Here is a 144179-nt window from a genome sequence, read left to right on the forward strand (position 1 = left end):
GTTTAACGTCCCAAAGCGACTAAGGCTATGAGAGACGCCATAGTGGAGGGCTCCGGAAATTTCGACCACCTGGGGGTCTTTAACGAGCACTGACATCTCATAGTACACGGTCCTCTAGAATTTCTCCTCCAAAGAAATTCTAGCCGCCGCGGCTGCGATCGAACCCGCGTCTTTTGGGTCAGCAGCCGAGTACCATAACCGCTGAGCCACCGGGGCGGCTGCCCCTGCATTTTATAAACGGCAACACATGGAAACACTGAGTCTTATGAAAGATTTGGCTCTAAATACGATGTCCACTATCCTGCACTGCGAAAATTGGTCATCCCAAACTGTTATCGCTAAGCATTGCAGTAACGACACAGACTCATGTTAGCTTTAACCGCGTTGGGCGAAGCTGCTACTTTTACTCGCGTATTAGCAGCGGTCACGTTGTAAAGCAATAGACGCCATTTCGCAGCCACACAGAATGCCTGCGCAGATTTTCGTTTTAAGTTAACGGCACTTAGATCTATGGTTTGGTTTGGTTTTTAGGGTATAACGTCCCTAATTAACTCAGGCTATGAAGGACGCCGTAGTGGAGGGCTCTGGATAATTTACATCAACTGTGGTTCTTTAACGTGCTCTAGCATTGCACAGTACATGGAACTTAGCATTCGCCACCCTCTAAATGCGACTGCCGCGGCCGGAATCGAACCCGTGTCTTCCGGATCAGCAGCCGAACACTAACTAGTGAGCCACTGCGACGGCCAATGAGAGAACAAAAACATATGGTCAGCTGTAAACTGTCTGTATGGCTGTACAATGTGCGTCAGAAGTTTCGAGGCCGTATAGGATCTGATTTTCAACAGTACATTCTGGCAATGAAGACTCCTATGAAGCTGTCAAGGTTAGCAGAGGTGAGATTGATTCTTAACGCGTAATTGATTCTTAACGCGTAAAGAGAGTTGTGGTTCGGGTATTTGCAAAATGCCCCTCTGCACGGATTTTTCAAAAGCAGACCATGTAGCCTGCAAGTTTTTGACGCACCCCGTTTATGACGGCTTCAGAAGTGTTTGAGATACGGCAGTGTTAGCTAGCCAAGCTCACGGTCTGCCAAGATTACACATGCACGCATGCCTTACAAGGGTTTGTTTCTACCCTTAAAATTGAAGGAAAATTGACCTCTATGTAAGAGCACTGCTTTGAAGCCCCAGAACGTGGTCATATTTGTATTCCGTTAACGTTTTTAAGGCTTGCGGATCGAGCGGCAATGCCACGGCGAGGAAACTCTCCGAGTTTGCGCCCTATCGGAGAAGAAAATGCGACAGGAGCAGTCGTGTAACTATCCCCCCTTCACCCTCCACAGGGGCGCCCTCTCCAAGGGTGGCCTCCATGGTGTGAAAACGCAGGACACATTTTCGATAGCGCCGAATCTCCAGAACAGCTGGATAGATAGTGATCAGTCTAGTGATTGCGCCTCTGTGCCCGTTATGAAGGTGGTCTGGGACCACATAACCATATGGCCCACATGGCAGTGTCCTCCACGTAAGAGGCAGGAAATACTCAGCGTAGATCCGTTCCTTTAACTTAACAAATTATTTTCCACGAAGCTAAAGGCAGTCTTTGATACCAGAGCTTCGCCGAGCCTACCGGAACAGGATGGGCAAGAGTGGATCATCCCGAGAGGCAAGGGAAGAACACCGGGCTATGGTTCGTGGGCGGTGTGCAGGCTGACGTCGACCGGTCTGGCGTACTCCGAGCTGTTGTTCCGAGGTGGGCAGCTGCCGATGGCGGGGCTCTTCCTGGCGCTGGCACGCAGCCGTACTCCCCACTTCAGGGTGGCGCTGAACCGACCCAAGGAGCAGCGCCTCCTTTTTGTCTTCCATCGGCTCAGCGGGTGCACAATGCGTGCCATTCGACTTCCTGCCTCAGCGGCACATTCAGCTCAGGTGAGTGGGCTCAACAGCCGTTTGTGGAGCGCGGCTTCCAAGGAGTCATGCGATACTACGCTATAACCCATTTCTTGTCACTGTTGAAAGTCAAAGGAAAACTTTGTGGTGGATGGTTTGGAATCATGCCGCAATCTACTCTACTGAATAGTTATTGTGTGTTAGAAACAAAAGGTTTAATAAGATGATAAATGCCTACTTTAACGAAATTTTACTGCGGCCATACTGGTTATATTCATTCAGAATGCGCAAAGATAGCAGTGGCTGGAGAGTCGTAGGCCTGCGAAACCTATATAAATTTTAGGGGCGTTTAATGTGCGCTGCGCACCTGCAGGTGGTTCGCGCAGTTCTCTAGCAAGTAGAACTTGACATAGATGAAGAACCTTCTCCTTTCGTTGTTAAGCGCAGTGTGTTCCGGTTTATGAAAACGGAAAAAATCCGGATGGTATGGGAGAGGTAAGAGGGCTGTCTACTAGGCTAAAAATTATGTTCTCTTCGAACTAAACTGTGGCATTGCTTTCTTTGCCGTCATGGTTTTTGTCATGAATATGAAAAGTGCATTTGTTCCTTTTTTTCACAGTTATTTTTTTAAATGATGCCAACTAGCCTTCAGCTGAACTCTGTAACTCAATGTACACCATTACGGGTATACTGCACCTTATATTACCCTTGAAACACCCGGAATTTTAGCGAAAAGAGCGTCCTCAACAGGGCAGCACATTTTCTGTATCCATATTTACTTTCGTGGTATTCGATGGGGTGATCTACCGCCATCCTGCCCCTGAATATTGCTTTGGTTATGGTGTTGAGCTTTTTGAAGTTTCTTACAAACGCTTCATAGAGCTACATACATGTAATACAGCACTACATAATACTGTACTGGTAACCGATGTTTTCCGCATGCTGCACGCAATCGTATTTATTAGCTGCGGCGTCGGATGCTTACTATAAAATAAAAAAAACTTGTGAAAAGAGAATGATCGCCACTAGGACTAACTGCGAGGTCCGGCATACATTCTTAAATGCTCGGCGAAAGTACAAGAAGCGTTTCGGTGCTCTACAACCATAAACGACCTGTGTGCGGTCCTCATATGTGAACACGAATGGCTGGGCGTCCGATATCCTCAGAAACTTAGCGGGCTGATGCTCGGTAACATCTACCGAGCTGTGACTTTACTTGTCATCTAAAGCATATTTTGAACATGTTTATGAGTTTCGGAAAAAGCTTTACATTAAATTTATACTATCTAATTTACTCCGTCCTCATTCTTATCAGTGGCACTTCCTAATTGGGCTGAGAATACTTTCACATTTCGATTACGCATTGGCAGCTGCAGCTGTGCACTTCAAGCTGTAAATTATTAGCAAGCAGCTAAGCTTAATTTGACCGTAATTCTGTGAGCGTCCAAGGAAGAACTGGCATGGTATTCAAAAATTGAAGAGCCCCGCAGTCTGCTGCATTGAAGAAATTCGAAAGCGTTCGCGTTTGAACATCAGCAACCTTTTTTGCAAGTCACCATTCTAACGTGACACTTATCACGTGACCCTCGAATGACGTCACCAACTTTTATTGCAAGTCATCGTTGTCTAACATCAGTACACATCCCCAACACATTTTATCGCCGTATACACTAGAACGCGTTCACTTCGTGTCCGTCTGAGACGCTTGAACCAGCTGTCGTTTGGGGCGCATGCGTTGCGTGCCCGCCTGGAACACAGGAGGCCTGGGTTCGAACTGCAGTGCCGGCGAATTTGTTCCTTCGAATGGTCATTTTTGCGCGGACCGGCTCTCATGACAGGTCCTGTGCACGCCACTCATGAGTCAAGAAATGCTTTCGCATTAAAACCCTAAGCCACCCTTACACACCCTGGCACCCCTTTGAGGAACAGCAGCGCTAGGCCTGTACTTATCTGCTCAGTGAATCTTTTTTAAACAAACTAAGAAATGCTGGATTCCTATGAGGCTATCTTAGCCTCATGTCTTCTATCTTGTCTATGTCCTCATGATACATTTGTGCGGCTTAGAGAACGCGCGCGACTGAGTCTTTTCATTATTTGTGCAGCACGTCGTGTACTTCATCAAGGCAACCAGCGATTTCATTCCTGGCAGCCTCGCATCCATGCTTGAAGTCAACGCGGGACATCTTGCTGCGCTCTTGTTCCTTCAACTTCCGACTGGGGACGTCAACCACACCGTCATCCTCAGTGGTCGAGGTGCATTGAAGTACCATGGCTGCCTGCCCCACCACATATACCCGAAATACCTGAAACTGTTTTATGTGCTGCAGTTGGATGTTCAGGAAGACTTCCGCATTGTGCATGTCGCTCGGCGCCTATTTCCGCTGTTCCGTCCTGGTCACCATGCCCCCGTTACTAATGTCATCCGTATCTGTGTACAGCAGCACGGAATACGTCGGGCACTGCGTTCTTCCCAGCGCCTGCAGTGCGTTGAGAAGTGGAGGCGCAGATGGTGCACGAATGTTGTCGTTGGTTACAGCCGTAATGGTGGCCTCTGCGTCTCGGTTCTGTCTAGTCCGACCTCGACGTCGCCATAACAGGGTAACACCGCGACGACCACGACGCAGCCCTCATGTCTGCCGCTTTGTGCTGTGGTGAGACGTGCAGGAAGGAGCACGAGCCCCTTTAGGCACCATGAGTTCAGCAGACATAGGGAGGCGTATGCACAGCAGAAAATAAGTTTTTGGTGGCCCCCACTGCAAATGCGTGGTAGTGCTTGCGGATATGCATTCGTCACCGTCCGCTCTTCACCTGGAACACGACGCTCCTTCGGTGTGGGGAGGCAGGTCATGAGGGCACCCCACCGAGCTTTGCACTTTGCTGTGGTTCGACGGCGGGCACCCCAATCTCATGTCTTCTGTGGAGAGTGTTCTGACATTTATTTTAGATTATTGTTGTTTCTATAATCGGTTTTGTGTGATAAATCGTCTTGTATTTTTGTATTTCGTTGGCATATCTGGGTCCCCATAAAGGATTCAAAAATGAAGTATAAAAACATTTTGTTATTCGGGGCGTGCTGCATTCTCTGAAAGCCCATTCCGTGGCTACTTTGAAAATTTCAACGCCAGCGCCTCACTATGATCTTAGTCTGTCTGTAGGACTGGTAGAGCGGGTTGACGCTGAGAGATATTCTCATTATTGAGGTAGCATCTCCGAAGAATGAAAAAAGTACTTGATGGGGACTATTTCAGTAGCGTTTTGCTGGAATTTTACATTGCATAGAGGTCTTAGTCCTTTTAGAGCAGTCAGTGATTGCATGTCACTGGCTGACACATTCAGTTTTATTTATGTAGATTTGCCGAAATTACATAAGAAATTCGATGTTTGGACGTACATTTTTCATCTAATGCCATGCAGTGTCACGAGCACAGGGGATGCAACAAAGTTGAGGCAAGTTTGCACTGGTGGCCGGAGACTGCAGTATAAGAGCAGTTTCAATCGCGCGATTCGCGCCGCGTAAAACTCGAAAGACGCATCAACTCGCTCTCAAACGAGTAGGGCACGGAGATAGAAGCTTTAAGCGATAACATATTCAGTATTATTCTAAATTGATCAACACCACAAAATAAATAAATTAATTAAAAATCCCCTGTGCCCTTTGGTTTCTGTGGCTGTTGGCTTCTTTCAAGCCAAACTAAGGTAGATACCAACAGCAGAAATACTATAGATAAACCTTTACCCCCCAGATATCTCTGACATGCGTGCGGAAAAAGCAGCTGAAATCGGTAGCGGTCGTGCTTACAATCCTGTGCATGAAATGTGTTTAATGGGAACAAGAGCAAGCTCAGCGCAAGGATGCCGAACACGTACTGATGATCGAAAACACGCGCTCCGTCGGGACAACCTTCAGTCTGCAGCTCGCCTATCCAGTTACTACTCCACTGAGTCAAATCAATAGACCTACATTCTGATGCATAAAATTATGATATATGATATCGCACGTAAAAGGCGACAACAAACGACACGCCAGCGCAGAAATCTGCTTCGAAGTGCCGGTTTCCAGTCCGTACACTACCTGGTCGATTACCCTCGGATGTCACGTTAACGAGTAACTGCGCACAAGATAACCGCAGTACTGTCTAGAAAAGGGAAAATGTGAGTAGTGACGCACAGCACACACCCTCATACGTTAGCTGATGGAGCACAACAACGGCAGAAGCGAACACGTAAACATGCGTTCTACGCGCGGCGCCGGCGCGACCCGCAGTCCCTCGGGCCGCGCGCGCCGACAGATGGCGACTGGTGTCGAGAGTAGGAGCGCGCCTGCAGCCTGCGTGCGAGGGTAAAAAAATCTGGTCTATAACATTCGTTCACAGGACAGTGGGAGCAGTAAGCGCGAGATGGCTTCCACAAGTGTGTGCTGTTCTCACTTTTGGGAGCCTACATCACACAGCTGCGGGAGCCGTCAACTCGCGCGGCTAATTCCCACTCCTCTTCAAAGTTGCGGGACAGAGTATTTTAGCATCTTGTTAATTTTTAGGGCATCGCTAGGTTCACTGTGCCTATATAAAGAGTGACAACGCGCGAAAGGCAGACCATATAGGAAGCACGTGTAGTTCGCAGTGGTTCGCAACGGAAGCTTTGCGGCTTTCTGTGCACAGTCGCGTACAGTGCTGCGCTGGTTAGTGCCCTAAGGCCCATGAGAATAAATAAAGAACAGATACATTGTCAAATATGGCGTGGAAAAGTGAGAGCTGTTATTGCCTTATACTTATTGAGGTGTTTGTTAAAGTGCATTGTCTTTTATACTTGCAGCATTAAACACTTCTATTAATTGGTTCCAGTATGTTTTTACTTGGGCTGCTGCATTGTGCCATTTATTTCACATGACTGATGTTTGCCGCGCTCTTTTTATTTCAGAAATCCTGTGGGTGGGAAGATTACGGATGTGTGTCCCAAGCTTGCCACATTTGAAGAGTCACATTTAAGAAATTTTCCGAATGTAACCCATTGCTCTGCTGGTGTATCATCAACCAGAATAAAATATGCGTGCTATGCATCAAATTGTTTTTGGTTTTATTGCATTGCGCGGAGTGAAAAAAGCACGCATGCACCATATATGCGAATATTCGAGGAAGATCCGCCAATGGACGTACTCAAATGGACGTCCGTCTGCGGGCGAACCGTATACCTTTGGCCACCTTTCGGACGGCCGACGGACGTCTACCGGCTATTTGCGGATGTTCAGCGGACGTACAGAACATCCGAAATAGACCTCTGTCGGCCGTCCGAAGGATATCGGTGGTTTCTTGGGATCGCAGGCGACTTCCGAAGCGCCGGCCGCTGCGGCTTCGACGCGATACGAGCTATAGCCCTAGCGACGACCACGGCAGCCAGGCAGCAGCAGAGCTCGGAGAGCGCGCGAACGGTGCCGTTGCCGAAAGCTCCCAACATAAGCAGGCATGCTTTGTCGCTGATCGAGTATAGCTGGCAGTCTTTCTGATGACGATCGGTGCGGCGCGCCGGCCACGTTTTCGCACATATGTCTCCCGCTTGCTGCTCGAACGGCTTGGATCCGGAGCTCGAAGCGCGGCTGCGTGCAGCCACCGCTGAGATGGGCTTCGAGCCTTTCAGTACACGCCATATCGAGACCCACAGGGCGACGACAGCGGCGACTCGTCGACGCAGCTAGGAAACTCGCAAAGGCGGGCGCAAAGATTTGACGAGAACTGTATACGTGTGTTTTAAAAAGTAATAAGCATTCAATAAAATAGTATTTCAAGGAGCATCAGTGCTCAGTTTCAAATGAATTATTGCAAAAATTGCGCGTGACGTCATTGGGCAGAGCCAATGATAAGGGCCGCCCAGTCCATGGCCAAAATTGCCCAGTTTACGTCATGTGGTAGGGGCGGCTAAAAACGCGCGGTGAGGTGTCGTCCTAATCGGCTGTGAGCGGCAAGTTTGAAAAATTGTTCGCAAATTAATGGTTCTACGCGCAGCTTTCTGAATCAGACTAGAATACTCGCAGAGACTACCTCTACAGAGTTGTTGCAATAAAATATGACCTGCCTTATCTCTCTATCAGTGTGCATGCTTGATGCTTGCGCACTTTCGGTGCGCGATACGCGTTATGCTAAATGTCTCTAATGGCGACGTTAGCAAAAATGGGCGGCTAAAATTTAAGGCAGAGTGTAAGGAGCATGCATACGTAACGCTGACGCAAAACAGGCCATGACCAAACGCACAAAGCTGGATTTGGTGCTTGGGAAGGAGTTTCGACTGTCTTATGTCTTTTAGTCTCCTGGTTTTTGAGTCACATTAGTCTTTTACCTTGCCTAGCTGTTTATTGTTCATTTGCTTGTTAATGATGTTCCAAACAGATGTTCTTTCACAGTCCCCCCCCCGCCCCTTTTGTACCCTCCAAGGATGGCCATTGGTGTGCTGAATAAATAAATAAATCTGTTAATTGGGCGGTAATAAATTTCGAAAAGTGCTCAGTCATGTGTTTAGAATTAGAAAAGCGCTCGTGTATTGCAGCAGTGTTCCCACAGCCTATGGGCTGTCGCCACTTGAGGAGGTGCGTATTCGATTTCTCGCTCGTGTTGGATTCCACATGGGCAGAAACACGCTCAGCTTTGAGACGCTGAAGTCACGGCATACTTCCCAAAATAAACACCAGTCGGCCTTGCTCAGTGCATTATGGTGTTTGCAGCGCAGTATACGATACAGATGTAGCGAGGGTATACCTGTACGTATCCCTGCGTGTCGCACGGCACATCTGCACGCGTAAGCAGCCGCTTGTGAATGAGCTGGTTGGCTGTGTTTCTTCCTCACTGGGCTTGTCGTTCTCTAACTCGCATGTCCTGCATATCAGAAGAAAAAAAATTAGGCGGTGATTCGACTTGGCCAAACCGAGTTAACCGTACCGAAAGCTGTGGTGCGAAGCTCTCGGTTACACAGGGCGTCGCAGCTAACTTGTACCAAGATTTATAAAAGAACTAAGCGTTCTTCAGAATGAAATCGCGTGGATGTTGTTAGGGTATATCACAGTACCATTTTTTTCGCTCCTCCTATTTGATTAATTAGTCGAGATATATAAATTATCTTTTTAAATATAGCTTGAAACATTCAGGCGTCAACAGGAAAGTTGTGGAGCTCCACAAATATTGTCCAACTTAGGCGCTTCCAACCAGATCGACTTAGCGTTGCCGTTTTTATTCGGGAAAAACGAAAGCCCGCGGTGTTTAAAAAATACCACGTGAATATCCCTGAATATCTCGCACTTGGGGCTCCATGGTAGGTCTGGAAAAAAGCCAGATCAAGAAAATATTTCTTAAAAAATAAATTCGCCAGCGTCGCATATCATATTTGCAGCCCTTGGGCTCCGATTATTTTTCTAAATCAACGGAGCTGCAACGCTTGAAGCGGACTGCTATTCGAAGTGTCCCAGTCTGCTTGGACAACAGACCAACGTCAACAGCGATGTTTACTTTTTCACGATTCAGCATGTCAGTGACACCAGACGTGCTCTCTAACCTGCAGACAGGATGGGTCAGCTATGCTCCAACCCCGAGTTTGTATAGCCTAGTTCATGTTCGTTAACAATATCAAAAGGGAAAGTGAAGCGGTGCTCGACACCACTTTCCGGTGATAAGTCAGGCGAAACTTTCCATTTTCCTCCTTGAAACTTTCAAGACGAAAACACCCTAGCGCCAAGCTGTAGGACAAGAGAAAGGGGTCTCCGGCGCGCGCCGCTCCGCGTCCGAGCCGGGAGACGTCAGGTGTGGCATGAGCAGTGGGATTACGACGCCGTTGGACAGATGGCGCCACATACCCGGGCGGTGCTAAAGAGCACGGAAACTTGTACCGGCCGCGTTTTCCAAACCGCCATTACAAGCGTGGTCGTAAGTGTTGCGCAGAGAGATTTCGGCGCGGGTACCCTGCGGAAGCGGTGAGTTTTCCATTCTTTCTTTCACGGTTGTACTGTGGTCACCGCACTACATTTTACGACCAGCAGGCGCTGGTAACACCAGGGGACATGTAAAGCGCGAATAACGGCGCTCCCTACAAAGAACCGAGAAGAGCGAGCTGCGCTGTTCATTCAGTTTGACGTCTTTTCTCACGTGCGCTGTGCTCCTCAAATGGTTATATTCACCGCAGAGGAGTTTTATGGTATGACCTCTTTAAACCGCCATGTTAATCAGAGGATGGATTGCGCGGCTACACCTCGCGAACTCGTGTCGCGGACTCATGTTGATCGCGGACTCGTGTTAGTCGATGTTGTCGAAGCTACAGTGAACTAGAAGTGTGTTGCTAAAGGCGTAGTGCATGAATACTAGTGCAAGCGCTTTGAGCAATGTGTACATGCGAGAGCACTCCGTGTTTCTGCCACAACGTTGTCAATGCCAAGACCAATGAACCCATTGAACGCCGGCTGCCTAAATTTGTGGCATTTAAGTAAATCAAATGGCGCAGTAATTGTTTCATTTCTCGGTGGCCGCTTTTCTGCCGGAACGCCTGCCTGCCACCGGTTTCTGATAACGGCAGGTTTTCGCACAATGAGCCAAGTAATGCTCTCTCATTAGTATACGTCAAAACAGCACAGGAAAACAGTAGCGCTGTGCGGCGCAGCGTTGTAGTATAGTGCTTATTGCGTAACTATATAGGATACAAGCATTGAAAAAAAAAAAGAACAGTAGTGTGTAACAGTGAATCAAACAAGCCAGATGTATCAAAATTATTCTGCTTTTTATTTCTTCTAATGATTAGCTTCTTGTTTATAGGCAAGGAGATGTGTTCTGATTTTTGTTTTGGAGGAATTCTGCTCGGTGGTCTCGAATGTGGTTGTAGCCTCACTGCCTGGGACTTGAATTGTATCCGACTATAATGCTTATGCAGTCCTCGCTTGCTGGTTTTAATATCGTTTTTCTTTCTGTATTATGAAAGCAGAGTCTGGCAACGGAGAAATGAAACTGGCACGGACATCCGCCTTCATTTAGAGAGAGATAGATAAAGGAGAAGAAGGGAGGCAGGGATGTTAACCACAAAGGTGTTCCGGTTGGCTACCGTGCACTGGGAAAGCGCTGTGCTTCCGCCTCGCGGCGTGAATTTTGGAAACTGATTTTGATTGAGACAGCAGTGCAGTTCGTTTATCGTCGAGTACCCGGAATCGTAGTGGTCTGATGCTAACGCATTCACTCTGATTTAAGGCACTAGACGATAACGAAAATGTGAGGTTGTGCTGTCGTACTTTAGATTACGTTAGATTGGACCGCCTAATTGGCGTAGAATGTCCGGAGTGCTATCAAACGATTCAGCGCGTTACGGAGCATAAGATTACTAGTCGAATCAAAGCGTAGCCTATCTTAGGGATTCGCACCGACGACCTTAGGTTCTCTAAGCCTTGACTTCTTGAAACTTCAAATGTCCATAATTGACGTAGGACATCCGAAGTGCTATCAAACGATTCAGCGCGTTACGGAGCATAAGATTACTGGTCGAATCCAAGCGTATCATAGGGATTCGCACCGACGACTTTTGGTTCTCTAAGCCTTGACTTCTTGAAACTTCAAATGTCCATAATTGACGTAGGACATCCGAAGCATTGTCAAACGATTTGCCTTCTTGCGCTGTATACGTTGGCATAAAAAAAATGCATATTCGGACATAACGAAAATTGTGTACCGGATATAGCGATTATGGCTAATGACTCAATATTCATTCGATATTGCTAACGCCCGATACCCATAAGCTGCCTCAGCGTATTGCTCTTTTTATTGCAGATTAAGCGCCCGTCACGCCAAGAAAAATGTATTCGTTTATTTTGGTCGAAACGAACCCGACAAACTTCAAATCATGCTGCACTGTACACTAGCGCAGCCGGCAGTGTCCTGACCCGCTGCCAAGTTCACCGGAGGGGGGTGGGGGGTTGGGCCTCATTGCCAGCGATCCCGTCAAAAGTAAAACACGCCGCGAAGCGCCTCGCGCCGTAGCATCTTGGTGCCCTCAAAATCTATGTACTGTGGACTGGGCCGACAGGCACAAAACTGAGGAACGAGCGAGATGTAATGCTCTAAAAGAGACGATTAATCATTACTGTACCTATACGTCAAGACAATTTGTTCTAAGCTGTGCTCACGAAACCTTCTAAAATTAGGAAATAAGAACAGAACCAAAAAAATATTACAATAGCTTGCGTTAATTTTTTTCCCTTTGTTTTTGTGTCCCCTGACCGGCTTTCTTTTCTCGTTTTTCCTTTCTCTTCTCACCAGCGTTTCTTTTTTTTGACCTCTTTCAATCATCTGCTCCCAGCAGCTTCTATCTATTTTCTCTGCCTACTTCTTCCCTTCTTTCTCTCATCATCCGCTCCCCTCCGTTCGTTATCTCATATTTATCTCCTGGCCGCTTGGATCAGTGACCTCGGACGGGCTTCATCCACGTGACTGCCCAGGGTGGGCTCCGTATAGCCGCTCACGCCGTGAAGGGTTCATATTCACACTTTTACATGTTCTCCTCTATGCATGTCTATCAAGCTGTCTGCTTACGTATGTATATACATCTTGACACCAGATTTCTGCGTCTTCGCAGCCATGGAACGAATTGAACGTTTCGGAGACCCACACGCCCTCCTGGACGTGGAGGACCACGTCGTCCTGAAGCTGGAGACGCCGTGGTCACGGGACGCTCCGCTTCCTCGAGGATGTTCCTTGGGGGACGACAGCGGCTCCCTGCTGGTGACCAACCGTCAGTCCCTGGTTGCTGCAAGGAGAATTCTGCGCGGCACGAGGATCTCCGGGGCTCTCTTCGCCGGATGCATCGCCTTCAATAGCTCGGACTTTTTCGAGACCGTCGCGAGAGACATCCTCAGAGATGCTGAGGAGGTGTGCATTGTCCATAACAGGGACAAGGTCTGGAAGCTAGTTAGAATGTTCCCGAACGCCAAGGTTCTCGCCCTACCTCACGACTTTGAAACGCACGTCGTGGAGTTTGACGAGCCTTGCAGGGACCATCGGGCACCGCTGGTCGAGTCCTCGCAGTTGAGACAACTGGTGGGAGGCATCGAGGGTGCGGACGACGAGTGTCTTATTCTCTCTCTGGAAACAGTTCGAGCAATCCTGCTGACTTGTCCCCTGGTATGTCCCATTGTCGCTGCTGTGTGCATGATCTTGACTCCGGTCGAAATTCGTTAACTGTGGTGGTACTCGTCAAAGTAACATTGATAATGGATAGCTAAAGGGCGGAGGAGCATGCCGAGTCTAGTTGCAATTAAAACACATGGCTTGAAATGTGGATATTAGGCATAGCATGTCTTGCTGCATCTAGAACAAATGGGTAAAACATGTGGATATTCATTATTGCATGACTTGCGTTGTAAAATCTCAAGTTTCTGCACAATTTCGTCGCTCAGAGGCCCGTGTACTGTGCGATGTCAGTACACGTTAAAGAACCCCAGGTGGTCTATATTTCCAGTGCCCTTCACTATGGCGTCCCTCATAGCGTGAGTTGCTTTGAGACTTTAAACCCCCAATAAAACAGACAAACAAGTGCTGCCGATAGTGGGAAAATGTTCTGAAAACACTGCAGTGTCTCTACGACTCGCACTTCACAACGGTATGTGAAAAATTGCTGTGTTTTCACGTCTTGAGTAGCAGCTTCGCGTGGATTTGGATGGGGGGGGGCCTCTGCCAACAAATCCGCCGCAGTGAGATTGTGAAACATTCAACAGACCCAACCTTAAGTAGTGTCTCCTTATGCAGCCTCTATCGAAATGCACTTGGTCCTCCCATGTATCGAGCCAGACCTCGAGCAAAGAACATGTAATCCACTGTATCTACGGAGGACGGTATTTGTGTCGGGTACATGAGACGCACGCAGCGACTGGCGTAGACAGATATGCCATCCGCAAAAACTTTGAGATCACTGCGGCGACCCGCATTGGAGCAATACAAAAGCAAAACGTCGACATACCATATCGACGTCCGTGGCTGTTCTGACGTCCGTGTACTATATCGGGGTCCGTGACTATTTTGACGTATAAGTGTATTTTTCGCATTTAATTAATTAACTAAATACATCTCATCAACCACTTTTCCCCCACAGCAACATTTTATCACACACTATATGTCACAATTACACATTTATCTTCAGAGAACGACGCAATCGTGAGGACAAAATTGCGGACATCTTTTGATGACGTGACAGCCATGTAATGCGCTCACATTAATAAAATGGCGATAAAGCGGGCAGATCTTTGTTTGTTTGTCAGCGTATGGTCTACGGAAACTATCCTTTTTCTGTGGAGCTTTAATTCTTAAGTCGAACTAGCTCGCCTTTAGATATGTACCTCTGCACTCACGTCCACAGATGCTGGACAGAAGATGGTTGCCCGGAAAGAGCTAACAGTACGGGACTTTCCTCCGCCTCGCAATTTGCACTTGTCTCTGCGAACTTTCCACTAAAGCAACTTCAAGACTACCCTTGCCACTCTAGATTATCTCTGTGAAATTTTCACTGCAGCAAATCCGAGTTGCCTGAATTTCTGCGATTGCGTCATTCTGGTTAAGGTATAGGGTAATGTACAGGTTGCAGTTCGTAATACTATGTACAACGCCTCTGTGATGGTTTTCTTAATAGCGGGCACCTTCTAGCGGTCTGTCCGTTATTATCTCACGGGCATAAAAAAGAAACGGTTATGTGAATGTAAAACAATTTAGCGGCGATCAGTCGGGATGATGAGGAACAATTGCGATGAGTTTTTCTTTCACTCGCCAATCTGTTCTAATTCTCATTCTAGTTCAAGTCTGATTCCATTGTTTTTCGCTCACTAATCTATTCTAATTTTGCTCTATTCCAATTTTTATTCGTTTCTTATTCCAGATATAATGTAATCACTTCTTTTGTTCATTTTGGCGTAGTCACTGGTAGTCAGATCCGTTTCTGCTGAGAGTGATTCTTAGTCCGTCTTCTCCCTGCTCTCCCCTACAAGTGAAGAGGGGGATTTCCTTCTCTCCACCTGCCAACTGTGACAAGAAGAGAGAGAGAGAAATCTTGCTAAGCACCACCTGCTTCTTGCCATGGTTGACAGGTGAGGGCTCCACACAGACACCGATGCCAGACAGTTTTCGCCTCCATCGCCTTCCTAATCGCGCGCCGCAAAACCCGCGTCCGCCTTTGCGACGACGCTGGTTAGAAAAAAAAAGCATCGCAGGAGCAGATAAAATCCCAGCAATGTCATCACTAGCTGTCCCTAGTGTGGTGGCAGTATTCCTCAATGTGTTCACCAAAATTTTGAGCAACCGTTTGTCTTACAGCATTCTGCGTGGTGTCACAGCATATCTATTTGCATATAGCTTACATGTTTTAGTCAAATTGGAGGCTAGCTTGCGACTGGGGTTCGGTCCAGTGACTTTAGTTGCATGCTTTCTGAGACTACATTTTCTATTATGGTGTGGTTGAGGTGTCCACCGAGATGTTGAGAAGTGTAGTTGGGGGCTAACTTGCACCAGCCACGGTGGCTCAGTGGCTAGCGCGCTCGACTCCTGATCTGGAGCACCAGGGTTCTTACCCGACCGCGGCGGCAGCGTTTCGATGGAGGCGAAATGCGAAAGGCGCCCGTGTGCTGTATGATGTCAGCGCACGTTAAAGAACCCCAGGTGGTCGAAGGTATTCCAGAGCTCTCCACTACGGCACCCCTTTCTTCCCTTCTTCTCTCAGTCCCTCCTTTGTCGCTTCACTTACGGAGCGGTTCAGGTGTCCACCGAGATGTGAGACAAACACTGCGCATTTTCCTTTCTCAAAATCCAATGTTCGATTTGGTGGGGGTTATGGAGTTTAACGTCCCAAAGCGACTCAGGCTGTGAGAGATGCCATAGTGAAAGGCTCTGGAAATTTCGACCATGTGGGGTTCTTTTATGTGCACTGACATTGCACAGTGCACGGGCCTCTAGAATTTCGACTCCATCGAAATTCGTCCGCCACGGCCAGGATCCAACCTGTGTCTTTCGGGTCAGCAGCCGAGCATGATAACCCCTCACTGAGCCACCGTGGTGGCTGGGTGGTTCAATTTCTTTTCAATTTCTAACTTGTGACAGGTGTTTAGACTGATGACATCTGCACATTCAGTTGCATGCTTTAAGGTTCATTTGAGGTGTCCACCGAGATGGAGATGTCGAGATTTGAGCGCTTCTGCGCCCTTTCCCTTCCTGAAAAGACATGCTTTGGCATTCCTCCACGGAAGCAGACTTAGGTGCCCTCAGAATTGTCTTCTTTTCTGATTTGCATAACAATCCCCACTCCTGATCCCTAACCTACATCTGCCCAGTTGTGCCGCATTGACTCCGTCCACATCCTGGAGGCTTCCGTGAATCAGGGATGCACAGGCGCGCCTGCCGTGCGGTCGGAAATGAGAGGTTTCACCCATCTCACTCTGTACACTTCGGCGGTCTCTTACCGCTGTGGGTATGCAGCCATGGCGACCGTGGAAGACGTCCGTCGTGCAGCAAGGACCTACACGGACGTGGAACACTTGGCGGTACGTGCATCCGATCTTCACGCATGGTGGTGTACAGCCTTTAGCCCCGGTTTTAATGGTGCACCCCCTCTTTGCAGGTGGTCATCACATCCCAGGAAGCACTGGTTGCCGTCTCATCTTTCCGAAACCTTCGCAGTCTGTCGCTGAAGCTGGGACCGCCACTCTTGCTCACTAATGTCAGTTCGACCCTTCAGCAGGTCTTGGAGACATGGCCTCTGCTGGAGAAACTATCCTTGAAGTTCTTCGCTGGCCTGCGGCTCCCTGCCATAGCAAGGCTTTGTCCACAGCTCAAGAGCCTAAGCTTAGTGGATTGCGAAGGACCCATGGACGAAGTCGCGTTGGGACTCGATGCTTTCCCCCGCCTCGAAGCCGTCAAGTTTAGCATGCGACTGTCAGTGGCGTGTTCCCAGTCACTGTTGGTGGCCACCAGCAGTAGGCTGCGCCAGTTGCACCTGCTCAGTGAAGGGTGTGCCTCATATTTCCTGAATTTCTGCAAGCTTCACGGTGGCCGCATCTCGTTTCCGCGTCTCCAAGAACTGACTCTGAGCACGGATCTGACGGTGCGCAAGTTGGAACTGGAGCCTGAAGACTTGCACTACGTGATGAGGGCCTTGCCCGCGCTGCGCCGCCTGGTGACGGACAGCTACGATGTGAGGCTCTTCTTCGAGAACTACAGCGTTCCGCGCGACCGTGTCTCTCTGTCGTGGTGTGGGTGCATTCACTGCGCGGCACATGGCAAGAACTTCTGCCAGCGCGTAGCCTCTGCGCTATCTGCTCTCAGTGTTTTGTAGCACGAAGGGTTTCCTAAAGGAGTATCTAGTGTTGCCTGTTTTTCCTCTTTGTAATGATGCGCAAGAGAAATGCGCTATTCACCTGTGAATTGTACGTATATAATAAAACTTTAACGATGCACTCACGACACCGTACGTGCATCAATGCAAAAACATTCATGCAGTCATGGCGGGTGGGTGTGACGTCACCACTCCTACCGAAAGTCGGCAGTCAGTTTCGGTACAGTGAACTAGAATCATCAGTGGCTTGTTCCGGATTCTGTTGTATTATGGATTGGATTGTGGATTTTTCTGGATTGGATTATAGACTTTGGATGTGGATTGGCCAGTATTTCGATAGTTATGGGCCGGCGTTATTGCGACCGGGTGAGAATAACGCAAATCCAAGCCAAAGCGTCATTGCGACCCGGTGGAAATAACAAAAAGCCAGCCCAAAGTGTTATTTTCACCCATGGATTGCCTTGGCTTCGTTTATTGTTGTCGGACGCATTTGGGCCGCCGTTTTTGCATCGTTGGCTTGTTTGATGGGCCTCTGTCAACGCCTGGGCGTGTGATTTCGGTGTCGCGCTTCGATTTTAGGCGGTGTGGTAAAGTTTCCAGTGGTCATGCAGGCATTCTGCATCATTCTCACCGTGTATATGTGACCTTGGCTTTTGCGTGACGCGTTTTGATCGCTTCATTCGTTGTGAAAGGACTCTTGTGTGCTTGCGTTGTTTGGGTGCTCGCGCTTGTGCAGTGCCTTCGAAGACGCTCCAGCTTTCTCCGGAAAATCTTGTTATAATTAATTGACATGAATATGTGCGCCCATTCGTTTCGAGCATTCAACCTGATTTGCGCAGAGGATATGCAAGTTTATAATGTGAATTCATTGCAACGTGGGGCCAGGGTCATAAATACGATCCAGGCACGGTGGTTTTGCAGTCCCCGAGGCATTCGTCATTTGAAGCGAGCAGTGGTTCCGTATGTACAAGGTCGTCCACCCTTAACACGCGAGTGCGTGGCCCCACTCTGGAGGGCCACTGCGTCCGGCACGGCCTCTCATCGCAGCCAAGTGGCGCAGGAGAAGTTGGACCTGGACGTGGTGCTTCACGTCATCTACCACTTCGCTTCGATGCACGGCCGTGTCCTGCGCAGTGGCTCTCCAAAGTGAGGCCATGCACTAGCGTGTTCGTACTAAGAGTGGACGACCGTGTACATTCTAGACGAAGGGCAGGAGTTTTCAAAACGCACCAGGTGAATATTGCCCACGTGCTAACTAGTGATCTGCGCGGGGATTTTGCAAATGTTGAAGATGCTCTGCCTCGCTCGAAGTTCCCTGGAATCGTTTACCTTGCGACGATTAATTCGGTCTACATCGGGGGAGACAGCTAGAAACATACCCAGGCAGCTGAAAGAGCATCGCAGTGATGTCGGCTGGAATCGAACAGCTGCTGTGGCAGAACATGCACAATCAGGGCGTGAAATTGCTTGGGAGAATGTGGAAATCTTTGCCATTGAAATAAATTTGTAAGTGTGGCTGCACCTGGAATCCTCTATAATATAGATGATGCTGAAGACAGTCATCAGAACAAAGGGAAACCTTCACCATGCTGCTTTTTCATGACTGGTCCTTCATTTTTAATGAGCAACCTGTTAGGGTTCTGAAATGTCAATCAACATGTTCGACATGGTCAGTGACCAAAGTTTCATTCTACTATTAAGGCAAAATGGAAACTTCACGACAAAGTATGCCCTATGCACTGAAGCTAACAGCAGTTGTGCCCTAAGCCCACAATATATTCCACAATTAACGTCAAAAAGGTGGCCAGCTGGTTCGGAATCCTTAATTGTTTTGTACCACTTCTCTCAAGCTGTCTTGCCTGAATCCACACACATTTTGTGTTAGAAAGCATGGGTGGCAGAAAAGACATTCCAGACAATTGGTGTACTGCAGTGGTGTTCTGTGGGAAATCTGTCAGTAGGTCATGCTAGATGGCATGGCAATGGAGTATACCCCCCTTTTAAGGCACATTCATTTACCTATGAGAATGAACGTCTTTTAAGAGATTAAGGTACCGGTTATAATAGCATAGACATGATGGCACATGAACAACTTTCATAACTGGCTTGTCTTGAATTTCTTATTTAATTGCAGTATTGCTTTGCATTGAAGCCATACTAATAATGATTCATTTCTTCCTGTGTACAGTGCTTCAGCCATGAAATAAATTGATTGGTTGCAGCTCATTTCCCATGTTTTCATTCCTTGTTTGTGTTCTTAAACTACTCAAACTGATATGCTTTCCTCAATTCTAAGCCAACTTTCTCAATCATAACTCACCTTGTAAGCAATGCATATAAGCAGAAGTAATTCACAAGGCACATTTCACTTGGCCGTAAGTGTCACAAAGAGAGTCAATATCGGTGACTTCGTATTGGTTAGCAGCAAGGAAAACCTTTTTTTCGTTGTAATAAATCTTGCTACTGTGTAGATATTTGTGTATGTTAGTTGCTGTTGAAATGAGGTCCTCGACGTGAGCATGGTCGGCCGCAATTTCATGGCACTTTGTGCACTGCCAACTTCGTGCTTCTGCTAACAAGGTTTGTTGAAGTGCTGTTCAAAGAGCTGGGGTCATGTATTGTTGGGACCAGCTTAGCAAGAACCACTGGAACTTGCAGAAGCACAATGAGTCCTTCAACTGGGGCTATTTGATCTTGCAGTTTAATGATCATTTTAATGTTGGACAGCTGTAATTCAGCTCTTGCTGTCTTACTAATATGAGTGGTAAACACCTTTGACCATGCCCCGAAATCTCAACTTTACAATCCAGAGGTATGGACACGTTATACAAAAAGTGTTTCAAATTGTGCTTCTGAGTATTGCATGTTTCGAGAAAAATTTTTAACAATTTTGGCATTGGCAGAGCAGCAAAGGCGGGTATTAAATTTGAATCAAAATAGTTATTTTACCACTCATTCTAAAACTGTCTGCAATTCTTGTTAAAATTTGGGAGTGATATTAGGATGGCAAGATGTTTTTAACATTTCAAATGCCCTTTTTTTGACGCCAAATTTGTCACGACAATATTGATATTTATTTTGCTTTACTATAAATTTTTCTTTCTTTTTACCATTCAGTTTCAACACTACAGACAGTCTTGTTTTCTGTTTTACAACTTCTATTTCTTTACTCCGGTGCACTGATGTTCAGCTTTTCACGAGCACTACAATGAGCCCTATATTTCATCACGTAATGACCACATGTTTAAAGTCTGTGTTCTCGCATGTCATATGTTCATTTTTTCCACACACCAGTAGCGACTGGAACCACTCTTTTGCCTTTGTCACTGCGATCGCCAATAACATCGCCTTCAAGAAAGCTGCAGCTGATTTGTTCTGTTAATAATTTGTTCTGTTCACCCATTTTTCTAAATAATGCCCTTGAGCCTTGAGAGTGAATAAGTAAGGTGATGGAACAAAATATTTTAATGCATAATTTCTTCAAATTCTAATTGAATTTTCTTTTCGTGCAAAGAGGGAGCAGCCACAAAACGCTACTGCTGTCAGTGGCTTGACAAGGTGACCCAAAAGGTGATGAATGCAGTGTATATACTGAAACACTGAATGAAAAGCATGGGCAAGCCGCCATGGTGGCTTAGTAGTTGTGGTGCTCAGCTGCTGACCTGAAAGATGCGGGCCTGATCCCAGTCTTGTTCGCCTCATTTCAATGAAGGCGTAATGCTAGAGGCCTTTTGTACTGTGCGATGTCGGTGCACGTTAAAGAACATCGGGTGGTCGAAATTATCCACAGCCCGCCACTACGGCGTCCCTCATAGCCTGAGTCACTTTGTGACGTACGATAAACCGCATAAAACCAAACCATAGACAAGCATGGGCTCATTCTACTTGGTCATAAACTGCACACACATACTATACCTGAATCACACTGCGCTACCAATTAAACCAGAACACAAATTTTTAGCTGAAACTTTGACAAGAAATTCACATTTCTATCACACATTAACAACCTTAAAAAGAAAGCTTCTCAAGCCCTCAATATCTTAAAAGTGCTCTCACGGAAACGGTGGGGGTCCGATAGAGCAAGCCTTTTACAAATATATCGCTCTCTGGTGCGCTCCAAGCTGGACTACGGGTGCATAGTATATGGTTCGGCAAGAGCATCCTACTTAAAAAGATTAGACCCCATTCATAATCTTGGTCTGCGCCTATCATCTGGAGCATACAGAACATCACCAGTAGCCAGCCTTTACGTTGAATCTAATGAGCCTGCTCTTAAGGACCGAAGAATCGCACTTACTGCACATACGTCTTAAAAATTTGTTCTCTTCCGAAACATCTCTGCCATCCAATTGTCACTAAGTGCCCATCTAAAAGGTTATTTATCAACAAACCACATTCTATCAGGCCACTACTACTGCACTTTGAAGATAAATGCAAAGAGTTAGCAGTACTAGAAGATGCCCTACCGAATATTGCACAAAGGAATGAATATTTGCCACCATGGTACAGCCTGCCTTCACTATGTGACTTCACAATGACACATTTAGACAAAAAGCAAATGCCAAATGAGTACATATTACAGGAATTCTTTACACTGCAAGAAAAGCAAATGCCAAATGAGTACTTATCACAGGAATATTACAGGAATCCAATCGTTGTGTGTGCCTTGTCTTTCTTTTGTCCCCGTCTTTTTGGCTGGTTTTTCTTAAGTAAAAGTATGACACCTACATTGAATTTTATACCGATGGCTCAAAAACAGCAAGTCATGTTGGAAGTGCAGTAATCCAAGAAAAAAATAAACAGATAATGCGACTACCAGAATGTGCATCGGTTTTTACTGCTGAGTGTTGTGCCATCTTCGTAGCTGTAGAAAAAATAGTAAGAGAGAACATCAAAAAAGCATCATTTACACCAATTCCCCGATTATGCTCAAAGCACTGCACTCCAGAAATGCTGCTGAACCCATAATAGGAAACATCATACATAACATAGTTAAAATCACCAAACAAAAACATAACATTAAATTCTGCTGGGTTCCTAGCCATGTTGGAATTGTGGGTAATGAAAAAGCAGATGTATGCACTGCACAAGCCCGGAATGGCCAAATAAAACAAGTGAACATAGCGAGCGCACAGGGATTGATTGAATTTTATCTACAGTAAACTCAGAAATCAGTGGCAGGCTGCATGGGAAGAGCACGTAAACAACAAATTACATTCTGTGACGCCCATTTTAGGAGAATGGCAATCATGTAGGCATCAAGAACGTTTTACCGAAGTTATTTTATGTTGGCTCCGCATTGGACACACCCACCTCACGCACAACTTTCTGCTAGCCAAGCAAGACAAACCTCTCTGTGAAATGTGTGGTGCTGAACTCACAGTGAACCACATTTTAATTTCATGTATAAAACTAGAAGAACTAAGAAAGAAATATTTCACAACATTTTACAGGGAAAGCATCCCATTACACCCCATGTTACTTTTAGGTGATCGAGCACTGCTTGACTTCTCATGTATTTTTAGGTTTCTCAAGGAAGCCAGCGTTTTAAACAAACTCTGAGTATAAAAAGCTTCACCTTTAACAAAAACTCTAACCTTGTGTTTGGCGCATCATAGCCTCAGTTGCTTTTGCACCAATAAAATCAATATGACTAACTGCACACACATACTCATTACAACATATTGAACAGCAGAACAAAAGCAAGTGGTCAGCTGTCCTATATACGATACAAAAAAGAAGTAGGTGAATGAGCAGCATTATTTAAAGACGTGGGGTGAAGCAACAAATCATCCATTTAATTTACTCAAACAGAAGAAAGTTGATATATGGCACCCACCAAGCTAAAGAATAGACAGGTACTCCAACATAATCACCAGTAAACAAAATATATTAAGAGGAAAACGAGCTTTCAGGCAAGTTTGTTTGACACTTCAGATGTAACTGCAGTGCAAACACCCACATTCAAATTAAGGAACACACGCATGCATGGATGCTGCAGCAGCCGCATGTGTGTCTGAGAGAGAGAGAGAAACAGATTTATTATGATGCAACATGAAGCGCTGTGGATATCTTGTGCCAGGGTCACCAAAGCCATCTGGTCCATATCAGCTTGTCTGATGCTATGGGTAATGCTCTAATTGAAAGACAATGGGGTTCAGCTTAAGTTAAGGACAGCGCAGCGAGCTATGGAAAGAAAAATGGTAGGTGTGACGTTAAGAGATCTGAAGCGGGCGGAGTGGGTGAGGGAACAAACGTGGGTTAATGACATCCTGGTCGCAACCAAGAGGAAGAAGTGGGCTTGGGCAGGACATGTAATGCGAAGGCAAGATAAGCACTGGTCCTTGAGGGTAACGGAGTGGATTCCAAGAGAAGGCAAACAGATAGCAGGGGGCGGCAGAAAGTTAGGTGGGCGGATGAGATAAAGAAGTTTGTGGGGATACGGTAGCCGCAATTGGCAAAGGACAGGGTCAATTGGAGAGACATGGGAGAGGCCTCTGCCCTGCAGTGGGTGTAGTCAGGCTGATGATGATGATGATGGGGCAGGAAAAGAGGGAACGTTCCAGATTAGCATAGGGATCATAGCAAATGGGGCATGCAGGGGAAGCTCTGAGACGGTAGGATGCACTGAAGAAAACGAAGTTGGGGGGTGGTGAGAGGTTTGTCAGGAACAGGAAGGCTGCAAAGGAGATCCTCTCATGTTGTTATTTTGTGCCTTCATGCGAATGTGAGTGCTTGTGCTGCAGTTGCATCTGAAGTATTTTAGAAGCATTTCTTAGACATAGAATTGTTTTAATGCATACAAAGCATTATCATCATTGTTACTGTTATTATTAATTAAACAAAAAACTCTACAAAGGAGTCGCAGATTAACCCTCTTCACAAAAGAGATAAGGTCTCTCAATGCACTGATGGTTTGCTGAATAATCCATCATAAAAAGCTGATAATTTCAATCAATATCTTAGGCTTGCAACAAGAATGGCAATAACTCAACATGACACCACTTGCGCACTAGCAGAAACTTTCACCTGCTTTAACATACATTCTGAGGCTCTCGAAGGGCGATCTGGCCAGGTTAGTGCACTTTTAGGTGAAATAAGCCCACTTCATTGCTACCATGCTCTTGCAAACATTCTGTTCTTTTTGACTGAACGGTTTCAGGAAAATTCTGCCATATGATTTGATAAGCTTTAAGGCCACTATTAAAGGGAAGGCACAAAATGCATTGAGAACTACTGATCAATTTACCTGTTATTGACTCCATATCAAATACTAGAAAAATTCCTATTTCAATGCATGACAAAATTTTTTAACATTCTCTGTTTTTTTTTAATCATCAGGAAGGTGATATTACAAGAAGGGGCATTGCATTAATTCTTGACAAATTTGCAGCTGAGCTGTATTCATCATTTGACAAATTGTTTAACTGTGCTTTTTTTCTCAGTGTTCAGAAAATCTTTGATTTGATGAAACATAGGATTTTACCAAGCAAACTGTACCTGCTTGGCTTTTGAGCTCCCTTTTTCGCTATCCTTGAGAATTTTTTGTATAGTCGTTCATTATTAAATTAAATAACCAAACTGAGCCTGGTGGTGAACTGCCAATATATAGAGGCTGGTAAACCGCTGTATTCTATTTCATCTTCCATACTCTTTAAAAAAATTTGATCACTAATGGTTTCAGCTCGATGACTTCAGGTGCTTGGTCTTCCAGTGCATGGACAGCACAGTTTTGCCCACAGATCAAGTACACTTTGAGACAGCAATGCATTATTGCAGGAAAACATAAATCATATGCTTAAATTGTTTTCTGACAATGGAATTTTAGTTAACGCACAAAAAAAATGATCTTTTTCAGGAATATTTCAAAGGCTAACAAATAGAGTGGTATGTTACTTAATCGTGGTTCTCTCTCCTGCAGCTGTAGTTCAATAGAATATGTGAACTGAATCAAATATCCTAGCATATTCTCTTATACTATAGTGGTAGCTTATTATGGTATGTTTGTGTCGCATTACGGAAGATTCTGTGGTTGCTCTTTAATGTGAAATCCTTGGCTCTAGTATCCATGAAAAAAACAACAATATTAGAAATCAGATATGAGGTATTACAATATTTGTTTCAACTCCTTGATGTTTGCCATGTGGGCAATATAGCTCGAAGAATGTTTGAAATGTGTTTTGAATAGCTGTCTTATGTCACCAAGTGTTTGCATTTTCCTGTTTCTAGGTCTTTCCATAGTCTTTTTTTTACAAACAGACATCACCATTTTTTACAAACAGACATTACTCATCACCATCTTTAGATATGAAACTTTTCAATAAAATCCACTTCCCATCGAAAGTTGCGGAACCACAAAATTTAGCTAGGTACAGGAAGGCAGCACACTGGCATATATGTGCCTGACAACTTTGGTGGATCACACAAAGAGCTCTTTACTGTACCATCTGTGCACAGCCTAAAGGGCCAGCTGAAGCTGCTGTATTATTCTTCAGTGTTTTGCTGCATTACCACGTGCAGTCTTCTGGCAGTGAAAAAGATGTGCGTGTGTGTGTGCAAGTTAAATGAAAGTGCCTTTTCGAGATGGCATCTTGGGCAAGAACATAAATAAGGTGAGGCTGAAAATGTTTTATCACAGCACAATAGAATCTATGTCATGAATAGCAATTCTACTTGATAGCACACTTCTTGCAAAATATCATTCTCATTATTGACACACTATATGATCACTGTAACATTTCAAAAAGAAAAAAAATTAATCTGTATTTGTTGTGCCTGTAATAATTGTTTCTTGTAGCTTTTGCTTGTTTTGATTCTTTTGCTTCCGGTAGGAGTAATTGCACAGTTTGCCCCAATTCTCAGGCTGTTTTTAATCTTTAATTTAATATTGTGTGAATAGAAGAAAAATAGCAAAGAGGTCTGTTACAGTGTCAGGTATTCATGCCTTTTCAAAAATGTGTGGACAGAACGAGTGCAGTGCATTTTATTTGTTCTGCTCAGTAAATGACCTGATTTGAAACTTTGCAAGCATTGTTCTGAACATATTGATTTATGATTGATTTCTACTGCAGTCTGGGCATTTAAATTCTTCTAGAGGGGCTGTTGGCACTTATTGTACTGTCTGCATCATTTTTTCATTGAGCACAGGTTCATCTGATGGTATGCTCTTCCATGCTTCGCCTTCAATGGGTTAAAATGTGCGCTTTACACAATTTTCTTGCCTCAGCAGCTTTGATACCAACTAAAGTCAAGAGGTTTCAACCTGGCATCTTAACAATAAGCAAATTATTTCTACTTCTATTTAATAAGAAAAGTTCAGCTTTCTGATGACCAAGTAACCATACGACCCATATCCCACATTGCAGTTCTAATCCCTACTGTATCTCTCTGCTTGGTGAAAATGCCATCATACCTTTCAATGAAAATTAAGTCTGTCTTGTACTAACATTGCACTTACTTGAAGGAGCTTTAAACCTTTTTTTCTACAGTCATGAAGGCAGTAGCTGATAAGCTATAGTTCAGGTGAAATATAATTTGCTTTCACTGGGCAATTGCCATCTGGATTTACATATGTGCAAGGGAAACATCCTAAACTTAGAATTCGACATAGTTGCAGCTGATATGAACTAATATCACCCAGTCTCAACCAGAAATCTGTTGGCCACAGTTTCAAATTAAGAATCATAGCTGTTTGCTAATATATGATGCCACACCTTCTCTAGCAAAGCAGCTTCACTGTTCAAGCTGGAACCAAGTGAAACTGTGTAATCAAAACTGAGGTGTGCCTGAAATATCATTGCAAATAGTTCTAGTTAATGACATAATAAAAGCCAAATGTTTGTCCTGGACCAATAGCAGGTCAACTTCACAAGCATGGCAGATTTCGAGTGGTCACCAGCTATGAAAACCACAGGGTTGTGTGTGATCTCAGCAGGGGTCAGTTGGGATTTGTGAGACTAAACTGTCTACATTTTCAGTTGATACCAGTCAAAAGCCTGCAGGTATATTAAGACTTCTGCTGTAATCTTTCTGTGCATGGTATGTCCCAGCTGGGATTAGTTCTTTTATAAGGAATTAACAGCTCTTAAAGGGATCTGCTTTTACACTGGCTAAGCTTGAAAAACAGTAGTAGGGAATAAAGTGTGTATACACTTTAGTGACCGCAGTGGGAACTGCTCGAGGAAAGAGCTGGGTATGCATTCGTAGGCGTGGCTGCGAGTGCTCCTGGCCTATGCAGTTTCGCCCATTTGGGCACCCCAAACTCGGTGCACTGCAGCCGCAATGAGAATCACAATTTGAGAAATCTCAAAAGTGATGCGGATATTACGGTCAGCTATAATCAACCTCTCAATAAATGAGGTGCATTACTGTAACTGGTAAAAAGTTAAATATTATATATTAATTTACAAGCCTGCGGGTTAAATAAATATCTTAGCTGTATTTAATCTATTTAAAAAATTGCCACATCTTCAGTGAAACACTCTGTAGGCCATCACTTTTGGACTAATTATAGCTTGTAGAGTACTTTCTCGAAGATAAATTAGGATTGGCATATATACTTTGCAATTGAAAACTCTCACATTCACCAGCTGAATTAATTTTATTTTATTTTTTTTGTTTCTGCTATACACGCTTTTCTTATTTTCTTCTTCAGTGACTACTACAAATTTCACATTGCAGTAAAAACCAGTTCAGCTGCAAATGTCGGTGCACATACTACGACACATTTCGCTAGTGATCAACCTGTGCCAGCTCGCCCCGTTACCCCTGCTTCTGGCCGAAAACCTCAACTGCAGCAATGAAATCAGCATTCTTGAATTCTTGAATATGCATGACATTTATGGTCATGTTGTCCAGGTGGTGATGTACGTGATTTGTGTGCATCTGGGAGAGACAATAGAAGTTAAATTTTTGGGCTACATATATGCCTGTACGACCTAAAGTGAGAGTTGAGAGTGCACTCAAGTGTCCACATATAGTTGTTAAATGCACCAGAGCATCGAATGCAACAAAACACATTGCTGCAGAGTTTTTCATAGGGCCATAAAAAAAAAAAGTAACAGCCAGGAAACGTAGCAGATGAATGTTTAGCGTGAAAAAAAATTGTACACCGTTGCCTGCAGTTTTTTTTATTATTATGACGTGTGCGCCATATTCTTCTCTGGAATTAGCAAGGCTGTGGGTTCTCACGATCGTTCTGCATGAGCAAAGAAAACCAAACAACACAAGTGATGAGTGTGCTATTTTTTCCATGATGCTATGCCAACTATATATACAGCTCAAATGTCGATTCCGTTTCTGAGCAGCTGTCTGTGGAAGTGTTTTAGCAGGTAAGAAGGAGCAGCCTAGAGCGTGCGAAGCTGTGGTACGCGTGCTCCTCTTCGCTGTTATAGCGGTGGCCACATTAATCCCATAGGATCATCGCCTATTGGAATCTCGAAACTGTGTATCTTAAAGTGCAGGTGACAAGAATAAAGCGGATGGCAAAAACAAAACCGTCGGAGCCAACGCGTGCAACCGCATCTCGTAGAGTGCTGCTTGTGCCATCTGCCGCGGCATAGTTTCGTTTTCGCGCTTTAGGGTCGTTCGCGCTGGCATCACAGCGGCGATGTAACTGTGCCAACAGCCGCAACAAAAATCACCTATTCTGTAAGCGTGCTCGCTTTGGCGTGGGGGCTTCCCGCCAGAAGTTGCCTAACACAGCGGCGGACAAGCACCGATAGAGTGTATAGTTTCGCTTTTTCTACCCGGCCGGCACTGACATTGCACACGCATTGAACAAATGCCGGAACGGTGTAAACTATCACCGCGAGGCGACTTCCGCGGCATGCGATGCGGAAATGATGCAACAATTGCATTATGTAACAGATACAGGCGATCGAGTTTCAATTACGTATACATGGGCTTTGATCTATGGCAGCTGGACTGGCTCATAAAAACGAGGTAAAACGCAGCAACCGCGAACGTAACAGTGGGGTTCTACTCGAGGTTTGTTTTGCAGAAAAAAAAAATCAATCCTTCCACTTTTGATTGTGATGATAGAAGCGCCAGCTGCGGAACAACATATAACGCGTGCTTCCATCTCGTATCGATATCACCGTTTCGCTGTACCGCACGCAGGCACCACGATCAGTGCTTTTAGTGGCAAAACCTATTGTGCACGACCCTTCCTCAAACACACGCACTCACGGTGAACTCTCGTTGTTTCGTGCTCGCTTTCTTAGCTCAAACTTTTGGTCAAATTCTATTCGAACTGAGGGTGCCAAGAGTGGACACGTGTGTGCGGCACGGTGGTTTTGTAGCCGCGTGCTCTCTTTGAGCAGTCTTATATTTATGTTTGTTGCGAGTAAACTTTTGAGATTTGCGCCAAGACTTTTGAAGATGAAGACAAGGACCATCACGTTTAGAGCCACATTGTGCGCGCGCCACGAAAAGGATATATATCGTTGCAACGCCAAGCACCAATGGTCGGGCATACCTCGACGTCTAATACTTCAAACTGTTAAGGGTCTGAAAATTTGTTCAAATCATGCCGATTTGAAATTAAGGGTAAGGGGACCGAAAATAGTTCTTGACACAAAGTTCGAAATAAAAAGAGCCCGACCAGAGGGTTTAATTCATTCACATTATGCGACCGCTCATCAGCACTGGCAGCATTAGCGGCGCCTCATGCGATGCCACTCGATCGGCCTCGCATGTTCTAAAATAAACTGGCCCCACGTCGTGACAGGAGCTCAGGGGGAAAAAAAAGAACTGCAGTGAAGCAGCCGCAAAGACCTCAACCCACACCAATTAAGCAACGCGCGCATAGTGCATGTAATGGCCTTTCATAGGATATATCGGTCCGGGGGCTGTCGAAAGCACGATGGCCGCGTGCAGCACGCTGCATTGCCATGCTTCATCATCGGTCAGGACAGGTAAACTGTACGGCCGTTGAATAAGCGTGTACTACCGGCAGTTTTGTCGCAATGAAACACGAGATTTTGACGGGACCGAAGTACCTTTTCGTAAATACCGCAGATTTGAATGAAGCGATTTCCGTGTGTGTACAGTACACACCGTACATACCTCTCGGGCAATAATGGCCCTTAGTAGCTGAGAAAGGCTAGAGCAAAAAAAAAAAATTAAATCTGACATTAACAAGTGATGCGAATTCAATCAGCCACTGTTCTGTTTGAGGAAAGATAGGTCAAAAACGGTAAGAGAAGACTGTAAATCGAATTTACCAAATATCATTCTAATCATTTAGGGCCTTTTATTAACAGGTGACGACCAACATTACCCAGTTTGTGCACCCAAAGCATCTGCATGAAAACAATTCCTGCTCAAAAAGTGCCTTCAAAAGAAATATAGTTTGCAAGAGACTGAAGCTACCGTATAGAAATTGGCAGATGTCTTGAACCTGAAAACAATGGATGAACTAGCCACGTGATGTTTTCCATGTCATGTTGCATGGCATGAATTAACATGGAAGAGTTTTCTTTATGCTCTGTCAGAGTGCAGTTTAGGGAGATACCAATTTCACTAACTACCAGCGAGAGCCAAGCGCTACAGAATCTGCCTCATTTGCAGTAGGTCTCTTCGATTTGGCAGCACCAGCTGCACCAGTTCAAGGGGTGCAGCACCGTCGTCCTCGTTTTTCCGGTGCCGCGCGCGCCCCCTGCACTTTCCTCCTCGTTTTGCCAAGGTGCAGGCCTAGTTCTGCACAAGTTCTTCGCCGCCTTGCACTCGGTCAGAAGGTAGTGCAGCATGGCACGCCTGCACTTGCGCCTTCGTTTTGCCAGTGGCCGGTGCGCGCTAGTGTACGGGCTGTATCTGCACTTGTTGAACTGGCGCTGCACGCTCACGTGACTGCTTGGCGCCGCTGCAGAACTAGTACAGCCAGTGCAAGCCAAATCGAAGAGACCTAGTGGGTTGGAACCCCAGTAGTGCTAGGACGGTTGCCTAGCCTTATTGAAATACCTACAAAGACCATCCAGTTAAAAGCACCCAGATTACAATATTCAGCAAGAGCTTTCCTAGCACTGTCAGTGCTGAATGAGGTGGAGGTATAGGCAGAAGCATCCGACATCAAGGGGTGGTGCTATCAGAAAAGGTGTACCTACCTGTAAAAAAAGTTGAAATTGGTCCCTCCTATGCATTGAAAGTACACGTGCAGCACCCACAAACATTCATTACCTGATCTACATTTTCACTGGGCTTCAGTACCCATTTAGCAGTAGTCTCAGAGCAGCTTGCCAGTGAAATTTCTTTTCCTCATTAACTTTGTGCAGCATTTTCTGCTGCAGGGGCATAAACAGAAAGGCAATATGTGGCTCTGCAGAGGAAACAATGTGGAGGCTGGGTATGGTCTCAACCGACTGTTTTGTAACATGATTTTTCTATAGGGCCAACCAAGTTGTTAGTAACCTATTCATATGCTTCATTAATCACCGACAAGGCACGTTGGTAGGAATACTTTATTTGGCACAGCAGTTCTGGCAGCAATGGGTATATTGTCATTCTGCTTGTAGGCCAAGGTGCAGACTTGTGAGCACGTTCTTGAGCCAGTAGCCTGGAACGATGGATAGGTAGGTGGATAGGATGGATGGATAGAGAATGCTGCGTCATGCAAGGTCGGTTGCTGCAGTCCTTCCCCTAGTGTCAGCCATATGCAGGGTTGGATGCCATGAAAAGAGAAAACAAAAGTGGGCAAGCTCAGAAAAGTAAAATGCAACTAATAAACCACTAAGAGAAACCACACACACACAAAAAAAAGGAATGCATGCAAGAGAGAAAAAAGATAAGGGCATCTCCCAACTGTGTTCAGGAAAGTAAAAACAGCGCTAAATTCTACACAACCACACAGAAAGACGGACAGGACGGACGCTGCCGTCTTACTGTGTGCCGTCCTGTCTGTCTTTCTGTGTGGTTTGTGTAGAATTTAGCACTGTTTTTACTTTCCTGAACACAATGTCACACCAACTAGCCCAGCAAAAGGTACTGTTAAACATCTCCCAACCGACTATCGCAGCAGCCTACGCACTCCTGTAGTGGCCTTGTGCATGGACATTTGAAAGATCTTAAAAAAAGGATAAAAGCAACATTGTTGAAGATGTGCTGGAAGAACCACACTCAAAAAGAAGTGTGCACAGAGCTCAAGAGAGAATGAAAATAGTCAAGACAAACAACGAAAGGGTTTCACTGGGTCAGACCAGTACTCATTAAGAGAATGAAATTATCAGGTTCCAAGCCTTGGCAGTTAAGCTTGGCCAGCCCACAACACTGCCGCATTTCCTTTGCGGCTTCCGACGCTGGCACCACGGTGGAAGAAAGAGACTAGGTGTCTGAACGCGGCTGCCGCGCCGGCGACTTTTTGCTCGTAGTTTACGCCTCTCTCGGCAGATGGCGTGGATCGTTGGGGGGGTCAACTGTAGCACCCGATGCGGCGCGCGGACCTCCACAAACATTCACACGCATGTAAGAATGACAAGTAAATTGCCCGATATATGTCTGTATACTAGACTAAACGTCCGGCAAGCCTTTGGAAGCAAGCTTAGGTATATGCTCATGATTATTTCAGCTTAGAACTGCTATTCATACCTAAGCGTGCTTTGATACTCGTAAACGTCCAATATATCGACCACAGTGGAATCGCCCGCGTGTTTACTAGAGCTCAGCTTGTACAAACGCAAAACAATCTGGCTTGTGCGGAATGCAGAATTCTTAAAAAGAAATTTTCAAATACGCGCTATTAAGATGTCAATAAATCCTAGTCACGCATGTCAAATATGCTAGCTTCCGATAACGGAAGGTGATCGTTGGTTCCCGCTTGGTTTTGTGTCGGGCATTATTGCTCACGTAGATGCTGGCTTTCCAATTCCATATCTGCGCGAAAATAGTGGCCCAACGCAAACTGCGGGCTGCCGCGTGTTCCTGAAATGCACTGTCTCCACCTCTGCTTTGCCGCCACAAGCGTACAGGCACGCGAAGTAAAGTTTGAAGGCCGTGCTCTCGAAATGTCTCATAAAACAACCGGCTAAGACGGATTTTATTTTTCAGATTCATGCAGACGTCGCCAGCACAATATCACATCGGCGGCCGAATTTCGATGAAGGCGAAATTCTAGAGGCCCGTGTACTGTGCGATGCCAGTGCACGTTAAAGAACCACAGGTGGTCGAAATTTCCGGAGCCCTTCACTACGGCGTCCCTCATAGCCTGAGTCACTTTGGGACGTTAAACTCCCATAAACCAAACCAAACCTAAATTAAGGACTGCTGCGCTTTTCAAGGTGTTTGGCATTCTAGACAAGCCTTGAAGGCTTCCTAAGATGTACTGATCAATTCGCGCTACAAGGGACATACACACGGAAACACAAACGGACATGCGCTTCGTCCGTTTGTGTTTCCGTGTGTATGTCCCTTGTAGCGCGAATTGATCAGTATGAAGCACCAACTAGCCCCCGCTCTTGCATTCCTAAGATGTTGCATTTTCACTTTCGAGTCAATTTTTGTCTGTTTGCAGACCTGCGTCATTCGCATAGCAATGTAATAGTGAAACAAATTTGCCATCATATCTTCTTTATGCTCCACACATGGGAACGAGAATGTATGCTTTGCTAGCATTGCTTCAATTATTACCTCATACGCATTCATATGTGTGGCATTTTGCTGAAATTCTTTTTCAGCGATCTGCAGCAAAGAAAAAATCCTGAGATTTGGGTGCAGGAGCCCACCTCTTGTCTTACATTGCACAAGTATGCTTTCAGGCTGAGCATGGACCTCAGTTTCTTCAACAGCCCTTCAACATTTTTCTGCACATAAACCCAGCCAGGTAATACACAATGCAGTCAGCAGCCTCTGGCTCTGCGCATACCTCACCAAACGCTTCATCGCACTCAACATCCGCGGCAACCAATCCATCCAGTTTGCATTTTAGCTGCTGAAGACGAGTCTCTTGTTTTCCGTCCATTTGGAACGCAAGCTTTAGATCAGCCAACGTAAGCACATGTGTTTCCCGAGCTTGCTGCTCTACCTCACAGTTCCCAAGCTTGGGTGGTTTGATCAGGCTATACACTGAAAGCATGTTATATAGCTGAAGAAATGTGGGTAATAAGGGATGGTCATTCTGACCGCCTTCTTGGCGGATTGTCAAAAAAAAAACACTCTAATACATCCTGGTTAAATTTTCCAGACAGTACGTACTTGAAGCCACACTGTTTGAGCAAATATCTTGTCAGTTCTAAAGCTGACAAAACTGTGACACGCAAGCCTGCTACAGTCTGCTCTGTCAGAAAATGATCGCGAGATATCCTTCCAACCACCACTTCCCCCTCCCGCTTGTTGAACCAGTACAAGAAGGAGGCGAGAACTGAGATCTTTGCTGCCTGCACTGATGCCTTCTTTGGAATGATTGCGATTGAGTGCGTCAAACAGATCGTTAAATTACAAGGTGAATTCTACCGTGCCTTTAACATTCTCCAGTCCCACTTTTTTTTTCTTTGCTAGTAAAACTCCAGCCCGCTGGTCACACTTCGACTGAACAGTTGGGAGCGAGTTTTACGCGCATCTCGGATTAATATGGGTATGCATATGTGAGCTTGTGGCAAACACGCAAGTGTCCAGGCTGCTTTTGGTCTTGAACAAAAAGCTTATCATAGTGTGTCCATTGGACACGGCCACCAGGAAAGTTTAGAACCTTTTGGGAATGCAGACGGTTGCGCAAACATTTCATAAGATGCGGAGCATCCGAAAAGACAAATATGCTACGCTTGTCATCAACAGGGAGGGACGAAACAGCTTTTACCCATCACACAATACACAGGAGTGTATGACGGAAAATATAATGGGCAAAGAAAGACACGTGGCACAAAAACAAGCGCAGTGATCACTCCAAATGCAGTCGCCGGCACACACGCCGCCCACACGCCCGCTGACCCCCTAATCTGCTAGCGCCATCTCACGACGCTCCCAGAAAACACGAGCGGACGGTCGTCAACATCGCCTGCTGGAAATGCGCTGTCGTTCAGACACCTAGTATATTCTTCCACCGTGGCTGGCACACAGGAGGTCAAAAGCTCCATATGCTAAACCCAAAACCTTAAAGGGATACTGAAGCAAAATCTGAAAATTGAACAAAAACGCTGAAAATAGATTCTCGGAATGTGATTACACCGAAATCTAGTCGTCACTGCGCATATTTTTCAGCGGATGGTTTTATTTTCGATGTTTCATGAGCGCGCGCCAAGCCCTCCCGGTCAGCGCGAGGTGAAGAGCGTGACGTCATGGCACCCTCCCGCGGCGACAAGTATGGCGGCGCCCTTCGATGCATGAAACTAATGAAACCTCGCTTCGGACTGGTTGCATCGTTGTTACTGGCTTCTTCAGCGCGGTCACTGGCCATAAATGGGCCACCGGTCTTTCGCTTCGTCTCCTGTCGCCCATAAGAAAACTTACGAGTAATAAATTTGCTTTATTTTTTATTTAGAGTGACGATTCTGCCTCCTTTAGGCTAAGCGGGGTGTCGGTTTGTTGACAACAATGCTTCTCCTCCTAACCGCCAGATGGTGCCACTAGTCTGAACATCGTCGCGCTTCGGTTTTAAAAGTGAGAATGTTAGAAATGGCGTAAGGTCCGGAAAAAGTTGCTGCATTTAGCGGACGTAAGCGTGCATACGGTTATGGTATGTAAACAGCATCAATTAACATTTTGACATATCTGTGTACGCGTGAGTAGCGATGGCAATCGTGCTTCTGCGGGAACGGTGGGCGCGCGGGTGTAATGACGTCTAGTTGCAGCTTCCACAGGCGGCCGCCAGGTGCAACAATACGGCAATAAATAGTGAAAAACAGCGTGTCATCCACCTTTTTCGCTAAAATGCTTGTCATATTTATCAATTTTAGCAGACAAGCTCTTGTTTACATGCAAAAGAGCAGCTCCAAAAGTTTGGTTCAGTATCCCTTTAAAATAGGGGGGACACCAAATTTTTGGTTGGCGTCTTTGTTTCAAATATTGCATTGCCCCAGGGCACATACACATGACACATGCTGCACGATTCATATATGCACTATAAATAATTTATTACCGCATTACTTATACTGAGCGGTTTCGCTTTCCGAGCGCTGGGGTGCGTTATGACGTCACTCTCAAAAGCAGCAACCCTGGTCACGCGGGCTCCAAAAGTAGACAAAGGGACTGCTGCGTCGTCTGCTCTCGTACACATGCTGTACATAGCAGGGCTTTTCGAATTGCCGGCCGGTACTATGACATGCTTAGCAAAGCCAAGCGGGTGAGGGGCAACGTCGAGTTCTGAAACCAAGCAGCTCACTTGGGATGATCTCAGTCGGAATACGCGATTTCAGCGTTGTATTTAGCTTTGGAACACTCCGCCCATTCCAAAAGGATAAAAGGGTGCAACAATTTCTGGGAGTCTTTGGTGATCTCGCGAGTATATTGTGTATTCATAAGCAGATAAAATTTGTTTTGTACAATGCATTTTTAAAATAAATATTTGCTTTCCTTGTGCTTTGCTGCGTATGAAATTAGAGCTAGTTCTCAGCAATGCTGCTGTTCCTGTTGCAGCTTGAATAAGCCCTTGTGATCTAGATGCCAACTGAAAGCAGCATCTGCTTGCATTGGATGAAATGCTCCCAGTGCAGTGCATTGCTGCTATCCACATTGCACATAAAAGAAGAATCTAATCCCACTCAAACAAATATCTTTCCGCGTGGTTTACATAGTAGAGTTTCCTTGTGGTGTGCACGGAATAACAAAAATCTGCGGACAAAAAGACTAAAATATAGCCGTTAAATGCATTCCTGAATTATATATGCTATCTAGGCGAGCTGAAGCATTCAACAAAAATTAAAACTAGACGTCCAGCAAGCTACTCATTTTGAATTCCCAACGGCCGAAGCGAGAAACATAGTGGCGATAATAATGGACAGTATACATGATCAATTCACAGAAAAAAATGAATGAAGCCGCAAAAGCTGCATTGAAAAGAGATTTGCTTCCCGTGTTTGAGAAAGCTCCTTTTACGAAGTCAATCTTTTTATAACAGGTGGCTACCCTTTTCTTCTTTCGTCCCAGCATTTGATGTTCTCTGCCAAGTGCGTGTCAACATCAAATTTTTCATTTTGAAGCAGATAATAGTAATAAAATTCAGAGCAAATACAACTGAATAATCTAGAGTAGTTCAGATATCAATACAGGTAGTTAAAATTACAATACAAACATGCTTCCTCAAAATGCAGCAATGAAACAGAATATTCCACACCAATATTTTACTCCTCATAATTTATCACATCCTAATGCTTACTGACTATCTCAATGAATGAGGGGAAATCATGTAGAATGGTAAAATTTGCCTAAAGCATAACTGTGTGCAGGGAAAAACCTGACAGCTTGAATTTGCAAGCTGGCAAGTGGAGATGCTCTTGCCACAGTTCGCACTGAAAAGGAGTAGGACGTGATGTGGCACACTGCTGAGAAACAAAAGATTATACAAAAAATCAATGAACAGCAGCTTAAGCTACAACACGAGTGAGAGCTTTAACACGACTGCGTCTTCCACGCTGCCTCGTGACACCTAGAGACAGGTCCAACCGTGAAATGCTGTCCCAGATGCATCATTCTTGATGGGACATGGCCCGCTGAACTCTTGTGTATGGGTTTAACCACACTGGAATCCCTAGCCATAACGGGCCCACAGATGCTGGCACATTTCAATTCGGAATCTCTGCAGCAATTTCGGCAGCTGTTTTCCTTCTCACCAGACGAAAAGTGCCTCAGTGATCTGGGCTCTTAGATTTGGAAGTTGCTTAAAATTATGCTCACAAGTTCCTGCTCTCTTTTAATGGTTCATAAGAGTGGTGGCCATATGTGCTTTTACAGAAGAAACAAAGAGCACCACTTTGAGAAAATGCTGGAAAATTATCTAAACGAAACACTCCGCATGCTTTCAGGGGATTCATAAACTGCTCATTATACTGTCAGAGATTATTTCTGGCTTTCAAAGGTTGATTTTTCCATCAGTGAAAAGTACTGTCGTTTCCTGCCTTTCTTTCCCATGAAGGCATCCTGTGCTCACTCTGGCATCCCTTTAGACAGCAGCAGTGCCATGGGACAAGCACCAAGAGATTTCCATAAAAAATATCAGCTTTCTATGACCTTATCACAGCTCGAACCGCAAAGAAACTAGCCTCTATTTGTTTGTTTCTGCAATGGCCTACAAGATTGACGAGGCCTGAGAGCAAGATTTCCAGATTGATTTTGATGCCACGCTAGGGTGGCGTGGCTCCTCGCATGAGTACATTGAAAGTGCATGAATTCTGCACATTGCTATGACTACGGCATATTCCACAGAAAATACTTTTGAATGCAGCTATGTCTATCCATATGCACCAGCCCAAATTTACTGTCGAGTCCGGGAACCAGTACAGAACGAACCAGTATATACAATGCTCACATCATGGACGACAAGGAAAAGACACCCAAAACAGACAGGCTGCCATGCCTTATACATGTTAGAAGAAAAAATATGCCACGCCAATGTGAACAGACCGTGTGCTGGGCACTCACAGTACCAAAGAAACTTGCGGTAGACCACTGCGTTAATTTCAGTCAGTCCTTTTTTCCAACCTGGCCACTTTCTTGATCGTATCCTTCAATTCACTCATTTTTACAGGTAAAGAACATTCCCCTGATGATTAAAGGTTGCTACACACCCTGTAAAGCCATCACAGCCCTTCAGAGAAATATAGCAGAACCTTGCTATTCTGTTCGTAGTTGGTCTAATCTGCCGTATAACAAACCCAAAACTTATGCGTGTAACGCTATTTTTTTTCACAATATAAATCCTGGATAACTTTCTGAAACGATTCCCTCGTGTACATGTCCATAATTTCATCAAATTCTGACGGCATGGTGCATTCAGAGACCAAGAGGAAATGCCAGCCAAGCTAGTCATCATTTTTCGATACTTTGCCCAAATGCACCTGAGCACTGCGGAGAAGGCTATGAAAAAATCAAGGAGACAAAGCATCTTACAAGCAGCGGCGGCTTCTCCACACTACACAAGTGTAATGGGACAAAGTATCTGAAAATGCCAAGGAATAGTTGATGGACTGGATGTGCCATGAAGCTCCAGCCCCATCAAAAACGAATATATGGAAAGAACTTGCAAGCGCTAGAAAAGGAGCTTTCCAAAATTTGTGCCACCACACACACACAAAAGTTTTAATGAAGTGAAAGTGCCAATAAATGCCAGGGTTAGGAAATGGCGCAAAACCTGGACATGGAGACAATCGTGTGCAGACCAGCAATCAAATTTTGCGAAGCTCCTAATTTAAGCTTCTTGCATAAAACAGCACTTGCAACATCCAAGAAAAAATAATAAAAGAAGGAGACAAAAAAAAGGGGGAGGGGGGGAAGGTGGCAAAAAAATTTGCAGACACCATTGCGTCAGGATTTTGCATTCATTGAAAAGCAGAGTGCAATCACCTTGAAATCAGTGGGTGGCCAAGCGGCTGCCTAGGAAATTTCTCAGTGCCCTTAAGTTCTTACGCAAACGATGATACACCACCCAGCTTGCCATATGTGACAATGCCCATGGGAGAAAGGAATATTACACACCACACAACATGTGCAGAGGAGGGAATGGCCACGAGCATTTTGGAGCAGTCTTTGTCGCAAGCCAAAATTCCATTAGGAGCAGTTTTCCAGTTTTGTAGCAGGTGACCAATACTGAGAGAAGGTAAAGATACGGATGTGCCAAGGTTTAAAAAACTACTGGCTGCACTGAAGACGAACAGTACACCGTTTTTTTTTTAAATGCATATTATTTAAAAGGAAAGTTCACAAGTGCTCTTAATGCATACACCACAATGACATAATAAGACATGTTGGTGACATGCCTAGCCTACTTGCAGCTGCCTGACTGTCTGGAAAGAGAGCACTCTTTCCTCCCATTTTAAGGAAAGGGGGGTGCCTGCCTGTCCTCCCCACACCCGAGGCCCGTCACTAACCTGTTTGCAGGTGCTGGTGTACGAGCAGCCATGACCCTAGCCATGCAGATGTGCCCACTGCTATAGCTACTGCTTATCGCTGTCACATGACTTGGCCTTTCTGCAGCAGATTTCAGTTTTCCTCCATGCGCCGCACCTACCATTGCTGTGCTGCTGGCTGATCTGCGCCACTGTGCAGCTGTGGTCCAGCCCCATCTCATTGCGTTCTCATATTACCAACATTTTCATGGATAGCGTGCTTCCCAAATGAAATAAGCTGCAGTGTGTCTCACATCAGGACGAAGCTCTCAGTATTGACAGCCACGCTGCCTGTGAAGGGCTCTTTGCAGATGTTCTGCAGCAGGATGGCGGTGTCATCATTATCATCAGCTTGACTACAACCACAGCAGGGCAAAGGCCTCTCCAATTAATCCTGTCCTTTGCCAGCTGTGGCCGCCATATCCCGGCAAACTGCTTAATCTTATCCGCCCACGTACCTTTCTGCCGCCTCCTGCTATGCTTGCCTTCTTTAAGGACCCTTAAGTACCAGCGGTTATTTTGCCTTCGGATTACATACCCTGCCCAAGCCGCGTTCGAGGCTGAACGGTAGCTATGCAGTTAAAAGGTTTCGTGTGCACATTTTTAAAAATTGATCAGGAATCATTTTTTACCAGGTAAGTGGATGTATTCAGGCCGCTTTCAGTTTGGGCATACTGCCGCTTTTCATATAGTTTTTCTGCAGTGCTGCGAGGTGCGCCTTAACGAGGTTTCACTGTACTTATCAGTAGTAAGGTTGCTGAATTTGATGCGTCTCAATGTGAAATCTGAACTGACTGATACAGCTCCAGCAGTGAGGCCCATGACCCAACTATAAAAGTGAAGTACTGATCTACTGCTATACGATGCATTCAGAACAGCTGCTGCCCTTGATGGCCTCACAGATAATTTGACAACAATGGCAACACAGACATCAAAGTTTGCTCTCCACCATTGGTGCCATGTTTGCTGCTGCTCTAATGTCATTTTCCACAGTGGCCCACTCACAACTCACCTCAATTCTGACCGCGGAGCCAAACCAGCAAACAACCTATAAGTGGTACTGTGCGGATGGATCTTATGGCCATGCCACTGCTCTAATTACATCACACCACTTTCTCTCAGTCCTATGGAGACATTCCTAGCAATGGTGGGGGAATGAGGAAGTTGGAGCACTACAAAAGCCAAATGTACAATGACCTCGCTCAAAGCTCTTGCCCAGAACTCAAACAGCACAGGCATTTCTGGCTGAGCTTACAACTTTTGTCACACCCAAGTTGACAGCTCACCAGCCACACACACACCGCAACAATCACACACGCCAACAATGCAAGATCTGGTGATATGATGTTAAGCCATCTGTGTTTTAACCAACCTGAAATTCTTACCACTCAGTCCAGTAGATGAACTCTGTTCTCTCCGGCGATACACCCAGCCATTACTGTTCACAGCTATGGTAAATTATCATTTTGACGTCTCAGATTTCCTCATCAAGAGGCATGAGGGCAATTGATTAACTGTTTGGTTCTTGGGACCAAGAGGCATTAAGCAATAACTACAATTTCTGGGTAAACACTCCCTGAAGGGCCACAGAAAATCCTCCACCAAAGCTGCAAATTATACTGTTTGAACAGGAACTAGTTTTTGTTTATCAGTTTATCTGTACCTCAACGGCCCACCTCCTTCAGGCGTCTCTGCAGCATCACCTGTAAAAAGGCTTTAAGCTTAGAGGCCTCAAAAGGAAGCTTGCTTTTCCAGTTGCCTCATGCGCTCCATGCTAGTTAGCTACCTGGGTCCAAGCACCTTCCCCATGTAAAGCCGATGCTCAGTGCAGGTGGCACAGCACTCGTTTTAAAATTCACAGAAGGTGGAGAACTCACCCTGTGGCGCCTTTGCTGCTTCCGCATTTTATCGCCTCATTTGTTCAGCCTCTGCACCAGCAAGCGAACGCCGGACTCGAGGCAGGAATCGGGAAGGTCCGTGCATACGAGTAAACTGCATTTCGGTTTTTCGAGTGCTGCTACCTGAAATGAAAATAAATTTTAAAAAAGAACTAGTTTAGGCGCTCCAGACACCGCAGCGTAATCGCTTATCTCGCCGCAATTAGTGTACCTGTTTCGGAAAGCGGCTCGTATGGATTCACAGCAACACAACTGTAAAATGAACCATTAAGTCAGTATTCGACACACTTTCCTAGCAGCGGGGCCACAAAAAGTAGGACCCCGTACAAAACTCATCGCATAAACGGTTAGCTCAACTGGGCTGTTAAAAGTTTCCCGCCTTTCATTCGGGCGCGCGCTAAAGCTGGTAATCATGCGTGTTTTACATGAACAAGAGTTACGTTGGGTCGGGCTGACAAAAGGTACAAAAACATACTCGGCGCATATTCTTTTCTGTCGAACTGCACTGAGCTTTTGAGCAGAACTCAGGATAAAAGAGACGAGTCTCACCTTTAGGGCCTTTGTGCCCACTGCCGGGCAAGCGGGCTCAGTGCTAGTCCTAGGTTATCTGCAAACAAAATATTTTCTTCCTCCATGGTGAATATCGAGAATCGGGCCCCCGGTCGCAATAACGCCGGTCTGTGACTCTTTATGGTGAATAGACAAATGGATAGAGACACGGCGGATGGAGTCAGTAATAAAGTGCAGCGCCGCCTGCTCTCCCTCCAGGTAATATGAGAAACTTTCCTCCATGGCTACGTGGCTGGACAGCGCGAACGCTGCTGTCCGCTGCAATTGTCTCTGCTATCAAAGTGAAATAAATATCCGACGTGTTATAAGGCACAAAATAAGCCTTAGCAATTTTGGTGATCCTTTGAATGCAACACGAAAAAAAAAAACGAAATCGTATTTCAACGACACTGGCTCCTTCAGTGTGGTCGTCGTGGGTGGAGTGCTGTCTGGGTGCTGCTGTCAGCTGTCTGGGTGTAGCTGTATCAGTGCGTCGTGTTCTTTGATCCCTGATCTCTTTGTGCGATATGTGAAGAGGTGGGCTCATGTGCCCACCAAATGTTTGCTCAATCCAAAAACAGAACTGTGTACACTCACTCCGTGTGGTAGACCTCGTCACTATAATGTGGTGCCATTTTTTTTTAAGCATGCAATATAATTTGAGGACCGTCATTTTTGTGGAACTGCTCTGTACCGTAGCTGGTGCCATTTTTTTTTAAGCATGTAATATAATTTGAGGACCGTCATTTTTGTTGAACTGCTCTGTACCGTAGCACGTATTACCTTTTACCTACTATCAAAGGGAACAGTGCTCTATATGTTGCTACGACATCGATGTATACGAATTGGCGAAGTAATTTCTGGGGCCGTGTAGCTGAACCCCAGTGCGTGTGAACTGCAGTTCTGGGGATTATGGGGATGTATACTTACGGGGGCACTGTATGCAATGCGTATAAGTACATTACCTGTCGCTACGAAGAAATGTTTTGGAGTTTAGTGCTTCTGTGTTTCGGAGTGTAATGTTGTATGCTGATGGCGTCGCGACAACGCAAGCCGACGAACCGGCCATCTTGCGATCTCGCAGCCGAGTTTTATTTGCCGAGTTCTCATTAGAGTAGTGTTTTCACCCATATTGCGTTGAGTGTTCTCGCTGCCAGCAATTACTTTTCCGAGCGGCACCATCGGATTCGTAGGCGCGAACTCCACCTCATAGTCTGGGGATATGGCGTAGTCGTCGTCCGACGGCTACCTGAAGCACGTGGCATCTTATTCGTCGCCATCGTCGTCCATGGGCCAACATGGGCTCCGGCGACGGCAGATCCCTGCAGTTGATCGACAGTAGCATGGCTTTGTGATCGTAGTAGCATGTCGACGTGCCTTACTTCGTGCACTGTGCATGGCATATGTTCTCGAACACGAAGTCGATGCATGCCGGTGCCTCGCGAAGTGGTGATTGCATCAGAATCTTAAGCTGAGATCAGTGTGCATCGCGCCAGTGAACGTTGACGTTCAACATGCGCCCTGATCAAAGCATTCTACGACGAGCATGGACGTGCCGCCGCGTAGAGCCGAAGGCAGATTCCTGTACACGAACGTTGGTCTCGTACGATCGTCGGCAGTGAACTGCAACCTCCGGCCGCACTTTCTATATGGTCATGTGGTCGCAAGACTTGGAATATTTGAATGTCGTAGTTTTTTCACATGACTGCCAATATTTCTACTGAATGTTTTTTCATCCTATGAAGGACATGTACAGGGTCTAAAACAAATTCTAAAACAATATACTGGCCCTTTTTAGGTAGTCAGATCACTTTTCACATCATTTACTTTACATATAATACAATGCACCATTCTTCAACGACAAAGAATCCACTATGGTGGTCAGTGACTGTCTCATTCAGCTGCTAAGCACATGTTACGGTTCAGTCTCAGTCAAAGCAGCCATACTTTAACGGAAGTGAAATATGCAAAACCAGCAGATTTCAGTGCACATTAAAGGAGCCATGCAATGCTGCCAAAGCTATAGTTGGACACAACTCAAGGACGCAGAAGCACATTCCCCTCAAAAAAGGCCCTCCAGCCAATATCATGTCTGCAGTTTCTAACGGCGTTGCACGCAATCCCATTTCATACAGGCATCTTCCAGCCACCCCCGACATAATGCTAGGGGACCAACCGTGACATCATTCGCTGGAGGGCCTCCTTTGAGGGGCACTTGCCTGAAAAGTAGTTCGCCACAAGTCCAATGTACACACAAGTACAGCCTTTGTCAAAAGTTTAGAGCCCAGGGGGTTTGCTTCTGGGCCACATTGCTTTGCTCGTAATATGTCCTCAGCGTCCCAAATCTCCTGAAGGTAAGACGCTTTTTGGTCCGCTCCCTCCGATGCGTAGGACTTCCATTAGTGCTACAGGAGCGCCACAATAGTGCTTGGAAGCAAATCCCCTGGGCTCTAAGCTTTTGACAAAGGCTGTACCTTAATAACATTTGAGCAGCACGAAGCAACATGGGGATGACGATGGCATATGAGCACCCCTTGTGTCAAAGCTTGAGTACTGCAAATGGTGGTGTCCTGGACTTCGTTTTACCTCTTACCATGTTTTCATACTGCCCCTCACCGAGACTGAGAAGTAAAAGTGACATATGCGGCAGAGTGATGCAAGGCTGGTATATCCCCGCCCAACAGTATTTCACCACCAATGAAATTTATAATTAGAGGGATCAGTAACTGAATGCCCAACTGCCTTGTCAATAATTTACAACATGCCAAGCATGTTGTTTTATATCGCAACACATTTTCATCAAAACCTTCACCAGAGCATCGAGAAGTACGAGCGACATGCAGCAGAGCGATATGCTTTTCCAGACTTAATATGTTTATAGTGTCCAACGACAATGCATGCAAGAAGGCCAAAATAGTCCAAAGCCTTCCAATAAAACATCTCTCATAGCCCAGTGTTACACTGCTAATAAGATACAATAATTTAACGGACCGTTTTAAATCATGTTAAGCTAGGTTTGTAGCAAAGCTGTTTGGTTAGTAATGATGGTGCAGCCCATTTTTATTGTACAAAATGTAGGTGAAAATCGTGCGTTTCAAGACACCAATTTTGATATGCTCCACTGATCGCCACGTGCACAGCTATCAAGAATTTGCATCTGCCGACAGTTGGCATGCGCCTCCAATTTCTTTATAAATGTGCAATGTGGAACAGCCACCCAACTTATGAATGGCCCATCCAAGGGCAGAATTTTTCTTCTTTCCAAACTGCATTTCCTCCAGAATCTCTTCCACCACAGGCAGTTAGGAGCTGATCCAAGGAAGTGCTCCATAGTAATGTTGACATAACAGGCCTTGATTTGGGTCTCCTCACACACAAAAAAAAAAATTAATTAGCTGGAAGCACCTTTACTCAGTTTTATACCAAAGACATTTTTCACTGGTGTTCTCCATGCGACAAGTGCAAAGTGGCACCAGTTGTTACACTGCGTGCCTCAAAGGCAACGGGTGCAATATTTCACAGAATCATCTCATCTGTATACAGAGGCAAATTTCTCAACCTGTAGTTATCTCAGCACAACTACCATATATACTCTCTTTTAATGGCCACACTTTTTTAAATAATCCAGGTGTGAATTTTTGAAGGTGTCATCCATGGACAAATAAAAAAAACGTATAACTATATTTTTTTCTCTCAATTATCTGGTCCAGAACAGGGAGTGCGGCCCATACTCTAGTGCAGCTTTCACACGAGTTTATATGGCAACTGATTCTAGCCAGCCATTCACAACCTTCCAGCATTAAAGTCTTTTGATGCACATATGGCGCACACTGTTTCAAATACCAAGGCTCGAGTAACCCTCAAGGGTCTGTTTCGAAAGGTGATGCTCATCAGGGAAGGGTTAGGAAGAGTACGGAGGACGGGGGGCAGTGTGACAGCCCCAGTCTGTACTGGAGACCCTGCTAAACTTCTCAAGAACTGTACCTCCTTTCCATATCACACCCTTTGTTCCACAGCTTAGCAAAAGTGCTCAAAACATTTGTGTATTTACACCAGTTCACACAGAATGAGGTGAAGCTGTCTGTAACTAGAACGTTACAAACCATCATGTGAAACAAGCCTCTAAGCAAAACCTTTTTTTAGTCCTCAGTAAAATTAAAAATAGTACACTGGTGCACCAACACACACTGTACAGCACCTTACTAGAGGAACCAGTACTTCACCAGGTGCATACTCAATTACCTTGCATCCACAAAGCTTGCGTTATTTCCTTTATCGTCGCATAAAAGCTAGACACGTTCAAAATAATTAGAATCTCGATGATACGATTACGGTTGATCTGAATTTAGAAAGTGTCTCGGATGGTCTAGTATGTACAGAATACGTTACGATTCGGGATTGTACGAAAAGTTTTTCAGGCTGGCACAGATGATACGAATGCACAACTGACCACCTGCACACGCGAGCTGGGACGCGCGTGGGCCCGCCAGGTTGGTCTCCGAGAGATTGGTTCCGCAAAGATCAATCACAGAGATAAGAAGTTACAGATTAGTCTGTTTGACGCTCATTTTCTGGCCATGTCTTGGGACAGTGCGAGCACAAATACAATTGCAAACTGCTACAGCAAATGTGGATTTACAACGGCACCGGTCGCACTGCCAACTGACAAAGAGTCCGTAGAGGATTTGGCTACTGAACTGTACATTCAAGCTTCTTAAGACTTCGTCACCGCGGACAACATTGCAACAAGCGGGCTGAAGAACATTGAAGATTATTGATGGAACAAATGAACTGTTGTCACTTGACAGTGATGAAGAAGAGCGTGACCCATTGTCATTGGTGGCAGAAACTCTCAACACCCTCGATGTTCTGCACCATACCGCAAGAGGCGGCAGTGCGAGACACGAAACTGTGGCACGGTCTTAGGCTCTCCAGGCTGGGCTTATCAGGGAAATCAAAGCCAAGAAGGTGCAAACAAATATTACCACCTTTTTAGACAGAGAATAATTGAGCCAAATAAACTGTGTTTCATTCTCATGTTCAACTTGGCTTGCTTTTGATCACCCAAATCAGGATGATAGGAATCTTCTCCAGGGCCCCGCTAAATTTGTATCATCAAGATTCTACTTAAGTACTGCAATGATGCATTTCTATGAAGGGCGCTTAATATACTTAATGTAACTGAAAATAGTGGATGTTATGTAAAATTACCTGGATGACAAATGAAGGCCCATAAAATTCCAGTCATATGGAATAAGTAGCCCTATCCTACACATGCAGTGGAGGTGCGCCTTGATGCCAAAAAGGACAAGTACAGGTGATTACACAAGAAAACAAAAGTAAAAAAAGTTCATTATAGTGGCCTATCACAGCCCACTGCAGCTCCTGTCTCCAACCAGGCTGCTGTCCAGCCAATGTCAGGACCAAAATTTAATACAACAAAATTAACAAGAACCACCCCCACAGCGATGACTGGATGTAACTTATTTCAGCGCTCAAAGAGGATGCCTGTGGCAGTAGATGCAACGATATGACTGTGATGCGATGTGGTGCTCAGCATGAGTGTCACGGGCAACAGTCATAACTTCGATGGCTCACTACTCCTCTCCTGATCCAGTGCCCCTCTTGAGTCGTCGTGACCTTGGTGACTGACGTGGTGACCTCTTTGGTGACCGGTCTGCATGCATGCAAGCAATGTAACAAGTTACTCGTTTTACTTCATTACTCAAAACCCAAGCTGTACTGTATCTTAGTAGATGCGAAACCCTGAGAGCCAGGATTTTAAAAAGAAAAAATAAAGGGGGCGGGGGGGACGAGGATGGTGAAAAGAGAGAGAAAGCACATGCAACGAATTATGAGCTGCCCTCAATACACCATCATCTGATTACACCCAAGCACTCTATACGGTGTGGCAGCAGTACAGTCCCAAAGGAACCCCAACGGCTTTAACACCAAGAGTGTCTACCATATAAGTGTTTAAAAACTCAGATTTTTCAACATTTTCACAACTCATTGCATCAAAAATTTATGCAAGACCTGCTGTGTGACAGTAACTGTGTGACAGTCGAGGATACCGCCTCAATGTGGTAGCTAAATATGGCTTGAACAACAGCTAGTGTGAGCCAATTTTTGTGTGCCGAATTATAAGTTCCACTTTGCTCTGTGTTAGTTAAGGAGGGACGAGGGTCTTAACTAACTTTTTTATTTATGGATATAGTCTCATGAAATTTTGCACACAGATGCATTTTTCTCTTCTGATTCCAAATATGTAAGCATAATTGAGCTGGTGGTCTTAAATCTTAGTCTAGAATGTAATTAGGTAATTTCTTATGTAGCTTTTATGAATGTTCTCATTGCATTTTGTTCCATTTATTTACATGAATTGATAACCAGAGAGTTCCCATACCTGGTGACATTCTTTGTTTACTTTTAAAGGGATGTCCTCGTGATATACTATGTCGAGAGTAAAAGGTTGACGCTGCAACTCGTTAAGCTAATTGTAAATTCCTATTTATATGTGGCCTAAACAAAAAAAAAGAAGAATGTCATCAGGTATGGGAATTTGCTGGCTATCAATTAATGAATTAAAATCAACAAAATGCAGTGAGAAAGTTCATTAAAGCTGCATAAGAAATTATCTAATTACACTCTAGAATTTAAGATAACTTTTGATCGAAGTCACCAGATCAATTATGACTACATTTTTAGAATCAGAAGAGAAAAACTCATCTGTGTGCAGAATTTCATGATTCAAGCCATAAATAAAAAGGTCAGTTTTAAGACCCTCGTCCCCCCTTAAGAGAACTGCATCCAATGCCTCAGAGAACAAAATTTCTTTCTTTGCATGCACATCATTTGTTGATGCTAGAGAGTGGTGATTGTGGGCTTAGCATGGAGGAACGGTAATCTCACAAAGAAGGTGGGTATAACTTCAATACATTTTGCCAAAATTCAGCAGCAAGTAGCAGGGTTGACCTCTCGGTGGAAACGGCACAGCACTCACAGCACAGCACGGCACTGGCCAATCATGGCGAGATAAAGCAAACATGCTGAACACAGGCCCAGGTCAGATGTGCATTTCTTATGCGAGGCAAAAAGAAAGAAAAAAGAAAAAAAAGGGAATGAAAACTGACATTCAGAAAAATCACAAGCAACTATTGAAATAGAATTTACCTATGTGCAACGCAAATCTGCAGCAGAACATTTAGCTGCAAAATGATGTGTTGCTCCATTCACTGCAAACAGTAATTTACCTCCAGGATCCCCATACCTGGTGCGTATTCACAAACTGAGCTTCTGCCTGAAAGCATTCCACAGGAAAGCAAGAATTCAGAAGCACAAGGAAGATCACAACCAACTAACTTGACTGGAAGTTCTGAGGCTTTGTGAACAGCAGGTAAGTATCGCCATGACGGGAGGGTTTCAGTGGTCCACCTGATGTGCTGTCATCACCTTCATCATCGTCATCCTGCACAATTTTCACCAAAGGGTCCAAGACGTAGAAACTTGCACGCTGGTGACAAAGGCCCTCTCAAATTAAATATTAGAAAGCTTCCAATAAGATACCACAGATGTGCACCCAGCTGATGAAACATGCACTTACAGGACCCTTAAAGGGTCCCTGAAGAGGACGTAAGAGATTGGCTATAGAATGCTAGCACTACGTAGAGTACAGGCCACCGAGCGTTCATGCCACATACAAGACCTCAAATTCGAGCTGATAATCTACAATACAATTTTAAGAACTACCGCTTCCGCGCCTTGCGGCGACCAGTGGTGCCGAGCTTTCGCCCGAGTCCACGCACATTGCATCACGTAGCGCTGTTTATGTCAGCAATGCAATGCCATCATTGGTTTGCCGCGCCAGCACCATCGACGACGAACCAGATTAGGAGGCGTTGGCTACGCCCCCTGGGGAATTCCCACACGCGTGGGCGGTCGGTGAAGGGGCCGAGTGCGTGGAGCCGGCGGACTGGCATTTCCGCGTGCAAAAAGTGACCAGAGGAGAGGTAAAAACGCGAAGATGCGGGAATTCAAATTTTGACTACAAATAACTCAGCTTCTACAAAATGCATGAATAAAATTTTTGCTGGAGGATACTCGTGATGCTGCGTCCTTCAGCACACTAGGCATCTCGCATCTTTGTTGAGACCCCCTTTCACAGCCCCTTTAACTTAGAAGCAGGAACAACAGTATTTGCTCACTATAACTGGAAGTAAAAGAGTGGGTGAATTGTATTCTGATAGGCAACGCCTGCATTTGGTTCTGGCCCAAAAGCACAAAAATGAAAGCAAGTTATAAATGAAGCCATGGAACACTAACCAGCTTTCGGCAGACTAACCAGCTTTATGCAAACTAGTAAAGTGATTGACTACAAGATTGTTTTAACACATGCTGCCCGAGTTTTGATTGAGGCAAATCACAAAAGGCACCCGTGTGCAGTGCAATCTCACCGCAATGTGAGGAACCCCAGGCGGTCGAAATGCGGAGTCCTCCACTACGGCGTCCCCTATAGCCCATACGTCCCTTTGGGACGTTACATCGCCCAGTTTCTTTTGTAACAACTGTCTATATTCATGCAGATTTTTCGCAGTCAGATACCCTTAGGAGAGCCAATGAGCAGCTGGTCAAAGCAAAGATACTGCGTGGAACCCTCCATAAAGGTTCAGTCGTTCTGTTCACTTTTGTGAAACACACATGCCACCTAATTTAATAAATGCAACTACAGCATTTATTTTTTTCGGACCAAGTTGCATTGCCTAGGGTGCACTCTGTAGTCTGCCTCTATGGTAAGACATGGTATGGCATGGTATCATGCAACAAACTACCACCACACAGTTCAAGTTGTATATACCAAGACCACTCGTTGCTCCAGTAGCACTGTGCAACTAAGCAGTTTCTTGGGTTGCTCAAGCCGTAACAGCTGTTTTAAAGTAGATCAACTCTTAATACTACAGCAGTTGCTCATGTATGCTGACATGAGAAAATGCATTTAGAATTGCATTGAAAGAATCAAAACTATAAGAAAGGATGCATGAAACATGCCCCACGACTTATACACACGTCTCTGGGGCTACAGAGCTTATTCATGTAATGTGGATTTTGCTGTTGAATGCGCCGGTGGTCAGATACGTCGTGGCTACATGAGTGGGCTAATCTGGTGGTCCGGAATACTCCAAGCAATGCCGGGAAGGGTGAAAGTTTATGCTGGCACCCTCTAGTTCCCGTCTTCTGGGAAGCAGCTGGGACGACCCTCTAACCCGGCAGGGTTGCCTTGTAGGAGCCTCCAATCAACAACCTCTACACTGGACACCCATCAGAAAAGAGCTAGAGGCTGGTCCTGTACTCCTCAGAATTACATTTTGCCATATTCAACAGTGTCAAGTTAAATTGCATATGACAGGTAGACCACAGTGTCAGCCTACCACCACCGCACATGCATGCGCAAGAGTGGATGCCAGTTTAAAGCAGGCAATTGCCAATGATGTACTGTTGGCCACAGCGCCGTTGGCCTCGACACCACGCTCTGTGACGGCAGATGGCGCAGCAATACAGTTTTGTCTTGCACCGCCACGCATCGCAGATCCCACAAACTTTTGTAGTTGACAGTACGGTGAAAAAGGGTAGAAGGTACTTTGAATGACTGAAGTATGAACTACATAGTCTCTACTACATTAAAATATTTTCCTGCCACCTCTGCATAACCTGCAGTAGAAAAATATCACTCGTACATTACAGCATCAACTCTTCAAGGCATATGGTGAACATAAGCACTATTTCAACAATGTAAAAGTAATCTATGTTTATATTCCAGAATACACTGGTATGTTTCCTGGCGGTGCAGCTTGAAAAGGTCCAGGGAACTTGCACATGCAGCAGCAAAGGTTGCATTTTCATCAACTGGTTGAGCATGTGAGACCTCATGCAAACCACCTGATGACAGCAGCACAATGAGAGCAGTAGCAAAGTTTTATGAGCACACAAAATAGAAATTTATGTCCCATAGCTGCACTATAAGGGACACTGCAATGAACGGCTGCAGAAAAGTTTTTGTGAAGACGCAGTCGTTTAACATGCACTGAAACTGTGGCAGCCTTTTGATGGTCAGGAAAGGAATGCCTTGGCTACAAAAAGCTGCCATATCAAGTGGCCTTGTTCCAAACAAAAAAAAACAGACAAATTTGATTTGAAAGATGAGAGCACAAAAGGTCAGTACGGTCATTGCTACCATATTTTAAACGTTTTTACAGAAAAACAGCGACTATACAAATGTGCAAATGCCGTAAGCAGTTCTTGGACACTAATACTGCGAGGGAGAAGTTGCACAAGGCTTGAACACGAATTAGCTGATAAATTCTGCGCGAAAAAACATAAAAGACCACACAATGGCGCTCCAGGCACCGTTAGAGTTAACAAGCGGTATATGAGCACTGCTACATATGGTTAATTAAAGGGTAAGCTCAAAACAAAGTCAGTGCCACTAACCTGTTCACTCTCTGCTGCTTCTTGCTGCTCAGAGCCACTTGGTGCAGCATCTTCAACAACATTGTTGAGGATTTGCGGGGTCGCAGCGGAGCACCAGAGCAAGACAACCAGCGTGGCAGGCTTCCAGTTCCGAAAAGCCCGTGCCGGGCGTGCGCTCCGAGCACGCGCTGTCCATCTTTATTTTCCTCTATCGCGGGAACGCCGATCTCTGCGCCTGTGCTTTATAGCGTCGCTGGGCGCTATAACATCATCCTCCTCTTGTGCTAGTGCATAGGGTGGGCCTAAAAAAAATACACATTAAAACAAGGTCACTACTGCAAGACACGTTTTTACGAGTGGTTGAAGACTGTTACAAATGGCTGCCTAGAACTCCTAGGCTGCCTAGGCTCCTAGAACTGATAACAAGGTACTGGCAATTTCAAAAGAGGCTGCCAGGCTCTTCTTTCAAAGAATAAGGTTCATTCTCACAAGGATGCTGACGAGAAACGAGAATCAATATCTTTTTTTTTTTCCCTTCAGACTTTTGTGCTTTCGGAGCCTTCAGGAAAGAAATCTGAGAATACGAATTGAGTATTCAATCACTTTCTGAGAAGTTTTCAGACCTACAACAACAGCTTACAATAGGGTCTGCCAAACGCTGCTCACTGGTTCGCCTCATTTCGCACAATTCGTGGCAGGTGAGAGTGCCATTCACTACAGCTGGCTGCTGGTGCTTTCAAAGGTCAAATCATACCTCTTTTGCAACACATAGCTAGTTAAGCGTGAAATCAGCCCGCCATATATATACACCACAAGTTCAACCAAGAGTGAGCTTGCCAATCTAAACCGACGACATCAGGGCTGACGATAGCATGCGGTGTTTGCTCGCTGGTCGGCAGCAATAATTCAGTTGATGGATCAAAGGCGATATATTATACAAATCAGCATTTAGTTGCCTGAATCGATTCCAGTGCTCAAAGTGAAGACTGCCCCAAAAATTCGTCGAGTTGCAAGACGTACCCTTATCCACCAGAGATTACAAGTGAACTCTAGAACAACTACCAAGCAAAATCACGTCAACTTTTTCAGGTAGCTTAGAGTATAGAAACATTTAGTTACTCTGAATAACCACCACATAACAATCTAAATTAGTGGACCCATGTTAAACACACCTTGAAAGCTGTACTTGATTGTACTTGAATGCACTTGAATGTACTAGAAAGCTATTGTTACCATTGGTACTAGGGCGAAGATGACGGTCTATGCCAACGACACAAGTATTTTTTGTGTTTATGATACCTGTGAAAAACAGTTTAGTACAGCCAATTCAATGTTGTCAAAACTAGGTGCGTGGGCCAGCCAATTACTCTAAAACAAAACAGATTATCTTTTGTGCTAAAGAAAAGCATATTGCATCGGCTCTCAAACTTATCTTGAACAACAATAACATAGAAACCGTGCCTGAACTTAGAACTATGGGAGCTGTATTTACTCAAAATATGTACTTGGACAAGTGCATAGATTATATAGCATCCAAACTTGCCTCAGTGATGGGCGCTCTATACAAACAGAGATTTTCTCCAAAAAAAACTATGTTGCTGCTGCACAATTCTCTGTTCTTATCCCACTCAAGTTACTGTGCTATGGTCTAGGGGAACGACTACAACAAACAACATACAAAACCTTGCCACGTTACAACGCAAAATTATTCAGTTGTAACATACTTGCCATATAATAGCAACAGAGATTAACATTTCCGAATGTTAGTATTATTATAGGCAGGAGACATCTACACCTAATATTTGTATTCAGCACTGATAACAGAATGAAAAGAAAACAATACTATGCTAACGAGCCTAGCAGAACTTCCCACTGAACAATACTCAAGTCATGACACATGAAATCCAGAACAGTGGCAGACTTTTCCTCACCGCACAAATTATGCGATGCAAACTCTCCGTTACAACATTCTTCAGCTATTAAACACCAACCTAAATAATAACACTGATGCTTCAGGCTGAGTCTAAAACAGCTTAAAGGTGCCCTGTGATGCAAACCAAGCATGAGGTCTTTATTCTTTGTATGCAAAGTAGGAAACGTTGTGATGCCTGGACGGCCAAAGAGATTGCCGGAATGGTAATATTTAATATTTTAAGGATCCCCAGGTGGTCGGAGCCCTCCACTACGGCACCTCTTTCTAGCTTTCTTCTTTCACTCCCACCTTCCTCCCTTCCCTTACGGTGCGGTTCAAGTGTACGCCAAGATGCCAGACAATTACTGCACCATTTCCTTTCCTCAGAAACCAATTTTCATTTTCATTCTATTGTAATCTTCTCTAAAAATGCTTGTTTCGAGCCAATGGTGCCGCTACGCTGCGGCCATTTTCGGCAGCAGGAATGAGAGGGCGCTGCCTTTCTGATTGGTTGGGCGTCCAGTTTGAACCTAGTGTTTTTATACTCACAAAATGAAACTAAAATATGTCTCTGAGTGTTGTAAGCTTTTCGCATGCTACAAAAACTAAAAAAAAAGCAGGGAAAGCTAATCGAAAGCTAATAAGAATAACGCTAGAAACGACACTTTCAATTTCGCTTCAAACTTTCGTAGAGGCGAGTACTGTTCACACCACGGCAAGTAGGCAGTAAAAAAAAAAAGGTAGGGGGAGAGAGAGAGGAAGAAAAGAAAAGCCAGTGGAAACACCTTGCCCAAAAATGGAGAGAAGCCAGACAGGAGACAGGAGGGAAGGTTGGGGCTGCCAACAAAGTTCAGGGAGCTTCCTTAGTAGTGTTAGTCACCTTTGCCCTGTCTACAGTGTATACACAGGGGGTGGGGACGGGGAGACAATGCTGTCAAAGCAACAGTTGCAGGCAAGCAAGCCTCTGCTGCCTCTGTGCTAAGTGTGGTTCTGATTGGTACCAGCCAATTCCAGCAACGGGTGAGTGAAATGGGTGAGTGAAACCCGTTTTCATCTGATCTTTTAGAGTTATTCTAAGTGGAGTAACTTTCGTTTGCATGCTCTGATTTCATTAAATATTTTTTTGCACTGGTCTTGGGAACGCGTGAGGAATCCATTTCATCAGATTATCTGGCACTGAGGAAAACACCCTGGTGCCCCTTTATAAGGAAGGCTTTTTAAACCACACTACAGTTTTGAAAAATCTTGCTATTCCAATCAATTCAGTTGTCACACAGGACTGACTATAGAGAGCACGTATGTCAAGGTATATATTCAATATTTGTTTGATAATCCGACGACCCTCAGTGACTGTTAGATTTTTTTTCCCCTCACACTGATTTAAATTGCCATTACCTTCATATAAGTTCCTTTTTGTGCCATTTTTTCGGAGCTGCCATTTATACGTATACATGACTAGAATACTCCTTTTTTGACTTCGTATTAATGCATCCTACTTACATTGTCATTTTTGTCAAAACTGATGTTCTAATGTATTCATCATCATCATCAGCCTGACTACGCCCACTGCAAGACGGTCATCTTGCATATTTAATGTATTATGTAACCCTATTTCGTACTGCTTAGGCTGTGCTTAAGTATTCTGTTGCATGACCCACAGTTGTTTGATGGGGACGACGTCTATGCCTCATTTTACCACGTCCGCACTAGGTCTTATGGAGATCAATTCATAGTTCCAACCCCATCTTGTCGCGATTCAACATTCTCAACAACTGAAAATAGTACCCACACTCTAAACAATGTGCTGCTGCCTAGGATTCTCTTGCCACACACTTTAGAGCATAAGACACCACTGCCCCTTATTTTGGATAAATTCTGCAGCCGCTGGCATAGCGGAACAACTTTGCACAGCAGCACTCAATTTTAGGTCTTATTTTTTAATTCTTCCACCAGACATGCACACCAATTTGCACCTAACCAATCAACTTTCTGTGCAACTTTTGACACCCCGGTTCTTCCCCAGAAAATTTTCTTCTGCATGCAAGGTAAATGGTAAATCACTGGCTCAGGCCGACCCATGCCTTGTAAATAAAAGGTTCTGGAAACACCCAAGCCGTCCTAAAGCAACATCCACGTTGTAAGATTTCAATATGATGCAGGATATAAATGAATATGAAACAAGACAAAGTACGTATACGTTGTTCCCCCTTTGTAGTGTAGTACGTTCCGCGTGGCAGCTGAGCATTAGTCATTGGTATCGCTATACAGGGTGTTTCACCTAAGACTTTCTGCAATTTTTAAAAATAAGCTATTTGAATTAGATGCGCGCTTTTTCTGGCATAGCATTGTCACTGGCGTAGTACATCATAATGCAGCTGAGACGTGCTAACTAGCAGGCTTGTTAACCAATATTTAATAGTTAACTTTTAAACAATTACCGCTGGGCTCCTTAATTACTGAGAGGCATGCGGCCCACCGTAAGTACTGTCCATATCCGTTTTTAGAATTTCGAGAACGCGATTATCCTCGGTGCTGTGCCCCACAAATTTCGCCTACATCGCGCCAAAATACATGCGGTTTGAGAAGCTTGCAGGCAAAGCAACCTCTCCAGTGCACGTAACTCGTCGAAATAGCCAAAATTTGTTGGGCCGCAGCGCCGAGGATAATCGCGTTCTCGAAATTCTAAAAACAGATATGGACAGTACTTACGGTGGGCTGCATGCCTCTCAGTAATTAAGGAGCCCAACGGTAATTGTTTAAAAGTTAACTATTAAATATTGGTTAACAAGCCTGCTAGTTAGCACGTCTTAGCTGCATTATGATGTACTACACCACTGACAATGCCATGCCAGAAAAAGCGCGCATCTAATTCAAATAGCTTATTTTTAAAAATTGCAGAAAGTCTTAGGTGAAACACCCTGTATAATCGGACACATATCTTATCAATCGTAGCACATATCGTAACAACTGAATGAAGGCGTTTCGCGCGCCAGGTAAGTTAAAAGGCGGGAACAATTATATAAATATATTTTAAAATAATTTAAGAGCACTGCCAGGTAGCGGAACTGAGACAAGAAAAGAAGTTAGCCTGGTGACGACGGAACGTGCACATGCGGAGGCGGTGGGAAAGCTCCGCCCATCTTTGCAGATGCAGGCGAAATGTTTTTATTACTCCAAGAGGCTGATACTTTATAATCTGTTCCCGTACAACCTAAACCGCACATTACATATCTGACTTACCAGCCATACGGCTGCGTACCTTTTAATTCAGGTGTCGCGTGGATAAACAATTCTAAGCAGTTGTGACCAAAAAACTCCACAGGTGTCGTACATACGTAAGCAACGCAACAGTGTGAGGCAGCTTCACGCACGCAAGCACGCACGCAAGCACGCACACACACACACATACACACACACACGCACAAAACGACTTCAGGGCAGAGATATGCGGCTTCGGAAGAGGTTCTTTACACGAGTTACAGGCAAGTTCGCTGTGTCCTTATGAAAGCACGCAGACGTTTGTCCGCGCCTCACGCAAACACTACAGCGCATACTTCACAGTAACTACAGCTGTCATTATTTTTATGAACACCCTAGAAGTTTTTATTAACCAACTTTCACTTACCACTTGAGCTAGTTTGACCCAGCCATCCGGTGTTTTCAGGTAGCCGAACTTGAAAGCGCATAATGCCAGTCTTTCATTCCCGCCGGATGAAGAAACGGTCGTCGTTTGTTGCCCGACAGTAACAGGCATTGTGCGGCGTTGAATTGGCAATGAATTAAATAGTTCTTACTGCTTCGTGGGATAACTTATGAGAACTGTTTACGGCCAGAAGGAGCAACAGTTGGTATATTAGCTCTATGGGAGCAACCCGCCAGGCAATGTAGGCGTCACTACCGTGTCAACAAAACGTTGGTGTCAACACGCAGCTAACGCAGCGAAGAAAAGCCAACCACGACCGGCGCTCCGTTTGGCTACGTTTGGCTAGTTTGGCAGCTTATGTTTGGCAGCCAGTTTTGCAAAAGCGCGTTGCTTTTCCCTAGGCTTCCCTGGTTGCTCAAAGCGCGAAATTGAAACGCTTGAGAGGAAGAGGTATAAAGCATGCGGTAGGATGGAACGTGGACTCCAGTTTCGTACGGAATGATAGAAGTTGCTTGCAGGAATGGCGCCACGATGTCGAAAATATTCAGACAAGGACAGCCAAGCTACTACCGGCTTTGAGCCAACCTCCTCTTCCCGGCTATCCCGGCATTGCGACTCTTTATGGTGAATAGACAAATGGATAGAGACACGGCGGATGGAGTCAGTAATAAAGTGCAGCGCCGCCTGCTCTCCCTCTAGGTAAATGAGAAACTTTCCTCCATGGCTACGTGGCTGCAGGTAACGGTTAATCTGTGGACAGCGCGAACGCTGCGGTCCGCTGCAATCATGGAGGAAGGCATGGCTGCAATAGACGATATGCGTAGGGTGCCTAGATATGTGTAAAGTCACTGGAACTCAGTGTGACTTTAGATATGCGAAATGCGCAGCGCCATCTCTCGGCGCTCCGAGAACTAAGTCCTCCATGTTGGCTCGGTACAGAAAACGAAACTGCTGCCCAGCGTTGGGTTAAAACGGCTGCGCTTCGTTTGAAACGTAAAATGCCGATGCATTGTTGCGCTACCCTCTCCACTGTGAAAAGACACTACGATGCGTGACAGAACTAGGTGCGTTCAAGCTTTTCGCTTTTCTATTTTTTTTACTCCGTACGTCCCAACGTTTTAGTAACACAAAACGCCATGCGAGGTATCATGTGTCAGCACGCGGATCAGTGCGCAGCTTTCGCTTTCTGCGCTGATTTTTGACAAAGCTTTCGAGGTGATTTGCGTTTAAATTAAGATAGGGACCACAGCCTTTGTTGTCTCTGATCAAAATTAGAAGCCGATTTCGTGCATTTATCAACTCTCCGGTCGGGCGTGAATATATATAGACGCATACTTGAACAACGTAATACAGAAGGTAATTTTTTTGAGCGGGCCAATCGCTCGTGCCGTGGCGAATTAAGTTCACTCGAAGAACCATATGCCGATTACTGCGTAGTTTGCTACGTGTTCAGTTAAGTTTTTCCCGTGTTCAATTAGTTTTAGAAGGGCGAGCAAACTCTCTGGACCATACGCATATATGTTATACGCGTTAAGGAGTCTTTGTGAAGCAATACACCCTACGTATAAAAACTGAGGTGCGAATGCTTTATTTCTTGAGGATTCCTATACCTTCGATATCTGCGGCGACGAAAACCTTAAAAAAAAAGAAGCGAATAATATAGCTACTTTATTATGAAGGAGGGACACATTTCGAAGCTAGAAAGTACGTGCAACAATGTTCTGAAAACGCTTCAGGCCATCAGATTTTATTATCGTTGTGGCAAGCTCCAACAGCTTGCTTCGCAACAAAGCCATTCGTCCAAGTTTGGGAGTAAGCTAATTAAGTTTCGGAAGCAACCGAACATGCTAATTTCGACCCTGCACACACAGCTTGACCAGCGTATCGAGTCCGTGCAATGCACCTACAGCTGTAGCATCTTTCTCTAATCAAGCCGCCGCGGTGGCTCTTATCTGAAAAAAAAAAAGCTGCGTCTTTGCTAACAATATTTTGAATTATATGTGCATGCCTACTTTCCTCTTGTTAATGTCGACTGACTGACTGCGTCTTAAGCAGGACGCGGTTTCAACGAATTGTGGCGAAAATCAACCGACGCCGGGCTCTGAAACGGTGACGTTGAAAACCGCGGATGCGCATTGCACATTACAGTAGAGGAATCGAATTACGCAGCTGGTCGAGGGTCTTGTGTGATTATACTGCAATGCACGAAGCTCCGGCGCGAACGAAAGTTCGCACTGTCACAGAAGTTTGTCAACACACGTGCGCACTCAGCGCAAAATAACCGCTCGCTACTCTGCCAGATGAATTCGCGTCCACCTGGGAATAAAATAGCCATGATAATGCGTTATGCTTGAACTGGCGCTTTAATGCGAGCATTCAAACGACAACAGCACACGGTCACGGTTCGACTTTCAACCCACTTTCGAGTGCCGATTATTACGATCATCAGCGCCAGACTTCAAGCGAAGCTGAGGACGCGGTAGGAGCACCTACATTTGGTCAAAGATCAGCTGTGCAAAAAACGCAGCAGCTGAAGCTTGCCTGTTGAAATTCCACTCGCATGAAGAAAGTACGCATAGCAAACGATGCACCAGCTCGACGAGCTCGACCGAGCCAAGACGGAAACCGAAAGTTGTGGGCGCGGTGTTGCCAGACTGCCAAGCAATTTCGCATATCGTCTGATGTCTCTGCTATCAAAGTGAAATAAACATCCGACGTGTCATAATGCGCAAAATAAGCCTTAGCAATTTTGGTGATCCTTTGAATGCAATGCGAAAAAACAAACGAAATCGTATTTCAACCACACGGGCTACTTCAGTGTGGTCATGGTGGGTGTGGTGCTGACAGGTTGCAGTTTCCGGTTCGAGGTTAGCGGCAGTGAGTGACACGATGAATAAGCACGAAGTAATGGTGGGCATACGTGCCTTTATATGAGAAGTATTTTGTGAAGTGGTGGGCATACATGCCCTTATATTCAATACAAAAAGTCAAGTGGTGGGCATACGAGCCCTTATATTCAATCCAAAAAAAGAATCATTCACATCTACACCGTGGGCCGTGGGTTGTTTTTGTAAGGCATTGAGTGTGAAATGAAGACCGCCGTTTTTACGGTACTGCTTGTAACCGTAGCACGTATTACCTTTTACCTACAATCGAAACGAAAAACCTCTTTTTGATGCTGCTCGTAATCGAACAAGATCGGTGCACGGCGAAGTAATTTCGGCGAAGTAATTTCAGGCGCCGCGTAGCTGAACACCAGTGAGTGTGAACTGCAGTCCTCGGGATTATAGGAATGCGAGTGTATACTTACGGGGGCACTGTATACGCAATGCGTCTAAGTACATTACCTGTCGCTACGAAGAAATGTTTTGGAGTTAAGTGCTTCTGTGTTTCCGAGTGTAATGTTGCTGCTGATGGCGTCGCGACAACGCAAGACGACGAACCGGCCATCTTGCGCTCTCTCAGCCGAGTTTTATTTGCGGAGTTCTCATTAGAGTAGTGTTCTCGATGACACCACGTTACCGAGCGATTAGAGTACTTTTCCGAGCAGCACCATGATGTTGCCACATTTCTTCATCGGATTCGAAGGCGCGAACTCCACCTCATAGCCGGGATATGGCGTAGTCGTCGTCCGATGGGTACCTGAAGCACGTTGCATCTTGTTCGTCGCCGTCGTCGCCCATGGGCCAACATGGGCTCCGGCGACAGCAGATCCCTGCAGTTGGTCGACAGTAGCATCGCCTTGCGATCGTAGTAGCATATGGACGTGCCTTACTTCGTGCACTGTGCATGGCATATATGTTCTCGAACGCGAAGTCGATGCCGGTGCCTCGCGAAGTGGTGATTGCATCAGAATCTTAAGCTGAGATCGGTATGCATCGCGCCAATCAACGTTAACGTTCAACATGCTTCCTGATCAAAGCATTCTACGACGAGCATGGTCGTGCCGCCGCGTAGAGCCGAAGGCAGTTTCCTGTACACGGACGTTGGTCTCGTACGATCGTCGGCAGTGAACTGCAGCCTCCGGCCGCACTTTCTATATGGTCATGTGGTCGCAGGACATAGAATATTTGAATGTCGTAGTTTTTTCTTGGTATAATGCCTACGTGACTGCCGATATGCGTGCCTCAAAAGCAACGGGTGCAATATTTCATAGAATCATCTCATCTGTATACAGAGGAAAATTACTGAACCTATAGTTATGTTAGCACAGCTACCATATACTCTCTTTTAATGGCCACAATTTTTAAAAAATCCAGGTGTGAACTTTTGAAGGTGTGTCCCATAGACAAATGAAAAAAACATACAACTGTATATTTTTCCCAATTATCTGGTCCAGAGCACAGAGTGCAGCCCATACTTGAGTGCAGCTTTCACACGAGATTGTATGGCAACTGATTCTAGCCAGCCATTCACAACCTACCAGCACTGAAGTCTTTTGATGCACATATGGTGCACATTGTTTCAAATACCAAGGCTCCTCAAAGGTCTGTTTCGAAAGGTAATGCTCCATCAGGGAAGGGTTAGGAAGAGTATGAAAGAAGGGGGCAGTGTGACAGCCCCAGTCTGTTCTGGAGACCCTGCTAAACTTCTCAAGAACTGTACCTCCTTTCCATATCACATCCTTTGTTCCACAGCTTAGCAAAAGTGCTCAAAACATTTGTGTATTTACACCAGTTCACACAGAATGAGGTGAAGCTGTCTGTAACTAGAACGTTACAAACCATCATGTGAAACAAGCCTCTAAGCAAAACCTTTTTTTAGTCCTCAGTAAAATTAAAAAATAGCACACTGGTGCACCAACACACACTGTACAGCACCTTACAAAAGAAACCACTACTTCACCAGGTGCATATCAATTACCTTGCATCCACAAAGCTTGCATCATTTCCTTTATCGTCGCATAAAAGCTAGACACGTTCAAAATAATTAGAATCTAGATGATACGATTACGATTTATCTGAATTTAGAAAGTGTCTCGGATGGTCTAGTATGTACAGAATACATTACGATTCGGGATTGTACGGAAAGTTTTTCAGGCTGGCACAGATGATACGAACGCACAACTGCCACCTGCACACTCGAGCTGGAACGCGCGTGGGGCCGCCAGGTTGGTCTCCGAGAAATTGGTTCCGCAAAGATCAATCACAGAGATAAGAATCTACAGACTAGTCTCTTTGATGCTCATTTTCTGGCCATGTCTTGGGACACTGTGAGCACAAATACAATCGCAAACTACCACAGCAAATGTGGATTTACAACGGCACCGGTCGCACTGCTAATTGACAAAGAGTCCAACGAGTATTTGGCTACTGAAAGCTGGGGGATGCTGTACATTCAAGCTTCTCACGACTTCGTCACCTCGGACAACATTGCAACCAGCGGGCTGAGGAACATTGAAGATGGTTGATGGAACAAATGAACTGTCGTCACTGGACAGCAATGAAGAAGAGCGTGACCCATTGTCATTGGGGGCAGAAACTCTCAACACCCTCGATGTTCTGCACCGTCCCGCAAGAGCCGGCAGTGCGAGAGACGAAACTGTGGCACGGTTTTATGCTTTCCAGGCTGGGCTTATCAGGGAAATCAAAGCCAAGAAGGTGCAAACAAATATTACCACCTTTTTAGACAGAGAATAATTGAGCCAAATAAACTGTTTCATTCTCATGTTCAACTTGGCTTGCTTTTGATCACCCAAATCAGGATGATAGGAATCTTCCTCAGGGCCCTGCTAAATTCATATCATCAAGCTTCTACTTAAGCACTGTAATGATGCATTTCTATGAAGGGTATTTAATACACTTAATGTAACTGAAATTAGTGGATGTTATGAAAAATTACCTGGATGACAAATGAAGGCCCACAAAATTCTAGTGATATGGAATAAGTAGCCCTATCCTACACATGCAGTGGAGTTGTACCTTGATGCCAAAAAGGACAAGTACAGGCGATTACACAAAAAAAGTAAAAAAAAAGTTCTTTATTATAGTCGCCTATGACAGCCCACTGCAGCTCCTGTCTCCAACCAAACTGCTGTCCAGCCAATGTCAGGACCAAAATTTAATACAACAAAATTATGAAGAACCACTCCCACAGCGATGAGTGGACGTAACTTATTTCAGCGCTCAAAGAGGATGCCTGTGGCAGTAGATGCAACGATATGACTGTGATGCGATGTGGTGCTCAGCATGAGTGTCACGGGCAACAGTCATAACTTCGATGGCTCACTACTCCTCTCCTGATCCAGTGCCCCTCTTGAGTCGTCGTGACCTTGGTGACTGACGTGGTGACCTCTTTGGTGACCGGTCTGCATGCATGCAAGCAATGTAACAAGTTACTCGTTTTACTTCATTACTCAAAACCCAAGCTGTACTGTATCTTAGTAGATGCGGAACCCTGAGAGCCAAGTTTTAAAAAGAAAAAATAAAGGGGGCGGGGGGGGGGACGTGGATGGTGAAAAGAGAGAGAAAGCACATGCAACGAATTATGAGCTGCCCTCAATACACCATCATCTGATTACACCCAAGCACTCTGTACGGTGTGGCAGCAGTACAGTCCCAAAGGAACCCCAATGGCTTTAACATCAAGAGTGTCTACCATATAAGTGTTTAAAAACTCAGATTTTTCAACATTTTCACAACTCATCGCATCAAAAATTTATGCAAGACCTGCTGTGTGACAGTCAAGGATACCGCCTCAATGTGGTAGCTAAATACGGCTTGAACAACAGGTACAGTGAGCCAATTTTTGTGTGCCGAATTATAAGTTCCACTTTGCTCTGTGGTTAAAGGGGGGACGAGGGTCTTAACTTTTTTATTTATGAATATAGTCTCATGAAATTTTGCACACAGATGCATTTTTCTCTTCTGATTCCAAATATGTAATCATAATTGAGCTGGTGGTCTTAAATCTTACAAAGTCTAGAATGTAATTAGGTAATTTCTTACACAGCTTTTATGAACTTTCTCATTGCATTTTATTCCGTTTATTTACATGAACTGATAACCAGAGAGTTCCCATACCCGGTGGCATTCTTCGTTTACCTTTAAAGGGATGTCATCGTGATATACTATGTCTAGCGTAAAAGGTCGCAGTATTTGACGCTGCAACTCGTTAAGCTAATTGTAAGTTGCTATTTATATGTGGCCCAAACAAAAAAAGGAAGAATGTCATCGGGTATGGGAATTCTCTGGCTATCCATTAATGAATTAAAATCAGCAAAATGCAGTAAGAAAGTTCATTAACCCTTTAACCGCCAACCCCGAGCTGTACTCGTCATGGGAGATCGTACCAAAATCGCCAATGACGAGTCACACTCGTCCAGCCCGATATTGCGGTGCTGCCACCTCAAAAGACGAGTTACGGTCGTCAGTTGCATTGGTTGCGATTTTGAACACTAGAGGGCGGTAGTCAACCATAAAAAATGCATTTTGTGCGTATGGCGCGTAATTGAAGGCTCGAAAGAGCCATTTCACAATGGCGTCATCAATGAGGAATGCCGGTGGTGGCAGTGTCCCGAGAAAAAAAGCTGCTTCTTCAACAATTGTGACAGCAGCATTTCTGAGAATACGGAATTTGTTTCTCAAAGTGACTCGGGCTTTGTATGTGCTGGAGTCGGCTTTACATGACGACGACGAGGGTGAGTCGCTGCACGTGTGTGGGAGCTTGTGAGCACGAAAAACCCGCCGCTAGCGCCTCCATGGTTTCATTTTTCTTCAGTGCCTGGGATCTTGCAGCAGCCCACTGACGTCTACGACATTCTCGGCTGGTTTTAGGTATTTTTTGACTGGGACATCATTGACGTAATCGTCTCCAGGACGAACCGCTATCCGGAAGAGTACTTTGCTGCTCGGCGTTCTGCATAGAAACCGGCAGACCGTGATGAGATCATGGTCTTCCTTGCTCTGATAATATTGCAGGGTATTGTTGGTACACCTTGAGTAGAAATGTACTGGTCTACAAAAGAAGTTTTGTAGACACCAGTTTTCAGGAAGGCCATGAGCAGGAACCGCTTCAACGCGTTGATGCACTGCCTCCATTTCACCGATATGAAAACCGTGGATGAAGCGACCCACCAGCACCCCAGGCATTGGAAGTTGTGGGCCATGATATCAAGGCTGAACGAGGCCTTCCTTTTAGGACGAAGCAATGTCTAGGCACTTTCTTTTGTGTCACAGCGTATAATATGAAATAAATACATGGTATTTCAATGCGTTCCACCCATTACTACGGCAAGCACTGTGGGAAAGCCACCCTCGTAAACTGTTTTCATTTTTAAACTTTTTGTGTTAATTTTAACCAGAAACTATCGAAGTAATATATTTTCAGAAACAGAATTACATGAAGAAAATTATGGTCACTTAAAAGAAATTCGCGATTTTGGTACGTTTTTCGGAAAATAAATTGGCAGTTAAAGGGTTAAAGCTTCATAAGAAATTACCTAATTACCCTCTAGAATTTAAGATAACTTTTGATCGAAGACCACCAGCTCAATTATGACTACATTCTTAGAATCAGAAGAGAAAAACGCAATTGTGTGCAAAACTTCATGAGATTCAAGCCATAAATAAAAAGGTGAGTTTTAAGACCCTCGTCTCCCCTTAAGAGGCATCCTCAGGCATCCTCTCAGGCATCCAATGCCTGAGAGAACAAAATTTCTTTCTTTGCATGCACATCATTTGTCGATGCTAAAGAGTGGTGATTGTGAGCTTATCATGGAGGGACGGTAATCTCACAAAGAAGGTGGGTATACATTTTGCCAAAATTCAGCAGCAAGTAGCAGGGTTGACCTCTCGGTGGAACTGGCATAGCACTCAAATCAATGCTGTATTTCTTGTCGATTACATGTTGGGTAAACTACAACAGCTCCAATAACTGTAACACAAAAACAACAGAACTAAGGCCATTGTCGAAGAAGTAGCTAGAGCCACCTGATGCGATGCTATATGCACACAACATTCAGCTTAGCAAGACAGCATTCGCAACACAGAAAGTTGAACTGTGGCATGCTGCATGTTGCCGTTACAATAACGGAACAAAAGAGAAATTTGGTGTGAAATTATAGTGCCATCATGCAAAACCTCATATTACTGCAGTGGGTGAACCATTTTAGGGCTACACAACTGCACAAAAAACCTCCACTCACTCAGGTCACGAGTTTCCTTGGGGAGCCAATCATAGTCCACATCACTGGAATTTGTAGTACCCATTTCCACCTTTTGCTTACTGGCTGGCTTCTTCTGTAAATAAAATCAAACAGCAGAGAAAAGAGTGCATATTCTAGCTTAGTGCTACCAACAGGGTTCGCAGCTGCATGCAAGCTAATTTGCAAAAGCCAGAAAGTTGAAATGACAGAAATGTCAAAGGCTTTGCACAATTGTCAGCAACTTATTTCAAGCATGGCTAGTATAAGCGGAGTTAGCTAAAATGTCTTCAACAGCACATATTGGCAATATTGCTCCGCTGCTTTGGACACACATTGTGTGCAGACTGGAGACCAAGAGGCCCTGCCACCTCGCCAACCTTAGTCTCCTGGCACAGTGTCTTCAGCTCGCCGACTGTCATTACATTATTACAGCAGTCACCGTATAAACGCATGTCAGGGCCTGTTGGCAGAATGGGGGTTAAGAGTCGCTGCTAGCTGCTGCCGCTGCTTGATGGAACCACGGTCAAGTCGACACCCGTTCCCACCACCGCAGACAGGAGTGCTGTCGAGTCAATGAGTTGAGTGATGGAAGGAAGATTACGAGTGGGTTTATTTACATTTTTACAAGCCAAGTGAACAGAAATGAGACGACTCTGCCGCATCTGTAGTCGAGTTTTATACTGTTCTCGTTCCCTAAATTCACTAGGTTGAGGACGCCCACGCCGGGGTGGGAGGGGCCTAGAGCTTTAACTTGTGCACACCAACACACCACCGCACTTATGGTCACGCCCCCATCGTGTGTTGAGTCTGAGGGAAAGAAGGTTGCCAACGAAGTAGCGTCGACTGCGGCAGGTGATGGTTTCTGGCCAGCCGAAGGTTGCCGCGGGTCACCGACATCTGTTCTTCATCAAATGACGCCCGCTGCTCAAGTCCGGAACGCGAGGTCACGAAAAGGCCGGAAAGTGGTCCCTCGTCCCTGGAGATGATCGCGAGGGTTGGGGATGATGCCTGCCAGCTCATTGCAATGATTGGCATGCCGAACAGCCATAAGAAACGAGGCCCTTTGTTCCCCGGCACGGTCACGGCAATTGGAGAAGATACCATCCGTCTCCCCACAGCACCGGCAGTGGTGTTGACACGTGCAGACACTTCGGAAAGGGGGTCTGGTTTTGCTTAAACTTCAGCCCCTTCGTTTTGGTCCTGCACTCCGACCGGGCAAACTTGGTAATTGGAATCAGCTGTCACCTGGGCCCTCTACGTGCGGTCCATGACGGCAGGCCTGGGGGCCCCCAACCCTCGAGTTGCTCGGAGCCACCAGGAAACACGTGTGTGCCGGCTGCTTCGAAGCGAGACTCGATGACGCCCATCTCAACAGGCCGCAATTTTTTTTCCGGATTCGAGGGCCTATTTGCCAACCATTGGGCCGCCAACAGTTGCTCGCAGGCAGAGCTGATCGCAGGCCATGGCACAAGCATTTAGAAGGGTATCGTCACATGGGTGATCGAAAGTCCGGGTGCGGCTGTTACATGGATTTCAAAACAAAATATTTCCTTCGGGAAAACAGGGTGCGGCCCGTACACGGCTGCGACCCTTACACTCGTTTATACGGTACTTCGTGCAAGAGGTTTTTCCACAGCATGAGAGTGAGAACACTTGACGTTTGCAACCGTGACAAACAGCCATCAAGCACGAAATTATGCACAAGCGCCTCGAAAAGTGTCTTTTTGCTCCAGTGACGGTTCAGCAGAATTTGTCGCAGCTGTCATCATGCAGATGTGAGGCCCTCTGGCTCCTCCTGGATGCCTGCTGCGATCACCTTTTGTTTCTTGAAATGAAGACCTTTGTTGTCATGATTGTGCGGATCTCGGAGGCTATAGGCTGTACTTCCATTCACTTGGAAATGGTGATCAAAGACACTTTTTCAGTGCAGATGACACAAGCTTGAATCGAGTGGCAGGAAAATCTTTATAAACACAATTTTTGCAGCAATAAAAGTCATTTGTTATTACATATTATCAATACGACTAGAAAGAGGCACAGAATTTTTATTGTGACCAAAATTAGCGTGGAGTGGTCCTCGGTGCCTTTTCAAGTTGATCACTTAGCTTTTAACTAGCAGCCACTTTTGTGCCTGCATCAAAAAAGATCATGCAAATGAATTCTGTGCAGTATGAACATTTGCTGGCACAGGTGAGTGTGTTGTTTCACAGCAAACAGTTCTTCATAATATCTCGCTCATAAGCCCAGTCCTAAGACATAAGTCATAAGACAAGTCCTCTTGCTTGGAACATTTGCTTGAGAACTGAGGCTTCACTCTCACCAATGTTCATTTTGTACTCATAGCATTAAGGCATTTGTCCCATTCAGCAGCAGAATATGCTCATTATTGTTGCACATGTTCCTTGAACACTCATGCCATATCAATAACAGCTTAACTGGATGTCGCAAATAGCTTTGTAGAGTAAATATTTCTAACGTATAAATGCTCAGAAGAGGGACAAAGGCATCCCTACCTATAGCCATATTACCACATTTACTCGCATAATGAATACACATTTTTTTCCGAAAAAAAAATAATTAAAAAAAAAACAAACAAAAATTTGGGACCTGTGTTCATTACGCAAAGTGAAATGTTCAGAATAAGAGGCGGTAAAAACTGGACGAAAAAGTAGGCTGATATAAATAGCTACTGCATCCGGCACAGCTCTTTTTGAAAATGAAACAAACGCACCTTTCAGCATAGTTTTCATGCCGGAGAGCACAGTTTCCAACACACTTAGGAGCCCATCACGCTGCCTAAAGAGAGCAATTCTAGTTCACTTTAACACAGCTCTCAGCACTCAGCGCGAAGCAAAACTACTACAAGTCCAAACAACCCTCAGTATGGCACACTGAACAGAGAAATCCTTTGCGACCAGGTGTGGATTGTTCTGGTTGTTAGACACCCGGCAAATCATTCTTATAGACCGGTCGTTCTGCAGGGTGAGACATAGTAGTCTTTACAATCAATGGCTGGCGCCTTATATTATATGCGTACTTGCTGGTGTTTAAGAAAAGGCAGCGGCTAACACTTCCCACCAGTAGCAGACTGCATGCAAAAAAAATGGGCTGCATTCATTATGCAAATAAATAGCTACTACTTTGACACTTTTTAAACGGAATGTTGGTTCAACTTCAGGGGACGTTTAGAATTAAGCCAAGCCATCCTGACCACACTACTGCTGAACCAACCTAGAACAGTAACTATGGTTAAGCTTCCTTTCTTCTCAGGCTTCACGGAATAATTTTGGTCGGTAGTTTAGTAGTGCTGACCACAGTATATTGTGCAAAAGCAGTTTTTTTTTTTTTTTGAAGTGGACACCACCGCCACATACCTAAAGGCGCGATTAAGGTACCCACTGACCCAGGGAGCCAGTCATGCACCTTTACTTTCCTCAATATCATCGGAGTCTGCAACGCTGCGAGTGCCAAGTCTCTGCCTCCTTTCACACATTTTGCTCCACTGCTGCGTTTCTGCCAAAGCATGCAGCGCACACCTCACGCACTACCGCCACATAGCTCCAAGCACGAATGACATTTCCACTGAGCCAGGGAGAACCAATTATGCATCTTTCCTTTCCTTTCGTGACTGTCTCAAATTCGTGTCTACCAGCAGATTTCGTAGGGTCGGAGGCTTATAGTGTTTTTTGCACACAGATGGAAGTTAATGAAGGGGACCACATGCAATGCTTAGCGCGAAAGTGCGGCAGTAAAACACGAGGCTTGATCGGTTGTGGCCACAGCACAGTGCTCTCATGCAGTGGCCAGCGAAGCTGATCTGTTTGTGCTGAAGTGGGTTCAAAACCCAGTTGCGGCAATATTATTCCGTAAGGTATCTGAGAGGCTTCAGACAAATACTGCCTGTACAGAATTGCTAGTGAAGTAGTGAATTCGCACCAAAATCAATCACTTATGTCTCTCCATCAAGTCCTTCATCGATTTCCACTACTTCGATTGTTTCGTTGAAGGCAGCATCTTAGAAGGCATTACCATCCTTGAAAGGATGTAAAAATAAAGCACATATTAGGCAACAAGCAACAAATTGTGCAGAAGAAAAACAATCAAGACCCTTAGGCAACTATACAGGCCCAGGATAACGAGGCTTCTGTTAAAAAATTCTTGCTACTGCTTTCTTATAGCAATGTTCTGCTCCACGTATGCAGGGGAGCATCCTGACCTATTCCCATAATGCACTCAAACATGGTCCTCATAAAGCGGCAGCACTTGCCCATCATGAATCCAAAGTAGCAATAGGCACGCAGATGCTTCAAGCAAGGTTGTTTTAATCACTTCACCGTGCATACTTGAATATGAACTATTCCACACTAGCTCGCGATTCGTGCATTAAGCAGTATATATCAGTGGTTTTTAACTACTACATGCCTGTCAGGTTAAAAAAACCTCCGCCTGTGAAAAAATGATGCGGCATTTGGTGCAAATTATCATCTCAATCCCATTTCATAACGGCCCAACAAGGTAAAGAAAAAAATGAAATGAGGCTATACTCCAAGCCTTTTTTTTTTCTTTTTTTATGCTCTTGCTTCTCAGTTCAGAACCAGTCCTCTGGCATAAATGCACTGTACTAGCAAGACCTGCGCCATTATTAATGCGGTTTCAAGTTAACTGTGTTAGAGGTGGCACACGACTTGCACACAAAAAGTACTGTATTAGCAGAACTATAAGTCTACCTTTTTTTTTTTCCATTTTGAAATTACGAATTTGGGGGGACAACCAACAATCAAAACCAAAGCATAGCACCATTAATAAAGGTGAGACAAGCGAGATAGCAGGGATGCTATAGTGTGGTTCGTCATTCGGCTATTTTGCTCGCTTGTTTGGAAGGTTTTTTCCTTTTTACTTTTACTGCACACTTGCCGCTCATGGGAGTGCTGATAGTTGATGGAAAAGCCGGAGTTCCAATCACGGCGGCACCGCCACTCAGAACAGCAGCGCTTCTGGGGAGTGTTGTTAGCTGATAGAGCTGCAGACACTGCTTACGCATAGTTTCTCTTTGACTCTGTTAGCCACACTTGGCTTCACTGCTGGCCACGTTTTACCAGTTTTTATTGTTGCGCTTTGTCAATCATCATGAATGTTCAGACTCTGGTAAGCATTCGGAGCTTGTTCATGGCTACATTCAAGAGGTTTGGTTTATGGGGGTTTAACGTCCCAAAGCGACTCAGGCTATGCGGCCAGACTCTCTGCCACTCCCTGCCAAAGTTTGCCTCCCCTCTGTTTCAGCCAGGATATCACCAAATCACACTGGTGCCCTGATCCGCTCTGATCTCTTCCTGCTCCTTATGGTTACAGCTACCATTTAAAAATGTGACACCCTTTAGCACGCCATAATTCAAGGATTTTTCAAGGACCAACAGAAATACTAGGACTTTTAAGAGCCCTTGAAAACACCTTTTTTTGCACTCAAAGGTTTTCAAGGACACATATGGAACCTGAAGTAAGCAACTATGCAGACAATAGCCGGCGCAGTGGCTCAGTGGTTATGGCGCTCGGCGGCTGACCCAAAAGACGCGGGTTCGATCCTGGCCGCGGCGGTTGAATTTCTATGGAGGCGAAATTCTAGAGGCCCGTGCACTGTGCGATATCAGTGCACGTTAAAGAACCCCAGGTGGTCTAAATTTCCGGAGCCCTTCACTACCGCATCTCTCATAGCCTGAGTCGCTTCGGGACGTTAAACCCCATAAACCAAACCAATCCAAACTTCATTAATAATAATGCTGCCCATTAAATCTACCCTTGCTGCAAGCATGCTCAAATACAGTAGAACCTCGCTGAAAAGTTCCTGGGTCATACACTCAAAATTGCAGGCAATAAAAATTTCCCACAGAGTTACACTGATTTTGTTCAGGTTAATACCCAAGCTCCCGTATAACATTGTTTTCTGGCAACTATTTTCAAAATTTCAACAAATACTGGTCTTACAATACGTTTAGTGATCAACAGCAGGTGCACAAACACAAGAGCGGGCTGAACTTGGGAACACGCGACACTAATGCATTCATCTGCCGCCACGACTTCCCTGCAGTGCCTGGGTGCAAAGGGCAAAGCATAAAAAGATGAAGAAGTGTAAAAAAAAACCAAAGCAGTGCCTTAACATACAGGGGGCCGTCTCAATGTGAATGAGACATGAAGAGAAGAAACACAGCGGATTCTTTGCAGTGCGTAAGGGCAAGAGGGCAAAGCATCACAAGACTACAAGATACGCTTACACACAAGCAGCCCCAGTCTGGGGAACGCAGCATGAAGGGACACTGCAACATCCAGTCACCACAGCAGCTTCCCTGCAGTGCATTAATGCAAGGAACTGACGCGTATGAAAGCAACGAGGAAGATATCCCGGTTACTTACACCACCGCTGTCAACGGACCGGATGCGTTGCAAAGTTTCTCCCGTCCTAAGGACAACGTAAATACGGGCTGAACTGCGTTAACACTAGAAAAGTGTCTTTTCAGACCTTGTGCCAAGAAATGGTAATCGACATTCTTATGAAGTGAAATTGTAAATAAATGCCGCCCTTGTACCTCTCAACAGTTATATTTTTCAAAATCTTAGGCACTTCCAATTATACGTTATCCCAGAAAACAAGTTTTTCCTGCATTAAAGAACAATAAGTATCAATGAGGTGCTTCTATACATATCTTCTGTGTTTCACTTTTGACTAATCAGGCATTAACTTCACAAGCGAAAAGATAATGCAGCAAGATGCGATACTTACAGCTCCTCTGTACCGAAGATCCACAGCCAAACCAAAGGGCCCAGCACTGAAGCTCTCACTGGTGAAGAAGCTGTAAGACAGCGTGGCCTGCTGCTTGGGCTTTACCACCCTGTTGCAACCAATGGCAGTGAACTAAAAGCAAAAAGAAATGTGTTATCAATTAAAGTCCCTTTTAAAAGAGAAAAATCAGCCCACTGCATGTATCAAAATAGGATAATGCACAGGCTGTAGGATAAAATCTTAGTAATAAATCCCATCCCCGACACTTCATTTCAGTCAAGTTCTTAGGACCCAGTGGAGGTGTGTCATGAATTAAGGCGGATAAAGTAGGGAGAGAGAGAAAGAAGATGATAAAGAAGAGAAGAAGGTTTATAGAAGAAGGAAGAAGACAAAAGAGACGGCGAAGAATAATAATTATAACAGGACTCGTGGATCATGGTCAGAAGAGAAAGACAAAGCCTTGGGCAAACTGTTCCAGACATCAGTGGTGTTACAAGGCAGCAAGCAGGCTTTGCAGTGTCCCGAGGCCCACTGACCAGGCATGGACGTCACTGGCTTTCATTCCAGTCCTTTCCACCCACTGCACACCCCCGTCAACGGAACGTTATGACCTGCCAGCTGCCGACATTAGTTGCTGCTACGAGGGATCAATGGGTCTAGCGCCGTGCTACTGCTCATGTGGCACAGACCCACATACCACCACCTCTGCCGGGACCTTATCACTAGAACTAGGTACCTGTATGTGTTCACCGATATGGCATAGCATGTTGAGGCCTCAAGGTTCTTTTTTCCATGCGAGCCAGTTTGTAGGACTTTGGTTTCAAGCATTAGTACTTTAATCTGCCTTTTTCATACGGCTGTTCAGCACATGCACACCTCTCCTCCACCCTCTCCTGGGCTCCACCGGTTGAAAACAAACTACCGTATTTACTCTCGTAATAGGCGCACTCGCATAATAGGCGCACCCCTAGTTAGGGCGCGAAAAATCAGATTTTTTTATTTTCGCGCCTAATAGGCGCACCCCGAACTTGGCACTGTGATCAATATTGTATTTACACGATTGCAAGCCGACGCCTCGCCACCCCCCGCTTCCCAATCTTTATTTTAGCAAAGTTTTTGCTGAACTGACTACTAGTCCCACTAGTGCTGCTGCCGTCGCAGCTGCTGCGGACCCACAGCACGTACAACGACATCGCGTAGAACAGCCGCACACAGTTTTCAGGGATGCTCACTTTAAACGTCTGTTTGGAAGGCTTCATCTCCAGCCGGAAACGTTCCCGACTTAGGCCCGCGAAAACCTCGGCGCTTGGAGTCGCGTACGAAAATTTAGGGACGCTGCAGTCGCAACTGCCGCACTTCTCGGCCACGTCGTATTTTCTGACCTGCCGCACGCTTGGCTTGCTGCGTTCGAGAGCAAACTCCCAGCCGTGTAGCTGTTAAGGTGCTTGCCAGTCGAGCTAAAACAGCAACGCTCCGCGGCAAAGCCATAAACCACGATAACTATCGCGGCACCGCAAATCCCGGCACTTGACAGCAACAACAAGAAAAAAAAAAAACGAGCTGGAGATGCTGATGGCGATATAGATAGCGAAAGCTCGCGGCGGAGGAAAACGATGATGATGATGATGATGAGCTTGGCCTTGGGCAGCGTCTGGAAGCTCCTGTGCGCGTGTGTGGCCTCCGCGATCAAGCACCCGTTGCGCGCAGCCGGAGCCGTTCGCGGAGGCCTCGGCGCGTGCATTCCGAAAGTTTCGGTGCGGCCCTTACACGGACCTTCTTTTTTTTAACATTTTCTTCGCGAAAACGGGGTGCGGCCTGTACACGAATGCGTTTACGCGGTGTGTTCAATTTTGCGAGTCAAAAAATTTCCGGAAATTTTACCCCGCGTAATAGGCGCACCCCGAACTTTGAGCCGGATTTTCTGGAAAAAAAGTGCGCCTATTATGCGAGTAAATACGGTATACCAGTTCTAGCGCACATATGCAGTTCATGCCGGTGACAGGTGCAAGCGACACATGGTGGCAGCTGACATGCATCTCTGCACTTTGCGAATTGTCTGTCGTATGAAATGTTTTGTCCCCTGTGCAACCACCTGATCTGTCTCTTCAGATTATAATCCACTCACACAAAGAATGAAGCTTAGCAACTTTGTGACATTTGATGGGAGGCTCATCAAAAATAGTCACAAAGTTGGGAAGCCTTCTGCACAAGAGTGAGCCATAAGCTGAAGAGTCGGCCAAGTGATTGTATATGGAATGAAACATTTTATATGACACACAATTCACAAAGCACATATATATGCCACACCAAACGAAGAAGAAAACTACTACTGACAATAAGCCAATGAAGTCCTAATGCTTGAAACCAAATGTTTAACAAACTAGCGTGGGTAGAAAAAGACACTTGACTCTACTTGCTGCGTTGCACTGCTGAAGATGTACAGGTACCTTTTTCCCGTGACGAGGCTCCGGCAGAGGTCGTGCTAGCGAGTCTGCACCAAGTCAGCAGTACCACGGCACTGGAAACGGATTTCTAGTAGTAACGACAAAGGTCCATGGCCAGCAGTTCACCACATCAATGACCAGAGGCACTCACTTCGGGCTATGCTGTGTTGACACGAGTCTGTGCAACAGACCAGCACAGAAGTGAGTGGCATCCACGCCCGGCTGTTAGGCCTAGGGACATGACGAAGACAGCTTGCTCCCTTGCAGCACCATTGACATTTGGAACAGCCTGCCCCCAGGGCAAGTCACCTCTTCTCTCACAGTGCAACACTACTTAAGGGCATGTTTCTCGATTCTGTGGCATTGGAGACAATGACACAGAAGACTGACAGCGAGGGAATGAGAAGAGGCAGGCTGAGATGCCCTGTTACTGAGCTGGCTGAACACAATACAGTAGACTTGAACATCAAGGGATCAGAAATTCTGTTCACCTTATCAGAAGCGCCTCAAAAAAGAGAGAGAGAGGAGATATGTGAGCATGCTATGCATGTCGAAATGTGTGTTACATGAAAAAAATAGCTGACCACTTAGCGTGGTTAGGCCAAATGTGAATTAGGTGAGCACTTCGGTTTTCACTTCGGTTCGAGGCTCGGTTTTCAAGGTCAACCACGGCTTCAGACAAAGACTGCCAAAAATGGTGAGGGGGGCTCCGCCTTAACTGTATCACCTGATAGCTTTAATAGGTTAATGCCCATTTATGCAGAACTGGTCATTCTACTTTACACTCTTGACCGCTGGGAGACCTCATACCACTGCTGGCACAGTGGTGCAGCGGTTACGCAATGCGCCACGGCTCTGTGATGGCAGCTGCTGCCACTGGCGAGGCTTGTGTGACCCAGCTTGCTCTCCCCTGAGCAATCCACGTCGCCAGACAGACAGTGGTGAAATCGGTGAGTGCGGTTCTTTGTGCTAGCGCAGTAAAAAATAAATACAACGACCCTGCGGTGGGAGGATAATTGCAAACGGAACATAAATGGCATTACGCATGAAGTAGGCTAAACACTGAGGGCATGGAACACGTTATCCTTCTTAAAAATCGCACTGGGCTAATTTTCTTCTTTTCAATCTTTTTCGCTCTCTTTTAGAGAGACTTCTATTTGTTATTTTTTGTTCCTGGCAATTTCTAAGGCTCTAACTGCTCTGAAGGTGCTGCCCACCTGGGCAGACGTGCATCTCTCTCTTATCTCGATCCTTCTGCAGTGTAGCCGTTGTCAACTTTACGAGCAGGTGCACCATGTGCCTCAGTCACAGTTAAGTACGGCTCCAAACTGTTTAAGCTCTAAGTCAACCAATGACCTACTCCACCCCTACACGCCTTTTAGTCTGCCGGTGTCAATGTGTCGCAGGTGACGCATGCACGGTGCAGAGATCTGGAATCTGCACCCCACCCATGCAACAGCAAAGGTGCCTTGCAAGACAGGTTCCCCGCACAACGCCGTGAAGTTGGGCAGAAGTCTTCCTGACAGGGTGTGCTCACTGCAGGGAAGCTTTTTATATACTTTTCCTTTGTTCGACAGTGTTGCACAGACACTCCGCGAATATCGTTGCATGGGGTTGCTGGGGTTCGCAGTTGCTATGAAAGTTCACGTCTTAACTGAATCACGCACGAAACAGTTCGTCTTTAGGAGACTTTCTTAAAAAAAAACACTGAATCCTAATGGGAACCAACCACATGGTATCGCATTACTCCTCTTACCCGAGAATTTGTCTTCACCGAGTTCGTCTAAACAGGAGTCTAGTGTATCTGTGTGCAGCAGAACAAAGCAGCACTTGCGCAAACTGCCGCTCCTTGGGTCTGTGGTATCCTTGGTGCATTGTGGCACACGAAACATTACGGCAAAAACGTGAAAGCGAGAAAACTCTGCTTCCATGCCGTGAGAGCCGAGGCTCAACGAGAAGGTCCCACAAACTGCTTTTGCAGAATGTTGTGCTACACAGCCGTGACTGTCGGCTAATTTTTTTGCAGCCCTTGCTTTGTCTTTTGCTTATTCGACACAAATATTTGACTTAATCTTTTTCTGTCCTGCAGAAAGTCGTGTTCAGGCTTCACATTCCTCTTCTGACCATGTTCCATGAGTCCTTACTGCTCCACTCAGTCTTCTTTCTCCGTCTATAAACCTCCTTATTTCTCTTCATTTTCTTTTTCCCTACTTAATCCACCCAACTCATGATAAGGTGCTTAGGCTGAATTTCAACAGGCAACTCCACACTTCCAGAAATAACCCTTAACAGATCAGACAAACATACCTTCCTGCATGTGCAGTCTTCATTGCACTAGCACGTCATCCTGACATCAGCTTTGTTTGTCCATTCTCCGTAGAAATTGATGCTGCAGCTTTTTCTCGCTATGTTGATGCGAGTCCGGCTGCATGAAATGAATTTATTGCTGAGAAATTGGATTTAAAATATTCCCCACAAACTGATTTCAACTCATGATATCCAGAGCGAAAAAGTCTCAGTGATAACAATTTCTAAGTGTATGCCTGGCCTCAGGGGACCGTTTGAGAAAAAATGTCTCACTGCACCGCAATTTCCCTGCGAGAATGACCGGTGGTGGCGATATCTACAGTTCGGCTTTTAGCCATTTCTAGCTTACAACAGCTCCATTTGCATGGAAGTAACCGCCTTGTCACTGAAACGCACCAACCCATCGATACAGGCCAACTTTGATCTGTGCTCAGTGTTGATGTACTGAGCATGCTGGTAATGTTGAACTCATTTCCCTTGTCAAATGCTGCGCAGCTAGTTATGCTAAAGACATGATTTATGTAGGTGGCCCACTCCTGCAGAAGATTTGGCCATCTAACTAAATTTAGTGTCAGAATACAATTCAAGGTGGATATAGCGAAACTGAGAAGAGTGCAATTCTTCACTACAAGAAGTTTTCATGTGAAGACGCAAAAGGTCGGTGCAAAATGAAAACTAAAAAGGGAAATAAGTGTATGTGAAATCATCTTCAAATATTCAGAGTAAACCCCCGTTACTCGAAGTCACACAGGAAGAAGCCATTAAGTCATCGCCCTGATAACGAGACTGTGACAGCCACTGCCACCATCTCTGTCTGCCACAGCTCGCACGGTACCACTATGCGTGGGGTGGAGAGAGTGGAGGAGGCAGCGTAGTCAGAGGCCTCTTCCCACATGCGCCCTCTCTCAACTTGGCCGGCTGTCATCGCCCTGATCAACCGACTACTCAAGTCCCCAGCGCTCTCCACCCACTCCTGGCATACAGCATCGGTCAGTGCCAGAATCCCGCGAGCAATTGAGTGGCAGCGATGGGTGTGCATTGCTCGTACCGTGCCTTCTTTACTACGTCCTGTTGTTTCGGGCTGCTTTTGGGCTTGAACTGTTGCAATGCTACTCGGTGCAACGTTACAAAAGTGACAGCTCTGGAGACTGCTGCATTTGCCCCAGAGAGGTGTTGACAACACTGCAGCATGGCGCATTGCGTCAACTGCATTCGCTCATTGAAATCATAGACTTTCCTAGAGTGGTGCTTGTTTTTACTGTTGAGAAACTTTCGCGTGGTTCGGCCCAATTACGAGTACCGCAGCACCCGCTAAGACATAGTTGGCATACCGAGTTCATTATATATAAAATTAATCACCACAAACCTCTGTTACAAGGAGTTCACAAATACAAACGCTCCAATGGGTGCATCACTGGAGAATTGGGAACTTCGTAATATTGACAAATTCATTACCTGGAGCTTTGTTGCATCCAGGCTTAACCATATTGCGAAATTTCAGCCAAACCTGAAATTTCTAAGAATTGAGTCCCAGAAAGAAAAGCTTTTTTTACAGCCTATGAGCATGCACCACACAAACATATACATGCATAAATGTTTCCTAGCATTCCCCGAGGCACCAAACTTCATCACGGCTGAGCATAATCTCATTTGCTACAGAGAAGGCACGGCAGCATGCATGCACTGTTGCGATCAAAAGTTGACAATACGCGAGTGTGTGGGAAAAAATATTTTTGGCGCAGTCACTTAATCCGGTCGGCCGAACTGTGTCAAGGTGTGAGGGGACAAGTATGCTCTTCCGCTGGCCACACTACCACGCGACTGTGGTGCAAGGAAGAGCTACAATGAAACCCAAACAAGAATCTTGAGGCGTCCCTGACCTCGAGGGTGCAGAAGTAAAATAAATGTTGCCACGACTGGGTTCTGAACCCACGGCAGCGTGAACAGATGAGTTTCGCTAGCCACTGCACGAGAGCACCATGCAATCACCGCAGCCGATCATGCTTTGTGTTAAATTGCTCTCGTGCTCTGCACTGCACATCGCTCTCTTCATCAACTTCCATCTGCAGCACAAACAGATCAGATCAGCTTAACCTTGATAAGAGCTTAACCCGAGTCTAATACCATAGCCAGATGTGACCACGACCCAGCGAAGCAAAGCAATGAGTCAACCAGGCTAAACATACGCTTTCGCACATCTACTTGGCTTAACTATGGTAAAACACTATCACTTTTTCTTTTTCCAAGAACACGCGTCCTGTAATATTTTGATCGCAAAAGTACACACATGCTCTCAAATTACCGTAACTGTGATAAAAGTGGTGCCAACTAGAAGAAAAATCATTGGGTATAGGAGAAGTTTGAAACAATTTATGCCCAGCTCTATTAGATCACTCCTTCAGTAACTACTTTCATGTGCGTAGCAAAACAACATACCAGGGATACTAATGGGACAGTCTGAGGAGTACTCAAGCTGCTAATCAATTTTCCAAAGTTTTGTTATTCCTGAAAGCAGCCTCTCTTCACTTCTCTTCACTTGAAACAAGACACTGCTGAGTAGACATCAACATCCTGACCATTATGAAATCTGAAAGCGAAATGCTGATGTGGCACACTCAATTTCGATGGTCACCACCTGTCGAGGCTGACATATTCCAGGTTTGCCCAGGGAGAAAGCCACTTATTGAATACTCACATTCTGGCTGTAAAAAGTGGAGTCCATTGGGTAACGGAAGGACGTGTCCATGGTGTCCAACACAAAGTCCGTTTCACCCTTGTTGCTAAAGCCCACAGGAAAGTGTACTTCCTTGCCAGCAGGCAACTCTGCATAAAAGAGGAAACTCGTTAATTTGAAAAGTAACGTGCCACCTAATTTCTACATATGTGCAAGCACATCTGCAAAACATTACAAAATAAAACACAGCAAGTGCACACACGTTCTACTGAAAACGTGGATTGTCATGGTTTAGGAAGTTTTATATGTGCAGTTGAGCCTGCACATATCGAACTCGAAGATCCCAAAATAGTTCAATGTATTGATAGTTCGATTCACAGCAGAATCTCAGCAATACAATCCCAGTTGATACGAATTTGAGGATGACATGAATTCGTAAAATTCCCTGGCCACATAGTGGGTACAATTCAGATGTTATAAGCAACCTCCCGCCCCACTGTGGATGACACAGCTGCATGGGCCGCGACCCCCCCCCCCCCCCCCCCCAAGCACGAACTGCTAGCTGCCTGTACATTGCCGAATGCCGGGACCACCAGTCGCAGGGTGCGCACTGCAAACAGTGAGTGGCAGCGCATCCCGTACATTGGTGACGCCGTGATCGCCAGTTGTGCGGAGCGCACCGCTAGCACTGAGCAGAGGTGCGTGGTGTATGCAAAAACCCGTCAGCCAAAAACACATTTGCGAAAATTCTGCATCTGAATTTAGTTTGTTTCGGAAGATAGGAATAATTTTTGCGACCCCGTGAGATTTGTACGATAGCGATTCTACTTTATGAGAATTGCATAGCGTATCTGTAACCTGGAAGCAAGAATATATTGCACCCGCGCTAGTGACTCACTTAATGTAGAGACGAGCCGCTGACTGGCGTGTTGGCAGCACACCGCTTGCTGGGCACTGCTAGGCCTAACCTCCTTCGTAAGGAAGCTGCAGTAGAGGGTGCTTTGGAACTAGCAGCCTATCATAAGATGTCTAATCTTATGATAGTACACTATCTTATGATAGTATAGTACACTATGAATACAATAACCGCTCATTAAAATTATGGTACAGTCGGTTTCTGCAACGCCTCCAGCAGCAAAGCACGCAGGTTGGTTTCACCCCATGACAGGAAAGTGGCGCAGAAACAGAGCACAGGAGACCAATGCCACCCTGAAGCACACCCCACGTTTGGGCCACTCACCAACCTCCGTCTGTGAAAACTAATTGAAGAGCGTCGTTAGGGAAAGCGCCACTTGCAGGTGCGCAGCACCAATAAATATTGGAATGACCAGCAAAACTTGAGTTTGATATACTGTGTGACTTGATATACTTTGTGACAGTCGACGGCACTGGCCAATCATGGCGAGATAAAGCAAACATGCTGAACACAGGCCCAGGTCAGATGCGCATTTCTTATGCGAGGCAAAAAGAAAGAAAGAAAGAAAAAAGAAAAAAAAAGGAATGAAAACTGACATTCAGAAAAATCACAAGCAACTATTGAAATAGAATTTACCTATGTGCAACGCAAATCTGCAGCAGAACATTTAGCTGCAAAATGATGTGTTGCTCCATTCACTGCACAGAGTAATTTACCTCCAGGATTCCCATACCTGGTGCTTATTCACAAACTGAGCTTCTGCCTGAAAGCATTCCACAGGAAAGCAAGAATTCAGAGGCACAAGGAAGATCAAAACCAACTAACTTGACTGGAAGTTCTGAGGCTTTGTGAACAGCAGGTAAGTATCGCCATGAGGGGAGGGTTTCAGTGGTCCACCTGATGTGCTGTCATCACCTTCGTCATCATCCTGCACAATTTTCACCAAAGTGTCCAAGACATAGAAACTTGCACGCTGGTGACAAAGGCACTCTCAAATTAAATATTAGAAAGCTTCCAATAAGATACCACAGATGTGCACCCAGCTGATGAAATATACACTTAACAGGACCCTTAAAGGGTCCCTGAAGAGGGCGTTAAAGGTTGGCTATAGAATGCTAGCATTACGTAGAGTACAGGCCACCGAGCGTTCATGCCACATACCAGACCTCAAAATCGAGCTGATAATCTACAATACAATTTTAAGAACTCCCGCTTCCGCGCCTTGCGGCGACCAGTGGTGCCGAGCTTTCACCCGAATCCACGCGCATTGCGTCAAGTAGTGCTGTTTACATCAGCAGTGAAATGCCATCATTGGTTTGCCGCGCCAGCACCATCGACGACGAACCAGATTAGGAGGCGTTGGCTACGCCCCCTGGGGAATTCCCACACGCGTGGGCGGTCGGTGAAGGGGCCGAGTGCGTGGAGCCGGCAGACTGGCATTTCCGCGTGCAAAAAGTGACCAGAGGAGAGGTAAAAGCGCGAAGATACGGAAATTCAAATTTTGACTACAAATAACTCAGCGTTCACAAAACGCATGAATAAAATTTTTGCTGGAGGATACTCGTGACGCTGCGTCCGTTAGCATACTAGGCGTCTCGCATCTTTGTTGAGACCCCCTTTCACAGCCCCTTTAACTTAGAAGCAAGAACAACAGTACTTGCTCACTATAACTCGGAGTAAAAGAGCGGGTGAGATGTGTTCTGATAGGCAACGCCTGCATTTGGTTCTGGACCAAAAGCACAAAAAAAAAGGAAGTAATAAATGAAGCCACGGCAGACTAACCAGCTTTCGGCAGACTAACCAGCTTTATGCAAACTGGTAAAGTGATTGTATACAACATTGTTTTAACACGTGCTGGCCGAGTTTTGATTGAGGCAAATCACAAAAGGCACCCGTGTGCAGTGCAATCTCACCGCAATGTGAGGAACCCCAGGCGGTCGAAATGCGGAGTCCTCCACTACGGCGTCCCCCATAGCCCATATGTCCCTTTGGGACGTGTTACATCACCCAGTTTCTTTTGTAACAACTGTCTATATTCATGCAGAGATTTCTTGCAGTCAGATACCTTTAGGAGAGCCAATGAGCTGCTGGTCAAAGCAAAGACACTGTGCGGAACCATCCATAAAGGTTCAGTCGTTCTGTTCACTTTTGTGAAACACACATGCCACCTAATTTAATAAATGCAACTACGGCATTTATTTTTTTCGGACCAAGTTGCATTGCCGAGGGTGCACTCTGTAGTCTGCCTCTATGGTAAGACATGGTATGGCATGGTATCATGCAACAAACTACCACCACACAGTTCAAGTTGTATATACCAAGACCACTCGTTGCTCCAGTAGCACTGTGCAACTAAGCAGTTTCTTGGGTTGCTCAAGCCGTAACAGCTGTTTTAAAGTAGATCAACTCTTAATACTACAGCAGTTGCTCATGTATGCTGACATGAGAAAATGCATTTAGAATTGCATTGAGAGAATCAAAACTATAAGAAAGGATACATGAAACATGCCCCACGACTCATACCCACGTCTCTGGGGCTACAGAGCTTATTCATGTGATGTGGATTTTGCTGTTGAATACGCAGGTGGTCACATCCGTCGTGGCTACATGAGTGGGCTAATCTGGTGGCCCGGAATACTCCAAGCAATGCCGGGAAGGGTGAAAATTTATGCTGGCACCCTCTAGTTCCCGTCTTCTGGGAACCAGCTCGGGCGACCCTCAATCCCGGCAGGGTTGCCATGTAGGAGCCTCCAATCAACAACCTCTACACTGGACACCCATCAGAAAAGAGCTAGAGGCTGGCCCTGTACTCCTCAGAATTACATTTTGCCATACTAAACAGTGTCAAGTTAAGTTGGATATGACAGGTTGACCACAGTGTCAGCCTACCCCCACCGCACATGCATGCGCAAGAGTGGATGCCAGTTTAAAGCAGGCAATTGCCAATGATGTACTGTTGGCCACAGCGCCGTGGGCCTCGACACCACGCTCTGTGACGGCAGATGGCGCAGCAATACAGTTTTGTCTTGCACCGCCACGCATCGCAGATCCCACAAACTTTTGTGGCTGACAGTACGGTGAAAAAGGGTAGAAGGTACATTGAATGACTGAAGTATGAACTAAATAGTCTCTACTACATTAAAATATTTTCCTGCCACCTCTGCATAACCTGCAGTAGAAAAATATCACTCGTACATTACAGCATCAACTCTTCAAGGCATATGGTGAACATAAGCACTATTTCAACGCTGTAAAAGTAATCTATGTTTATATTCCAGAATACACTGGTATATTTACTGGCGGTGCAGCTTGAAAAGGTCCAGGGAACTTGCACACGCAGCAGCAAAGGTTGCATTTTCATCAACTGGTTGAGCATGTGAGGCCTCATGCAAACCACCTGATGACAGCAGCACAATGCGAGCACTCGCAAAACTTTATGAGCACACAAAATAGGAAATTATGTCCCAAAGTTGCACTATAAGGGACACTGCAATGAACGGCTGCAGAAAAGTTTTTGTGAAGACGCATTCGTTTAACATGCACTGAAACTGTGGCAGCCTTTTGATGGTCATCAAAAAAATGCCTTGGCTACAAAAAGCTGCCATATCAAGTGGCCTTGTTCCAAACAAAAAAACAGACAAATTTGATTTCAAAGATGACAGCACAAAAGGACAGTACAGTCATTGCTACCATATTTTAAACGTTTTTACAGAAAAACAGCGACTATACAAATGTGCGAATGCCGTAAGCAGTTCTTGGACACTAATACTGCGAGGGAGAAGTTGCACAAAGCTTGAACACGAATTAGCTGATGAATTCTGCGTGAAAAAACATAAAAGACCACACAATGGCACTCCAGGCACCGTTACAGTTAACAAGCGGTATATGAGCACTGCTACATATGGTTAATTAAAGGGCAAGCTCAAAACAAAGTCAGTGCCACTAACCTGTTCACACTCTGCTGCTTCTTGCTGCTCAGAGCCACTTGGTGCAGCATCTTGAACAACAACATCGTCCTCCTTTTGTGCTAGTGGATAGGGTGGGCCTAAAAAAAATACACATTAAAACAAGGTCACTACTGCAAGACACGTTTTTACGAGTGCCTGAAGACTGTTACAAATGGCTGCCTGCCTTCCTAGAACTGATACTTTTCTAGACAAGGTACTGGCAATTTCAAAATAGGCTGTAAGGCTCTTCTTTCGAAGAATAAGGTTCGCTCTCACAAGGATGCTGACGAGAAACGAGATTTAATATCTTTTTTTTTTTCCTTCAGACTTTTGTGCTTTCGGAGCCTTCAGGAAAGAAATCTGAGAATACGAATTGAGTATTCAATCACTTTCTGAGAAGTTTTCAGACCTACAACAACAGCTTACAATAGGGTCTGCCAAACGCTGCTCACTGGTTCGCCTCAATTCGCACAATTCGTGGCAGGTGAGAGTGCCATTCACTACAGCTGGCTGCTGGTGCTTTCAAAGGTCAAATCATACCTCTTTTGCAACACACAACTAGTTAAGCGTGAAATCAGTCCGCCATATATATACCACAAGTTCAACCAAGAGTGAGCTTGCCAATCTAAACCGACGACATCAGGGCTGACGATAGCATGCGGTGTTTGCTCGCTGGTCGGCAGCAACAATTCAGTTGATGGATCAAAGGCGATATATTATACAAATCAGCATTTAGTTGCCTGAATCGATTCCAGTGCTCAAAGTGAAGACTGCCCCAAAAATTCGTCGAGTTGCAAGACGTACCCTTATCCACCAGAGATTACAAGTGAACTCTAGAACAACTACCAAGCAAAATCACATCAACTTTTTCAGGTAGCTTATAGTATAGAAACATTTAGTTACTCTGAATAACCACCACATAACAATCTAAATTAGTGGACCCATGTTAAACACACCTTGAAAGCTGTACTTGATTGTACTTGAATGCACTTGAATGTACTTGAAAGCTATTGTTACCATTGGTACTAGGACGAAGTTGACGGTCTATGCCAACGACACAAGTATTTTTTGTGTTTATGATACCTGTGAAAAAACAGTTTAGTACAGCCAATTCAATGTTGTCAAAACTAGGTGTGTGGGCCAGCCAATTACTCTAAAACAAAACAGATTATCTTTTGTGCTAAAGAAAAGCATATTGCATCGGCTCTCAAACTTATCTTGAACAACAATAACATAGAAACCGTGCCTGAACTTAGAACTTTGGGAGCTGTATTTACTCAAAATATGTACTTGGACAAGTGCATAGATTATATAGCATCCAAACTTGCCTCAGTGATGGGCGCTCTATACAAACAGAGATTTTCTCCAAAAAAAACTATGTTGCTGCTGCACAATTCTCTGTTCCTATCCCACTCAAGTTACTGTGCTATGGTCTAGGGGAACGACTACAACAAACAACATACAAAACCTTGCCACGTTACAACGCAAAATTATTGAGTTGTAACATACTTGCCATATAATAGCAACAGAGATTAACATTTCCGAATGTTAGTATTATTATAGGCAGGAGACATCTACACCTAATATTTGTATTCAGCACTGATAACAGAATGAAAAGAAAACAATACTATGCTAACGAGCCTAGCAGAATTTCCCACTGAACAATACTCAAGTCATGACACATGAAATCCAGAACACTGGAAGACTTTTCCTCACCGCACAAATTATGCGATGCAAACTCTACGTTACAACATTCTTCAGCTATTAAACACCAACCTAATAATAACACTGATGCTTCAGGCTGAGTTGAAAACAGCTTAAAGGTGCCCTGTGATGCAAACCAAGCATGAGGTCTTGATTCTTTGTATGCAAAGTAGGAAACGTTGTGATGCCTGGACGGCCAAAGAGATTGCCGGAATGGTAATATTTAATATTTTAAGGATCCCCAGGTGGTCGGAGCCCTCCACTACGGCACCTCTTTCTAGCTTTCTTCTTTCACTCCCACCTTCCTCCCTTCCCTTACGGTGCGGTTCAAGTGTACGCCAAGATGCCAGACAATTACTGCACCATTTCCTTTCCTCAGAAACCAATTTTCATTTTCATTCTATTGTAATCTTCTCTAAAAATGCTTGTTTCGAGCCAATGGTGCCGCTACGCTGCGGCCATTTTCGGCAGCAGGAATGAGAGGGCGCTGCCTTTCTGATTGGTTGGGCGTCCAGTTTGAACCTAGTTTTTTTATACTCCCAAAATGAAACTAAAATATGTCTCTGAGTGCTGTAAGCTTTTCGCATGCTACAAAAACTAAAAAAAAAGCAGGGAAAGCTAATCGAAAGCTAATAAGAATAACGCTAGAAACTACACTTTCAATTTCGCTTCAAACTTTCGTAGAGGCGAGTACTGTTCACACCACGGCAAGTAGGCAGTAAAAAAAAAAAGGTAGGGGGGGAGAGAGAGAGGAAGAAAAGAAAAGCCAGTGGAAACACCTTGCCCAAAAATGGAGAGAAGCCAGACAGGAGACAGGAGGGAAGGTTGGGGCTGCCAACAAAGTTCAGGGAGCTTCCTTAGTAGTGTTAGTCACCTTTGCCCTGTCTACAGTGTATACACAGGGGGTGGGGACGGGGAGACAATGCTGTGAAAGCAACAATTGCAGGCAAGCAAGCCTCTGCTGCTTCTGTGCTAAGTGTGGTTCTGATTGGTACCAGCCAATTCCAGCACTGGGTGAGTGAAATGGGTGAGTGAAACGCGTTTTCATCTGATTTTTAGAGTTATTCTAAGTGGAGTAACTTTCGTTTGCATGCTCTGATTTCATTAAATCTTTTTTTGCACTGGTCTCGGGAACACGTGAGGAATCCATTTCATCAGATTATCTGGCACTGAGGAAAACACCCTGGTGCCCCTTTATAAGGAAGGCTTTTTAAACCACACTACAGTTCTGAAAAATCTTGCTATTCCAATCAATTCAGTTTTCACACAGGACTGACTATAGCGAGCACGTATGTCAAGGTATATATTCTTTATTTTTTTGATAATCTGACTACCCTAAGTGACTGTTAGATTTTTTTTCCCCCAACACTAATTTAAATTGCCATTACCTTCATATATGTTCCTTTTCGTGCCATTTTTTCAGAGCTGCCATTCATACGTATACATGACTAGAATACTCCTTTTTTTACTTCGTATTAATGCATCCTACTTACATTGTCATTTTTGTCAAAACTAATGTTCTAATGTATTCATCATCATCATCATCAGCCTGACTACGCCCACTGCAAGACGGTCATCTTGCATATTTAATGTATTATGTAACCCTATTTCGTACTGCTTAGGCTGTGCTTAAGTATTCTGTTGCATGACCCACAGTTGTTTGATGGGGACGACGTCTATGCCTCATTTTACCACGTCCGCACTAGGTCTTATGGAGATCAATTCATAGTTCCAACCCCATCTTGTCGCGATTCAACATTCTCAACAACTGAAAACAGTACCCACACTCTAAACAATGTGCTGCTGCCTAGGATTCTCTTGCCACACACTTTACAGCATAAGACACCACTGCCCCTTATTTTGGATAAATTCTGCAGCCGCTGGCATAACGGAACCACTTTTCACAGCAGCACTCAATTTTAGGTCTTATTTTTTAATTCTTACACCAGACATGCACACCAGCTTGCACCTAACCAATCAACTTTCTGTGCAACTTTTGACACCCCGGTTCTTCCCCAGAAAATTTTCTTCCGCATGCAAGGTAAATGGTAAATCACTGGCTCAGGCCGACCCATGCCTTGCAAATAAAAGGTTCTGGAAACACCCAAGCCGTCCTAAAGCAACATCCACGTTGTAAGATTTCAATATGAAACAAGACGAAGTACGTATACGTTGTTCCCCCTTTGTAGTGTAGTACGTTCCGCGTGGCAGCTGAGCATTAGTCATTGGTAACGCTATATAATCGGACACATATCTTATCAATCGTAGCAGATATCGTAACAACTGAATGAAGGCGTTTCGCGCGCCAGGTAAGTTAAAAGGCGGGAACAATTATATAAAGATATTCTAAAATAATTTAAGAGCACTGCCAGGTAGCGGAACTGAGACAAGAAAAGAAGTTAGCTTGGTGACGACGGAACGTGCACATGCGGAGGCGGTGGGAAAGCTCCGCCCATCTTTGCAGATGCAGGCGAAATGTTTTTATTACTCCAAAAGGCTGATACTTTATCTGTTCCCGTACAACCTAAACCGCACATTACATATCTGACTTACCAGCCATACGGCTGCGTACCTTTTAATTCAGGTGTCGCGTGGATAAACAATTCTAAGCAGTTGTGAGCAAAAAACTCCACAGGTGTCGTACTACATACGTAAGCAACGCAACAGTGCGAGGCAGCTTCACGCACGCAAGCACGCACGCACACACACACACGCACAAAACGACTTCAGCGCAGAGATATGAGGCTCCGAATGAGGTTCTTGACACGAGTTACAGGCAAGTTCGCTGTGTCCTTATGAAAGCACGCAGACGTTTGTCCGCGCCTCACGCAAACACTACAGCGCATACTTCACAGTAACTACAGCTGTCAATATTTTTATGAACACCCTAGAAGTTTTTATTAACCAACTTTCACTTACCACTTGAGCTAGTTTGACCCAGCCATCCGGTGTTTTCAGGTAGCCGAACTTGAAAGCGCATAATGCCAGTCTTACATTCCCGCCGGATGAAGAAACGGTCGTCGTTTGTTGCCCGACAATAACAGGCATTGTGCGGCGTTGAATTGGCAATGAATTAAATAGTTCTTACTGCTTCGTGGGATAACTTATGAGAACTGTTTACGGCCAGAAGGAGCAACAGTTGGTATATTAGCTCTATGGGAGCAACCCGCCAGGCAATGTAGGCGTCACTACCGTGTCAACACGCAGCGAAGAAAAGCCAACCACGACCGGCGCTCCGTTTGGCTACGTTTGGCTAGTTTGGCAGCTTATGTTTGGCAGCCAGTTTTGCAAAAGCGCTTTGCTTTTCCCTAGGCTTCCCTGGTTGCTCAAAGCGCGAAATTGAAACGCTTGAGAGGAAGAGCTATAAAGCATGCGGTAGGATGGAACGTGGAAATCAGTTTCGTACGGAATGATAGAAGTTGCTTCAAGGTTGCTTGTCCAAAATATTCCGCCAAAGACGGACCAGCAGCATGTATACTTAGCCAAGCTACGACCGGCTTTGAGTCAACCTCCTCTTCCCGGCTACAGTGGCTACAATGGGGAAGTGTGAGGAGCGCGCCCGGGCAGGCGAAGCGCTTTGGAAGGAAAGTGGCAGATGGCGCTGCAGCGCGCATACACGTCAGATTCTTCGGCTGCAGCGTTGGTAAACGCGTGTTTTATACGCGGCGGACGCAGTTTTTCTTTCGTCATGTTTCCATGGCCCTCACTATATTACAGAATTCGGTTCTGCTGGACACTTGGTTGTACAAGAGAGCCGGAAATATTACTGAGTTAACTCCAAATTGAGCAGAATGTCAAGAGAAAGCAGACTTACCGTTTCCATGTTGGATCGCCCAACAGCGTAGATTATTTCGCAACGGGTTGATTTCTGCTGTACTTGGACAAAGCACCACATGTTCAAATGCGCAAAATTTCTGAATCAAGCTTTATTTTGCTAAGCTGCTTTGGTAGCGGCAAAATAAAATGATTTCCTGGTACTTCGGAGTGAAACCTCTTCCAAACAGTCCTTAGGTAACCCACCTCAGTATCAAGTGCTTCTTTTTTTCCCGCGATGATTCCCTTTCTTCGTTAAGGGATTTCATGTAGAAATGAAGGTGCGTTAGCAGGAAAAACTTCGTGATGTGGTTGTTAATACTCAGCCCATGAAGTTCACAGCCAATCAAGACATTGTTCTTCCTGAGACAGCATGTCAGCTGATCAAGGCTGTCATAGTGCAGTTGGTTGTTGCTAAACCATATAGAAAAGGTGAGTTCTAACGCCTCTACAAACGAGAAAAGTTCTTGGGATGGGTAGAGCAGACCAACTTTGTCACAAAATTTGGTAAATGTCGAGAGTTCTTTGTTAGCATTCTCCGGATTCACGAGAAGCTGATCAAAACAGCCTTTTCAGTGAGTTTTCAGGATGGTCTTTCGTGCAACATACCCTGCAATGTAAAACACCAGGGGGCTGTCACTTGTTTTTTCATTGTACGCTTTTAATCTGTCATCCAGGACGCTCTCCTCCAGTTCTACACTCTGCCTCTCAAGATCCTTGATAGTTTGTGTGTAGACTGACAATTTGGCCTTGAGTCGCCGAACAGTTTGCGTTTGAAGTTTTTTCTTCCTTGAAAGTCTGGGAGCTGAATTCTGGCTATGACGCTTTTTGATCGCTGGTTCAAAAGAGCTTTTCTTAGATGCTTGCACATCACACATGGCCTACTGTCATGCGCTACACCACGACACTTTAGGCTTGAAATGATTGCGTCAAAAAAGTGAAATTTCTTGCTTCCCAACGCAAACGGAAATTCATCGACTGTGCCGGCTCCAACACAGACTTCCATGCTGTCGACCTCTTTCAAAACAGATGTAGGATGGGTGGATGACAGCCCCGACTGGCGCACTCCCTTTAAAAAAACATCTTGTTTCACACAGTTCGCTTCTTGTGAAAACACAACCAGCTTGCTTGCATATAGGACCCGTTTATCCTTCCCTGGTTTGCACACACTGTAAGCCACAGTCAACGGCAAAGGGGGGTTCAACGTGTGCAGCTACGTTAAAGAACCCCAGGTGGTCGAAATTTCCGGAGCCCTCTACTACGGCGTCTCTCATAGCCTTAGTCGCTTTGGGACGTTAAACCCCATAAAACCAAAAACCAACCTTCCTTCCTTCCTTCCTTCCTTCCTTCCTTCCTTCCTTCCTTCCTTCCTTCCTTCCTTCCTTCCTTCCTTCCTTCCTTCCTTCCTTCCTTCCTTCCTTCCTTCCTTCCTTCCTTCCTTCCTTCCTTCCTTCCTTCCTTCCTTCCTTCCTTCCTTCCTTCCTTCCTTCCTTCCTTCCTTCCTTCCTTCCTTCCTTCCTTCCTTCCTTCCTTCCTTCCTTCCTTCCTTCCTTCCTTCCTTCCTTCCTTCCTTCCTTCCTTCCTTCCTTCCTTCCTTCCTTCCTTCCTTCCTTCCTTCCTTCCTTCCTTCCTTCCTTCCTTCCTTCCTTCCTTCCTTCCTTCCTTCCTTCCTTCCTTCCTTCCTTCCTTCCTTCCTTCCTTCCTTCCTTCCTTCCTTCCTTCCTTCCTTCCTTCCTTCCTTCCTTCCTTCCTTCCTTCCTTCCTTCCTTCCTTCCTTCCTTCCTTCCTTCCTTCCTTCCTTCCTTCCTTCCTTCCTTCCTTCCTTCCTTCCTATGGGAAGCATCGCGACTGATCGACTGATAGTATCAAAGAGCTGACATCTGCCTAGAGGTAAAAAGAAGTGTTTTCTTTCTCCTCGTCCACTGTGGGCGAACAAGTGATACTGGAAGCTGCATTGTGACCACACAGTATGAAAGCCCCCACACCGAACAGAAAATGAGCCGAGGTATCACATGACTCATATGCCTAAAGTCAGTCTGCAATGAAATGCACTCGTGAAACTTCCGGGGTAAACGCGATCGACGTAGGGCGGGACCACAGGTATCAAATTTTTTAGAGGCACCACAATCTGGTTTACTTAAGATTTATTGCACATTAGGAGAACCCGGGAATTCCGGCTTTCAAAACATTAAACTAAAGTGTACACCGACAGTTCCAATCAAAGAACAAAGGTTAATCGAAGTTATCTAAAACAGGCGTGAAAAGTGGGAATTACTGTGGTCATTCTGTCTTAATTGCGTCTTTTGTGACAGTAATGAGATAGGTAAGAGAAGCTGTTCTTTTTTGTTTTTCAGCCGACAATGAAAATCATGGAAGGGTAGCTCCGGCGGCTGCACGAGCCGCATAGCGGTCAACTCTTGCTCCAGAGGGCGCTGTTTCCCCACAGCGACACGCGCTCCACGAGCTAGGGCTGCCTCCAGAAGAAGCTGAAGACAGCTACGATGGAAGCTAGGCCTCCAGGAGAAGACCCACTTTCCCCCGATGACGGCGGTCGCCCCGCGACTCGGACTCCCATCCTGCGAAGTAAGCGCCTGCAATCGGCAGGCACCCGCCTCGGCTGCGCATGCGGGGTCGCTGTGCCCACAGCCATCGCCGCGCTGGCCTGGTTCGCTGTCCACTGGTCCGCCCAGCGGATCAACACGAGTGACCCCGGGACGACGTTCTGCTGCTCCAGCGAGGCAGCCACGCTGTTCGCCGCCATCGACAACAAGCAGCAGCCCTGCACAGATTTCTTCGCGTACATCTGCAAGAACGCCCTCGAGGACGGCCTCGTACAGCGTGACGTGGCACGCGACTTGCTCGTAAGCCATTTGCGCACGGGGACTACACTTGCTAAAATGTTTAGGGGAATCCCCCAAGGTAGAGTAGGTAAGTAATAAGGGAGTAATTACTCATTGACGAGGACCAGGGCGAATTTTTTTTAACTATGAAGTTTCTGAGAAAGCCGTATAGCTTTCCTATGTAGCCGTTTGGCTGCGCTCGGGTGGATGTCGGTAAGTAATTACTCCCTTATTACAAATCTACTCTACCTTGGGGGATTCCCCTATACATTTGACCAACACAGTTCCCACTTCGACTTATTGATCAATTTGCTCTCGCCCTACTTTAAGCTTGCCGTCCCGGTTAGCTCAGTTGGTAGGGTGACTACTCTGGTGAAGCGGTGGTCCCGGGTACGAACCCCAGACCAGGACGAATTTTTCATTAACTACGATGTTCCTGAGAAAGCTGTAGAGCTTTCCTTTGTAGCCGTTTGGCTGCGCTCGGGTAGATGTCAATGAGTAATTACTCCCTTATTACGGAGACTACACTTCTTGAAGAAACGCAGCAGCAAGAAAAACGGAGACGAAATAGACACATATACGACAGGACGAATGCTGCACTTCCGACTGATTTTTAGTTGGAAGTCCAGCATTCGTCCTGTCGTATGTGTGCATTTCGTCCCCGTTTTTTTCTTGCTGCTACGTTTCTTCAAGATGGATCAATGCCAACTGGCCCAAACTTCAATGCTTTTACTACACATCTAGATTCAACGAGGGTACACAAGCAAACAAAAAAGAGCAAAAACTAGAATCGGATACAACTCAAGAACGCAGCGGGTTTGCCCGCTCAAAGTACCCCCTTCCAGCCAATGGCTTTGGCCGATTATCATGAGCCTGCTAACGTGACAATGCAGGAAGCGCCGTCACAATGCAGAGGGGGTCCCTTTTTCTGTCCGTCCTTGTTTGGTGTGCGCTGCTAACACCTACATCATGAAAAACCAACTAACCCAAGAAAAGACGATTCGGGTGTGTCCCCGTACATAGAGGAAAGAGGAAGAAAGCCAGGTGAGCGGATGAGACTAAGAAGTTTGTGGGGGTAAGGTGGATGGCACAAGAGTAGGTGGAGAGTTATGAGGTAGCCCTTTATCCTGCAATGGGTGTAGTTAATTAGGCTGGTAACTATGATTTAGGAATTTTAATTTTTCTGCGTACCGCCTGCGGCATACTCGGTAGTTCGCCAAAATGAAATGGAGAAAGCGAGTTCCCTGCTAGTGCTAGTTGGCAAGTTCGGCCGCAGTTCTGGAGTGTTTAAGCGCCCGAGTTCAAAACTTACGCTGCACTTCACTCCAAGCCGCCATTTCGAAGCCGTTGTTCGCGAACGTACTACGGTCACACGACCTGAGTTGACCAATCGCAACTAGTGCCCATTTCCTTAACCACAAAGGTTAGGTTTTAATTTCCTACCAAAATGAACGCGGGGGTTTTCTCATTTGGCATGGAGTAAGGTTGGCAAGGCCCTTTTTTACCCCGGGCAGTTTCGCGTAAGTACTGGACAGTGCCCTTCCCGATTCATATCAGTCAACCATAACATGTATGGACGTCTCATCAACAGACTAAAAAGCTGCTACAAACAGGAACGTCTGTGCGCTGCGGAATGAAAGGTCCAATTTTTGAGACACGTGGCAAACAAAAACACTATCTTCGGTTTAGCATTTCTCAACCTTGTCCTTTTGTTTGTACTGCGCTGCCTACAAAACACCACACAAAAGATTGCTTTTGGCGTCTATTTTCTTGATCTCCACTAAATACCTTTACCTCAGTGAATGACCCAATGATGTAACGCGAGTGTCCTTGAGGGGCCGTGTTTCGGTAGAGGTCGGTTCCTGCAGCGCATCTGTGTAAGTTTCTTAACATATCTTTAATGAGGCACTTGGCTCTGGGCCACTGTTTTCTCTCTGTAGTGGGACATCACCTCTGACATCATCAAGGGAACCCAGGACTACGGGAGTGAGGCTGCAGCCGCACTCCACACCCTTTACACATCATGCGTCAAAGAGATGTGGCAGGAGGACCTGCGAGCCAGGGACGTTGCGGCGACCTTGCTAGAAATCGCCAACAGCACCACGCGAACGAGTGGCGAAAGCTTACTTCGCTTGGCCCTTGCAGTGGATAAGCGGTACCACCTGCCGTTCATCTTCGAAGTAAGGAGCTTACCCGGCCAAACAACCCGGCTCACGTTCGCTAGGGGGACACCTCGAGTCGCCGACCACAAACGTAAATGCGATGCTTCCTGCTACGGCGTCACGCTCTCTGCCCTTAATTCGCACTTTGACACTAATTACACCAGTGAGGACATCTCGAAGTGGGAACAGCAATTGCCTCCTAGTGTCCGAAGACGAACATCCGTGTCTTTGAGAGAGATTAGCGAAGCTTTGGACCATCTAGAACCGTCCCAACTCAAAGCCATACTCTTCGAGTACTTTATTGATGTTGACCGTGTGAAAACAATCTTGGCCATAGATAAAAATGGCCTCTTTGCGGACATTTGGCTTCTGATAGACGCGCAGCATCAGCCGTTGGCGTTGTTCTACTCGTTGCTTCTTGTCGCTCTGGAAGCCATGCACTACATTCAACAGGGCAGCACGCTAAGTTCACCTAATATGCGTAGCGAGGAAGTCTGCCAAAATCACGTGCACTTCAACTTCCACCTATGGCGCATTACGTACGTGGCGTCGCTAGCGAGTCCTGCTAAAGACAACAAGCTGCACAACATCTTCGAGGCCACGCGGCGACGATTCATTGACTATGGCCCACTTCGGCGGTTGGTGGCGGCCGGAAACGACACAGCACTTCGGTCAATAGTCGGTAACATATCGCTCATGCTGCCTGGCGACCTGGTCTTCCGGGAACCAGCCGGGCCGCACATGACCTCCCGGGGCTTCGCCCGGAACTTGTTCTTGGCTCTGAACTTCGAGTTCGAAGCTAAAAAGGAGACGGTGCGACGAGGTGTGCCCTGGTTTCGAGACAACCCCGACAACAAAGCTGCGGACCGCATGTTCTTTGCGGATGAGACCACTCTGTACGTGTCATCACTGGGCTACGGGTGGCTGAGTTCGGGTACCGTCGACCCGCTGCTCGCCGACGCTGCCGTGATTGCGAGACGCATGGCCGCCATGCTGCGGATTAAACTGGTCGGCTGGAAGGGCTGGTCACGAGAGACAAAGGCGGCCCTACAATCGCACAGGTGATGTACATTACTCGGACGTTAATTCCGAAAGAAAACAATCGCTGCGTGCAAGAACGCTGAAAGAAAGGGTTCTTGTACTGATCAGGCTGTTTTTGTTACGGCTTCCATCACATTCGAGATGAAATTTGGGCTATTTTTAGCATGCTAGAACGTGAAAGCCGTCGCGCTGGCTCAGTGGTTATGGCGCTCGGCTCCTGACCCGAAAGACGCGGGTTATATCCCGGCCGCGCCGGTCAAATTTCGATGGAGGCGAAATTCTACAGGCACGCGTACTGTGCGATGTCAGTGCACCTTAAAGCACAGGTGGTAGAAATTTCTGCAGCCCTTCACTACGGCGCCCCTGATAGCATGAGCACGTTTTAAGCCCCCATAAACCAAACCAGCTAGCTACGTGAAAATGGTTTAGAGTTGGTGGTGTCGGAGATAAGCACCTTCGCTTCCGACGTATATTCGACGCCCCTCGTGCATCGCTTCTGGCCGATTATAGAAGCTTGACATCATAAAAGCCACGGTACACATTGCGTTGCTATAAGAGCTAATCCTTAATCGCTTAAGATAGCATGCTTTGCTTTTGAGCCATGAAACTAAAACATACTTCGTCTTATAAATTGTGGCTGTAAAGCAATCAGCTCTTCCTTTCTCTGTTTTGTCTTCTCGCCTTTCCCAACAAGCACAAGACCTCCCCATGTGCTCCTAGAAAGGATGGAATGTCCCAGTCCCAGTACAACGTCTCTCAAACGTTTCCAGACCATATAGGCAAGACAGAAACACAAGCAAAAAGGCAGTGCTCCCACTAAAGGTCTAGAAACGTTTTTTTCTGGAGTTTTAAGCAGCAACAAAAGCGAGTTAATGGATTTTGGTGCCAGAAAGGTAACTGGGCATAACGTTTTCGGGACCAATGATTTTGAACAAGAAACAAAAATCGACTGCTCGCGTTCTTTTCTCTCTCCCTCGCGCCACAAGCTGCGGCGAGAGGAGGTTTTGCTCTTGCACGCGTCGTTTTGAGAGATGAAACGGCAGTTTCATTCGAACAGCCGAAGGAAGCGGTCAGCCCCGCATCTCTCTCGGCGCATGCGTTTCTTGCACGTGGGCCGTCGGCTCCATGCTGCAGGCAGGTGACGGCGGTCTCCATTTTCATCGCGCCGCCGTAAGCGGCGGTCACCAACTTTCCCGTCTTCTAGCGTTTCCCCTGCTGCCGTCCAACTGCAACATTGTGTGGTGTCCCCTCCAGGCATCTCCGGCTATCGGCGCTCCTAGCTGCGCCGCTGTCTAGCAGAAGTGCAGTAATAGCCTCCCGTCGCTCGCCCGGCTTCCTCGCTGGACGGAAGCCATTTTGCGCGCTGTTATTCGCGCTGCTTCAGCCGTTCGAGCACAAGCCCCAGCGCGCGGCAGTTCTTGCTCTTCTCACTACGCCAACTGGGCTGTCGTGGACTTCGTAGCTACGGATTCACGGCAGTTTTCCCGCGCATCTCGGCGTGCCCATACCATTCCTTTTGGAACTGATGCAGCGGCGGCGCATCGCAAGACCTTTGCGCAGCTTCACGGCCCTACTGATGCCGCTGTTCGAGGCGGCATTGGCGGCGGCGGAGTTCGTGGCAATAGGCGACTCCTCATACGCACCTGGATTCCTCAGCGCCTCCGACGACTGCAGCGCGTTGGTGGTGGAAGAGTGGCCCTCTACTACGGTCATAGGCGGGAAGGACCTTCGGAGACCCACCACTCTCTTTCTGCGAGTGCCCATGGATTAGACTGCTCTACCTACTTCGCCACCGCCCAGCCATCCTGTCGCAGCGGTGTAGTTTGTGCAGTGTTCGCGTGGCTATATTGACTCTCCCGCACCGGATTAATCGTGCCTTGATCTCGACTCCCACGCCGGACTGTGCCGCATGCGCGGTCTGCCGCACCATGGATGCAGCGCGCCACCGCACCTGCCTCAAGACGTCCCCCCTCCCGCCTAGCTTTAAGCAGTCTTATCCCCACACTTAGTCACAAGAAAATAAAACTCCCAGAATCGTTACGAGGGTGTAACGCGTATGTTTGAGCCACGACCGGCTTTATTACTTCGAGTAATAAAGCCGGTCGTGGTTTGAGCGCTCGCTGTGCTGTGAGAAGGCGCAGGACAGAAGGCTGCGTTTAATTCATGGTTTCAGCTGTTGCAACCTCCTATTTCATCCCCGGGTTTCCGTAGGCAAAGTTGTCAAGGTATGTTGGTTTATTTTATTTATTTATTTAAACATACTGCAGGGCCTTTTCGCACTTTTTTTTTATTTTCGCCTGGTAGAACTATTTTTTTTTTCTGTTTTGATAACACGTCGCTGAAGCTTGTTCCGAGAGAGGGGGTTTCAACTTGAAGAAAATCCATGACCTGAATCTACTGAAACTGCGTGTCTGCAGCGTACGCTCATCTCGCCTTTTGTTTTGTCATCCAAGTTGCTATTTACGTACGTTTGCTTTTGTGTGTGCATGTCTGCTTTTGTAGCCCTTAGAATACTTGTTTAAGGTGCATCAACTTCCAGCCCATGTTCTGTTTTACTTTCTTCATTTTGCAGATTTCTCAGAGCTAGAGAAAAAAGTGGCCATCATTATATGCATGGCGCCATAGTGCTATGTACAAATTGTGTATTAAAAGGTGCCTACGTTTGCTTCTGCTGTTTGTATTCATTTTTGACCGGAAGTTTTGTTCAGCACGGACTTTCAGTTCTTCTGTATTGTTTTTCTTTGACTTGCATTTTGATTGTGGTGGTGTACGTATAGTGCTGTTGTCGCCGGTATACATGGACAATAGGCTACAAGTCGCATGGGCGTCCGGAAGGGGGGGCAAGGGGGGCGGTCGCCCCCCCCCCCCCCCCCTGGAGTTACGGATATTATTCATGCACTAGTTTCTTTTTGGTGCTAACCTACCGCCGCCCCCATCCCCGGACTTCAGGTGCCCCCCCCCCCTGGAAAAAGTTCTGCGGATGCCCTTGACAAGTCGTGCTAAGAGTACGGCTAGTAAACTGAAATGACTTCTGTGTGGTGCTGCTATTTGTTCTTGTATAGGCAAGATGTCGTGACTTTTTGAATTCATATTTCCTGTGTGTAAAATGCTAGGACATTTCACAGTGCGCAACGGCCGAGCCAGCACGCATTCACACAAGTGGACAGGTGAATTACATCACCTGTAAAGTAAGTATGCGCCTGAAATTTGGCAAATATGTGCACTTGGATGTCTGCAGGCTGCATGAAAAAGGAGGAATAATTTTATTGAACCAGAGCCGAGAAATCGAGCATTAACCTTTTGGGGCTTTCCGTGGGACGCACAACTTTTTGGACATCGCTAGTTGTGGGGACGTTTTTTGGATGTGTTCGGGAAAAATGAGCACCTCCTGGGGAGATTCCAAATGTCCGGATGGGTTATTTTTGGGAGATTTTGAGGAGGTTTTGTGTTTGTTGGGTTGTAATTCGGCAGTGTAGACCATAGTGTATAGATTCTTTTTTGCACAATGATCGAATGACTAGACATTGCGTGCAACAGAAAACTGCCCTGTGTATTGCGTGGAACTCAGCTACTCACGAGACCGTGTAAGAGAGTTACTACAACCAGACACGCAGTGATTGAATCTAATTGAGCTCACAGTTCGCTCATTAAGGCTCTCGTACGTAGCGCAATGACGAAGCTGATCTGGTTGCGTGAAAGAACCTCTGCCAAACGCAAAGAGAAAACACGTCGCTCCCGCTCTTATTACTATATAACGTCCGTGTGCTAACAGCGCTGCACATGCGGCACTGCGGTACTCTGAAATCCACTGAAAGCTGTTGGTGTTTCATTCCGTGACTGTACACGCGGATAACTGCCATTTCAGCAGCCTTGATGACGTTATATTGTCACGAATATTACACGGCACACCGTTTGATACACAAGAACTGTTCCAGTCTGCCGAGCGGTCACCAGCAAGAAGGCGAGGCACTTTTTCCTCGTCACAAGCGAGATGGCGGAGCACTTCTTCTTCGTCCACTTCTGACCTGTATCAATATTAACCTCGCACACCACCCACTGCTTGTAAAAGCATACAGTAATACATCTAGCCGCAAAATATGTCGCCTAAAGACGAAAGTTATTAATTTAAAACCTACGGAAAATGAACACAGTGAGAAGCGCCCATGAAAGCTGTTTGTTGTTAGTGGCTATTTATTAATGAAATAAAATGGAAGGAAAAGATTTTGTTAGCCTTGGCATCTGCCATCGAAACCTGAAGCTCCTGAGCTGTGGCTAGCGGGAATAAAAGGACAAAAAAAGAACAGAGGGCAAACAATTACGCCCGCAACAACTTCTGACGGAAGAAGAGGGCATTATTGCACTATAATATATTCAGAAATAGCTAATAAGCCTTTTATTTCCGGGATATTTTCAATTTATACGAAAACATTTTAAATATCAGATCTTTTTGTACATTACCGAGCATCTCCTTTCACTACAAGCCACCTCTGCGGTTTCAAGACGCCGATCGATCCCGAATTAGGTATAAGGAGCGGCGATGCTCGCGTGAAGACCCTGATCATTCCCTGGCGTTTTTCGAACTGCGTTCTGAAGTAGTGGAGCCATTACAGCAGGGCTCGCAAGCCCTCGGCTTTTTCTAGCGCGCACGAGTTTTCTACAGAAACATCTTTCCTTGACCTCACCTCAGAATCATGGCACAGGAACTCTTTGGGCCGTACTCTGACTTTAAGACGCGCATTCTTTCAGTACTTGTGTATCCCATTTCCGGTTCCGGACAGTGAGTTCAGGAGCCATTTCTTGTGAGCCATGTCCCATTTTGTTCAACTATGCGGGCAAACCGCTCGAATCGCGTACGAGACGACGGCAGGCTGCCGCCGGAATGGTTAGGATTTCTTTCAGCTCGTCAGTAAACAGGAGCAAGCAGTACGTGAGAGAAGACTTTTAAGTGCTACTAAACAACCAAATTCAGGAACAAAAAAAAGAATGCTGAAATGCATTCGAAATATACACAAACAAGGTTATTGATGTTTTCACTCGGCAAGGAATCGTGTAGTGCGTGGTAGGCTATACGAAATGGGCAATGGAACTCTTTCGGATGTCCTGCGGACGTCTTGAACGTCCGCTGTACATCCATGGGAGTTTTAATGTCCAGTGGGCAGTCTCTCATTGGCAGTAACTGGAAGGTGCTAGTGACAGCAAAGTGTGGAAAATTGAGTGAAGTATGCGCATGTTTCAAACTCTGTTAAGGTTATCTCTATCAATGCTTTTCATGCAGGGAATGCGTGCTGAGCGCCTCACGCGCAAAGTACCTCGTGTCCGTGCACCCCGTGGTGGAGCTCAAGATGGGGCTACAAGTCGCCGCCATTGTCGGGGCTACAGGTAGTGGCCATGACGAGGCCGCCACACCAGCGGCCGCCAGAGCTAGCTGGTACACGATGCAGGACGCCTGGAGCCTCTAACGGATGTCGGAAGCCCAGTTCTTCTACGCCCACTTCGCCTACTACCGTTGCAGCACCTCATCGCAGGCTAGAGCCTTAGTGAACGAACTTGTAAGGGGCAACATCGACTTTGCCACAGCGTTTCAGTGCCCGCGCAACAAGTATGTGGTTGAACAAGGTGACTGCGTGAACATTACTGTGCAGAACCGTTGACACCGATTGATGTGAGCGTGAGGTTGTGAAGAACCTAAGCGCCTTGTTATGTTACTGGATCTTTTTCAGTGCCCGCCTTGCGCATCGTTTATTTTTGTCTTCATTGGATACGGTCTGGGTTACTTTGCAAATGTGTGAACACAAGACTCTAGTAGATATCTAGAATAGCATTATTATCTAATTGCTGTTTCCAGTTCATGTATGCTGCTTACCATTATTCAGCTGTATTTTTTTACATTTACGAGGCATCTCTCATTTGTTATATCCACGAAAGTTTATTCAGACAATTGTCCATTTCTCGTCACGGGCTATTCCACCACTTGAGGTTGCTAGAAAAACGTATCTGCTTACGTGGTCAACCGCACGACGGAATATTGCAGCATGCAGTTTCCGGAAATTAGGAGTGTGAAAATAACTCTTCACTTAAGTTAAGATTTGTCATTTTTTTTCAATACAGCTGTTCTCACGATTCAGCTTTAGTGACCTCCTTTCTTATGAGGCTTCAAATATGTCAAATTAATTTTCCCGCTTTTGCAGTGTTCATGTGCTGTCGTCGAATTCTGCCTTGTGAACTTCCGCTGGCTTAGGACGTCCAGCGTCAGAGCGTTCCAGTGAATCTCATCCTTGTTCCTTAACTTCTATTCGCGCTGCCTTTCAGGGCTCGTTTAGTCGCAGGTACTACTGGACCTTATGTGGCTTCAATAATGCAGGTTGCACGTAAGATGGAAGGGACATATTCAGCCTTCCACTAGATCTGGGTTTTAGGGATAGTGGAAGCTGACACACCTGCTATAGAGACGAGCAAGAGAAGGCTGGAGTATTTCCCCAGCAGCGCAGATAATCGATTCAATATTGGAAATGTATTGGCAAAGGCCGGTACTACTAAGAACCAGTATAAAACCATATTTTGATATAATAATAATAATAATAATAATAATAATAATAATAATAATATCTAAGAGCACTTGCTACTGGGCTAGTTGGTTTTGGTTCATATTTGAATAGGTTTTAGGCGCAAAAAACAGACAGACACATAGGTAGGTAACAGGACGAAGTGGCGCTTCGTCCTGTTACCTACCTATGTGTCTGTGCGCAAAGTGAGTGCGATTCACTGCGGTGCGCTGTTGCGAACGGCGTCGCAACGTCCGATCACAGCTCGTCGCCTGCGTGCAACTTGCTAGATGTCAACGACGAGCCGCGCCCGGCAGACACAACGACGGGAAGCGGGAGCCAAAGCGAGCGCGGAGAGCGGCAGCGTAGGGATGACGTACTACAGCGCGCCCCTCAGGGCGCTCGACGCCGAGCCACGCCGGGCCGGCCTGCCAGCCTTGATGACGGCCGCCGGCGACTGAAAAACGCGCTAGTATTGTTTGTTCACGTTCATAGCAAGCCCTGGGATAGATAAAAATTCATCATTTCTGACGATCGTTGGCCATTACCGAGCTGATCGTAAAAGTGATGAATGCGATACTAGCAAATTTCATCCCATAGCCGCTTTGGTGCTGCTGCGGCGCTTCGCCTGCCGCCTGCTAGCGCCGTTGCTGAAGGTGTGGAAATCGAACATATCTTCTATTATGCGATGAGTTCGCAGTAAAGCGATGTGAAGAGTAGGCCTTTTGCTATAGCACAGGCGACTTCCGAAGCGCCGTGAGCAGCGGCTGCGATGCGAAACCAGTTAGGCCTAGCGACGACTAGGGCAGCCTGGGATCAGAGCGCAGTTCGTCGCCCGGCGTTGCCGCAGTCGGTGTCGTTGCCGAAAGATCCACTTCTGAACAGACACGTTGTCGTTGCTCGAATCTAGGTAGCATCATCTCAAGTACACCGCATGCCGGCCGGCCGGCCGACCAGCCTGGATCCCGACTGCCGGCGTCATAAAAAAATGAGCTGAAGATAGTTCTTGACGTAGATAATAAATCCTGGGACAAGAAATGTGAAAAATGTGGCATATTTGAGGATCGCTGACCAATACTGAGCTGCTGGCACGGAGCTTAAAGCTAATTGATTAGAAAAGCAGAAGAAAAAACAACCACATGCCGCCGGTGGGATCCGAACCCACGACCTCCGAATTACGCGTCTGGTGCTCTACCTCTGAGCTACGGCAAGGGCTGTAAAATCTGCTTTCGGGGGTATTTATGTTTACAAGTAACCTAAACCTTGAGAGTGTTCATCAGCGCCACCCACGTTCATAAGCGGCGGACGTAGAACGTCCTGAGTTACCGCAGGTTTTTATTAAGGTTTTACTTCCCAAAGCGAGTCAGGCTATGAGGGACGCCGTAGTGAAGGGCTCCAGAAATTTCGACCACCTGGGGTTCTTTAACGTGCACTGACATCGCACAGTACACGGGCCTCTAGAATTTCGCCTCCATCGAAATTCGGCCGCCGCGGCCGGGATCAAACCCGCGTCTTTTGGGCCAGAGCCGAGAGCCGTAACCACTGAGCCACCGCAGCGGTGCGGTATCTACCTTATTCATAGGAAAATATGCCCGATTCCATTACATTTTTCACACTTAGCCAAAAGGCTACGCAACGCTCTCACACGCGGCGAGACCTCCTGAATAAAATAACGCGACTTCGGACCTCAGAATTAGTGAAAGCTGGATTAGCTGCTCATATCTATTCAAGCTTTGATAAATTAAGCGAAAGTACGTTTTTATGCACCAGGTTGCATAAACCATGACAAAACTTGTTTTCTGTTGGCGCTGCGACTCAGTTGAGCTCACAGCGGTAATTTGTTGATAAACTGGCGCGGCGACAAGAACGCCCTGTTTGTGGAAGGGGGGAAGGGGGTGGGGGCTTTATGGCCGGCCGGAAGGAAGGAATAAGAGTGCATGGGAATTGGAACTGCATGCTAGTAGCCGCACACCTAATGCTTGATATTGAACAAAAAGTTTCTTTGCGGTGGAGCACCAAGACGGAATTCGATATAAGCACGAGCGCGTGACCTGAATGTCAAACCAAATGTCATTAAAACGCGTCAGTGTTATCGCTTCGATAACGTAAATACTTCCTGCAACACAGCCACGCAGCGGAAGTATGCTCGACAATGTTTCTTTAGCGCCCGAAGCGCGGCTATATGCAGGCGGGGCCGCGGAACTGCCGCAGCCCCGCAGTCCCCAAAGAAACGCCCGCACCGCGGCGCGCCAGTCGGTGCAAAATGGCCGCGCCCTGGAGAGGCTCAAAATTCTGGTCTATATGAGCATGCATTGCCCTAGAAGCAAGTTCCAAGAAGTGTACTGGATACATACCTTCGTAGGCAATCCCATGTGCACTAAGCCTTCTTTAAACCAAGGTCGACGCAGTACGGGATTCCGGTGTTCCACAAGAGCTTCAGGCGCTTCCCGTATCTTTCGTCCACAGACCGAACAAAGCCACACATTATAATAACAGAGCTATAAAGCTCTGCGCGACAGCACTACGCAGCAAATCAACAACAGCGCAGCGCTACGGAGCCGTACTGATGGATTGGATTGGACTGACCGCGAACTGACATCTATGATGATGGTGATAGCAGAATGCACGGGAGTTTTGATACTTACGAATGATTTCAATGGCAAGTTTAGCTAGCAAAACGGTGGACATGTCGCACAACTCCACTAATTTGGAGAAGTTTTATAAATACAAAACTAGTCATTAGTTCTTGCAAAATTCTGCAGCACCTGCTTCTCCTCTTAGATAAATTTAGCTCGTTGGCGGCTCTTGCACTGCAGGTAGGAGTGGAATCGCACCAATTTACAAACATCTTTGCGTCAAACCCTCCAACTGATGTAAATAAAACAGTATACATACACGAAAGACGCGAATTTTCTGTGAAATAAAAAACGTCCATATATACTCATGGCCTGGGAAAATACTCAGCCTTACATCCTTCGGACGTACACCTCGTCTCTCATGCGGATATACAAAAGTGGACACTGTCCGTACGTCCGGCTGATGTACGAATACGGATATCCGAAATCGGATTGCGTTCGTACGTCCGATGGACGTCCGATCTCGGCAAAGGACGTTCGGATCTAGCTCGTACGTCCGACGGATATCCGTGGTTGCTTGGGATATAACAAAAGGCCTACTCTACACATCGCTTTCTGTCAGCAGCATCATTTCACAATAAAATAATAGTATGGTCAATTTCCGTGGCGTTTTCAGCGGCGGAGCTAACGGTTGCCAGGCGAGCCGGACCCCAACGTCTTGCCAGCGGCAGCTGCAAAGCGGTTCTGGCCAGAAATTTGCTCCTATCACAGTTGTTACCTTTACCAGCAGCCACGAGTAGGGTTATTGTTATTTTTAGTGTGTCTGTTGGATATTCGGAGGTAATGAATCTTAAGCTTCTTTCTCTTGAGTAGTAAGGTGATTGCCGTCTTAGAAGGTTTGTTTGGATCGGTAACTGAACAGAGGCTGCACAATACAACATAGAAGCAACGTCGCCAGGGAAAAGTCTGTAAGGCATATATGTCGTTCATTTGCGCGCAGAGATCGGATGGAATATGTGAGGTGAGCCGCCGCGGTGGCTCAGTGGTTATGGTGCTCGGCTGCTGACCCGAAAGACGCGGGTTCGATCCCGGCCGCGGCGGTTGAATATCTTTGGAGGAGAAATTCGAGGCCCGTGTACTGTGCGATGTCAGTGCACGTTAAAGAACTCCAGGTGGTCGAAATTTCCGGAGCCCTCCACTACGGCGTCTCTCATAGCCTTAGTCGCTTTGGGACGTTAAACCCCATAAACCAACCATAAACCGACCGGAATATGTGAGGTGAGGAGGACGGAAGCTGCTGATATGCTGCTAAGCTTAGGGAAGTTCCCTAGAGGCATGCTCATGGAGCACGACAGGTGGAAAAGAAGTGGCAGAAAATAGAAAAAAAGGGAAAAAGACCGGTCGTTAAAATCGTGGCTCAGAAATTTTCTCTGCTGATACTAGATTCTTGAATAGCCTAAAGCTGTGAAAATAGAATTACAAAGTTGAAAGCTTATCTCTGCTGCCATGTTCAGAGCGATGGTTCAGCATACATTCCACCCCACGAAGATGCTTAGCATGAATGAACAACAGTGAGTAAACATGGCACCTGTCAACATACTTTGGAGTGAAATATGCTTTTTAAACCAAACCACAGTAGTCCCAGTGGATATTGGTGACATGTGTTATGCGTTGAAAACAACCGTAAGTTAGATGCCGTAAGTGTGAAGGAGCAGGAGTGGAAGCCGTACTTTCAGATGTAAGTCTCGCGAATGCTTGAAAGTATGATTACGAGGTGAATTAGAGAATCAACGCGCTTTTATGACCTTTTTTTCATTACATGGACGTCATAATTTGTGAGAGCTTTTAATCAACCCGGGTAGGACAGACATTTGAGTTATGCTTGAAACTTTCTCGTTGCTCGAGCTTTCACAAACACTGGGGTATCTATTGTAGCGGACCTCAGTGCCCAAACATTGTAATGTGTCGAGTTTGCGCAGCGTGGCCAACTGGGGCCCTGACACCCCCCCTTCTGCCTTCCCCCTCCCTCCCCTCCCCCCCCCCCCCCCCCCCCCTCCAAAAAAAAAAACACAAGTGAATTACGTCGAGTTGGCAATTTCCTGCACTTGTGCAAGTTTACGGGCATTGACTCTGCTCTAGAAAAGTGTGCGTCTATCAAGAAAGAAAACATATGCGATGGTTAGCTGATTTGTTCGTAGACGAATAGATTTTGTGAAATATTTCCTGGCCGTTTTCTTTAGCCTGTCGCGCTGTTCGCTGTCATTGCCCCAGGGATGCAGAGAAGGACAGGTCGCACGTGCGTCATGGAGTTACGTGCACTGATGGGCGTTGCTTTGAGCGCTCCAGAGCTGACGGTTTCTGCAGGGCGCAAAAGCTGGCTGAAATTTGTTGAGACACAGCGTTGAAGACATTCGCGTTTTCAAAATTATAAAAACTGCGATGGCTATAACTAATGCCCAGCAGTAAATCTTTATTTGCAGGCAAGCACCTAAATAGCTATTAGACTCTGCTTAAATATAGCTTACTAATTTAATGTTTCCGTTTTCTACCAACCCGAGTATATTACTATGCCACAGTATCTTTATGCCTCAGTAAACCTTTTACTGCCTAAGCAGTAGGGTTACCAACCGAAAAAGCTGACGTCTGTCTGTCTTGGCGTGGTCCTTCTCTCTGTCTGTCTGTCTGTTTGAAACCTCGGAGAGTGAAGCCTTCACCCTCCAGAAACCCCGTCTACCAGCTTCCTCCGCCCTGCAGTCCCATAGGTATACTCGGGGACAGCTTTCTGTGGCTGTGCAGTGGAAACTACGCGCGCGCCGCCAGCTTAAACGTCTATCTCTGTACCTCGTGAGCGAGTGATATGAACGCACTTGTGAAAAAAGCTTTGCGCCTCGCCTTCGTAGCTTCCACTGCATAGCCACAGAAAGCTGTACCCCACTATATGCGCTGCCCAGACACCCACCATCAGCCGCGACCAACCTTCGCCCACCCTCACCCTCCAGGCAAATTCTGTTGCTTGTGAGAAGCCTGCGCTTCGAGCAACTTCATTCATTACAGTACGAAAGTCAAAGTATTTATAGAGCATGAATCTAACTGCTTTCGCAAATTTGTCTTCGAACATGTCTGATCGTCTCGTACATATTTTTTTTATTATTGCATGGCCTCGATGAAACATCCCATATATTCAGGCGTACTTTCTGCTAGTAAACATTTTGAGTGCTGCCTGTGCCCTTTTCTACGTATATTTTATGTGAATATTCTCTTTTCACTGCAGTGATAATTTGAGAAAACAATTTTGCTCCACATCAAAAAGTCCAGGCGGCCTGCGATCATAAACATTAATAAATACTGTATAAAAAGAACGAGCGCTGACTGTGTTCGTTTTCGGTTTTGAGTGTGCTAGATCTAATAGTGGCCATTCCCCGCATTTCGCTGTTGCGTATTTGTCTGAAGCCTGCGTTCGCAGTGAATCCTGGTCTTGCAGGTCATAGCCAAGTGTGACCAGAGGAGACCAAGTATGACCAGTGGTATCCGGCGGTAACAATGTCGTAACCAGATGATAAACTGGAGCGGAAACGAGGTGGTAACCAGGTGGTAACTGGGTGGCAGCCATGGAGTTGCCACTCCGGCACAAAAATCTAAGCCTACCTAAATCGAACAACAGCAGAAAATAAATAAAAATTAAAAATTAAAAATCCCCTATGTTCCTCGGATTCTGTGGCTGTTGGCTTCTCTCAAATTTATAACGAGGCCCTCATTCCCCTTCCCTTGTTTGCTTAATTGCTTAGCGAGGGCCTCGGTTCTGGCAGCCTTGAAGCCATACGAAGTATAAGAGGGTTCTCACACAGCTTCCACCCTCGCCGTTCGATGACGTTCTACGTCACATCAGCGGTACCTCAGGACGTGCTACATCCGCCGCTTAAGAACGTGGGTGGCGCTGATGAACACTCTCAAGGTTAGGTTATTTGTAAGCATAAATACCCCCGAAAGCAGAAGGTTTGACAGCCGTCGCCGTAGCTCAGCGGTAGAGAACCGAACGCGTAATTCGGAGGTCGTGGGTTCGGATCCCACCGGCGGCATGTGGTTGTTTTTTCTTCTGCTTTTCTAACCAATTAGCTTTAAGTGATAACATATTCCGTAATATTCTAAATCGAAGAACAGCACAAAATAAATAAAAATTAAAAATTAAAAATCCCCTATGTCCCTTGGTTTCTGTGGCTGTTGGCTTCTCTCATATTTATAACGAGCCACTCATTCCCCACCCTTGTTTGCTTAAGCCTACCAATCTTTAACGATGCAAAAATTGCGAAACACCGTGCTAGCGCAAATATTCGCATTTGGTCTAACACAAGTCGGCTGTCATTTTTTTTCCCGAAACAAATGAACGCGCTGTCTAACCGCAATATACGGCAGAAATAATTTTGTGGAATAGCCATTTTGTAGAGGAGAGTAACACAGTCTTCACAGCGCAGATGTTCTAGCTGCATGACAGGTGCGAAAGCTTCGCGCGGAGTCTGTTAGGCGAAGTGAGAAATTGTAGACGCAAGGTTGAAGCTTGAGGGTGTGCAACCACGAACATAAATCGTTCAGCATTCAGGAAACAATATCTCTCAAAGTACGCAGTCAGCAGGGGCACAGAGGATGAGAAACATTTTTAACCTCATTGTCACAACCCGCCCGATGACCTGGAGAAAAGTATGTATGGAAGCACTCATATGCTGTCCTTTCGGACCGATTTTTTCTGATGGAGAAAAATTAGCTCGCACAACGGCATCACGGGCTTCAACCGTGAAGTTTTCTCTCCTTGGAAATGTGGTGATGAAATATAATACTTTCACCGTCCCCCCAAAACGGCGAATATTTTCGCAGCAAGTGCGGCAACTCGGAATTTTTAAGGCAGCGGAGAGTCCCTATGCTTCTATTGAATTCACTGCGTGATGGGTGGATGAGTGAAAAGCGGAATCCATGCCTCAGGTGGTGTGCAAATTGATGTCATGAAAAACGAAAATACAGTTTACTCCACCTTCGTGTGTTAAAACTGCCTTGCACATAGTAATGCGTGAAGCCCTGTTTTCATGTCCTGTGCGGAATTCTTCTGGAGGGAAGCTCCCCGAATTCAGTTTTTTTTTGCCAGATTGTGTACACAGGACTTTCAGAGATGACGGATTTTAGAATTATGTGTTTTTCCCTCCTTAAGATGTCCATTATTACAAATTATTCTAGATAATTCATCAGGCAACTAAGCCTAATTTGCTTCGTGCCTGAAGCTTGTTTTTTGTTTCATCCAAATGGCGAACAATTCGACACTTATGATTCCACTGAAACCGAGGAGATAGATAAGCACCACTGAAGGATAGGTGCTAGACGCAGTATAGACTGGCCGTTTGCTATATTTCAAAAATATTTTATGCCCATACTTCCGTCCTTAGATGCAGTCGGTACAGAAATATAGCGTGGCTTTTATTTCTCCATTCCTCCCCACAGGCCTATGTGTGCGGTACGTGTGTGGTTCGAGCCCCAGTATCTCTTAAAATCAGATTACTCTTCAAATGTGTACAAGCGTCTCCTGGCCAAATGCTCAGCTTCCTAAAAAAAAAACAGCCTCGAAAAAGTTCTAGTTGTTTCCTTGCTAGTATGCGCTTCTAGACGTTAAATGAAAGATTCTTCCAGATTTTTTCTTTGCCAGCGCACACTTCTCAATTTTTTGACGCACCAAAACGACAAGCCAGGGAAAACGACCACGCAAATGAATGCGTATTATCCTCCCTTGATGTGATCAAGACAGGTGTGCTTAATGTCTGCCTATAATTCTCCTTTTCCGCCGGCGTTGAGCTGGCTGCTGTATAATCGGAGAGGGCTACACGTGTTGTCGGATAAAGCAGCCCCGATGGCCGTAGGGCGCGAGATGTAGTGCACGGTGGCGGCGACTGTAGCAACTTCGAGCTGCACTCGTAAAAACACTTAGGTATGAAGGCAGCATAAAGAAGGTATTTGAATAAATCACTTACCTGATCTCGTCCGGAATGAGATAGCTGAAGACAATCATGAAATAAAACCTGGTTTACGGGTGTATGGGGGTTTGACGTCCCAGATCGACTCGGGCTATGAGGGACACCGTAGTGAAGGGCTTCGGAAATTTCGACCACCTGGGGTTCTTTAACGTACACTGACACCGCACAGCACACGGGCCTCTAGAATTTCGCCTGCAATGAAATTCGTCCGTCGCGGCCGGGATCGAACCCGAGTCTACTGGGACAGCAGCCGAGCTCCATAAACCCTGAGCCACCGCGGTGGTCTTGAATACATGCCCCGGCCGCGGGGATCGAATTTCTATGGAGGCGGAATTCTAGAGGCCCATGTGCTGTGCGATGTGAGTGTCCGTTAAAGAGCTACAGGTGGTGAAAATTTCCAGAGCCCTTCCCTACGGCGTCTCTCATAGCCTGAGTCGCTTTGGGACGTTAAACCCACAAACCAAACCAAACCAAACCAAACCAAACCAAACCATATCTTGTGTACTATGGACACCCCTTTACTTTATGTCGCCGATCAATAACCCGGATGGTACAGTTCTTACATCCCGAAAATTAGGTGTTTCTCAGCCACCTACCTCAGAGATCAAGCGAAATGTCCGTGACTTTGAGTTCTATGATGTAACAGACACTTTTCTCTTCTCTTTCGGGTGCTTTCATATCTACAAAAATTGCATGCTCGATGATGTACTGGAGAAACCTGTGGGTAAAAAAAGGGCAGGATTCGTAGTTCCTTCCATTCGCCGAGCGGTGAAAGTTCGCCTCCAGAAATTAGAACATGCATGATTAATCTTGTTTCCGCAGAAACCGGATGCTTTCACGCGGCACTTGTTTCTTGGCGTTTGGTCAGTAGGCCACTGTTGTGCGCACGCACGCCTTGCACGTGCGGTAAATGTTGCTTCTCCTTTTCCTTGCATATTTTAGTTTGAACGCAGGCGTTAGACTGGCCACGCAGTAACGGACCCAAGGGGCGGCGGCGACCGGCAGAGCCAACGATCGAGCGAACAAACGAAAGAACACCAGACTAGAGACATTGCCTTGTCATCAATACGCTGGTTCTCATCGTTGCTACAGATGAAGTAACACGCGGAAATGCGCCCCTTAGCGAAGAGTCATCTCATGGTGCCAGCAACACTAGTGGACTATCTCCCAATGGGACGGACCACTGTGTCGCCACCTTATCCCTTACAGCCCCCTAAACCACGACTTAAAGTAAAAATGTGCAGGCTGGCAAATTCAGCAAAGAGGCAGGCTGTTTAGGTTTTTTAGGTACCTTTAAAGCCCCTCAAATCACACTGCACTTTTTATTAGGTGGACGTGTATATTGTGTCTCGCCTGTAATACAGCTGTGCCGAAGTTGTCTGACCCGCATGCGATTCCATGCGCAAGCGCCACGAAGAATAGGAGGCTGAGTACAAAATAGAATCGTTCCTTTAGGTTTTTTTTTCCGCGCAAAGTGAGGGAGGCCCGCTTTGTCTGGGTAGTCTATTTTAACGATGCGGCTGATTTATTGGCACGGTCAGCTCTCAGTGCCCATGTAATCTATCCCGTACCTCACTTCATTCTCCTGGAGCCTTCCCGTTTCCAGCGGTTCCAACATAGCCAGCCTGGGTGATCCGTTGCTGAATGCTGTGAATTTTCAGCACTTAAAGTACCCATAGAATGTCCGGTGGTGGAAATCAAAGCTGTGGAAGGTGTCAATGACGATTCTGCGATGCAGAATCTCCCACTTGAATTTGTAGTTATGCAGATATCGGTTCGCTACGACGAACCTTTGTGACTCATGTGGAGAAGTTGAAACACTAGAACATTTTCTGCTCTCTCGCCAGCGGTTCACATTTCAGCGAAAGAAATTTTAAGAGCGTTAGCTCTTATTGATCGCGTTTCTTGATTCCTTGGGGTCTGCTAACACCTACCTTCGGAGTGAAATTTTAGAAGTCCGAGGAATTCAAGGTGGCAGCCCTTTTAGTAAATCGATATAACAACCCAACTGGTGATTGATGGGTGACGTAATTAGTACATCGAATTGGTGACTGCTGACGTCACTGATTTGGTGACATCAAATTAACTAGTCACATGATTATGTTTAATCGCTTTAACTGAGTTATTATCGAGGCATCATAAAACGAATTAGATATTTGGAATCCAGAACAGGTTAGACACCAGAATTAACTAATGAAGTTAATATTTTGTTATGGTTATGCCTATATTTCATTGCTTATGATTAACTCTCCGATAATGTCATAATCTAACTAATAGATATTCGTAACCGGCTCGATGATTGATTTGGTTTGGTTTACTAAGGTTTAACGTCCCAAAGCAACTCAGGCTATGAGAGACGCCGTAGTGAAGGGCTCCGGAAATTTCGACCCCCTGGGGTTCTTTAACGTGCACTGACATCGCGCAGTACACGAGCCTCTAGAATTTCGCCTTCATCGAAATTCAGCCGCCGCGGCCAGTACGAACCCGCGTCTTTCGGGACAGCAGCCGAGCGCCGTAACCACTGAGCCACCGCGGCGGGGCCGGGCTCGATGAGTAGGACATGTTAGACAACAATATTGTCTACTTAGGTTAATATTTATTATGGTTAGGCTTAACTCGGTGGCCTAGTCGTGAGCACTCGGCAGCTCATAATTTCATACCTAAGTAGCCTAATCACGTGTCAATATATCACATGGATGATAGATGGCACTACCGAACAGCTAACACTCGTCACTTCAACGTCTTCCAGACTGTGTCAGCATTTTTTTTAGGTCCCTCTTTCGAAGTTAGGACTCCCTGTGCCTCTACCAGTTCTCTCGTTCGGTGCGAGCGCCGAAAGATTCTCGTTAAGTAGTGTTTGCGCCTACCTTCATGATTACATTATTGCAACTGGTCGGCTACCTTGTTAACTGTACAAAATATTCTGCAGAATGCTCAAAAAGTGCGTTTTATTGTATTCTTGGTACTTCAATTTGTTTAATGTATATAAATTTTTAAGTAATTAATACATATTTTCATATCCAATAATATATATTTCTCTAGTTTAAGTCATTTCACTAATCTACTTCACCGCCCCACGCCTTTTTTCCCACGCAAATACTGCCAATCCCTCCGCGTGGGTCTGTGCCATGTTCATTGAGGGAGAAGAAGAGGAATCTCTCGTGCGCACGCGTTCTGCCTCCATCTTCCAAGGTTCGATGATTCGAACGCACACGCTGCACTCAGCGTCCCTTCTTAAGTGAGCAGTAGCCACCCACAGTGCTTCTGCCACTCCGCCTGGCCATCCTCTCGCAACATCGACTGCACCGCCGGGGCTCCTGACTGCGTGGTGAAGTCGAGTAGGAATTCGCATGCTGCGTCGGGAAGTGCGTCCACAGCGCGGGCTGTGCGATGCGGTCACCTGTGCTGCCACCGACCACCGAGCTCCGCCGGGGCCTCATCGCCTCTTTCCGACGGGCAGAAAGCGAACACGGAGAACGAGGAGGGGGCGACGGCCGCTGCTACCTACCTCGACGTGCGTGGCCGCCGAGGCTGCATGCACTGAAGACTGCCCAGCATTGCAGAACCATCAGCAGTCCAGCCAGCGAGCAGCCATGTCCTTTGACACCGACGCCTCCTCTGGTGAGTTTCTTGAAGACACCAGTATCGAGAAATCTTTCTTTTCACATTGTGGAGAATTAGCTTATGATTGCACATTGGCATAAATGGCAGTACAGACGCATCATGATTTCCACTGTTCGCACTTGAAATGGAAACGAAACCTGACCGCGTTTAAAATTTTCAGGTTCCAGATTTTCAGGTGTTGTATCGACAGAAAAAGAAAAATTCTGCACATCCTTTTAAATATTCTTCGTGATTCGTGGATGCGGGCGTTGCTTTCGCAAGCGTTCACCTTTCTTCTAACGATAGGCTCAGTTCATGGCACAAGCCTCGACAGAACGCATTCTTCAGTTGGTAACGTCTGCGCCAGCGGCAGTTAGTGAGACCTGGGATTTTCTCGCGGGAACCTCCGCCGTGCAGAAATAAGCAGAGCAGCGTAGCCTTTACTACTGCTCATACGTTCTGCTTTATACGTAACCGAACGAAACGGGCCTGCAATAAGAGCACCGAAACACTTCTAGTTTTCTTCTCGCCACGATAACAACCTACAGCCTATTGTGAAGAAGGCTGAACGTCGACGCTTTAATGCCGAGCTGGCGCTTCGCTGCTCTTCGCAAGCGGTGATGACACAAGCCTCCGACGATCAACCCGTCACTGATCCCATGAAAGGTCACGGCTAAGAGGTAGCAGCAGACACCCTGATTACACAAAACAAAATCGTTGGGGGCGAAATGCTAGACACTCGCCTGCTGCGTGATGTCACTGCACATAAGGAACGCCAGGTGGTCGAAATTAACCAGAGCCCTCAACTACGTCCTCCCTCATAGTCTGATGTGCTGTGGGATGTGAAACCCCTTTAAACCATATCAAATCCAAACCAAATCGCTGAGGCTCGCGGGGACAGGCAGAGCAACCGGTGTGCGGGATTAACGTCTATTTTCAGCTCTGAATTTCGGAGAGAGCATCAGACGGTTAAACTCAACGAATTGGAGCGTGCGCGAAAGAGTGCAGGAAAATCTAATAGTGTCTTTTCTCAGAGTGCGCTCAGCAAATCGCTTCAGTTTAGTCTGCGCGAGAGAGGTAACGTGATGTTCTCAGACCCGTTAGAAGGAGGACTCTGCTCGGTTCTCTTGCTGTGGATTTACAGAAGTTCGTGCGCCAGTCATTTCTAAAGACGAACCTTTCTGCTCGCAGCCTAATGCGGCAAAGGTTAGCGACGACCTGCTATATTACGGGAGACGACCCGCTGGTGGCCCACGTCACGCACAATTGAAAAGTATTCTGTGAAGTGTGACTAACGTGACAGGAAGCATTGCCAGAGCCTCTGCATTTCATCAATGAACGGAATGATGACGCGGCCAAGACGACACCGAGAAACACCAATCAATGGTGCAGAGCAAACAGTTTTGTTGGGATTGCAAATCAGGAAGATGGGATCGATGAGGTGACCCAGCAGTGCTTCATACGAATAGCAGGCAACCTTCAGATCGGGAGCCGACGGGTTCTTGAGCAGATTATGGGCCGGTAACAAAGGTGATCCTAACTGTAAAATCGCAGACGGACATTTATTACCGATCAGAGAAGAATAGAGGACGGTTCTGCGAACCATTTATTAATTGTTTAGCGCAAAAAGAGCCATTTCTGAGGAAATATTGGAGCTATTGCATTATCTCTTAGCTCCACCTGAATATGTGCTGCAATACTTATTTTCACGTACTTTTGTTTATCCAGGAAATCATGCACCAGTCATGGAGGCATTGCGTAACCACGATCTAAACAGATTATAGGAGAGGCATATGCAAAGGTTCTGGAAATTATCTATAGTGGTTGGCACAGCAACTATAGTCCTTCATAGGAAAGTGGTAAAACACCGATCACGAAGGTTGTCAGGCAAGTAGACGCGATTCATCCTTAACTATTCACCACGAGTTTGCAGCAGGTATTCAGAGAACTTGACTGGAAAGAGTTAGGGATTAAAGCTAGAGAATACTCAGCAGCCCCCTATTCATTGCTGACATTGCCTTGTTAAGCAACTCAGAAGCCGAATTGCAAAGGATGTTCGAGGATCTAGGCGGGCAAAGCAGAACGGTGGGTCAAAATATTATTATAGAGAAATTTAAAGTGAAATGTTCAGTAGTCTCTGCAATGACCGAAGTGTACGGTAGGCACCAAAGTATTGTATGTATTGAGATAATACACTTCTTTTGGGTAAATAGTGAACACCGATTTGGACCACGGGATTGAAATAACTAGAATAATAAATGTAGGGTGCACTGCGTTTAGCAGACAATCTCACGTGATGAATAGCACTTTAGCACTACCCCTCAAGAGAAAAGTATGTATATAACAGCCGCATCTTACCGGTGCAAACCTATAGGGCATAGCAATGGAGTGCATATTGCAACCGCGCAAAAACGACGCAGGACAATAAAGGAAAGCACAGGACAAGACGCGTCTTGTCCTGTGCTTTCCTTTCTTGTCCTGCGTCGTTTTTGCGCGGTTGCAATATGCACTCCATTATCAACCACCAACTAGCCCGCCTTCACTTGTTACAGGGCATAGCAGGCGGCGTCAGAGAGTCGGTTCGGCTGATGAGATTAGGAAGTCTGCGGGGATAAGCTCGCTGCAATTGGTTGCAGTGTTAGTAGGAGGCACACAGGACAGGCGTTTGGCCTCCAGGGATGGGGGGGGGGGGGGGGGTAGTTATTCTTATGATAATGATTATGGTTTTATGAAGGATCGATTGAAGAATGCTAACCCATTCAGCTCGGTGTCCATCTAGGGGACGGCATTTTTTATATGTTGTGTGCGACAACACAGAGGCATTTCTTTTACCTGCCTCCGAAACATTTCATCGCATATGGGCTACGACCCTCTAGCACACCCAAGAACATTCTGCAATTCGCTGGTTAATTTTATCGGAGTTGCTTTACTGTTCTGATATAGGGCACTCTCTACCAACAATTCTTCACAAAGACTGAATGGCGATTTGATTTTTGATTAATTCATTATCATTAAAAGCCCCACCGTAAAAAAAAAGGGTCCGGCGTCCGGTGACATAGTGTTTTTATAACATCTGTGTCCCGCCAACCGCCTACCACGCCTGGCAGGTTGAAGCCCTGTCCAATTGTATGGGAGAGGGCTTCCACCTCTGTATGGGTGAGGTCCTTTCGAGTGTGGTTTGCTTGCCGCCATCTTGTTTTATTTTTGAGTGGAGAGGAGGAGAGGTCATACGGTGGCTGCCAGGGGAAGACTCAAGAGGGTAGCTGTCGGTTACGGAGGAGCTTCTAACATTGGCGGGGGAATTGGGGAACCTGAGGGTGGTCGCACGGGAAAAGTCCGGCGGGTGGCTGCCGCTCAAGGTGGACTGCCACTTAGCCCATGCCCATCATCTTTCACTGATTAATGCGCTAAGCCGCAACCTAGCTGCTCAAGCAAAGGAGAGGTCCTAATTTTGACGCATTTCTCATCGCATAGTGAGAGTAATACTGCCTCGTAATTTTATTTACTCTACATGGAACCAATGTTCCGCCTTTGGCACGCGTGTTTTTTGCTGTAGTGGTCATCTCCGTACGTGTATTCTGCAGCTAACGTGCCCTTCTCTGCGGGCTGGCATAGGTGGAGCGAGACGTCGTTCTTCTGTTCCACGGATGCCCATCTGCGCCGAGGTGACCGCTCGGAATACGCCACCCGAAGGAAGGATCGCAAGCCTCGTCACCACCGCAACAACCAAGGCGCCGGATGGTCACCGCCGAGGTTTACGGGATGGACTCAGCGGGATCATCCCCGGACGGCGATCTCGGCTGCTTTTCCCCGTCGGCCTGGGTGAGTGGCATTTCACAGGCGCCTTCACATCGCTCATCACAGCGACTTTGATCTTACATTGACAGGAATTAAGACAGGAAACAATCTAGAAAACTTCTTAAAGGCCGCATAGGCTTGTGAAGCCAAGGCGGTTCTTTGTGCGCCGGGGGCATACCGGTATGAGTGGCTCGCTGGTAATTCGGTAAAACAAAATGCGCCCACAGCCCATTTGCTACACTATGCCCACAGGGATCAGCAGGCTACGCCGTAGGCAAGGAGTCCAATGTAATTTGTAGATTCGATTTCGCATTTGTTTAGACCGGGTATGCGCCGCCAAATATTCCAAGCTCTTTCCCCAGACTTCATTGGAGTATACACTACGTCTGGAGCCGACTTGAAAGGAAGAGTTAGGGAACACATAACGGAGTGTTCATATTTTAAACTGTTTTAATGCAGTAGAATCGAAACTAGAATTGAGATGGGTGTTTAAATGTTGCTTGTTTCCTAACTACGACTTTGCGAGGGAACTTGTTTATATTAAATTTGTGTGTTCCTTTCGAGTGTGGTTTGCTTGCCGCCACCTTTTTTTATCTTTGATGAATTTCGGAATTCACTTTCTGCTTCTACAGCCAGTGTTATCCGGTTTTCTAAATGCCGGTGAGTTTTGTTTGGAGTCGAATCGTTGTTGTGAGATACATGAGCAGATATAACGGCTATTAATAATTGAGGGATTCATAAAAAGTCTAGAATAAATAGGCTCTCAAAGAAATAAATTTTATTCCGCTTGCTTGATATATGCTATTCTTTCTTCTACGCAGCCTGAAGGGCCCAACCTCCTAGCCGCTGTGGACAATCACTACGGCACCCGGATTGACATGTTGGGTGAAGGTGGTACTTTGGGGCTCGTTTTCGAGAACTTTTTATTGGCAGTCAACAAATTCATGTTTCAAATATTAACCGAACCGATTAAACTTCCATTCGAAATCATCTGGGTCTTTTGTGAGTCCTATACAACGCCTTGCCGGCATTTTGCGAAGTAGAAGGAATGGCCATGAAACTCGAGTTTTCGAGCATTTTAATTCATTATTTCGCTTAATGATTCTTTTACAATAAATGGGAATATTTTCGAGCGCTGCTAAGAATCGATCGTCCGAAAAACTAGTTCTTATTAAGCTGTCTCGCTGCTGCGCACAAGTAAGCTCTAACATTCGCTGCATGAAAAATGAATGAATGAAAATCGCTCATTATAATTACCTACAATAAAAAATTAGCGAAGAATTTCCGGATTCTCCTTAATTTCTGCACTTCTACCCAGCCACTGATATCAACTGTGAGCGAAAGTTGTGAGCAACAAAACGCAGACAGCAAAGGAAAATACATCAGTGCGTACGAGTGGAGCAAGGCAGCTGTGCATAAAATCTGCGGCACCGCTTCAGACAGCGTTCTTTTCATCTTCCCTTAGTGAAGTACAGGACGTGTGTTGCTCGCTAGTCTCTACCTTCTGCCGACACCTCGATATACAGCTGGTCCTTGGGCTACAGCTGGGGTGCCGAGGCATACAGCACAAAATTTCACAACAGCGTATTAGTGAAAAGAGCTAACATGAATTTTCTACCATCAACTCGAAATGTGAGCATCTACCATGTGCTTCATAGAAGCTGAGAACTAATTTTTAAATATACTTTCTGACAACTAAAGTTTACGAGTTAGGCGGTTAACTAATTCTTGATAATTAACTTTTTAAATATCAAAGTTAAATCTCCCGGTGTCGCCTTTTGCGACATGTACACTTCGCTCTTCGCTGATTGGCTCGAGCCGCGGTGACGGTGGCGGGATGACAGCGGATCCGCCTTCCTGCTACGTCATCGTGACGTCGCCTCCATGTACTACGCTTTGTCGAACAAGAGAATGCGCTGAACCGGTTCGCGCGGGCGACGAACCAGGACAGTGATACTAGACACCACAGATTCCACTCTCCTTGCCTGGTTTTTGAGCCGCGAAAAAGAGTGCCGTGTCCGCGGACATCGCGACCCATTTGCCTTGCCCGGCGAATCTTTTCGGCGGCATTACCGGCTGCCGAAGAGCACAGCACTGTGTTTACCGTCTGTGAGCCGGGCTGTCGCTCGCCATGCGAACTTATTTTGCACCGTCGTAAACAGACGACGAAGCACACGTTGCACGCTGCAACGAGGTACTTTGGCAGCGTTTGCGCAAGCGGCTACATGACTCTTCAAGGCGTTTTAATGCATGTTAGCGCCAAGAAACAATGTCCGCACGAGCCAAAGAGGATTTGAAGCAATGTGACGACTTTTACAAACACACAACTTAACATTAAACACCTCCGTGTTGTTGTTAACATGTTTCAACCCCCGATGCGGCTGGAAACAGTACTGGACGAGGCGATAAGGCATGCTAGTGCCCATAAATAGTTACCTTACACGCTATCAGACACAAAACGTAGATGAAAACGTTCATACACGCATTATTGAGGAATAACGCCATTTGATTTGTCGACAATATGCTTCAGACACCAACATGACAAGCACCATTTTCATCACGGCTTAAACCGCAATCGCACTCGTGAAACGAATGATAAATTTAACCCTTTCGGCCCTGGTGTCCTATAAAAAGGACACGAAGCAAAACGGGTATGAGTCATGATTAAACTGCCCAATAATCTGAAACAAGAACTGAGCCGACTCCCAAGGCATCCCTATAAGCACAGACATCACTTTCTACTTCGTCTTCTTCCTCATCGTAGTGCCGTGAGTAAACAAACAAAATGGCGGAAGATGGGAACGGCGGCTGCAATGGTAAGTGCTATTTTGCCATTTTTTTACTCCATAGTTAAGAGCGTGTTCGCGATTATAATTTTGCAGGTTGTTTCAAAGACACTAAAGACTTTAACAGTTGCAGAACGTTTTCTGTGCGGTTAGTACATTTGTCGCAGCACGCCCCGATATGTGTGTCCTATATATAGGACACCAGGCTTCAGTGGTTATAAACCACCGGCGCGTGTTGCAAGTGCGGAACAATTTTTTTGGTAATGCCTAATTTTTGTTTTTCTTTTATTGCAGAGGCAAAAACTGTGACCTTACTCAACGGCAAAGCGGCCTCGATTAAGACATCTGCGTCTCGAGGATCCAGATGTCATGTTTACTGCACTGAAGGATGGTTATGTGTCGGAGGTTGAAGACGCTGAGGAGGACGTGGATTTGAGCTCTCGGCTGCCTCCAGCGGTGATGAAGTTGACAAAGCAACACCGGAAGACAGGTCGTGGTGCAGGAGAGCTTTCAATAAGCTAGCAGCCACGTATCACCCTCAATAATTCGGTGACGAGAATGAGAGTGATCTTGATGGTCTACCGACCCCGTTTCCGTATTCGTATTTTTCTCAGTACGTGCCGAAGAGTGTTTTTTGCTGTTCTTGCCGAGGCTGTACGCGCTTTTTTAGACCCCGCCCTAATGCGACCTGTCTCAAAAGGCGACACCGGGAGAATACCACCCCTGGTAGCAATTAGCGATTTATAACCGGCTGTCAGTAACAGCCATTCAGTTTTTAGAATTTCGAAAACGCGATTACCTTCGGCGCTTTGGCTTCACAAAATTTCACCATTTCGAATAATTGCGCTGACTGGCGGGGTTGCGTTCTCTGCATGCTTTTTGAAAACGCATGTCTTTCGGGACAATGTAACCAAAATTAGTTAAGCCATAGCAGCGAGGGTAATTGCAATTTTCAAATCGTAACAACTGATAATACTAATACTAATGACCTGCTAGAAATCTCTACAACTAATTGTGTAAAGCAAGATTAAGTGCAGCCTGTAACCGGACGTGTTTACAGTCCGTTACAATTTTGGACACTTGGTCAGCGATTGTCCGCAATGCCATCGCCGCAGCTTTCGTGCGTGCGGTAGTTAACCGCAGTCTGATCGCGGACCACCTTTACCCGTTGTCGGCGACCCTTACCGAGGTTAGATGTGGCCCCGCCCCTCCGCAGCTGCAGCGAGCTAGGGCAACAATAGAGCGCTTTCGTTCCCCAGGCTCTACGTCTATAACCAAATGCGCTGCCAAAACGACAGGCCAGTTTGAAACATCCTTCCAAGGAACCGCTCAAAAGAGAAACCGCGTTTTGCGTCAGCTATACAAACCGCTATACAAGGAGGCGGTTACGCTTCGTGAATGCTTCGGTGTGTGAACTTCTTCACACCGCCTCTTTCAACCAACCTTCGTCAAGTGCCTTGGAAGACAAAGGTTTCAAGGCTCCGCATTTCACCGCTCCTACAACACCGTGACCGTTTGGGTGCGCTGGTTATCAGGTGTCGACCGCCTCCAAGAACTGAAGCCTTTGGCTTCCTCTGCTTCGACCACCGTGACTGTTCAAGCTTATTTAGCATCTGGTTCGGACCTTCGGCATTGCGTCGTGTTGGGTGTCAATCCGCACGTCGCACCCAAGGAAATTGTTTCTTCTTTGGACTGTTGCACACATAAGGTGGAGGAAGCTCGCTACATGGGCATGGTACGTACCGTCTTTGCCAAAAGTAAGCGTTTGAGAAGCAAGAACCTGTTGCTCGGTTGCTTTTGGCAAAGGGGGTACGTGACTTGCCACTCTGCACTGGCCTCTGTCTCCTCCGACAAGCATCTCTTCTTATGGGGCCATCTTGCAACACCGCCTCTGAAAGCCTGCAGTGGTTTACTGTTATCGTTGCTTCCATGACGCATGAGAGCGTCTTGCCCGTATACCGCAGACACCTCTAAGGCGGCTTCTGATTCCAAGCAACATCACTGCGACAACGATATTACTTCCACAGTTTGCCAAGTGTACCGCCACGCTATTGAGAAGCGGCGTAAACGCGGCAAGGGTGATCGCCCGAAGCCAATGCCGGAGTCGTCAACTGGTGTCTGGCCTACATCGAACCGCCTTGCACTACTGGTGCTTAGGCCTTTCACCTTCACTTTTTTTTATTGCCGGCCGGCACTGGTTCTGCCGCAGAAGCCATCTTAACTCAAAAAGCCTATTTTTAAAGATTAATGATCAGCTTCCCTGAAATACCTTGTACATACTAGGTCATGAAGTACCTAGCCGTATATTTGACCTCAGCCGAAATTCGCTTTCGAAACCTAGAAATGAAGACCATTGCACTGCCTTGAGTTGCACAACCTCACATGCTGCCCACGCATCGTGCCTTCGGCGCAGTACCTTCCACAGTTTTGTAAATTTTTGTTAACCGCAATATTATGCAGAAACACAACTAAAGCGATTGCACTGTTTGAAAGATATTTTTTTTTCGCAAAAAAGCGTCTTTTGGACTGCAGCATTGCTGGCAAGACGCGTTTATTGTTCAGCATCAGCTGTTCCTTTCTGTTCTGCGCACTGCGTGTTATGTATAACCGTCCTTCGCAGTTAAGAACGGTTCTTTCAGTGGCACCGATAAAGCCGGCGCCGTGGTGACGTCTATTTTGAGAAATTGTGAGTAAAAGAGGAGGATTACATAGATCTGAACGCGTCAATGAATGGTCTCTGTTGCTCAAAGCTGGTTGACAACATTTTGGTGGTACTGAGATATTTTAAATCCCTTTAGTGGCATTTCGAGAAGCCGTCAGTGAGTTTCTATGAGGAGATGTACAGGCGCCTCAAAAGTTTCTAGGCCACTGGGCCTCCTTTTCAGTGGAATCTTGAGATGCCTAAGAAGCTACCAAGGTTCTCTGACGCGAGACTGATATTCCTAGTTCTTCCAAGAGAAAGTTTTATATTCAGGGGTGTCGTATAGGCCCCACAACACGGCACAAAGTCCGACTTTGTGGCGTTGCAACTTCTGACACGCCCTGTATATCCATGATCGAATTATTGCCCTCCACTTTGTGAAACTGGCAAGAAAAATACGTGAAATTCATTTGGACAGATTTAAAATTACCGCATTTAAATTAAAGCATGTGTTATAAAGTTTTGGTTTGGTTTGTTCGAGGTTAACGTCCTAAAGGGACTGAAGCTATGAGGGACGCCGGAGTTAAGGGCTTCGAAAATTTCGACCACCTGGGTTTTTTTAAAGTGCCCTGACATCGCAGAGTGTCCTGATTCTGCAGAAGGGCATCTTTTCATAATTGGAGTCAGGGGTCACTGCAGAAGGGCATCTTTTCATAATTGGAGTCAGGGGTCACCACTACAACCTTCAAATCTGTTGAATACTTCGTAAATGGAGCAGTAACTTTTAATACGTACAGTAACAACATTTTTGGAGGGTCTATATTCACGCCAAGCTTCAATGAAATGCAGCTTTTCAGAGCTTGGATGGGAGTCGCGTTAGAAAACACAAGCACCCACGTTTTCAGAGTTCTAGATATATATATTTTTTTCAATGCGTGATATGGCATGCGCATCACCCACGCAACTTTTTCACCACACTGCAGAATTTGTGTTCCGAGGTAAGGGCTCTAGGCTCGCACGGCGTGAGGATTAAATATTCTCTATTTGGATTGCGCGATACAACGGAAAGCAAAAAATAATGACGGCCGCAGGTTCTATACCACAGCCAGGGTTGGGTATACCCAACCCTGCAGTATCAGCATCGAAAGCAAATTTTGAGGCGAAAGCCTTTTATGGCTCATGAGTGTCGTAAATAGGATGTGTCACTCATTCACCAACCTGTAGCCAATTTACACTCCAATCCTAAGCGATCCAACAGGCCAATCCATATTCCAATCCACAATTCAACAATCCAATCCATAGTCCTCAACCCAAAAAGGCAGGAACTGTCAATAAACAGAAATAAGAAAAGAAAATTTGGGCCTAGGCGCAAATCGAACCACGGATTGCGGTGTGCGAGTGGCAGACAATTTCGCCACAACGGTTCCTTTTTTCCTTTATTGCATGGAAGTATACATCACCTGCACGTAAGAACTCCGGGAGAGCCAGACAAGCGGTCGATATGGCCCAGCATGTACACCCGCACCACAGCACACTGTTCTCTGAAGAGAGACTTCGATGAGCGTGGCGGCTCTGTGTGGCGACCTGTCTTGCGACTCTTCCCCAAGCCAAACAGTTCCATGAGCACTAAAAGATCACAGGGAACCTTACAACCTTCCTATGTAGGCAAAAATCTTAGAGTGTAGGGCGTAATCTCAATGTCCTTTTTCACAGTCCGTTGAAGAATGTCCCAAAATAAACACGGCACCACGACAAAACACAAAGCAATGGTCAACAATTTCTGGCTCCTGACACAAGTGACAGTTCAAAGACCATGACACAAAAGTCGCATTTTCACGAAGCCATGTTTTTACGGGCAAGGTTGGAGTGTTATTTTTAAAAAAGAAAGTCTTTGCGACCGCTTCAACAAACATCCGTTGTACGCGCTTTAATACTCTGCTGTGTAGACAGGACAGGTAAGATTGCGAATACATCGGTGCAGGAAACAATGTCTCAGTCCGAAATTTTCCGTCTTCTGGATAGACTGTATAGGAATTTTAAGGAGAACCGTACAGTGCAGAAATGGAGTGCGTCGGCGACTTCTTTGAGAAAACCCCACATTACGACAGGGAGAAGCCATGAATTGCTGTGTTCTTGATGATACTACGACGTGTTGGCTCAAGATATAAAGAAAAGAAACGCGATAGGGGCCAGCCTTGTCGAGCATATGTTTTAAGCGGAATAGGTTTGGTAAACTTTTGATTAAAAATCAGCCTTGTAGTGGCCGCTTTATAACATAGTAATATGCCTAATACACCAAACAAAAAACCATGACGCTCCTTATCAAAAGCTTCTCCCAGGTCAATCAGAATAAGGGCCACTTGACCGACCTTCTGTGACGCTGTCTCTTCTAACTCGGAATGTGCGCTACGGATATGGTTTTGAATACAACGGCCTTTGATTCCGCACAATTGATGCGGCCCTAATAAATCTAACACCACAAGCTGCAGTCGAGCAGAAAGGTTCTTCGTGATATCTTATAATCCATGCTGCATAAGGATATCGGACGATACCCTTCAATAATTTTCAACCAATCTGCGTCCAGGGTGTCGAACCGGAACTGAACCCGAACCCGAAATCAGAACCGAACCCGAATTTTTGCCCGGAACCTGAACCGAACCGAACCCATATTTTTTTCGCCATCTTGGAACTAAACCCGAACCGGACCGATTAAAAGGAACCGTTCAGAACCGGTTCGGGACCCGGTTCAGCCCCACTTTTTTTGCATCCCGGCATACGTCTTGTTTTCCGACAAAATGATGTCATCTATCGCATAGACTTACCCATCCGTAGCTGTCTGCGCTGGGAAGTGCGGAAATGGTACCCAGTATATGTGACAGCAAACTTACAGGAGGTCTGGTGCGTGGGAAGAAGCCTATTTGACGCTTCTGTGATGTACTGCCGCCAATTCTAAACACTTGTACGTCAGGTGTATGTGAAATATTGAGTTATTAATCCTCCCTTTTACACATTTGTGTAAATCTTTAATCAAAGTGATAGGACTGCTCTAACTCAGTAAAGTACTATAGACACGAAACTTTTTCTTGCGTGCTTCCTTCTTTCAAACGATGCGTTAGACGTTGGTGTACATGGAGCACCGCGTGGTATCCACCAACACATAATAAATAATTTATGCTTGAATTTCTTCTTGATCCCGTTTCGGTTTCACCAACATAACAATGGCTGTGACGTGTAGTGGAAATGAGGTCGCGTGAGGTGCTATAAACGGCAATATAACTGCTGATACGTCGTTCGTTGTAATTATAGGTCTTGAAGTCGGCTGATATAAGTGCTACAGTGCGCCAAAACAACGTATCAGCTGACATTGGTGAAAACAGCGCGAAAGAAGAAGCCCGAAGGCGAAACGAGGAAGTGACAGGAAAGAGCGCTCTTTCCTGTCAATTCCTCGTTTCGCCTTCGGGCTTCTTCTTTCGCGCTGTTTTCACCAATGTCAGAATGGACCAACTAGCCCAGCAAAAAGTTCTGCTAGACAACGTATCAGCGTTTGTATTAGTTTTCCCGTGCCTCACGTGACCTAATGTTGAACTCACGTCAAAGTCATCATTCGGTTGATGAAAGCGACACAGCATGGGAGAAAAAATTATTTTCTAAATTATTTGGTGGCAGTAGGCGAATACCACACGGTGATCCATGTATTCTAGTATCTATGGCGTCATTTGAAAGGAGACTTCCAGGTGAAGTATGCGAAGTCCTTTTGAAACGGTGACGTAATCGCCAATTAAAATTGCGACGGCCTTCAAACTTCTCCGCAGCGCACACGCTGAGTGGGGGACGCATGATAACGTCATCGAACGTATCCGTACATTTTAAACGCATAAACGCCTGATTTGAAGGAAAAACAACCAACGGAACCGAAGTCAAAGCCCGCCGAACGTTGTTTGGAAGCGTCCAACGACGCAGGCCAGGGCGTGGTTGACGGCAGCAGTAATTTAAAATGATACCTTCCGTGACATCACACTGAACTTCCCCGCACTCCTTTCTTGCTTTGAGGAGAAGTGCAAAATTTAATCGTCGATTACGTCACTATTTTAAATGGTAGTAGAAAAAGCTTAATATCCTTTACCTACAGCCTGTATAGATATGAATCCTTGACTATCGCGAAATTCTCAAAAGGTGGCGCAGTCGCTCTTTAACTTGCACTGGCATCGCGCAGCATACGGTGCCTTTTGCGTTTCGCCTCCATCGAAACGTGGCCGCCGGGGACGAGTTCGAACCAGGGTACATCGAATAAGTAACCGAGCGCCCTAACCACTGAGCAAACGCAGTGGGTAGTGCAACATTTACTTTTGTAGGCGCTCATTGTCTTAGACAGCAAGCTCTAAATAAAACCCCTCACGATGAGCCTGTAGGGCAATAAAGCAAAATAATGGCTCAATGGCTGTGGAGCTCGGCTGCTGATTCCAAAAATACAAAAACCAGCGTGCTCTGTCGCGCCTCCAAAAATCCCCAGCTGGTCTCCTTTAGTCTGGAGCCCTCCACTAAACCGTCTGTCATATAGCTCCAATGTCTACTCGACGCGTTAAACCTGAAATATTACTACTAGTATTACCAAAATAAGGATGTTTAAGTTGGTGCGGCTTCTTTTTTTTTTAGAATCCGCATATTCTTGTTTGCGCGCGACGGAAATAAGCAACGAAAGGCGTGTTATTGGCAACGGTGGAGATGTACTAAAAAGGAAAAAATTAAATACCGATTACACAAAAGGGCAATGCGGAAATACATGTGCTCGCTGGCATGCGATAGTGATTACGCCCAAAAAGATGCTACTGCGATGTAATGTAACTACGATGAAGTGATTTCGTTATGCCGATTCGCTGAAATTGTTCTGCTTCTAAGAAAAAATTTCTGCCAGTCGCCAGCGCGTGGCTCCATCCGCTGTTCTCGCACTGCTCGATCTTGAATTCTCTGTCTGGCGACTTATATCTACTTTTCGAAGTCATGTTTCCCGTTCTTAGTGTGTGACGTGACAGGCTTATGATTGTTAGTGTTTTTTTTTCTTAGAACGCCTGGGCGATTGAATACGTTGAGCCTTCACAACAATCTGCCTCGGCTATATCGGGTACAGGTGGGTATTAGGGGGTGGTGAGATGGGTGAAAGTTTTTGAAGGTGAATTTTTACCAGTGAATGCCCTGATGTGTCGTCCACCGGAGTGTGCATCAAGGATGGAGGCTGCACGCACGCAGTGCGATTATTTTGGGGAAAGCAGGCTATACTGCTAACGCAGTAAAAAGAGCAACTAAAAGAGTATGCATAGTCTTACCTCTGACTCCGAGTGGGATTCGTACTAATGGCAGCGCAACAGAAAACTCTGTTTACAGATGCTTTAGGCTATTCGGCTATCTTGTAGGCTTCGTTTTATGGTTGCATGGAATATTTGGAACCTCTCTGACCCTCCTCATGCCTTACTTGACCGCGTCGAAATCAGCGATCTCGTCATAAGGCCTTACGTCACCATAACTACCTGCGTACGCCCGCACGTGAAAATTTCAGACGGTGCACACGCCATGAAAGGGGAACCAGTCAGGAGGTTGAACTTGCGCAGCATATTCCTCCTGCGTTAAAGTGCCCTGTGTCTGAACAGTGACCTCGTGGAACGCGGTGGTTCTGCGTCATATGAACACGAAGAGTTCGCATGGAATTCAAGAGTTTTTCATCGCAGACGTAAGAGTTATAATGAAATGTATGATGTCAATGGGTTTTTTAAGAGACTGCTTAAGTATGTTCTAAAAGAATACAGCATCAGGACAAAAATATCATATTATTGCTGAAATTGTTTCTCGTTGCTCGCACAGGTTGAAATGCACTGACTACGGCACGAACGCCTCTTTGGCGCGAAGGTAGTACGTCAAAACATGCAAGGTCCATGTCTGAAGGGTGAAAAAGGTTTTTGTGGCCGAGTAAAACTAAGTCGAGCCCACTTATAGCGAACCTGACGGTCCCGCAGGTTCCATTCGTTATATCTGATGTTCGTAGCAAGTGGATTCTTCTTACAACAGCCAAAAATACTGAGGCCGCTGAAAGTGGCAATTATTTCTTACAAAGCTGCGTTGTGCGTGCCTATTTGTGCAAAACAGTGCCTGCCGCGGTTCTTTGCAGGCTATCTAGGGCGGTCATTTAATCCTTGTCGAGACCTTGCTGCCAACTATCAAATTTAGGGACGGGGTATAACTAATCATGGATGAAGTGTGCATGGCAACTGGTGGCAGGTCGGCCACTTAAATGATATTCATGGCAGTAGGAAGAGCACGCACTTGGTGTTCAACGTCTCCGTCAGAGCAGGCGCTTCTGCGATTTTGTGGTCCGCAGGAACGTAGTTATCCGAGGAAACATCCGGTCGGCTATGGATCAACGAAGCGTTGCCAGAAATCTGCAATCATCTGGTCACGCGTGTTTTCGAGCTTCTTCTGTCGTTAATGGGCTGATGCAGCGACGAAGTAGTGCAGCGCTTGTGGCGCAGAATGCATCCGTTGCACTGTCAGCTATACGAGGGGGTGCTGAGAAGTTCCTGGCTTTGCACAGAAAGAATGTAGCCAGAGGTTTGAAAGTGCACATTTATTCAACATATTCCCCCCTGAGTCTGAGGCACTCGTCGCATCGTTCTTTCAGCTTTTCTCGTAAATTAAAAAAAAATTATGTGACAGGTCGTCAAACCAGCTTTCAGCAGCAAGTTTGACGTCAGCAATGTCGTCGAAATGACGACCCTTCAGATTTTTTTTCAAGTTGGGAAACAGATGGTAGTCAAAAGGGGCCAAATCGGGTGAATAGGGGGGATAGTGAACCATTTGGAAACCCAGAGCCTTAAGTTTGACAGCCAAAACTATGGGCGTGTGCGCAGGTGCATTGTCCTGCAACAAAGGGATTCCTTTGTTCAGCTTTCCCTGGCGTTTCGTCTTAATTGCCTGTTTCAGCTTGTCAAGAAGGCCGGCATAATATTCTCCGCTTATACTACAGCCCTGAGGTAGGTAGTCTACCAGCAGAATTCCATCTTTGTCCCAGAAAATTAACACCATGACTTTTTTGGCCGATTTCTGGGCGGAGAATTTCTTCGGTCGCAGGGACCCACTGTGGCGCCATTCCTTTGACTGTTCCTTGGTTTCGGGATCATAAATGTGGAGCCATGTTTCATCCTCAGTTACTAATCTATTCAAATTGACTTTTGTAGTATCAAAATGGGTCAAAACAGCTCTGGATGCCTCAACTCGAGCCTCCTTCTGTTGACTCTTCAAACATTTCGACACCCACTTCGCTGAAAGCTCGCGCATGCCTAGGATATCGGTAATAATAAAACCAATGCGCTCTCGGGAGATGACCAGTATCTGGGCTATTTCTTTGGCGGATATTCCCCGATCCTGAAGAATCAGCTTATGGAGAGAATCGCTTGTTGCCGGGTGTGTTGAAGTTGTGAGGCCCCCACTACGGGGCTCATCTTCAACAGTTAAAGGCCCAGTCTTGAAAGAAGCAACCCAGGTTTTGACAGTGCTGCAGGAGGGACACTTCTCCCCTAGTGTTTATGACATCTCACTGTGAATGTCCTTTGCAGACTTTTCCTACAGAAACAAAAACTTCATCACGACCCGTAACTCCACAGGCGTGAAACTTGCTTGCGCCTCTGCCATTTCACGTTCTACCTGAAATTAAAAAGAGTTATAAAACAAGAAACATCTGATATTTGCACAGTTACATTAAAAGATATCATGCTTTTTTGTGGTACCAAACTAATTTTTGAATTCGACATGAAAGGAAGCAAAGCCAGGAACTTTTCAGCACCCCCTCGTATGACAATGCCTGCACATTGCAGCGGCGCCAAAGATTGAGACGACTGGGCAAGCTATGCATACCACGTGACTGGGATGGCCAGCAAGGATTTCAACAATTATCTAATTGCTGTTTTTAGTTGATCCGCGAGATTGGTCAGTAGCTTCGCTTTTGACGATGCTCCTGTCTCACGCGCACCGCGCTTCTTCTACTCAGGATGCTTTGCCTAGCCGGCGAACACGTAGGCAATGATTGCCCTCGTTGGCCATCGACGCGGATTTGGCCGGCGGTTACTTACTATTTCAACAGAGAATTATAGCATATCGTTACCGTGTTTACATTAGCATTTACGGTGTCACCGCACGCAGGACTTTCCGGTTAGCGCTGCGCACAGCAGTGCCGCCTTTGAATTCCATTTCTCGGTTGACATGTTCTTTGCGGGGTGGTGTAACGAAGGTTGAGAGGCGCTATTTCATCTGCGTGCTTAGCGGAAGGACGACCTCTACAACCTCTGGGTATTTCACCGCGCCACCTCGTTCGCTATAACCGAGTGGTGTGGCCAGAGTTGTTCGCTGTATCTGCGACGAATTTCCGTTGCCCTTATGCATATTTTCACGGTAGACCACACCCGCTCGAAATAAGCGAGCGTTCGTTATATCTGTGGCCATTAAAGTGGGCTCCACTGTACATCCGCTGACTTCGCTTTAATACACTAGTATCAAGAAAGTTTAGGTAAGGCTGTGGATGTATGGGTAGAGGAAGTAATGACCGATCGCAACATTTGTCATCTGCCTTGTGGAGAGGCCGTACAGGTAAGTAAAAGCCAAGAGTGAGAAAACAGAATGAATCAGCACTCGCGAGCATGTCCAGAAATGACAGGCAAGCACTTACTCACCTAATAAGCATAGCTGCCAGAAAGGGGTTGTTTGTAGCTTTGGAAATAAATCCCTGAAACAAGTTGGTGGACAAATGGTGCACGCCAGATTAACCCCTCTGTATCACTCTATCAAGGGCACAAAAAATTCTGTGGACGCAAAGGTTGCCTTTGATAGCGCCCCAGGAAGAGTCCCAAATATTCTATCACGAACAAATTTCTTGCTTTACTATAGTGAGAAGCCACGATTAGCTGAGTTTTTGAAGATACTGAGCTATAGGGACTCAGGATATATAACGTGAGTCACAAAGGCGATGTCGAATAGGTGATTTAAATAAAATATGTTTGGTAAGTTCTTTATGTTAGGGAGAGGCAGTGCTCCCACGAGGCTCTCGTTGGATGGGGGATGGGCGGTGGAGGGATTCTCGAACATTTTCTTACCATGTAGTAAAGGAGAGGGAACTGGCAAGTCGGTTTCGGTGTGACGGAAAGGTCTGTATGTATACGTGCCGATACATGACAGTTTCATTTCTCAGTAGTGCGCGGGAACGTAGCGGGCGCGTGCGGCGGCAATATTGGGGCCCCGTAAGTACACTGCGTACGAGACCTATTACTCGCGCTACGGGGTCTCCCAAGCTGCTCAGACAGGAGGGTCTTGTAGATGCAAAATGTATCGGCTTTTCGTCCTACTCCTGATAAGGTAGATTATACCGTATATACAAAGCAGATTTTCATTTATCTCGAGTTCATTTTATTTTGCGGCTCTTACCGTAAATTCGTCGTTTTTCTGCGGACAATAAATAAAATGGGTAAATTGTGAACATCTCGCATTAAACAATTTTTTCGTGCTCAAGTAACGCAGTAAACACGACAAAAGACAGAAAGGAGATGACACGAGCGCTGACTAACAAGTAGTTATTTTATTCTGGAAAAAGTATATAAAGGCGCAGGGCACAGGAAACAACCCCCCCCCCCCCCCCAAAAAAAAAAAACAGAACAAAGGTTAAAACTTAAAACCATACTGCGCATGCACATCACCGTCGAGTCGTGACGTCTTTTTCAATGAAATTCGTAGAGTATCTTCGATAGTAGACGGCACTCCCCTATCTCCTGGACCTCACACAATGCCAAGAAAGCCTGACTCCATAGCGACCAAACTGATAGATAGATGGTGTAGCAACACGCTCATCTGCTTCCCCACTTAGAAAGACAAGTCTCCTGTTTAATCGCTCTGATCGAATTTTTAGGGAGATGGTGGAGGCCTTTATGATCAGGAAGGATGCAGATGATTCACTTGCCACATAGCGCTAAAAAGACACGGACACACAGAGAGACACATAGGACGGGCGCTAGCGCCCGTCCTGTGCCTCTTTTGTCGCTGTGTCTCTCTTCCAACACGGCATGTGCTAAGCTGGGCATAAAAGCTTTATAGAACTCAATACTTAGACCGCCCGGACCACGGGGCCTGTAATTCTGTAGAGAAGAAATGGCCGATTTGGCCTCATCTAAAGTAATAGATCCTTCAATGCCTGTACGCTGCTCATCTTCAAGACGAGCTTCAAAAGCTGTGACCCCCGCCATTTCTGTATACACATTACTCACCTCCGTCCACCTGGGTAGGGAGGGCCGCCAGCGAATTGGCGTCCTTTTGGGGTGTCATTGCACTCTTTGTGCAACGGGAAAATATTGAAATAAAGTGAAATTTTAATTTAGGACAAGTGTCGGCATCCTTCATGACCTTAAAATAGTTTGTGTTGGTGATGTTATTGACCTTATGCAAAATTGCTGCCATCTATCGGAGAAAGGAAGAACCAGTGGAAAGCGGCCATGTTGGAGGATGACTGAAGCTCGTTTCGCCTCTGCTCTCTGGATTTAGGCGCGCCCTGCGATAGCTTCCTTACGGCTGTGCTGGCTCGAAAGTCTTATTTCCTCTCACTTGAGCCTGTAAACATGACTAAATGGTCAGTCGACCTGTCTCTGCTGCCCAAGTTTCCAAGTGACTTCGCAGACACTTATTACGCGTCCAAAACACTTTCCGAACGACACCGAGTACTGAGCTACAAGTTTTTCACAAAGTCCTACGTCACTCTGCCGACACCGAAGACCAGGAAATGTACGATGCAAATACAATATTCGTTTATGGCTAAAAATGTGCGCTTTTCGGTCTAGTTTGAGTCAGTTTTTATTTGGTTCGATAATTTTTGCGAACGGGCGTGCCGCTTGAATTGCTGCTGTTGTGGTAGCGTTTTCTGTGTGTTGCGTCGGGGCCGAAAGCAAACGATAGTAAACCTCACGCTCATGTTGGTAGTGTCGAAAAATGTGGCCTCTCAACATGCGACGCTTTTTATTTTCTTTGAAAAGTTCATTCAGCATTTGTTTGTTTGCTCTATTGCTTAAAGTTGCTTCGCGCGGCAAGCGGCCAGTTTGTACAAGTGGTGAGCAGCCTTGCGAAGAGCCTCGGAGTGGTGTGCTGCGTGATAAATGAAGTGAATCCTTGCTAGTGTTTCCGTCATCATCATCATCATCATTTATTTACTCTTAAGGGCCCCAGGGGGCATTACATAAGGGGGGGGGGCGAACAGTAATCAAGTCACAAAGAACAAAGTTGGAACATAAACTTAGACACATGTAGATACAGCTGTGAACACTTCATAAGAAAAACAAGCGAGTAAGTAGGTGAACACAAGAAAAAGAAAGAAAAAAAAAGAAAAAGAAAAAGGGCCTTCAACAGGAATCATTTGGGGAATAAATCAATTAACATCTGTTTAAATTTTAGGGCGTTAACTTCATTCACAACACTGTCTGGAAGGACATTCCACTCGGCAATGGCAGTTGGCAAGAACGAGGAATTGAACGCATTGGTTGAACCATGAATGCGTTGAATACTACGGCAATTAAACAAACGCCGTGATGATCTTAAAGGGGGAAAAATTAGGCTCTCACGCAGTCGGGGAAAATTGTAATAAAGTTTATGAAATAGACAGAGCCTTGCTATCTTACGACGGGATGCCAAGGAAGGTAAACCAACGGAGGATTTGATATTAGTAACACTCGACCAAGAACCATAATTTGATGTTTTAAACCGAGCAGCTCGATTTTGAACGGCCTCTAACATATCTGCTAAATACTCTTGATGGGGATTCCAAATGCTCGATGCATATTCAAGTTTAGTGCGGATGAAAGTTTCGTATGCGATTAGTCTAACCTTTGGCGGAGAAAATGTGAGCGATCGTCTGATGAAACCTAGTGATTTAGAAACGCTAGCAGCCAGGGACGTAATGTGCTTCGACCAGTTAAGATCACATGCTATTTCTATGCCGAGGTATCTGTAGGATTCAACTTCAGATAGCGCGGTCCTGTTTAGCGTGTATGAAAAGTGCAGGTTAGATCGTTTACGGGACACGTGCATAAACTTGAATTTAGTTTCGTTCAATTTCATGAGCCAGGTCGAGCACCAACTTTGTATCAAGTTCAAGTCGTCCTGCAGCAATGACTGGTCGTTCGTAGTGCTAACACGGCTGTAAAGGACGCAATCATCTGCGAACAAACGGATAGATGATGAAATGCCAGCAGGAAGGTCATTGATAAAGACAAGAAATAGGAGCGGCCCAAGAACTGAGCCCTGAGGCACTCCGGAGGTAACTTTAGTAACGGTAGAAGGGTGGTTGTCGATGACGGTGTATTGCGAACGATTAGTTAGGAAACTGCGAATCCATGATAATATCAGCGGGTGCAGTGAAAGGGAGGAAAGTTTAGCCAAGAGGCGCTGGTGGGGAACTCGGTCGAAAGCTTTAGAAAAATCGAGGTAGATAATATCTGTTTGAAACAAGGAGTCAAGGTTTAGGTGGAGGTCAGTCGTAAATTCAAAAAGTTGAGTTTCACATGAGTAGCCAGAACGGAATCCGTGTTGGTTTGGAAAGAAAAAAGAATTTCTATCGAGGTGATTAGCTACTTGGGAGTAAATAATATGTTCAAGTAGTTTACACGCAATGCATGTTAGCGAGATGGGACGATAATTTGATGGATCAGAGCGGTTTCCTAACAAATATTCGCACTACAACTAACGCGTATAATCGCTGCGGCGGATAACGCTAGGAGCGACGGTTGACACAAAGCGCGAACCGTACCACTGAACAGCTGGTCACGATTACTCTCTTGCGAGGCTGATAATCGCAGCACTTCAAGGGCAATCGCAGGAGAAAAACAGCTTTTTTTGTGATATTTTTTTCGTGCCTACAAAGCTTATTTCTAATTTTATTAGCTGCATGGAGATAACGAAATGTGTTGCGCGATGCCTCGACATGTAACGACGGTCCTGCAACATTTGTGCCGCGGATGTCGGGTATCGCAGTCCAAAAAAAGAAATCCGCTCAGATCAAGCGCTGTTTCCCCTGGGCGTCCTTGTGACCCGTGCAACAAGGCACTGAGCAATATCTGGCCATCTTGAGGACGGTGAAACTAGAGCGCGCGCAACGAGCGTGTACCGGTACGTGCTGTGAATCCGGCGCGCTGATCCGGCGGCTATCCTCCAAAATGGCGGATCGCGCGCGGCGACCGCTAGATGGCAGTGCATTTCGCATAAGGTCTATTACCCTAATATGAAAGCCATGCATTTTTAGTGCTGCGATGCTGGCTGCCACTAAAACCTCGGGTACTATTTTAAGGTGATGAAGAGTGTCAGCACTTGTTCTAAATTAAAATTTCACTTCATTTTCAAAACTGCCCGTGTGCCCTACTGCTACTTGATGCAGTTAAATAACTTTTTTGCATAAAAAAAAACGAAGAAACGAAAACTTTTTTGCGGCAACAGATACTCACCAGAGTAATCAAGAATACTTGCGTGAGACAGCATTATGTTGCTACTTAAACATGACAGTTATCTTGTATAAACAGCGTTTAAGGTCACATTAACACTGGTCGCATTCCAAGCATCAGAAATAGCAAGCTCACTTCTCTTGAAGATTACCATTAGAGCAGACTCCCTACCGATGAATAATTTATAAACAAAATAAATATCAAGTGCAGGGTAAGTAAATAGACCCTATAATCTTGAATACAATTTTGATATATTTTTTATTTTGCCCAAAGTTATACCATGGTATGACAAAAGATGGCTACGTTGTTCCAACGTGATCTTAGAAAGTGATGACAGAGACTGTTGTTGAGAAGTGTGGCTGGTAGGTGTACTCCATGCACTGTAGGATAACATAACGCTGAATACGCTACCATTGGATGGTATACTCTGGACACCACCCTTAGTTAAATGCAGTGGTAATAAATAATAAGCAGTTTTCTATTTGCGATACCGAAACATCCGGAAAACGAAATTATTTCCTTTTATCTACTTTCCATTCATACAACGAAATGAAAATGACTTTATAGGCAGCGCTTGCATAAGCGTCAGTTTTTTTTTTGTTGAAATACATCTGTTGAGCACATTCAAGAACCAGAATTGCACTGCTTTCAGCCACATGTTTTCGGCACACCATATTGCAAACAACAGAAAAGGCAGGCGCAGCTGAGAATCACAGCAACACGTCGACAGTCACGTTTGTGACAAACGATGAAAATAAATTATTTTCATAACAAATCTGCATAGTAGCTTGTGTAATGGAATAATGATATGTACGTCGAAAACACAAGCGATCGAGACAAACTTAGCGGAGCTGCTTAAGTGAATGTCTCTCAAGCACGTAAGGGAATTTTTCCTTCTAAGCTCATGCAGCGCAGTGGGAAGTAAAAATGTTGCAGCTGACAAAGTACTCAAATATGCAGCAATAGATACAGTAGTAACGAGTCTTACAGTAGCCGCCGACCGTGAACTGGCAGCCAACAATACGAAGGCAATGGCGCAAGTGAGACGCAAATGGTTTCCATGCGTGAATGGCCTGTTGTTACGCTCAAAGGGCCATTCACACTTGGATGTGATCAGCCCAAAGTAGAGGCGGAAGTGGAAATCGCACGGCGCACGAACACACTGGCATAAGAACCCCCAAAGCTTGGACCCAAGCTGCATGTACCCATTGCCGCGCAACTGCAGGACGATAGCATAAACTGCTGAACGGCGTCTGCCTGTCCAAAGCACTTACGCACTGGGGAGCGCATCCATGATGATGTGCGCAACGCGTGATCATCGAATGTCACAGAAGCGGCTGGCGCCCTCATAAAAGAATCGCCTACTATGCGCACAAACAGGTATCACCTGATACTGGCATGCTGGCGCGGCTGCTAAGTCTGAGTACACAACCTACACCGCTACTCCCGTTCTAAAAGTTGTAGCGCGCCTTAAAGAAGGGACGCTTAGGCGTGCGCTGGCGATCGTCCGTTGTTGCGTCAAACCGAGCGGGTCTAAATCCATTAAGAACAAAATAAGCACCCCTAATACATTTCACAAGCTCATTTACCGCTAAGCACACAAATGCAATTAATTTTCAGCTATATACTCACAATGCAGCACGGTCACGCCGAATTCTCAAAAGAAAGCTGCACATGCGTGTAGAACTCTTGAAAGCAGAACATATTATAGCGTGCGCGTTACTCCGGCGGGTGGCGCGTGGTTGCCTTTGTGCATCTAAGCTTGCCCCTTAAACAGCAAAACTCTGCAACCGTCGCAAGATTCTACTCTGGAGCTCAGACCTGGGCGTTCAAACCCCGGCCCCGTCTCGACGTGGGCTGATAGCCACCTCGCACGGATCATTTGCCTTTGAATTTTCTGACGAAATAAATGTTGTTCAATCTGCAATCATCGCTTCGATACAATGATAATAACGCTGGTAAAAGAGTATAGTTTTTTTTAACGGCGACATTAAACCACTAAAATAACTGAATATACCGCCAACAGTCATGAATAAAACCAAAGCGTAATGTGGAGCCGTAGTAATTGTGCAGCCGGGCGGTGCATGTAGGCTCCCCATCGGGCCATCTGCATATGCCAAGCTTTATGAGGGACGGTTGGCTTTACGTAAGGGTTGAAGGCTCACCCGACCTTCGATGCCAGCCTTGAGCCAAGCAGCCTGGCATGTGCTGAAGGCCCGATCAGTTGCTCCGCATGTTTTGCCGATATAGTCGGCTGCCGACCAGGAGCCACTGAACGGCTGATGGTCGGCAGTCGGCCTGCGCCGCTAGGGCTAGGCTGTTTAGCGCAGTTTTTTACTGTTTTAGTGTTGGGCCTGCGATGAGAGGTGATGCGTAGGGGTTGCTTCGCACTAATGAGAAGAATAGCCTAGCAGACCACTCTCTTTCCAACAGCAGGAACTGTGGGCATATACCCTTCTCCTTCTTACGGCGCAGCAGCAGCGCCGGGCTGTCGACGATCGCGTGGAATTATTTAAAAATTGGGAGGGCGTACACGGCTGCATCAGTTAACCTTGGAGTCACGATGTAAGAATAGGTTCTTCTCCAGTAGTTGGAGTACAGGATAACCCCGTCACCATCATCAGCTTGTAAGAATAGAACGGAAGAAAAGGAGCACTACTATTGGACTAAGAAGAGAATACGATAGCCTTTGTGGACCATGAGGGTTACTAAGGGGAATCGGTGTTCTGTTGCCGTTGCAGCCAGCTTTTCGCTAATGTATATGAGTTTTTTTCCTTTTATTTTGAATTTTGAACTAGCGATGTAAATAACATTTCGAGTGCTTCAAACGAGAAATTTATTAAGGTAATGTACAGCTGAAATTTACTAGCAGAATTATTCTTCCGGTATATCTATTTACCGCCAAGTTTTCAAGAAAATACGACATATTCGTCCGCTTGCAGTTGGGATACCTTATGTTAGAAAGCATATTTAAACCGCCTCTCCTAGTCAGTCGTACCCTCGACCGGCAACGCTTGCAGTGCACGAGCTTTCATGCTGTCGTTGGGGAACCGTGCAGGACGCACGTATCATCTCGTGGCATTATTCGGTCAACAAAATCCGGGGTCCGGATGCGTATGAAGGAAAATGGCTAACGAAACAAACGAAAAGTAAAAAATAAAAAATACACAAGACTAACCTCATTGTTTTCTTTGTCGCCACATGTTGAAATGGCGTCTGGCATTTTCGGATGACTGCATCAGTTGTGCTCTTTCCGAGCCGGTGTTTTCGATTATCTTTTAAAATGGTGTCGTCGTTTCTCTACAACGCCGAAGTTGATTTCTGCCGGCTGTATATTGTCAACAAATAAAACCTTGTCCAATTTTTACACGTCCCGTTAGGTGAATGAAAGATGCAAAAACACGCAGAGGGAAGATTAAGTTCCGGCATCGTGTCTATTTCCTTATTTAAGTTTTTGTTCAAGTACCCGCTACGTAGAAGTGCGTAGTAAGCACGGAGTACATTAATGCCACTCGCTTCCATTAAAACCACCAACTTCCGGCAGATCTTCTCGACGACATCTGAGACCATTGAATCCACGCGCTGCCACGGTCACAATTGGGAGTATCCTTGGTCATGCTGGGATCTTGGGCAATGGCTCACAGTATGGTATATGGCTCTCAACTAGGCACCTGCGATTACGTGGTGAAAGCCACCGACCTCTAACCGGGATATAATCTCCCAACGAATTATCAAGGCACACCACACAAGGAGCCGCAACTCCTTTCCGACACTGGATGAACGCTGCACTGAACCAAGCACAGACGAGCATTATCTGTAAACTTCCTGCCAGGACCCCTCTTACCCCACCCTAGCCACCAAAGAGAGAGGCGGCTGAATTACACCCTATTGCGATCTTTAACTGGATAGCTTGCGCAGACATGGAAATGTAAGGCATTTCCTTCAATGCTGAGAGCGATGGCGCCCTCGTTCAGCTGTTACACACGAAAGGACTCCCGCCGAAAAAAATGCCCTTTAACAGAAAGGAACATTTGTTTGCAGTACTGCTCAAAAAGCCTGCTCAGAAATGCTTGATTCGCCACTGCAGCCAGTGCCTTCCGAACGCTTTATCAATCCCGAGCAGCAGGTTGAGGCAAAGAGGAAAAAAGTTTTTATCCGGTTGTCGTTAACTTTTTTCCATAGCGCAGGCAACATCTGCACAGGAGCGGACGTGAGGTGATCTGAACGCATAACATCCACCTTCACTGGTTTAGAAATG

The 144179-nt window shown here is 45.9% G+C and overlaps 2 protein-coding genes, 2 long non-coding RNA genes and 1 pseudogene across 7 annotated transcripts; 2 read left to right on the forward strand and 3 right to left on the reverse strand.

The window, feature by feature from the left end:
• Nucleotides 1–9771: 9771 nt before the first annotated feature.
• On the forward strand, nucleotides 9772–19383 carry LOC149354112 (uncharacterized). 2 transcript variants are annotated; one of them, XM_089583067.1, is made up of 4 exons: nucleotides 9772–9837; nucleotides 12474–13018; nucleotides 16207–16416; nucleotides 16494–19383. In XM_089583067.1, exons 2-4 carry the CDS (start codon nucleotides 12476–12478, stop codon nucleotides 17205–17207), a joined length of 1467 nt encoding a protein of 488 aa, XP_089439193.1. In that variant the 5' UTR covers nucleotides 9772–9837; nucleotides 12474–12475; the 3' UTR covers nucleotides 17208–19383. The 2 variants fall into 2 exon arrangements, with proteins under 2 accessions (XP_089439193.1, XP_089439192.1); XM_089583066.1 differs by lacking the exon at nucleotides 9772–9837 and having other exon boundaries at nucleotides 12229–13018.
• A 12269-nt stretch (nucleotides 19384–31652) lies between these two features.
• Nucleotides 31653–48471, reverse strand: LOC149354113 (uncharacterized). Its single transcript, XR_016291164.1, has 2 exons — nucleotides 42109–48471; nucleotides 31653–31844 (listed from the first exon to the last, which is right to left on the reverse strand). It is a non-coding gene; the product is annotated as an uncharacterized LOC149354113 (long non-coding RNA).
• Nucleotides 48472–49978: 1507 nt separating this feature from the next.
• LOC149354114 (uncharacterized) lies at nucleotides 49979–58979 on the reverse strand. Its single transcript, XR_016289631.1, has 3 exons — nucleotides 58680–58979; nucleotides 53164–53444; nucleotides 49979–50146 (listed from the first exon to the last, which is right to left on the reverse strand). It is a non-coding gene; the product is annotated as an uncharacterized LOC149354114 (long non-coding RNA).
• Nucleotides 58980–64694: 5715 nt separating this feature from the next.
• Nucleotides 64695–91802, reverse strand: LOC149354115 (translocon-associated protein subunit alpha-like). 3 transcript variants are annotated; one of them, XM_089577455.1, is made up of 7 exons: nucleotides 91526–91802; nucleotides 86903–87000; nucleotides 83781–83883; nucleotides 82061–82188; nucleotides 74615–74746; nucleotides 67843–67933; nucleotides 64695–65004 (listed from the first exon to the last, which is right to left on the reverse strand). In XM_089577455.1, the coding sequence occupies exons 1-7, from the start codon at nucleotides 91584–91586 to the stop codon at nucleotides 64925–64927; spliced, it is 693 nt and encodes a 230-aa protein (XP_089433581.1). In that variant the 5' UTR covers nucleotides 91587–91802; the 3' UTR covers nucleotides 64695–64924. The 3 variants fall into 3 exon arrangements, with proteins under 3 accessions (XP_089433581.1, XP_089433580.1, XP_089433582.1); XM_089577454.1 differs by having other exon boundaries at nucleotides 67843–67936; XM_089577456.1 differs by lacking the exons at nucleotides 64695–65004; nucleotides 67843–67933 and adding an exon at nucleotides 71792–71875.
• Nucleotides 91803–94845: 3043 nt separating this feature from the next.
• Nucleotides 94846–104115, forward strand: LOC149354116 (uncharacterized; annotated as a pseudogene).
• The last annotated feature ends 40064 nt before the right edge of the window (nucleotides 104116–144179 follow it).

Source organism: Amblyomma mixtum, chromosome 3, assembly GCF_055824585.1.
Source record: "Amblyomma mixtum isolate Tamu chromosome 3, ASM5582458v1, whole genome shotgun sequence".
Lineage (NCBI taxonomy): Eukaryota > Metazoa > Arthropoda > Arachnida > Ixodida > Ixodidae > Amblyomma > Amblyomma mixtum.

Coding starts and splice junctions, on each gene's coding strand:
- LOC149354115 (XM_089577454.1), bottom strand. CDS start 91,586: ATGCGCTTTCAAGTTCGGCTACCTGAAAACACCGGATGGCTGGGTCAA. Junction 82,189..83,780: donor GCCTCAGAACTTCCAGTCAA/GTTAGTTGGTTT, acceptor TCTTTTATGCAG/AGTTGCCTGCTGGCAAGGAA. Junction 67,937..74,614: donor ATCTTCGGTACAGAGGAGCT/GTAAGTATCGCA, acceptor TTTTATTTACAG/AAGAAGCCAGCCAGTAAGCA.
- LOC149354112 (XM_089583066.1), top strand. CDS start 12,407: ATGTCTATCAAGCTGTCTGCTTACGTATGTATATACATCTTGACACCA. Junction 13,019..16,206: donor TCCTGCTGACTTGTCCCCTG/GTATGTCCCATT, acceptor ACATCTGCCCAG/TTGTGCCGCATTGACTCCGT. Junction 16,417..16,493: donor CGGACGTGGAACACTTGGCG/GTACGTGCATCC, acceptor CCCTCTTTGCAG/GTGGTCATCACATCCCAGGA.